The 109894-nt window shown below is 46.4% G+C and overlaps 5 protein-coding genes across 7 annotated transcripts in view; 4 read left to right on the forward strand and 1 right to left on the reverse strand.

Annotated features, from left to right (window-relative positions):
• Nucleotides 1-1008, forward strand: part of MESP1 (mesoderm posterior bHLH transcription factor 1) — a 1514-nt gene extending 506 nt beyond the window's left edge. The window contains exons 1-2 of the mRNA XM_060003627.1: nt 1-317; nt 643-1008. The exon at nt 1-317 is cut by the window's left edge and continues 506 nt beyond it. Of these exons, the coding sequence (XP_059859610.1) occupies nt 1-317; nt 643-717 (392 nt within the window). The 3' untranslated portion in view covers nt 718-1008. The remainder of the gene's footprint in view (nt 318-642) is intronic.
• Nucleotides 1009-6515: 5507 nt separating this feature from the next.
• Nucleotides 6516-55907, reverse strand: WDR93 (WD repeat domain 93). Its single transcript, XM_060005428.1, has 19 exons — nt 55778-55907; nt 53655-53698; nt 48788-48849; nt 47542-47913; nt 46725-46917; nt 44811-44875; nt 35616-35694; nt 33501-33616; nt 30662-30700; nt 27642-27726; nt 23971-24142; nt 22272-22342; nt 21612-21698; nt 20210-20329; nt 19666-19879; nt 17820-17883; nt 15756-15912; nt 15191-15392; nt 6516-6684 (listed from the first exon to the last, which is right to left on the reverse strand). Exons 4-19 carry the CDS (start codon nt 47866-47868, stop codon nt 6585-6587), a joined length of 2091 nt encoding a protein of 696 aa, XP_059861411.1. The 5' UTR covers nt 47869-47913; nt 48788-48849; nt 53655-53698; nt 55778-55907; the 3' UTR covers nt 6516-6584.
• PEX11A (peroxisomal biogenesis factor 11 alpha) lies at nt 55867-64989 on the forward strand. 2 transcript variants are annotated; one of them, XM_060005431.1, is made up of 3 exons: nt 55867-56051; nt 58515-58630; nt 61214-64989. In XM_060005431.1, exons 1-3 carry the CDS (start codon nt 55996-55998, stop codon nt 61783-61785), a joined length of 744 nt encoding a protein of 247 aa, XP_059861414.1. In that variant the 5' UTR covers nt 55867-55995; the 3' UTR covers nt 61786-64989. The 2 variants fall into 2 exon arrangements, with proteins under 2 accessions (XP_059861414.1, XP_059861416.1); XM_060005433.1 differs by lacking the exon at nt 55867-56051 and having other exon boundaries at nt 58559-58630; nt 61477-64989.
• Nucleotides 64990-66840: 1851 nt separating this feature from the next.
• On the forward strand, nt 66841-79483 carry PLIN1 (perilipin 1). 2 transcript variants are annotated; one of them, XM_060005430.1, is made up of 9 exons: nt 66841-66963; nt 67406-67686; nt 70651-70855; nt 72033-72115; nt 73318-73582; nt 73889-74061; nt 76089-76283; nt 76684-76929; nt 77963-79482. In XM_060005430.1, the coding sequence occupies exons 2-9, from the start codon at nt 67642-67644 to the stop codon at nt 78302-78304; spliced, it is 1554 nt and encodes a 517-aa protein (XP_059861413.1). In that variant the 5' UTR covers nt 66841-66963; nt 67406-67641; the 3' UTR covers nt 78305-79482. The 2 variants fall into 2 exon arrangements, with proteins under 2 accessions (XP_059861413.1, XP_059861412.1); XM_060005429.1 differs by lacking the exons at nt 66841-66963; nt 67406-67686 and having other exon boundaries at nt 70564-70855; nt 77963-79483.
• Nucleotides 79484-89604: 10121 nt separating this feature from the next.
• On the forward strand, nt 89605-104010 carry KIF7 (kinesin family member 7). The gene is made up of 18 exons (XM_060005434.1): nt 89605-89945; nt 91217-91417; nt 91796-92189; nt 92420-92939; nt 93443-93559; nt 94142-94369; nt 95271-95410; nt 95803-95918; nt 96216-96368; nt 97627-97829; nt 98914-99111; nt 99514-99639; nt 99833-100009; nt 101126-101341; nt 102061-102267; nt 102431-102629; nt 102715-102861; nt 103065-104010. Exons 1-18 carry the CDS (start codon nt 89618-89620, stop codon nt 103436-103438), a joined length of 4044 nt encoding a protein of 1347 aa, XP_059861417.1. The 5' UTR covers nt 89605-89617; the 3' UTR covers nt 103439-104010.
• The last annotated feature ends 5884 nt before the right edge of the window (nt 104011-109894 follow it).

Genomic DNA, 109894 nt, shown 5'->3' on the forward strand with positions numbered 1-109894 from the left:
GCCACCTGTCGGCCGTGCTGGGCCTCAGCGAGGAGAGCCTGCAGCGCCGGCGCCGGCGGCACAGCGACGCGGCGCTCCCTCGAGGCTGCCCGCTGTGCCCCGACGGCGGCCCCGCGCAGACGCAGACGCAGATGCAGAGTCAGGCACAGGCGTGCGGCCCAGACCTGGGCTCAGCCGCCAGCGCCGTGGTGTCCTGGGGGTCCCCGCCCGCCTACCCCGGAGCCCTAGCGGCGCCCGAGCCGCATGATCCGCCGGTGCTTTACAACGAGACGGCGTGCCCGGAAGGGCCGGCGATGGAGCCAGGCCCCTCATCTCCGGTTAGTACTTCCTTCCCGCGCGGAGCTCCCTCCGGGCGCGGCGCAGTAGTGGATGGCACTACCTACTGTCTCGCGCCCCCCGGCGCGCACTGCGGGGACCAGCCCCCGTGCGGCTTCCCCACTGACGGCCCGGCCTCGCCTGCTCGCCCTCCGGAGCAACAGAGTTGGTGTGCCCGGGGCGCTCGAGCGGCGAGGGGAGGGAGAGTACACGCAGGGGGCGGGGTCCCGCTCCCCGCCAGAGGCGCCCTGAAAGTGGAGCTCGCGAGGCGGACGCCCACGCTCGGTGTCCAACGCTGAGGGTCTCGCTGTTCCCTCTCTCCTCAAGCTCTTTCCCGGCGACGTACTGGCCCTGCTGGAGACCTGGATGCCCCTCTCGCCCCTGGAGTGGCCGCCGGCCTGAGTAGTTGAAGTGACGGCGGACATCTGGCGCCCCGTTCTGTGAGCACCGACGCCTTTTTGGCCTCTGCGCCTTCGAAGAGGTCCCACTCTAGACTCCCTTTCCTGGAAGAGGGCACTGGCGATACTGGCATGGGCACTGCTGAAAGGGAGAGCCTGTCCCCACCCAGGACGGACTTCCCCAACCCCTCCCGTGATGGAGGGACCCAGAGGGTAGACACTTTGAGGCAGGCAGGAGGCTCTGCCTAGTACGTGTTTATTTATTTGTGAATAAATTTTGTGCTGGTGTCACTTGGCAAGTTCTTCTTTCTCTACAGGGGCACAAAGCTCCCTTCTTCTCCTCCAAAGGACGTAGGAGAGTTGGGAGGGTTTCTTGCAGTCTTCAGCCCCCAAAGCCCACAGGCTCAGACCCCTTCCTCCTTTTCCCCAGCCCTGGCTTAGCACCTCCTGTTCCAGATGGGTTAGCCTGAGGGGGGAGGAGATTCTACGGAGAAAGTGGCAGCAAGCGGAGTCTGTCCATCTTTTCTTTGAATCTGGTGGGGAGCTGAATAAAACCAAGTATCTCTGTAGAAAATGCATTTCCATTAGTGCGTACTTACTGTGCACCAGGTCCTTTACACATTTCATACCTAAGTAATCATTTTGCAGAAGGATAAGCCAAGGGTCAGCACTCAAGCCTAGGTATGACTTCAGAATCTGGGCTCTCAGCTCTGGTAGGGTTTTGCCAGCTCCATTCATTCTGGGGTCTGAGGGGACACCAGCTCCAAGTGCTCATTGCATGTGTCCCAAGTCCTTATTCCCCTTGTGCTGGAGCGTTAGGCCTGGACCCTGGGATTTTCCCATTCTCCCAAACCAGAGAAACTCTGGTTTCTCTCCTGTGTGGTTTAGAGACATGAAATAATATCAGTGGTCAGCCCCCAGTTTAAGTAACTGTGACCTCCCAGAGGCCTGGCTAGGGTGAGATGAGAGGTCCATTGGTTGCATCCAAATCCACAGAGCTGACCTGGAACCAGGCTTGGATTCGGGTTAGGGAAGTGCTGTGTGGGGAAGGGGGAGCCTTGAGCCCTGAAGGAGCCTGGCCTCAGTCAGGGGGTCTGGTGAGCAGTCAAGCCTGGGGGGTGGTGAGGGGGGTTAAGGGGGTGTAGCCTCTCTGTCCGAGGGTTCCTCAGCCATCTATGGATACTCAGTTCTTCCCCTCTGCCCTGCTCAAGCATCTTTGAAATACTGGCCTTGGCATTTTTTATAAGAGCTTTATTGAGATATAATTTATGTACCATGAAATTCACTCTTAAAGTACATAATTCAATGGCTTTGGTATATTCATACAGTTCTGTAACCATCACCACTGTCTAATTTTGGGTCATTTTCATCACCCCCCAAAAGAGACCCTGTAACCATTAACAGTGACTCCCCATGATTCCGTTCCCCCACTCCCCACCCCAGCCAGCTCATCTGCTTTCTATCCCTATAGGTTTGCCTGTTCTGGACATTTAGTATGAATGGAGTCATATAACGAGGCCTTTTGCATCTTGCTTCTTTCACTTAGCATATTTTCTCATGTACCGGTACTTTGTTTCTTTTTATTGCTCAATGCTATTCCATTGTATGGATATACCACAGTTTATTTATCCATTGATATTGATAGGTTTGTTTTGAAACCACTTTGGAGATCATTTCCAGTGCTCTGGCCCAGGCCAGGAGGGGCAGTGATTCAGAGTGGGGTGGGGGGCTTACTGTGTATAATTCAGAAGCCCAGGCACACCCTGGCCAGCGTTTGGCTGCAGAGAGTGCGATCCACAAGCAGAGGCCCTGCAGGGGGGCGGGACCTCACACCTTCGCTGATCCGCCCCCTTTCCCGCACCTCCACCCCCAACGCGCTCTCCCCTCCCAGAGCCCTAAGGAGCAGAACGGGAAGTCTTTTCCAGGACCCAGCCCAGTTTAGAAAATCTATTTACATGGCAAAGGCCCCGTGGTTTAGGACGGGGAATTAAAGTTATTAGCAAGTCTTTTCACAGATAAGTGGGGCTCATCGGCCAGCCCCCTCCCCTGCGGAGAGCCTCCCCTCGCTCTCCGAGCCCAGGAGCGGCCCACTGTTTATTAGCACCTGGGTGTGAATTTTCATTAGCACGTCCCTGTTAATAAGAGAGGTCTGGAGATGGGAAGGGGGCGCCTCCCACCACTCCCACGCCCCCACCCCCTTCCTGGGCTGGCCGCACTCACACCCAGCGGGAGGAGGACCAAGCAGCGTCCAGGTAGGTGAGCCCTAGGCGAGTGCTCGCTCTCAGTTCTCTGCTAACCTGTGAGCTAACCCCAGTTAGCAGGGCCATCTTGAGGATGGGCAGTTAGGGAAGGAAGAGGCTGACTAACGCGCCCGTGCGGGTATTCAGGGGCAGCGCTGGGACTGGGACGCGGGTGTGACTCTAGGGCCTGCCTGTGTGCTTCCCCGATGGTGCACTGCCTTTGCGACAGCTGAGCAAGGACAGAGGGTGCTGGGTGGCACCTCACCTCACCTGGGGCTGGTCCAGAGCGGTCTGGGCACCGTCCTGCTAGAAGTGGGAGGAGGGGGAGGATGGCATCAGAGGCCTGGCCTGCAGATCCGCCGGCACGCTGGTTGCCGCCAGCCAACAGTGCTGCCCTGCTTTTCGCCTTCGAAGCCCAAGGGGTCAGACATATATGGAGCAGCAATTTCAAGTCATTTTAGCCTCAGAGCCACAGGTGAGGCGGGCAGGTGGTGCTTATACCTATTTTACAGATCAGGACGCTGGAGCACAGAAAAAGGTCAAGGAATTTTTCACAAAGCTAGTGCGCGGCTATTGGGGTGGGGACAACGGTGGGTGGTAGTCGACAAATCCGGTCTTTGCCTTAGCCTGGCAGACGAGTGTGTGAGCATGTTGGGGGTGTGAAATAAAGCTCCTAAAGCACATGGGCCTCCAGTGCCATTGCCAGCAGGGACCTGCCACTCCCTGCTGACCACACGTGTTGCTCCCGCCGAGACAGCTGTACTGTGTAGATGCTGATGCTGGACGGGCCAGTGTTTTAAGGAGGGGCAGCTAAGCTGATTGGTCGACATGCAAAACATTTATTCAAGGACACGCCACTTGGGTCACCATATGAACCCAGGGGCGGAGGGAAGGGCTGGTGGTCATGAGTTGTCTGTATCGGCAGATGGCGGACTGTCCTGGTAGCAGGGCTGGAGAGCTAGGCTCAGCCGTGAGTGGGCAGGTGGTGCACCTGGAGGAGGGCCGTACGTTGACCATGCGTTGCTAAATAAACGGGTCCGTCTGAGGGGCACATGGATGCCCCAGGATTCTGAAACACCCCCTACCTGGAGAACCGGGCTGGCACAGGGCTGGGGAGGGAAGCGAGCCCTAACTGCAAAGCCCCTGTTTATCCCAGGGCGAGGCCAGGGCCACTTTGTCCATTCCCCAGCTCTCCCCCAGGGGCAGACCCTGCATTTGCACAACGCTGAGGGTAAGTGCCTCCTCAACTTTGTACCCCAGGCACTCATTTGCCTCACCCTGGTCCCAACACTCCCCTGAGAAGACCCAAGCTTCTTGGTGCTGCTCCTAAGGGGCCCTTTCTCCCAGTGGGCAAGGACCTCTTTGGGGGCCACTGGCACAGCCCCAGTGGTGCACCAGCGCTAGTGCCCTGGATCCCCAGCCTAGTGCCACCTGGGCCTCTTCTGCCCATCTTCTGGCACTTTGCCAGCCCTGGTCCTTCCTCCCTCTGTGGGCCCCAGCACCTAAGGCTCCCTGTGAATGCCCCAGCCCTCCTCGCTTCCCCCACGCACACTAGGAAATGAGGAGGTGGCCTGGCGTTGGCTGCATGTGACTTTGGAAAGGGTGGGCAGGGCACCTCCGTTGTCTCGGCCTGTTCAGCATCCCTCCTGCCTTCGTCCCTTGCGGCCTGTCATTTTCTTTTCTCCAGACAGCTCCCCCTTCCTTAGTTTGGGTGGCCATGACCTCCATGCCCCTCCAGGGATGGGCATGTGCGCAGGCTGGTGAGGTCGTCATGGTGAGTGGTTCAGGGATGTGACCACATGCAGGCAGGTGAGGAACAGGCTCAGGACTTTGCTGGAACCATCGAGAAAGGGACACTCACTGTGGATGCTGTTGGTGGCCGTGGTGCCGCTCAAGCAGAGGGCCTACCTGGAAAGGGAGTCAGAACTGAGAGGCAGGGCTTCCCTGGTGGGTGGCGCAGTGGTTGAGAGTCCGCCTGCCGATGCAGAGGACACAGGTTCGTGCCCCGGTCCCGGAAGATCCCACATGCCGCGGAGCGGCTGGGCCCGTGAGCCATGGCCGCTGAGCCTGCGCATCCGGAGCCTGTGCTCCGCAACGGGAGAGGCCACAACAGTGAGAGGCCCGCGTACCGCAAAAAAACCCCACAAAAAACCAAAAAAAACTGAGAGGCGGAGAAGGATTCCTGCTCTTATCCAACACCGGGGTCCAGCCACATGGAAAGCATTACGCCTGGACTTTTACACTACATGAGCCAACAAATTCCCCTTGTTGCTAAAGTTAGTTTGAGGTGGGTTTCTGACACTTGCTGTTGAAAAAGTCCATCAGGATTTGATACAGGCTGTTCCAAGCTGTGTAACCTGAGTGTCAATTTCCCTCTCATGTAAAATGGGGGTAATGATATCTATATTTCACAAGGCTTATATGAAAAATACACAGACCACGGTAGATGCCCCGTAAATGTTAGTTCCCCGTCACATTTAGGTGGCCTGTAAGGCCAAGACTATCATCCTAAGTTTTCCTTCCTCATCTCAGAGAGAGCTGCCACCATGGCTACTGTGGAAAAGGATTGTTGTAGAAAGTTGTTTTTGCTGCTGTGTTTTCATTCCCATCCTGGGGAGGGCAAGGGGCAGTGTCTCAGGCGGGGAAGTCTTCATCCAGGGGACATTCAGCTATAGTCGGTATCAGCACCATGAGGGTGGTGTCGTACCAACAAAGAGTGTGTGTGACCCAGGGGAGAAGGTGGATGGGGACACAAAAGCAGCTGCGGTCACAAAACAATGTAAGCGTTTGGCCTTGGTGGGCCGTCTTGGGAGAGGGCCGGCGGCACTAACCACTTGCAGTTCTCAAAGATACCACACGGTGTCCTCGGAGAGGCAGATGTAGGCCTTGAGTTGCAGGGGACTCCTCCACCCAGTTTTCCTGGGAAGGACAGTTTCTAGAAAAGAAAAAGGCACTTCTCCGCCCTCTTCCTGTGCCCCCAGGTCCCCCAGCCTCCTCTAGGGTTCCCAGACCTGAAGGCAAGAGGCAGTAGTGGCACAGTTCCTGCCTACCTCCTCACCTGCCCCTACTTTGCCTCTCATACCTGTGTGACCTCAGGCAGTCACTCAACCTCTCTGAGCCTCAGCCTCTCCAAACTGATTCCATAAGGTTATGAGACAGCAAAGAGAGGGAAAAGAAGTAGGTGGAGAGAAAAGGAGGCCACACAGTAGCTGGGGTGGACTGGGCGTCTTGCTCATTTGAACAAAGTGTCTCCTGGTCCTATGAGGCAAGTGGTCCTCACAAGGCCTGGGACTCTGGCTGACATCATCGCCTGGGCCCTGCTGGGGGTCTGGACTGGGTGGGAATGAAGGTTACACACCACAGCAGCTTTGGAGTCTGGAGACAATATCGCTGTTTATTTAGGTGACACATCTGCCCGCCTGAGGATTCCGACAAGTGGCTTAGTGGTTGAAGGCCCCCCAGACTGGGCCTCTCCCCTTGCTGGCTCTGCAGAGGTCCCAGACTGCAAGGCTAGGCCCCTTAGGCCTACTGAGCTGCAGCCCTTTGTCACTGTGTCTCTTGACCTCACAGCATTCCAGGGCAAAGCCTGCCTGCTGCCAACCTTTTCAGAGAGCCCAGGGCAGCAGCCCTGTCACTTGTTGAGGTTCTCTCTTTGGAGAAGCGAGGAATACCTCCGAAGCCGGGTCCAGTACTCCTCTTCTTTCACCTTGTTCTTCACCAGCTTCTGAAACCTGTGGGCCACACAGTTGATGAGAGGAACCTGCTTTGTGCTACGTTCCCCCCAACCCCGCCCCGGGGGCTCCTAGGTCCCCAGGGCAGACCCTGACCACCCTGGGCTGATATAAGAAACTCTCCAAATGACACATCTGCTTCCTGTCTGTGTTCTCAGGACTCAGCCTGCTGCACAGAAGGCACTCGAAACAGCTTTACTGAAGGAACAATATAGGTCTAGCATCCTAAACTAGGAAATGTACAGTGATACGAGGCATGGTGAATTTACAAACTAAAAGTCTGTTTGCAGGACCAACGTTAAATACATCCGAATGCCAATAGTTACATTTAACAAACATTCCTTGAGCATCTACTAGCCACCGGCACTGGTGGACGTGTTGGAAAGATCAAAGTGACTAAAACAGCCGCCCCTCCCCCCAGTTTAGTAAGAGGGACGAGAGGAAAAGAACATTTGTAATAGGAGGCATTTAAGAGCTATAGAGGTAAAGTGCAGAGAGCAGCACTCCCTGCTTGGGGAGTGCTCTCAGAAGTTAAGATTTTTGGGTTGAGTTTTTTAAAAAAAAATAATAGGTTTTTAAAAAATAACAAATAAATGCATAGTCAGTGTGGAAGAATCAGAGAAGCCCAGGGTCCCCCTCATTCTGCACGTCGAGCTGGCCACAGCAAGCAGGCAGGAGGAGGCCTTCATTCTGGGGAGAGGATGCAGGCTGCTGCCAGCTTTCTGCCTCTGGTTCCTGAGTGAGCGACGTTTTAAAAAATGTTTAAAAGCTTAGGGCAAACGGGAGAAGGGACCCTTTTGTGGGGAAAGACAGGGACTGCAGTTTTTTGCGGCTCTGCCTATGGGACAGTCACATGGAGATGTCTGGTACACAGTGCATTAAAGCATTTTTTTTCTTTAACTTAAAGAAGTAACCTATGCTTTGCTTTTAAAAAAAAAATCAAGGATACAAGTGAGTATACAATTAAATCTCCTTCTCACCTCAGATCCTTATTTTCTGTTCCCAAAGCAACTATAATTAACAACTCCTTATAAATCCTTGAATACTGTTCATACACACAAGTACAGACATGCACATAATCTTTTTTAAAATTTAAATGGATGTGTGCAACACACTGTTGTGCTGTCTGCCTTTTTCACTGAAAATGTATCCTAGCAGTTGCTTCCAGGAGGCACTCAGATCTGCCTCATTCTCTTTCCCTATTGATGACGCTCGGAGATTCCAGTATGCAGTGTGTGTGTGTATATATGGGTGTTGCGGGGGGAGCGGATGGGCAGGGGGCAGGCAGAGGCTATGCAGGTTAGAAACTCAGGCCTTGGCCCCTCACTGCTTGTGTGCAAACCCAGCTACTTCACTTATAAGGTGCTGACCCTGGACGGGCAATTTGACCTCTGTCTTCCTCGCTGTACTGTGGGGATGATAATAATCATAGTAAGAAACAAGATATGCCACAAAGTACTTAGCATAGTACCTGGCATACAGTAGGTGCTCAGTAAAGGTTAATTGTTTTTCATTTTTTAAAATTGAAGGATAGTTGATTTACAATGTTGTGTTAATGACTGCTGTACAGCAAAGTAAATCAGTTATACATATACATTCTTTTTTTAAATATTCTTTCCATTATGGTTTATCACAGGATATTTTTAAAAAATATTTATTTATTTAGGCTGCCTCGGGTCTTAATTGCATAACGCTGACTTCTTAGTTGCAACATGCATGTGGGATCTAGTTCCTGCAGGAATCGAACCTGGGCCCCGTGCATTGGAAGTGCGGAGTCTTACCCACTGGACTGCCAGGGAAGTCCCTATCATAGGATACTGAATATAGGTCTCTGTGCTATATAGTAGGACCTTGCTGTTTATCCATTCTATATATAAAAGCTTACATCTGCTCACCCCAACCTCCCACTCCATCCCTCCCTCAACCCACTCCCCCTTGGAAACCACCAATCTGTTCTCTATGTCCGTGATTCTGTTTCTGTTTCATAGGTAGGTTCATTTGTGTCATATTTTAGATTCCACATATAAGTGATATCATATGGTATTTGTCTTTCTCTTTCTGACTTACTTCACTTAGTATGATAATCTCTAGTTGCATCCATGTTGCTGCAAATGGCATTATTTTGTTCTTTTTTATGACTGAGTAGTATTTCATTGTATATATGTACCACATCTTCTTTATCCATTCATCTATCGATGGACATTTAGGTGGTTTCCATGTCTTGGCTATTGTGAACAGTGCTGCTATGAACATGGGGGTGCATGTATCATTTTGAATTATAGTTTTGTCCAGATATATGCCCAGGAGTGGGACTGCTGGATCATATGGTAATTCTATTTTTAGTTTTCTGAGGAACCTCCAAACTGTTGGCTGCACCAATTTACATTCTCACCAACAGTGTAGGAGAGTTCCAGTAAAAGTTAATTATAATAATACTATTGCTGCTGCTAAGTAAGTGGAAGTAAAATTGCTGGGCGGAGGGGTCAGGACAACATGGAATCAGTGAGCGACCAGCCAGGAGGCAGAGCATAGATGGAACTAGGGCAAGTTTTAAAAGGAGGACTGGAAATAAAGTCATTAATCTGTTCAAAGAAGATGTGGGTGACTTTTAAAATATAATGTTGGAGTGTAGAAGGGCTTCCTCTATGATCTAGTAATAAATAATGGCTAACCTTTACTGAATGTGCCAGGCAATGTCCTATGAGGAGATAGGACTGTCACTGTTTTACATATGAGGACACTGAGGTCTGACCTGTCACACAGCTAGAGGCTCTCGTCTACCCCTCATCGCATTGCACCCTGCATTTGAGGCTCTTTACAACCGCCCCTCAGCAAAGCCTAAGGGAGAAGATGGAAAAATACCAAACTTCTGTTTGGCTAAACAAGCAACCAAAATTACTCCTATCCAAAGACAATGCAGGAAAAATTATTCACAACATATTAACAAAGAACTCTTAAAATCAAAAGAAAATGAACTCACTCCTAAGAAAAAGACCCAGGTGGGGTCACAGAAGGAGAGAGACATACAATAGATGTAGCACATAGATGCTCAACCTTGTTAATTTCCAAATTAAAATAGTAATGAGCTATCAATTTTTATCCCTCATTTCTTGGCCAGTATGGGGAAGGGGTGAGTGTGCAGAGTGAATCCACCGTCTCTGGAGGGCTGGTGGGTACAACTATCCCAGTTCAAACATGCCTACCCCGTAACTCTGAAAGTCCACCTCTAATTTACCCTACAGAAATACTAGGAAAAACTCACAAAAATGACTGGTTGAGGATATTGTCTGGGGAAGTGGGGCCAGAGTAACTCCCATGGTGAGTCTGCAGTGGGCTGGGGTACAGATGGGAAAAGAGGACACAGGAGTGGGGTGAGGACTGATTGCTGGGAGCCGTGCTCTGGGGGGAGGAGAAGTAAGGCGGCTGCAGAACTGGGAAGGCGCTCGCTTGTTTTCTAACATGGGAATGTGGTCGGGACACATGCCTGTGATTAGGACAGTGGAGGGGAAGAGGTCACCAACCAGATGGACAATAAGGTCTGGGTGTCCTGGGGGAGGAGATGGCCTTGGGTATGAGCAGGATGCCTCTTTCTCTGCATCAGGAGGGAGACAGGGGGTGGGGGTGACCCAGGAGACCCGGGTGAGAGGGCAGCCAAGGAACTGGCATGCTGTGGGAAGTGGGAGGTGAGGTTATCCACCAACAGCCAGGGCAGGGGTGGTGGTAGCCGCCTGCCACGTGGTACCAGCACATCTGCAGTGTGCTTCCCCTTGGTAGTCAGTGCTCAGCGGTGAGGAGGGACAGGGGAGGCTGCCTGTTCATGTGAGGCTGGGCGCTGACTGTCAGGTGCCCCCTGGGGAAAGCCCTCTCTGGAGACTGAGACAACCTCCCTCCACCATCAGCAAGGAAAGGGTTTTCCTTCCCATGATGGCACAACAAATGTGACTGCTGTCTATTGTTTTGAAGCAATGTGTGTGCATACATTTCCAAAAAGATGGACTGTCCATCTGCAAAGTGGGAGAGGAGACGGAACATCTGTAAGGCCTCCCACAAAACCTCTGAATTCCAGTAGCCTGATGGCATGTGCACATTTGGGATCTATGAGTCTATAAGTAATTTTCCAGGGATTCGTCCCCTTGTTTCTCAAGAAAGGCAAAGGAAGGTTAGGATAGGCCCACAGTTTCCCTCCCAGGGATAGTAAAAACGGGGGTGGGGTGGGGTGGGAGGGGATTCCTCCTCCACCCTCAAGGGAAATGTCACCTGGTGTCCATACAGGGCCTGCCGACCCCCTCGCCAAGGGGGCGTGTGCCCTGTGGAGCTGGGACTGTTGGGTCAGCCCAGAAGCCCACTTTCTGCTTGGCCACAGGGAACAAAGTGGGCAGGGGGGAGAGAGAGACAGAGAGAGGCATTTTGTTTCTGTCAGCTTCCTGTGTCCTGAAATTTCTGTCTTGTGATCAGAAGTCTGACCCAGCTGAGATGGCAGATACTACAACAGGGAGCGGAGCCAGATGGAAATGGTGCCCTGGAGGCCCAGGCTGGATGGGAGCAGAAGCCAGGCCTGCGGAGGGGGTGGGGTGGGGGGCACATTGGGTGCTATCTGGGCTCCTTTCAAAGTCCTAAAGGCAGGCTTCTTCACACTGGCTATTTATAAAAGTCCCAAGTGCAGGTTTTGCAAAAACAATTTGTACAGACTATCGGGAGTTTGAAACTCTGAATCCATTGCCTTAAAGTTTCACCTAGTTTTAGGGCCAATGGAAACTGTTTCAGACAAAAGGAGTAAATAGAGAGAGAAAAAAAAGATAAGATTAAAATCCTCTGACATATATGGTTATGTGTGAGAAACGATAGTAAAATGTAAATGACAGAATCTAGGTTGTGGGTATGTGGATGTTTACTGACTTTTTTCAAAGCTGCTGTATATTTAACATAATAAAATGTTGGAGGCGGGGTATTCTTTGGAAGAGCCCCAGGTGTCAGACCTCAGAGCGAGCAGAACAGGAAGAGCCTTCTTTAAATCAGTGTTTCCTAATTATCTCTGGGACCCAATTCAGAAAATGGGTTGCCGTGAGGAATATGATTTGAATACTGTGATCAGGCCGAAGTAAATGTCCCCTCAAGCTAGGCCTGCCCCAACCGCACAGTGCAGCCCCTCCTGGCTCCTGCTGTGGGTCCCCGGAGCCAGGGAGCACTTTCTTGAGCTCTTCCCCTCCCCAAGCTCCCACTGCCCGTTTAGCCCCAGCCTTGTCCCTGGCCCCCAGCGCCCCACCTGGTCAGCCCTGCTGACTCCAGCCCTCCTCCCTGCAGAAGGTTCCCTGGGAGGCAGTCCCCTCCACCCGACCCGGCCTCTGGGGTCCCTCCCGGGGAGGGGTTGGGGTGTGGGACCTAGGAGCTAAGCTGTGTTGACAGGGAAGAGAGACAGTTGGGAAGGGGGAACTGGAGGGGTCCCTCCCAATTCCCACTGGGGGCCAGGATAGGTCTCTGGGGTTCCAGAGACTGGAGGAGGTCAGGGCAGAAGGGACTGTCTTCTCATGAGAGCAGACCCAACCATAGTGGGGTGGGGAAGGGTATTATAGACACCTTTCCCACGGAAATTACATAGACATTAAAAACCACTGTGACAAGGAAGTTTTTCTTAAAATTAAAAAGTCATTAAGTTGTATTCTGGAGTGACATAAAGCCAGATTAAAAAAGTGAACACGATCTCAACTTAGTAAAAATGCTAAGGATAAAACCTTAAGGATATGTACTAACACGTGAATGGCAGTGCTGGGATTTGGGGTGATGGGTTGTGGGTTATTTAAATTTTCTTCTTTGTATTGTCCTGTTTCCCAAATTTTACAAGTGTATATATATATATATATATATATATATATATTTATATCTCAGAAATAATAACATTTTTTACAGTGGGGAATTGCTCTGTTATGGTAGTAGTTCTACATGTGAAGCAACCTTATTGGGCTAATAGCAGAGTTCAGCAGGTGTCTGAGTGGTAACGTCCACCTGGCACCCTGGTTGAGGGCGGGAAATGTCAGTTAGGGGCTGAAGTGTCCTGAGTTGCTTGGGCCCTCGGCTGCCAGCCAGGAGGTAAGCTGCCCAGAGCTGGAGCTGCTGGCCTGTGATCCATTCCCACAAGGAGGGCAGCCAGTTGGCTTTTGGGTGAAGTGGAGAGGCTCACCCTTCCTAGGCCAGTAAAAGGAGGGGGTTCCACAGAAAGGACAGAAATGGTAACACGCTCATTAAATAAGTTCTCTGGTATAAGCCTCATCAAACAAGAGTACCAGAATAAGCCTCAAATAAGCCTCATCAAAGCCTCATTAAACAAGAGTACCAGAAAACTCCACACCATGACCTCCAACCCAGGAGAATGGCCCCACTACAGCCATGACCAAGCCTCACACTCTTGACTTTTTTTTAAAATCAGTATTTGAAATTTTCCAAAATCATGCACATGTTTGATAGAAAAGCCGCAAAGAGGAAAAATACAAAGAAAAGAATCACACATGCTTCATTACCCAAATATAGCTACTGTTACTAGTGGTGTGTACATTTCTAGTGTTCTTTTACTCAAAATCAGGATTCTACTGTAAATAATATAATCTCTCTCCAGCTTTTATTTAGAAAAATTTCAAACCTATAGAAAAGTTGCAAGTAGCACAACGAGCCTTCACCTAGACTCACCAGTTAGCATTTCCTCTCCCTCTCTTTCTCCCTCTCTATATTTTCCTGAGTTTCAGCAGTTGTTAACATTTTCTCTTTCTTTCTGTCTCTCTCTACAAATGTTTTCTTAGACCACTTGAAAGTAAGTTGTAGACATCATAATACTTGACCCTTAAATTCTTCAGCTGCATCTCTTAAGGACAAGTCAAATCATCAAGGGTCAAAATAAGAAACTTCCAGGTGAGGGATAGCTGAGCATTCTTGGTAAATCTTTAATCAGGGGAAATGTCAACTGACCCCTTCTTCACTGTCCTCCTCCCCCAAGTCCCATGGACCATATTCCCCTCCTGGTGGGTGGGCATGCTTCCCCCCATGAGGTACTGGAAGCCGCCTGAGCAACACGCCACAACCCAGGGAGGAACTGAATGCGGCGGTAAATGTAGTCACGGAGGAGAGCTGTGGTGCCCCCTCGTGGTGATATGTACAATCCTCCCAGGCATGAACTTGAACTCAGAGGGGACCCATCACCATTTTTGTACCTACCATTTACTGAGCGACCACCCTGTGCCTAGCACTTCACGTGCATTTTCTCACTGAATACCTACAAAGCCTGGAGAACAGGTATCATCAAAATGTCCAGAACACAGTCTGGCACGTAGTAGGTGCTCAATAAATATTTTTGAATGACTAAGGAAACTGAGGCCTTGAGAGGCTAAGTAACTCACCCAACGTCTCCCCCAGTTAGTAAGTGATAGAGTCATAACTCAAATCTGGGACTTCCCTGGTGGTGCAGTGGATAAGACTCCGCGCTCCTGATGCAGGGGGCCCAGGTTCAATCCCTGGTCAGGGAACTAGATCCCATGTGCATGCTGCAACTAAGAGTTCACATGCCAGAACTAAGGAGCCAGTGAGCCACAACTAAGGAGCCAGCGAGCTGCAACTAAGGAGCCCACCTGCTGCAACTAAGACCCAGCGCAACCAAAAGAACCCTCAAATCTGAGTATCTTAGCCATTTCACTTCGTTCTTCGATGGACACTGAGACCCTGTCAGGGAAAGCCCACCAAAGCGCCCCAGCTCTGTAGTGGCAGGTGGTGTGAGAGTCCAGGGCTCCACTGACAACCCTCTTCCACCTGACAGGTATGGTCAGATCATGGCAGAAATTGTCAATAAGAATTTGAAAACCCCTAGAAGTTTGTTGTGGATGGATTACAAGAGACCCCTGCTTCCCCAGAATGTACTGAGTACCATTAATGATGCTTTTATAGGAGGAAGGAACACAAGCAGAGTCCCTGTGAGGCTGGGGTTTACAGAAAGGGGAAGAGAAAAGATGTATCACATAATCGTTTACCTGGATGACGGAGAGAGGAAAGGGGTCTTAGACTAGGGGCTGGCAAACATCTTCTATAAAGGGCCAAACAGTAAATGATTTAGGCTTTATGGGTCATAGGGTCTCTGTTGCAGCTGTTCAACTCTGCTGTTGAAGCACTTACATAAGTAGATGAGACATAAAGCAGTGGGCATGATGTGTTCCAGTGAAACTTTATTTACAAAAACAGGCAGTGGGCCAAATTTGGCTGTAGTTTTCCAGCCCCTGTCTTAGACGACTGTGTCTGATAATCCAAATATACTTAAAAAAAAATTGAGAAAGCAAAAAGAAAAGACAGTCTTGACAGAAGAAAACACCAACTTGCAGCCCTTCTTTTCTTACCAGCCTGAATTCATTACTCCTTTTCTACCAGTCTGAATGGGATTTGAATGCCGAAAGGATCTTACCATCAAGCAAACCACTATTCCTTAGTCCAGAGACAACCCCAGGTGCAGGGAGGAGATAGAGACCCAGAACTCTACCTCTTTTGGAAGAAATTCTCGCATCTTTCCTCCAAGGGCAACACCTGGGGGAAAGTTGTGTCATCCAACACATTAGCTTGAGGAATGGTGCAATTTCTTGAGATTTGTTCCAGGAGTGGGTAGGCCTCGAAATTAAAATAGAAAATAGAATTTGGGATGTCTTTGGCTTGGCTGGCAGATCCAATTTCATCTGGATGGTCTCCTGGGACGAAACAGGAACATCGTGTTCTGTTATAGTGATCCCTTTCTCTGTGGCCTTGTAGTCTGGGCGGGCATGAGGGGCCACTCTCTGCTTACAAAGCCGGGGTCACTGGGGTTGAGCTGTGAGGGGCTCACTTGATCTGGAGGAACAGGGGCCCAGAGAGGAGACCTTGTCCGGCATTTTATCTAAGTGCCAAGTGAGGACTCAGCGGTGGTGTCCTGCTGGCCTGTGGTGGATGGGATGAGGCGTGGGGAGGAGACTGGGTGGGGTCACCCTATGCTTTCTAAGAGGACTGAGAAATTCAGGGAAACGGTCAGCAGGCCACAGGTCTGGGCAGCAGCCCTCACGATCCCCCTTCCGTACCTCGGAGCAGGAAACACGGGTGGTATAAAGACACGACAAATACTGGCTTCCAGGGGACCGCCAGGTGGTAGGACCTTGGGGGAGCAAAAGCGCAGACAATCTGCGGCTTGGCCACATCCATGAGGTGCACAGAGCCATTGCTGGAAAAGGTCAGCACCTGGGAAGCAAAGAGATGGTGAATGGGGACTTCTCCACTCTGTCACTCACCTCCGTGTGAAATAAGAACAGCTAGAAATAAAAAACAAACAGGGAATTTTTTCACTCTTGGCACCCAGCCTCTGGCTCCAGCCATACCATTCAGGGGACAGCAGCAATGTGCGTGTTTGCTCCTATGGAGCCTCCAGCAACAGCCGGCTGGCCCCAGGGCTGTGTCTGTTCCTGGCCCGTCCTTCCCCCTCGGCCCTGCTTCTCTTGCTACTTCCCCCTCCATGCGGCCAGGATTCAGTTCTGCATCTGTGCCATACCCTTTCCTCCCACCTCCTCGGGGACCGTTCAAGCCAACAGCCGCTCCTGCCCTGGGTTGGACCTGAGACCTCTCTCCTGCTTGGGCTCTTTCCTCTCTGTAGGTGAACATACTAAACTCACCGCCATCTTTTTAACATCTTTTTTTTTTTGCGGTACGCGGGCCTCTCACTGTTGCGGCCTCTCCCGTTGCGGAGCACAGGCTCCGGATGCGCAGGCTCAGCGGCCATGGCTCACAGGACCAGCCCCTCCGCGGCATGTGGGATCCTCCCGGAACGGGGCACGAACCCGCGTCCCCTGCATCGGCAGGCGGACTCTCAACCACTGCGCCACCAGGGAAGCCCCTCACCACCATCTTTAAAACCCCCCTTGACCCTACATCCTCTCCCCGCTGCCACACACTCAGATGTCTGAGAGAGCCTCTCCTCGCCCTCCCTGCACCCCGACCTCCCCTGCTGTCCCCCTTGCCATGGACACTGGTCTCCACAAAGTACTCGGTTTCTCTTCAGCACAGGACACTGTGCTCTTGCTTTCTTCCAGTCCTTCTCCCTGAGCCGCCAGGAGCCCCCTCCTGGTTTTCCTGGGGCGCCCCTGTCCATCACTTCGTGAGCTCATTTTCCCCGTCCCGGAAGACTTACAGTGTAAGTGATGGTAGTGCCCCTGGGAGCCTCTTCTATACGCACCCACTCGCAATGGCCAGCCGTGCTGCTCCCCACGGCTTTAACTACCGCTAACCGGTTGCTGAGCACAGAATCTACTCTTTCAGCCCTGGACTCTCTCAGAGCCTCCTCTGGGGGTCCTGTAGGCCCCTCACTCCCGGCAGGGCCACACAGGGAATCACAGACTTTCCCTCCAGGCCTGTGTTTCCTTCAGTGGCCCTGTAGGGATTAGAGAATCAGCTCCACAAGCCGGGAGCAGCCTCAGTGCCTCCCTGTCCTCTGGCTGCAGCCCAGGCAGCCCTGAGCTGTGGGCCCGTCTCCTCACTAACACCGCTCCACTCGCCGCCCTTCCCTGGACACAGTTGGAGCTCCCTGGCTCCAACTCCCCTCTAAGCTTCAAGCTGCATCCCAGACAAGGGCCCCTGTGCCCCCAGCCCCCAGCCTCTTCCCTCTCCACACCCCACAGGAGTCTGATCCTGCAGCTCCTTGAACTTCCTGCCGGCCTGGGACACAGTGTTCTCTCGCCTCCATGGTGCTGCCCTCTTGGTGCCCGTGGCTCAGCTCACTGTCCATCACTTCCTCCCCACCGGCCTCTGCAGGTTGAGTTAGGAGGCCCCTCTCTCCGTTGCACAGTATCCTTTGCATGATATATCACAGCCTTTTACAGGTTCTAGGGCAGCTGCTTGGGGGCTTGCCTGTCTTCCCAACTCAACTGTGAGCTCCACGAGGGCAGGTGCTTTCTCCTTCATGTCTGTGCCCAAAGCTAGTCTAGTGCCCAGCACACGATAGGCCTTCAACAAATATTGGATTGGCCAGAAAGTTCGTTCAGGTTTTCCCTAAGGATGGGGCAAAAACCCGAACGAACTTTTTGGCCAGCCCAGTATTTTTGGAAGGAATAAAGAATACATTCACTAAAGAGGAATGAGGGGCCTGAGGAACCTACCATGCCGGGTAAGGCTTGGACTGGGGCCACTGCACAGATGGCTTCATCCAGGTGCTTCACAGGCCTATAGGAAACAAGACACACAGACATCCAGACTTGAAGACTTTTCAAGTTTTGCTATCCTCTCCTAGGCATATATCCTGGAGAAATTCTTGTCTATAAGCATCAGGAGGTATGTCAGAGATGTTCACAGTAGTGAAAACTGGGAACAATCTAAATAAATCACTGGTAGGAGAATGCTTAAGTAATTGTGTTACATTATACAATGGGATACAATATAGCAACGAAAATAAAAGAGCTGGAGCTACATACAACATGTATGGCTCTCATGAACCATATCACAAAGCAAGTTACAGAATAAATAGCATTGAAAAACAAGTTGGAGAATATACATAATATGATTCCACTTACAGGCCCCCTAAAATATGCACAGCTAAACAATATATTGCTTGGAGATACAGTCATATGGATGTGGTTAGTTCTTAAAGGAAAACAAAGAAATGATGAATTTAGGAAAACATAAATAAATAAGTAAATTTAAAAAAAAAGAAAAAAGGGACTTCCCTGGTGGCCCAGTGGTTAAGAATCCGCCTGCCAGTGCAGGGGACACGGGTTCAATCCCTGGTCCAGGAAGATCCCACATGCTGCGGAGCAACTAAGTCCGTGCACCACAACTACTGAGCCTGCGCTCTAGAGCCCGTGAGCCACAACTACTGAGCCCACGTGCCACAACTCCTGAGCCCACACGCCTAGAGCCTGTGTTCTGCAACAAGGGAAGCCACCGCAATGAGGAATGCGCGCACAGCAACAAAGAGTAGCCCCCGCTCACCGCGACTAGAGAAAGCCTGTGCACAGCAATGAAGACCCAGTATAGCCAAAATAAATAAAGTAAAAAAAAAAAACCAAAAAACAAGCAATGTGGTAGATTGAAAAAAAAAAGTAGACATAATATTTGGCAGTAACTCCCACTAAAATGGTGGAGTCTATTTTTCTGCTGCTTAAATGTGGGTGTGGCCAGGTGACATGCTTTGTCCAGTGTCAGAGGCTTGGAAAGCATCAGTGAACCTCGCTGGCAGGTGGGAGCCCTCAGGCTACCAGGTGACGGAGCCTGAGATGGCCTGCAGGAGAGGCCGAAAGGAAGAGTGCCCCGGCCAACAGCTGCCAACTGCCTGGTACGTGAGTGAGGCCGGCTTAGACTTCCAGCCCCTAACCGAGCTGCCAGCTGCCCGAAGGCACCTGTGAGAGCCAAGGCGAGACCAGCCCATAGTGCTGACCTACTGCATCAGAGACTAAACGCTGACTGTTTTCTTAAGCCATTAAGTTGTGGAGTGGTTTGTTATACGTAGCAATAGATAATTAAAAGGTGGTTAACTTGGAGGAGGAGAGAGAAGGATGTGACCAGGGAGAAGCACACAGAGAGCCTTAACTGAATTGGTGATGATCTATTTCTTAAGCTCGGTGATGGGTACAGTGGAGTTCTCACCCTCCCCCATACGTATGCTAAATACACCCCCTCACACATATTGTACAGATCATTTGCCTGCATAAAACAGTTCACAATTTAAAAGAGAGAGAGAGACCCTTGGAGAAACTGATAAAAAACTTTTGGCAGAAATGACCCTCTTCCTGGTCATGTGGGATATGAAAGATGTCATTTGTGCCATCATACAATTTATATATATATACACCCACATGTAAAAGACATTGGTGAGCTTGAGAAGCTCACTGGGAAAGTGATGACTAGAGAGAAAGTGGACTCTAGGCTGAGAGATTGTCAGTTTTTTACCATTAAATGGCATCATCTGTCTGGCAGATCATGTACCCACCCTGCTCTCAAGCCACTGACCTCTCCACCAGCACACTGAGGGTGGGTCCTTGGGTCCCCGTGGCTGCCACCAGTTGGAGAGAAGCATCTGTACACAATACCACACATTTCATTTGGGATTTCACTGGCCCCTCGGGATACATGTTCTGTCCTTCGTGGACTAAGAAGTATTTCAGGAAGTGAATGCTTTGGCAGAAACATCTTTCAGGAAGAGCGATGACCCCAAGAGAGAGTCCTGGAGAAAGTAACGGCACAAGCAGGTCAGAAAAGGGGGAAGAGGGAGGCAGCCATGGGCGCAGGGTCTGTGACCAGCAAGAGTGTGAGGGACGTGAGGGCAAAACCAAGCAATGAGCATCCCCCGAGGGTGAAGGCAAGAAACCCCAATGTCCAAGGGGAGCCCCCTTCAGGGGGACCCCTTCTAAGTATTTGGGGGAACCAGACCCATGGAGGGGGGCAGGGTCAGCACTGGAGCGGAGGGAAGGAAGCTACAACGCAGCCAGGTACTGACTCTAGCCATCAAATGTGTATCAGAGGGACGGCGGTATTAGGCAGCGGTGGGGCTCACCTTTGGCTAGGTCCCACAGTGTGAGCACACCATCCTCGCAGGCCAGCACCAGGTAGGAGCAGCAGCAGCTGAGCTGAGACACCGCAATGGGTGCAGCACAGGGCCACACGCCCTCGGGATCTAGTGGGGAGGACACCACTCACCAGGCTGCCCCCGGACCCCGCCCCACCCATCACCTCCACCTGGACAACATGAGACCCAGACTAGTCTGCCTGTCTGGACTCACCATCTCTCTCCTCTCTGTGCAATGCTGTCTCCTTCCTCAGGATAATATATATAACAACGAGTTACACCATTATTATACTACAGCTGACATTGAGTACTTACTAGGTGCTAAACAGCGTGGTAGGCACTTTAATGCATCATTTCATTTAATTCTCACAAGGATCCTATGAGGTGGGTCCTGTTAGTACCCCTGTCTTACAGATGAGGAGACTGAAGCAGAGAAGTAAGTGACTTGCCCAAGGTCATATAAGCCTGGTCAGTACAGAAGTTGAGATGAGAAGCCAGGTTGCCTGGGAGAGGGATGGAAGGAAAGAAATTCTTCCCTTGTGAGTTTTTTTTTGTTTTTTGTTTTTTGTTTTTTTGTGTGGTACGCGGGCCTCTCACTGTTGTGGCCTCTCCCGTTGTGGAGCACAGGCTCTGGACGTGCAGGCTCAGCGGCCATGGCTCACGGGCCCAGCCGCTCCGCGGCATGTGGGATCTTCCCGGACCGGGGCACGAACCTGTGTCCCCTGCATCGGCAGGCGGACTCTCAACCACTGCACCACCAGGGAAGCCCCCTTGTGAGTTTTTAAACTTTACTTCTGAGATATAACTCTGAAGTACAACATAGTGTTGTAGTTCAAGGAATTCTCACAAAAGTGAACTTGCTCATGTAACTGCTTCCATGAGTTTGTAAAAAACAAACCACCACCACCCATATTTCCTAAGTGCCTTTCGATTTCAAAGAGCTTTCACATACAGAAACTCTGAACTTTGCTATTCACAACAAATGCATGCAGTGGATAACAATGGTGTAATTGAGTAGTTTTCTGTTTTGGATGAGAAAATGGGATTGGGGTGTGAAGTGACTGGCCTGAGACTACACAGTTCGCAGATAGTTGTGCTGGGACGGGCCCTCTGGTGCCAAGCCCACCTTCTTTTTACCTTCGTTGTCTAAGGAGCCCTGTGGACCTGATGGGGCTCTGTCCCTATGGACCTGTCATCTTTAAGAAACATGACAGTTCAGAGACAGAGCCTTGGGGTCACATGACAGCTGCCAAGCCACCCACTCTGCCTGCACAGCTCTGGTCCCCTAAAGCCACGCTGCTGTGTCAGTCACGTGCTCTCAGCTAAGCTGAAGAAGGACATGTTCTCAGAGCCCTGAGCTTAGGCCACTCCCATCTCGGCAGTAAAGTACCAACTTTATCCTTCAGCGTTCGGTTAAGTGAATAGAGGAAGAAGTTGTGACTTCCAGTCCAGTGTACGCCAATGACACAGGCTACCCCTGGGAAAGAAGAGAGGAAATGAGCATTACATAAGGAGTGTGGGTGGCCTTTGGTTTGTGTGAAGGGATTTGCCCAAGAGGAAGTCAGTTTGAAATGGTTCATTCTAATGGGCAGCACCCAACTGAAGGGTGAGCTTCCAGATGAGGGTCTGGGCACCCCCCAGGAGGGCTGTTCCTAGGGCCAAGTCGCCTTCCTGTGCAGGGAGTGCAGGGAGGATGGTCACAACTGTCCCTCAGCTGCTTTCACATCTCCTAGATAATTCATGTCCACTTGGCTGTCAGTGTTTTAAATAACATTTTCTACAAAAGGAATCCATATCCAGAAGCAGCCTGGCAGGACGTGTGTGCACACTGTCCTCTGTGGCAGCTCACTCCCTGAAGACAGTGCCAGCCTCCATATCAGGGAATCTGGGCTCAGGGGTCACAGGTCCAACCAGAAACCATTAAGCTGCAGCTGGCAGCCGACTTTCCACCTCATTCCCTCCCAGCAGGCAGGGTGTGCTGTGCAGAACTTCTCTAGGAGGGCTTGCCAAGCATTCCCCCAAGCTGACAACCTGCTTCACGTTCATTTACCTGGGGGGCTCTTAACTTCCACTGGCATTGCAATTATGCAGCTAGGAAGGAGGAAGTGGAACGTGGCCATACTGGGAAAGAAAGAGACACTGGTCAGAGCCATGGCAGACTCCTTGGCAAGGAGAAATGCTGGCAGAGTCTTGGTAGTAAGACCAGAAATGGGTAGTTCAGATGGACCTTCCCAGGAGTTCAGGGCCATGAGGCAAATCACATTCTATGTGCTGGTCCTGGTGAGGGCAGGGTAGGTAGAGCGGCGGAAGTTATTCCCAGGCCGGGAACAGCACCCAGCGTGGGCAGATCCCTTCCCCAAGGGATCTTGGGGAAGATCCCTTAATGCCAGACTTGGGTGAAGTGCATAAATGCTCCTATCCTGGGAGCAGTACAACCAGTGGTGTGCTGATAAGTTGGCACTCTTAAAAAAAACCAAAAAAACCCTGATTTCCTGATTTATAGGGTTCGTAGCTTTTTGTGGTATAAATATTCCCACTATGGACAGTTACCAGTGGTTTAATGACTGGCTTGCAAAATTCCTAAATACCTTGCTGGGCAGCACAGCACTGAACCTTACTGGGTTCCAGTTCAGGCCTCAGGTAGTTTCTGTTAGGGCCTAGTCCTGGGACTTTGTGTGAAGTGAGAAAATTCAAGGCCCACTTGACGGCAAGATGAGAGGTTTCACTTCCCACGTGAAGCAAGGACATCCCTGAGACCCACAGTAGCTGTGAGGAGAGCTGGTTCCTGAACCTGCTCCACCAGATACTTCAAGGACTTGGGCTCAGTTTTTACAATCACTGAGGCCTACCTGCTGACCGAGATTAGAAAGTAACATTTTAATAACTACACATTAATGTATTACATTTAGAAAGACTGGATGCAAATATTAAAATATTAATAGTGGTGACTTTTATTTCCCTCTTGAGGATCATCTGTGCTGTCTAGATAATCAGGAAAACAATTTTTTTTAAGGAGACGCTATCATACAAAAAATTATAAAATAGGGAGTTCCCTGGTGGTCCAGTGGTTAGGATTCGGTGCCTTCACTGCCGTGGCCCGGGTTCAATACCTGGTCAAGGAACTGACATCCTGCCAGCCACGTGGTGTGGCCAAAAAAAAAAAAAAATTCTAAAATAAACTCTACTTCTCATCTCCATAGATGTCTATGCCTTCTTTAAAATCTGTTATCAGCCTTTGTTTGAGCTATATTTAAACAATCTCCATACAACTTTTTTCTAAGGAATTTTTTCTTTTTTAAAAAAATTTAATTAACGTATTTATGGCTGCGTTGGGTCTTCGTTGCTGTGCGCGGGCTTTCTCTAGTTGCGGTGAGCGGGGGTTGTTCTTCATTGTGGTGTGCAGGCTTCTCATTGCGGTGGCTTCTCTTGTTGCGGAGCATGGGCTCCACGTGTGTGAGCTCTCTAGTTGTGGCGCACGGGCTTAGTTGCTCCGCAGCATGTGGGGTCCTCCCGGCCGGCCCAGGGCTCGAACCCGTGTCCCCTGCATTGGCAGGCAGATTCTCAACTGCTGCACCACCAGGGAAGTCCCTCCATACAACTTTTCAAAAGACACTCAGAAAAGTCCCCCAAACCATTGAGAGCTTTGGGACCTTGAATTAATTCAGGTCCTTGGGCTGATTCCTGCGTGCGCCCAGGGAGGAGAAGCTCCCAGGGCGGAGGCATTCTAGCCGGGCCCCTCCATGGCTCACCTGAGCAGCTCCTCCTCCCACTCCCCATCCAGGTACTTCCTGAAGGTGTCGTTGAAGATTGCCGCCTGCCGCTCCCACTGACTGTCCTTGATGAAGTGATTCTGCCCAGAGCCCAGCCCACAGCAATCCTCTATCTTTGCAAAGACTTCCAGGGGGCTTTTAAATGTGGTACCTAGGTTGAAAATATTCCAGAATTGGTCAAACCATCTGACTTCCTCCTTCCTGATTTCCCCCTTCTCCTCCATGCTTCCCAATTTCCTGCAGAATCCCTCGTCCTCAGAAATCTGTTCTTGCTTTGCCCAGGTGTTCAGTCCTCTTCCCAGCCTCTCCTACTCCACCAGCTCACGGAGCACAGGCAAAGGGCAGCTGCTCTCCTCCTCCCACTTCTCCATCTCCATCCCGCCGCCATTTCCTGTTTCCAGACTACAGAATCTCCAGAGGCCAAGGACATGTTCACGAGTCACTAGAGGCCTTAGATCACTGTTGCCGTCTCCCAGCTCAGCAAGGCCCCAAATCTGCCGTTACTTGTGCTATTCAGCGGCTGCTGAGGACCTACATTCGACAGTCCCAGCGTCTTCCTGTGCTTACATTTATCCAACTACCTTCCTTTAAAAAAATATCCTTTCTCTGCCAATCACTTTTCTTATCACTCTCCTTCCCAGTGACCTTGCATTTCCTTCTTTTTCATCTGCTCCTAAATTCACAGTAAAAATAAGTGATTTATTTTCTGGGTTCACAGCCCAACTTTCAGAACTTCTGAAAGTGCCCAGGTCCCTCAAGTTGCCCAGGAGGTCTCACTGTGCCCCAGGTCTCCTTCCCCAGAGGCAACCATTGTTATCAGTTTCTTGCATCAATTTCTAGAAAGAGGCCCCTTCGAGATGGCAATGTATTATTATATTATATAATATATACAGTATTATATTATATTTTTAATTTGTATTTCATGTACATTTGTATATATTTTATAAACAAATGATAGCATATATCAACTAGCAGTTCTCAGAATGTGGTCCCAGATCAGCAGGAATCTGGCAGGGTTAGAAATGAAGGTTCTCAAGCCCCACCCCAGACCTACTGAAACAGAAACTCGGTGGGTGGGGCCCAGCAATTTGGGTTTTAACAAGTCCTCCAAGTGAGTCTGATCCAGCTAAAGTTTGAGAATTGCTGTCATACACTAGAACCCTTGCATTTTGACTTAACAAAATGTCTTGGGAGATCTCTTCATTTCAGTACTATAGATCTTCTTCGTTGTTCGTTGCTTATTTTCATTTAGTAAACCTTTTTCTCGTTGTGAAATATAACACATTCAGAAAAGAGCATAAAAATATGTCTTAATAAATTATTATAAAGCAAACATCTGTCTCTACTGAGGTCAAGAAACAGATTATCCCCCCTCCCTAAAAGCTTTCCAAGGGCCCTTCTCCAGTCATAACCCCCTGGGAAGAGCGGCAACCATTGTCTTGGCTTTTATGTAATCAGTTCATGACATTTATTTTACTTTTGCTACCTAAATATGCATCTAAACACTACAGCTTTGTTTTGCCTGCTTTTGAGCTGTACACAATGGAATTACACAGTGTTAACTCTATATGTGCCCTCTTTTGCTTAATATTGTTTGTGAGATTTATCCATTTTGCTGTGTATAGCTGTAGTTTGTTCATTTTCATTGCTGTATAATATTCCATTGAGTGAACTAAAGTTTATTTATCTGTTCTTTTATTGATGGCTATTTCGGTTGTTTCATGGTTTGGGGCTATTGGAAATCATGTCATTATTATCATTCTTGTACATGCCTCCTTGTGCACATTTACTTGCAGGCCTATCAGGTATACACCTAGAAGTAGGGTGACCAACTTATTCTGGTTTGTGCAGGAGTTTCCCAGTTTTAGCACCAAAGGCCTCACATCCCGGGAAACCCCTTAGTCCCAGGCAAAGTGATATTCTTGGTCGCCCTACCTAGGAGCGTAAATGCTGGGTCATAGGATATAACTTATCTTCAACATTACCAGATAATGCTAAACTGTTTTCCAAGGTGGTTGTACTGACTTTCATTGCTAACTGTAATCTATGGGAGGTCTGATTATTCCACATCCTTACCAACTTGGTATGATCAATCTCTTTTAATTTTAGCCATCCTGGTGGGTGTGGAGTGGTATCTCATTATGGTTTTAATTTGCATTTCCCTGATAACTAATTATGTTGAGCACCTTCGTATATGTTTGTTGGCCATTTGAATAATCTCCTGCCTGTTTTATGCTGAATGATCTGTCTTTTTCCTAACAATTTGTAGGAATTCTTTATATAGTCTGGATGTGGACCATTCATAAGTTTTAAGTGTTTTGCAAATATCTTCTCTCCCAATACATGATTTGTTCTTTCATGCTCTTAATGATGTCTTTGGATGATTATAAGTCCTCAGTTTTAATGTAATCAAACTTATCAACTTTTATTATATATAAGTATTTGAGTTTTGTTTAAAAAGTCTTTCCTTACCCAGAGGTCATAAAGATATTGACTTATTTTCTAAAAGTTTTATTGCTTTGTCTTTCATATTTACTTCTGTGATTCATCTGGAATTTCATTTTGTATATCATGTGAGGCAGGGGTCAATATTCACTTTTGTTTCCATATGGACAACCAGCGTCATTTACTGAAATGACCATTCACTACTCTGTAGCACCACCTCCGTCAGGTATCAAGTGTCCATTTATGCTTAAGTTTGTCCTGGCCTCTCTATCCTGTTTTATTAATCTATTTTTCTATCTACTATTTCTATCTATTTATATTTCTGTATTTTATATATATTTCTATTATTCACTCATCTCTTTTTCTACCTTGTCTTAATTACTGTGGCTTTATAATAAATCTTGATGGAGCAAATCATATCACCATGTTCTTTTATAAGAGTGAATTGGCTACCCTTGGTGTTTTGCATTTCTCTCTTTGTTTTTAATGGTTGTAAAGTGTTCTGAGTGTACCAGATTTATCTAACCAGTCTTTTGCCTCTATAAATAGCACTGCAGTGAACATTCTTGTAGGTATATCTTTGAATATATGTGTGTAGGTATATAGGTATATCTTTGAATATGTGAATATTGAGAGGATAGACTCTATGTCCCGTGTCTACAGTGGACTTCCCCCCTGCTCCTCTTAACCAGCTCCCACTTATTCTTCAAAACCTTCCCAAATGTCCCTTCTTCTGATAAAGCCTCTGCCTATTCCCTGGGCGGAGTTAGTTACTCCTTCCTCTATGTTTTCATGGCCCTGGATGTTCCCCATTGTTGCACTTATCATATCCTACTATGGTGGTTTCCTCCTATTCTCCCTTGGTACACTAGCAGCTTTTAGAGCACCGGAGATGTGTCTTACTCATCTTTGTGCTTGGTGCAGTATCGGCACTGATGAATGAACTAACACAGGAATGTAGGAATGAATGAACTCCACTAGCACTTGGGAAAGATGTCTCTTTCCTGATATCCCAATTCTGTTAGTTAACTGTATCCTTGTAACATTTATATTTTTAATCTTTAGGTCTCAGAGCTTATGAATTAAAAAATTAGATATTGCTGCCAATAAATGGAAAAGATGGGAAATGTGGAGAAAGGCAGAGAATGAAAAAACTAATAAAGCAATGGCAAAAGGAAAGAAAGTATTCATTGAGTTATACCTACCTGCAACTGGTTTGGGTGGTTTGATTTTCATTATGTAAACTGGAACACTCAATTTAGCATCTCCTCTAAAATAAATGTTTATATCCTACAGTAAAGAAAAGGCACAGCTAGTAAGCCAACAAAGGAGATAAAACTGTATCATTAAAAACACTCATTTCAAAAGAAGGCAGAAAAAGAGGAATAAGGAAGAAAAACAGGTGGGACAAATAGAAAGTAAATAGCAAAGTGGTAGATTTAAACCTAAACATATCAATAATCACATTAATATAAATGGCCTAAACACCCCAATTAAAAGGTAGAGATTGACAGATTGTATAAAAAGGCAAGACCCAACGATATGCTGTCAAAAAGAAACTCATTTTAAATATAAAGACACGAATAAAAAAAAAGACACCAATATATTAAAAGTATAGAAAAAAGATACATCTTGTAAACTGATCAAAAGAAAGCTGGGGTGGCTGTATTAATATCTGACATAATAGATTTCAGAGCAAAGAATATTACCAGTGATCAAAGAGTCATTGAATAATGAAAAAACGGTCAATTCTCAAGGGGACATAAAATTCTAAATGTTTAGGCACCTAATAGCAGAGCTTCAAAATACAGGAAGCAAAAATTCTTAGGTGTGAAAGCAGAAATAAATAAATCTACAATCTCACAGATTTCAACACTCTTCTCTCAATAATTGATAGAATAAGTAGACAGAAAATCAGTAAGAATGCAGAAAGGAAAGCAGTGAGGATATAGAAGACTTGAATAACTTGGACCAACAACAACAAGAATACACATGCTTTTCAAGTGCACATAGAACACTTACCAGGATAAACCATATTCTGGGCATAAAACAAGTCTTAATAAATTTGAAAGGTTTCAAATTATATGAAGTATGTTCTCTGATCACAATGGAATTAAGTTAGAAACCAATAAAAGGAAAAGAAAGATGTCTGGAACATCTCAAGTATTTGGACACTAAATAACATGCTTCTAAATAATCCACTGGTCAAAAAAGATATAAAAAAGCAAATTAGGAAGTATTTTGAAGTATTTTCAAAAATGAGAATATAACATATCAAAATTTAAAGGAAGCAGCTAAAGCAGTACTTAGATATAAGTTTGTAGCACTAAATGCCTGTGTCATTCTTCAAAGTTCATAAGGTCTTGGTGTAGGCAAGGACATAGGAATGATAAAGGTCGTACATATGAATGATAAGGTCAGGAAACAAATGGGAAAAGAAGGATTACTCAAAAATATTTGTGTGGCAATTGCTATTTTAAAAGAATAGATAAAAGTTGATCTCTTCCTTGCTCCATTCACAAAAGAAACTCCCATGTGTATAAAAGAGTGAAATGTCCAAAAAAAAAAAAAAAACTATGAAGAGTATTAGAAGAAAACACAGGAGAATTTATTTATAACCTTGAGATAGAGAAAGCCTTCTTAAGTGCAATGGCTATAAAGAAAAGATTAAAAATTCTGATTATATCAAAATCTAAAACTTCTTTATAACAAAAAGGCACATAAGCAAAGTAAAAAGGGAATCAACAGAGTGCAAGAAAACATATAATAGGCAAAGAATTCACAGGCAATTCACAGAAGATAAAACCTCAATAGCCAATAAAAATATGAGATTAATGAAAATTAACACGAGATGCCATTTTGTTCCATCAGTTTGCACACACAAAAAATTAATATCAAATTTATCGAGGCTGTGGAGAATTACTGATTAAATGTAAATTGTCATGCCATTTTTGGACGACAATTTAACAGTATCTACATTAAATTAAAAACGCATATATCCTTCAGAAGCACTCGGGTATACAAAGAAGAATTTACAAAGATTTTCATTGCATTATATAAAAGCCACCCTCAATGGACAAACAGCCAAATAAACTATGGTACATCCTTAATAGGAATAGTACACAGGATGTCAAAAGAACAAGGTAGGTTTATCGGACATTGCAAAACTTTGCCAATAAGTTGATTAGTATAAAAATGCAAATTTGTAAGAAAATATATATAGTATAATGCCACTTATATAGAAGAAAATTCCCATAAAATGAAACTATATTTTTCTAAATAAACTGATACCAGAATAAAAATATACACTAAAGTCCTAGAAAACACACACCAAGATAATAATGGTGATAACCTCTGGAGAGGGCTGCTCTATCTGAATTACTTGGCTTTTTCCAGAGTGATGTGTTCACATATTATTTGTATAATTTGAAACATAATGTAATTTTAGAAGGGAAAAAGGAAAGGACTCTAGAAAGAGACTTCCATTTGGAAGTTCACCACTGCCCTTCTGATAGGCCAGAATCCCAAGAGCTAAGCCTCTGGAAAGTATGGTATGCTCTCTGCCTCAGAGGGAGAGCCAGGAAGCTCCAAGGAAGCCACTCTGTTCTCTACGGTATCCCAATACAAAGACAACCTCCAACACCAAAAAAAAAATCCCTCAGTTTGGTGGATTGGGCTGTTACTTTGGCAGGGGCAAATTGGATTTCATGAGGCCTGAAGTGTATATGATTTCGGGGTCTTTGTAAGAAAGAGAACACAAAAGTTTGAACACAAAGTGCCCATGACCACCCTAATACCACTCAATCTGGGGGAAATTGTGACAGAGGGGAAGTTTGAGTGAGAAGAGATGGTGGTCTTAAGTGATTACGGTTAAAACATGTTACTTTTTCCAATTTTACAAAAGTATGTGGTCATGTGAACATACTGCTAGGGCCCCTCCTATGGCCTTGGAAGGGGCCATACAAGTGAGGGGCCCTGAAATTTAACCTCCTTTACCTTCAGGGAAACCCATCTCTGAACAAATGACTTGGGTCAATTATCCTCAAGGATAGGGGGCCATCTTCAAGGGAATGAGGCACAAGATTAAGTCACAGAGATTCTGAAAATAGTGCCCTGGTAGAACATTTTATTAGTATATTTGATATTTAAGGTAAATTTCAAATCAAAATAAAAATTCTAACACGTAACTTAAATCTCTTTGGAGATTTTCTTTAAAGTTTCTTACCATTTCTAAATTATCTGCAGTCATGGGATCAAGAGTGTTCTGAAGAGAAAAATGAGAAATTAATTCACAATAGGTTTGCTATATGTTTTCCTTCTTCCTTCAATCCTTTGAGATGCTCTTTCTTCCCCCCAATTATTTTCGTGAGATGTGAACTCATCCTGTAGACATGGAGGACCAATATTTGTGTGGTCTTCTGGCCTGCGGATTTTAACACATGATACTTGTCCTCTAGGATCTTAAAATGTATTTGGGGAAACAAGAAATCATTAGTGACGTTAAGAGGAAATATGAGTAGAGGGGAGGAGATCAATTAGGAGACTTACAAAAATCTAAGTTGAAGCGAATATGTCTGATTGGCAAAATATATCAGTGATGTTGACAATTATATTTAAGTAACTCTAAATACAATTCATAGGACACGAATTACCACTGTAACTGGCATTCGTTGATTGCTTCTCAGTGTATAGAAACAGTGAATTATGGCGAGAAACCACCCCCATTCCAAGGTGCTTCTCCCACTTGGATAATAAATTAATCCCTCAAAAAATGTATCTGTTGGGCACCAATAGGATACCATGGGGTTGGATGATAAAAAGAAGCAGAAGCTATGGTCTTAACAACCTAGAAATTTATCATCTAGTTAGGAGAAAAGGACTTCCATGTACAACCAGATAGTATGTGAGAAGTGTCAAAGAGAGGTATAGAGAATAAATTCTGTAAGAGTTTAGAGGAGGAAGGTCTCTGGGCCAGTAACTCTCCCAGGGATACAAAATCACACCCTGCTATGAAGACATTCACTGGAGAGAAAAGGCATTTATTCACAGCCACTCAATGAGCTCGGCATCACTGAGTCTCAATCTTGGTCTTCTATATTAATAATTTCACTAATTCTTTAGCACCTAATACAGTATGTTTTAAAGGCATGCTCAATGAATATTTGTTGTTGTTGATTAAAAAAATAAGTGCACATCAGATAGATGAGAAAATTTTGTATTAGGGACTTCCCTTGTGGCACAGTGGTTAAGAATCCGCCTGCCAATGCAGGGGACACGGGTTCGAGCCCTGGTCTGGGAAGATCCCACATGCTGCGGAGCAACTAAGCCCGTGCACCACAACTACTGAGCCTGCACTCTAGAGCCCGCAAACCACAACTACTGAGCCCGCGTGCTGCAACTACTGAAGCCCATGCGCCTAGAGCCCATGCTCCACAACAAGAAAAGCCACCGCAATGAGAAACCCGTGCACTGCAACTAAGAGTAGAGCCCACTTGCCACAACTAGAGAAAGCCCATGCGCAGCAATGAAGACCCAATGCAGCCAAAATGGAAAAAAAGAAAATTACATCTTAAAATAATATTTACTGAAAAACTATATTTTAAAGAGATGGCATGAAGCCCAGGGATCACATATAATTAAACTGAAATGGTAGAGTTCCTACCTTCTAAGAATAAATGAAGAATGCATGTATTCCTATATAGTGAGTCTCCTACACACAAACGAGTTACATTCTGAAAGCATGTTCGTAAGTCCAATTTGTTCGTTAAGTCCAACAAAGTTAGCCTAGGTACCCAACTAACACAATTGGCTATATAGTAATGCACTGTATAGGTTTATAACACTTTTCACACAACTAATACATAAAAAAGAAACACAAAAAATAAAGAAAACATTTTTAATCTTACAGTACAGTACCTTGAAAAGTACAGTAGTACTGGCTACATCTCCTCTGCTTTTACTCTTGCTTCTGGACATTCTGGGCTTGAAATAAAGATACTGTACTACTGTATACAGTACTGTACAGTAAAGTACACAAAAGCACAAACACTTGTAGAGGATGCACGCATGTGACAATGTACACCAGACATGTGAAGGCACGTTTGCATCTTTGAAAGTTCAAAACTTGAAGGTTTGTATGTAGGGGACTTACTGTATATTTAGAATAACGCTTTTATACCATAATCTGGGGAATTTAGTGGAATGGGAGACATGAAAGGATTATTTCAACCCAGGAGGGAAAAAAATATATCTATTAGAGTCAAAAAAAAAAGACACACTTCCAGAGAAATGCCTGGGAGTGCTCTTGGTGGAGAGGCAACACCTAGATGAGAGAGATACCGGATTCCAACACCTCTGCTTTTTTTCCCAAATATATATATATATATATATATATATATATATATATATATATATATATATATATGTATATAGAAGTAAAATTGCGTTACAATGTTGTGTTAGTTTCTGCTGTACAATGAAGTGAATCAGCTATATGCATATCTATATCCCCTCCCTCTTGGACCTCCCTCTCTCCCCCCTCCCCACCATCCCACCCATTTAAATCTACAAACAATAAATGCTGGAAAGGGTATGGAGAAAAGGGAACCCTCTTGCACTGTTGGTGGGAATGTAAATTGATGCAGCCACTGTGGAGAACAGTAAGGAGGTTCCTTAAAAAACTAAAAATAGAACTACCATACGACCCAGCATTCCCACTATTGGGCATATACCCTGAGAAAACCATAATTCAAAAGGACACATGCACCCCAATGTTCATTGCAGCACTATTTACAATAGCCAGGACATGGAACCAACCTAAATGTCCAACGATAGATGAATGGATAAAGAAGATGTGGTACATATATACAATGACACCTCTGCTTTTTAACATCTTATTTTAACCACAGCAAATTGATTTGAGAGACATGGGCCAGTGTGCATCTTGTCCTCTCTTATGGCCTCTAGAAGGCCTCCTTCATCTTGAAATTGCAAGGAGGAGTTAGGCTAGATGTGGGTCAAGGGTAGGGAGAAACATATCAGTTGAAAACAGGGATGTTGCCTACCAGTTGCAGCTGTCTGACTTTTTTCTTTGGATTTATGGTGAGTTGGGGGTGCTCCACTTCCTTGAGCCAAGACTCCTTAGGCAATTTATACACATCCAGCCAAATATCCCCAGCTCCTGCATTAGGAAACCAAGGAACCATTGAGCAACTGCAAGCAGGCAACAAGTTTCCCCTGAGAAACGGCCCGTCTTCACAGAACCTCTGTGAAGGTTGGCACAGAGACCAGCAGGCACCCTCAGAACAGCAACTTTGACAAACGGAAGGAGATGTAGTTCTGCAATGGTTATTGCCAGTCCTCACTCACAGAGAGCTGCAGAGCTCCTCTCCTCAGGCCACTGCCTCTAAAGGAAACGGGCCTCTCACTCACAGCACTGAGGTAACAGTTTTTAACCAAACTGTCTGTGCTGCCTGGTCTCTGTGTTTTCTAGCTTCCAATGGTAAATTCCACTGATGTTTTGTCTCACAGCTATTCCCGTCTGGGGAGGAAAATGGCATATATAGAATCAATAACTGAGAGGGGTATGGCTGAGAAAGGGTTAGAATTGTGAGAGATGCCCCAGAGAATTCTTCTGACCAATATTTGAGGAGATGACAACCCATGGGGTGGTTGTGAGACTATCTCATCAAAGAAACATGCTCAGCTTCTATACTGAACTCCTGCCAACCTGGGAAAAGTTACTTTCCTATGATGGGATTCTGGCTAAATGTTTCCTTAAAAAAGTAATCTATATAGACACGTTGATTTCAGACTTCCGGCCTCCAGAGCTGTGAGAGACAAAATACCTGTTATTTTAGGCCACCCAGTTTGTGGTACTTTGTTACGGCAGCCCTAGGAAAATACTACAGATAGTATATAAGTTTCTTGTGATGCATAAAGCATTATAAAATATGTGTCTTTCTCTAGCACCTAACATATGAGAGGCCTGGGGCAAGAATATACATGGAGGCCCATACTGCATGTCTAAATATTTAAAAATTAAAAATCAAGCTAACAATCATTTGAATAAAATATGTTCTATCACCACAGGAATAAATGCAAGAGGCAAGATCCAACATTGAATGCTAAAAATGGTGGGCAAAACTTTAAGGAGACAATAGTCTCCTTAGAGACTAAAGTTTAGAGACTAAACTTTAATGCTGGGCATAGTCTCAAAGTATCTCCCCCCAGTTTTTTATCAATCACTGTGGAGATTTCAACATGTCTCAAAATTCTTTGATCCTCCTACAACCAGGAAATGGTGTTTACATCCTCTCCCCTTGAGTGTGGTCTGGACTTAGAGTATGGAAAGGGAAAAACAGTAGCTCAACTGTGGAGGAAACTGGCAGATCACTTTAACTAAATGATCAAGGTTAACATCAGCAGTAGTGCTATCACATACACCCCTGATATAATACAACAAAAAGTTCCTTTGTGGGACTTTACCCCAAATCCTTAACCCTGGTTGAATCATGAGAAAAAATTCAGACAAACTGAAATTCAGGGACATTGCACAAAATATCTGACTGGTACTCTTCAAAAGTGTCAAGGTCATGAAAAACAAGGCAAGGTCAAGACATCACAAATAGATATAGATAATATGACGATGACTAAATGCAATATGATATCCTGGATTGCACCTTGGAGCAAAAAAATTAGAAGAAAAACTGGCAAAACGTGAAAAAAAACTGTAGTTAATAGTATTATACCAATGTTATTTGCTTAATTTTGACAACTGTACCATGGTTTTGTTAAATGTTGGCATTAGAGAAACTGGGTGAAGGGTATAAGGGAACTCTGTCCTATCTTTGCAACTCTTCTGTAAATTATTTCTAAATAAAATGTTTGGGACTTCACTGGTGGTGCAGTGGGTAAGACTCCGTGCTCCCAATGCAGGAGGCCCAGGTTCGATGACTGGTCAGGGAATTAGATCCCGCATGCTGCAACTAAGAGTCCACATGCCACAACTAAGAAACCCACATTCCGCAACAAAGATCCCGCATGCTGCAAGTAAGACCCCCACCCCCCGCATAGCCTAAATAAATAAATAAATGAAGTTTAAAAGGTTTTGGAGAAAAGTGATTATCTGGAAGAGATTGCAAATCTGAATCTTCTTAAGAGCCTTTGGTTAATCTTACCTTGTAGGAGGAAGGCTGCAAAGTCCCCTCCTTCAGAAATCTCCATCTTTATACAGGTGGTTTGCTTGCTGGTATCATCCTGAAAGGAAGAGAGATACTGAGAGAGGAAGTTCAGCCTGATGACAGAAGAGAATGTATTTCAGGGCTTTTTGTAGTTCACACCAGGGAAATAAATCCTTTTAAAACTTGAGGCATAAAAAGATGCCTCAAACTGCTTCAAACTTTCCATTTTTGCACAGGAATTAGACAAGATTGTAAGTAAAGAAGTGGAACTCAGCTTTCTGTCTAAAGGGTTTGGGACTTATTTCCTGGTTTCTTAAGTACTCCTGATGATTTGTAGTGATTTCATACTATCTGATCTCCTTGTCAGGTTTGCAAACCCTACAGACCTATGCCACCACTCAGGTATTCAAAATGAGCTGAAACATGTTCTACATGACACTGAAAACTCTGGTAAGTTGCTTGAAAAAAGGCTCTGTCTAGGCTACTGTAGTGTCATAGTCTGATTGGGCTGCTAAAACAAAATACCATAGACTGGGTGGCTCATAAACAATTAACATTTATTTCTCATAGTCCTGGAGGTTGGGAATCCAAGATTTCCAAGGATTTCTGGCAGTTTCAGTGTCTGGTAAGACCTAGCTTCCTGGCTCATAGACCACCTGCCACCTGTGGCTATGTCCTCATGTGGTGGAAGGGTTGAGGGAGCTCTCTTGGTCTTATAAGGGCCCTAATCCCATTTATGAGGACTCTGCCCTCATGACCTAATCACCTCCCACATTGGGGATTAGGATTTCAACATGAATTTTAGGGAGACACAAACATTCAGTCCATATTAAGTAGAGACTGAATGTAACCCTACAATGAAACCTGCTCAAACTTTGGGCCAGGTGAAAAAGACTCAATGTGTACGGTTGTGCTATACCTTTAAGGAGCTCTAAGACTAGCAACATAAGGTGGCTAGACAAATTAGGCTGGTGAGTCCCCTAAATTATTTAAGGAGAATGAGTTTTAAACATTTTTAATTTTTGTTTTTCTTTCATTTTATTTTTATTTCATTTATTTATTTGGCTGCACCAGGTCTTAGTTGTGACATGCAGGATCTTTAGTTGTGGCATATGGAATCTTTAGTTGCTGCATGTGAACTCTTAGTTGTGGCATGTGGGATCTAGTTCCCTGACCAGGGATTGAACCCGGGTCCCCTGCATTGGGAGCACGGAGTCTCAGCCACTGGACCACCAGGGAAGTCCCTCACTTTCTTTCTTAAAAAATTGGAGTATATTTGACGTACAATATAGTTATTAACAATTTTAAAAGTTTATGCTCCATCTATAGTTATTATAAAATACTGGCTATATTTCCCATATTTTACAATATATCCTTGTAGCTTATTTTATATGTAATAGCTTGTACCTCTTAATCCCATACCCCTATATTGCTCCTCCCCACTTCCCTCTCCCCACTGGTAAGCGTTAGTTTGTTCTCTATAATTGTGAGTCTGCTTCTTTTTTGTTATATTTACTGGTTTGTTATATTTTTTAGATTCCACATATTAGTGATATCAAACAGTATTTGTATTTCTCTGTCTGACTTTTTTCACTTAGCATAATACCCTCCAAGTCCATCCATGTTGCTGCAAATGGCAAAATATCATTCTTTTTATGGCTTAGTAGTATTCCTGCGTGTATGTGTGTGTGTGTGTGTGTGTGTGTGTGTGTGTGTGTCTTCTTTATCCATTCACCTGTTGATGGACTCGTAGGTTGCTTCTATATCTTGGCAATTGTGAATAATGCTGCTAAGAACATTGGGATGCATGTATCTTTCCGAATTAGGGTTTTTGGGTTTTTTTCCATTATATACCCAGGAGTGGAATTGCTGGGTCATACAGTAGTTCTATTTTTAGTTTTATGAGAAACCTCCACACTGTTTTCCACATTCACTCCACTAATTTACATTCCAACCAACAGTGTATGAGGGTTCTCTTTTCTTTACACTCTCGCCAACATTTGTTGTTTGTGTTCTTTTTTTGTTTTTAAGGGCTTTTGTTTTTCGGGGGTTTTTTAATATTTATTTATTTTGGATGTGCTGGGTCTTAGTTGCGGCACACAGGATTTTCGTTGTGGCATGTTTAGTTGCAGCATGTGGACTTCTTAGTTGCGGCATGCATGCAGGATCTAGTTCCCCAACAAGGGACTGAACTCAGGCCCCCTGCATTGGGAGCGCAGAGTCTTACTCACTGGACCACCAGGGAAGTCCCTGTGTTCTTTTTGATAATAGTCATTCTGAAAGGTGTGAGGTGATATCTTTGTGTGGTTTTGATTTGCATTTCTCCGATGATTAGTGACGTTAAGCATCTTTTCATGTGCTTGTTGGCCATCTGCATTTCCTCTTTGGAAAAATGTCTATTCAATTGTTCTGCCCATTTTAAAATCAGGTTGTTTGTCTTTTTGATGTTGAGTTGTATGAGCTATTTATATATTTTGGAAATTAATCCCTTGGTTGCATCATTTGCAAATATTTTCTCCCATTCTTTTCATTTTGTTTATGGTTTCCTTTACTGTGCAAAAGCCTTTAAGTTTAATTAGGTCCCATTTGTTTATTTTTGCTTTTATTTCCATTACCTCAGCAGACAGATCCAAAATAAATATTGCTGCGATTTATGTCAAAGAGTGTTCTGCCTATGTTTTCCTCTAGGAGTTTTATAATATCCGGTCTTACATTTAGGTCTTTAATCCATTTTGAGTTTATTTTTTTATATTGAAGAATGTTCTAATTTCATTAGAACATTAAAGAATTTTTTATATTAAAGAATGTTCTAATTTCATTCCTTTATATGTAGCTGTCCAGTTTTCCCAGCACCACTTACTGAAGATACTGTCTTTCCTCCATTATACAATCTTGCCTCCTTTATCATAGATTAATTGAGCATACGTGCATGGGTTATTTCTGGGTTTTCTATCCTGTTCCACTAATCTATGTGTCTGTTTTTGTGCCAATACCTACTATTTTGATTACTGTAGCTTTGTAGTATGGTCTAAAGTCAGGAATTGTGATTCCTCCAGCTCTGTTCTTTCTCTAAATTGCTTTGACTATCCAGGGTCTTTTGTATTTCCATACAAATTTTAAAATTATTTGTTCTAGTTCTGTGAAAAATGCCATTGGTATTTTGATAGGGATTGCATTGAATCTGTAGACTGCCTTGGGTAATATGGTCATTTTAAAATATTTTTATTTATGTATTTTAATATCAATTTGTAGGTTACAGAAATTTCAAATGTACATGAAGACAAAAAATAGTATAATGAACCCTATGTATCCATTACTCAACTTCACCAGTTATCAATAAATGACAAATCTTGTTTTATTGTCTCCCAACTTCATTAAATATTTCTATTTAATTAATCCTAGTTCCTTAATACCACCTACTATCCAGTCTGTTTTCAAATTTCCTCAATCTAATAAATACCTCTCCACAACTGGTTTGTTCAAATCAGAATTCATGTGTAGCTGATTCACTTTGCTGTACACCTGAAACTAACACAACATTGTAAATCAACTATACTCCAATAAAAATCTTTTTCAAAAAGTCACTATCAAAACTGAGAAATCAGGATTCAAATGAAGTCCATGTATTGTATTGAGTTGGCCAAAAAGTTCATTCGGGTTTATTGTAACGTCTTACGAAAAACCTAAATGAACTTTTTGGCCAACCCAATATTTCGTTAATTTATCTCTTAAGTCACTTGTTTTTTTTCTTAAGTCACTTTTAATTTATAACTGTTACCCTATTTGTTTTTCTTTTCACCATTTTTTAATTGAATAAACCAGTTCATTTGTCCTGTGGAATTTTTCACTTTCTGGATTGGACTGATTGCATCCCATGGCATTGTTTACATGTATTTCCTGTAAACCAGCAACCAGTTCTAGAGGTTTGATTAGATTTAGGCTCAATTAAAACAAAAGGCCAGAATACTCCACAGGTGTTTGGTGTCTCCCTCTGCCATCATATGAGGAGGCTCATAATAGCTAGCTGTTCTTTCTTTTGCTTTTTTTTTTTTTTTTTTTTTGCGGTACGCGGGCCTCTCACTGTTGTGGCCTCTCCCGTTGCAGAGCAACAGGCTCCGGATGCGCAGGCTCAGCGGCCATGGCTCACGGGCCCAGCCGCTCCGCGGCATGTGGGATCTTCCCGGACCGGGGCACGAACCCGGGGCACGAACTCCTGCATCGGCAGGCGGACTCTCAACCACTGCGCCACCAGGGAAGCCCTGTTCTTTCTTTTAATAATGTTCATGGTGATCATTGACAAGAGATGTCATCCTGGCTCATCAATTATAAAGTCCCCCATCAGCACTGATGGTCGTTACCTAGACCATTACTCTGCAAAATGGCTACAAAACTGATATCCCCCAATTCTATCATTCCTTCTGCATTTGTTAGAATTCTTCTATAAAGAAAATCTTTCCATTTTTCCATCATCAACTATTTGATTACCCTGAAATACAGCCTATATGGGAAAGTCAAGATAAATGCTGATGCTCTCCCTAATCAGTTTTCAGAATACTGAGTTTGTACCCTAGCAACTTCCAGAGGTAATAATGAAGTCCTTAAAAAAATATGTAATGACTTAACTTTTTTTTAACACTTTTGGTGTGTTCTAATCCACCAACACTACTTTTTTTTTAATGTCCCTGTCAAGTTTGGATATCACAGTTTTGCTGGTCTCCTAAAATCAGTTGATGAGTATTCCCTGTATTTTTTTTAGAGAGATTTCTTTTTACATAAAATTTAAAAACAGTTGGGGCTTCCCTGGTGGCGCAGTGGTTGAGAGTCCGCCTGCCGATGCAGGGGACACGGGTTCGTGCCCCGGTCTGGGCATGCCGCGGAGCTGCTGGGCCCATGAGGCATGGCCGCTGAGCCTGCGCGTCCGGAGCCTGTGCTCCGCAACAGGAGAGGCCACAACGGTGACAGGCCCGCGTACCGCAAAAAAAAAATAATAATAAATAAAAATAAAATAAAATAAAATAAAAACAGTTAAAGGGACTTCCCTGGTGGCACAGTGGTTAAGAACCCATCTGCCAATGCAGGGGACACAGGTTCGACCCCTGGTCCGGGAAGATCCCACATGTCGCGGAGCAACTAAGCCCATGCGCCACAATTACAGAGCCTGCCCTTTAGAGCCCACGAGCCACAACTACTGAAGCCTGCATGCCACAACTACTGAAACCCACGCGCCTAGAGCCCGTGCTCTGCAACAAGAGAAGCCACCGCAATGAGAAGCCCGCGCATTGCAACAAAGAGTAGCTCCCACTTGCCGCAACTAGAGAAAGCCTGCATGCAGCAACAAAGACCCAACACAGCCAAAAATTAATAAATAAAATAAATAAATTTTAAGAAAAGAATAAAGTACTTTGTTAAATAAAATAAATAAAAACAGTTAAAGGCACAGATATTAAATGTACAACTTGATGGGTTTGGACATATGTATACATCCATGTAACTAACACACAGTCAAGGTATAAGTTCCTTAGTGCCCTGTTTCAGTCAATTACACCTCTATAGGCAACCAACGTTCTGCTCTTCCTCACCAACATAGCTTGGTTTCAACTGTTCCTAAATTTCATGTAACTGGAATCATACAGGGCCTATAACATCGGCAGCCTCTGCACCCTTTCTCCTTCAACAACATCACACTCCACGGTCTATCTCCTACACGGCAAAGGCACTTCCTGGGTTTTTCTTTATGGCAGTCTGTTGTCCAAGTACCTCTTCGTGTCCTTACTGGTGGTGAAACCTTATCTGTTGTTCACAGGAACAATCTGACTGTTCCCCAAACCTTTGTTGCCATAATCTCCTTGTCCCCACCAGCAGGCGCAACTCCTTGCACGGGCGGTGCAGGTGTGGGCAGTGTGGAGGGCTGTGGGCTGCTGGGTCTCCACCTCCTTGCTCAGGCTTGTGGTCATGGTGACTGGGGCCGGCTGTGACAGCTGTGGTTCCTCCTGGGGTGTGAGGGCCACTAGGCAGGGCGGCGGTGGGGTTTCTCAGAGCTCTCTGGGGTCCGCTCTCTGCCGCTGATACTGATAGAACTCTAATAGCATCTTTTTAAAAATTAATTAATTAAATTTTGGCTGTGTTGGGTCTTCCTTGCTGCACGTGGGCTTTCTCTAGTTGCAGTGAGCGGGGGCTACTCTTTGTTAGTGTGCGTGGGCTTCTTATTGCAGTGGCTTCTCTTGTTGAGGAGCATGGGCTCTAGGCGCGTGGGCTTCAGTAGTTGTGGCATGCAGGCTCAGTAGTGTGGCACACAGGCTTAGTTGCTCCACGGCATGTGGGATCTTCCTGGACCAGGGCTCAAACCCGTGTACCCTGCATTGGCAGACGGATTCTTAACCACTGTGCCACCAGGGAAGTCCCTAATAGCATCTTTTGATGAGCATAAGTTTTAAATTTTTTAGCAGCTTTATTAGGGATGTGATAACATAATAAACTGCATGTTTGAAGTATACAGTTTGATTAGTTTAGACATGTATATCCCTTGAAACCAGCACCACAATCAAGAAAGTGGACATATCCACCACTGCCAAAAGTTTCCTCCTGCCCCTTTGTAAGCTTTCCCTCCACCCCTCTCCCAACTCACCCCAGGCAAAAACTGGTGTTTCCTGTCACTAGATTAGTTTGTATTTTCTAGAATTTTACATAAATGCAATTGTACAGTATGTATGTATTGTTTTTTGTTTCTCTTCTTTCACTCAGCCTATTTATTCTGAGATGTAGCCATGTTGTTACGTGCACCCTTTTTACTGCTGAGCAGTATGTACCATGATTTGCTTATCCATTCACCTGTTGATGGGTGTTGAGTGATTTCTGGTTTCTGCCTATTACAAAGAAAGCTGCTGTGAACATTCACGTCTTTGTATGGAGATATGCTTTCATCTCTCCTAGGTAAATGTCTAGGAGTGGAACGGCCACATCATATGCTAGGTGTATGTTTAACTTTTTTAAAAAACTGCCAAAGTGGTTGTGACACTATGCTTTACCACCAGCAGTGAATGAGAGTTCCAGTTCTTCCATAGCTCTGCCAACACTTGGTATGGTCAGTCTTTTCAGTTTTAGGCATTCTAATACACATGCAGTGGTATCTCATGACTTTAATTTGCATTTCCCTAATGACTAATGATGGTGAACATCTTATTTACCCTCTCTCTATATTCTTTAGTAAACTGTCCTTTTTTCCCCAAGACATTTGCTCATTTTAAAAAACTGGGTTGTTTTCTTACTTTTGAGTTTTGAGAGTTCTTCATATGTTCTGGATACAAGTCCTTTATCAGATATGTGACTTGCAATTATTTGCTCCCAGTCTATGACTTGCCTTTTTATTCTTTTAACAATGTCTTTTGCAAAACAGAGGTTTTAGGGGTTTTTTAAAAAAATAAATTTATTATTTATTTTTGGCTGCGTGGGGTCTTTGTTGCTGTGTGGGGGCTTTCTCTAGTTGCGGTGAGTGTGGGCTACTCTTCGTTGAGGTGCGCAGGCTTCTCATTGAGGTGGATTCTCGTTGTGGAGCACAGGCTCTAGGCGTGGGACTTCAGTAGTTGCAGCACACAGGCTCAGTAGATGTGGTGCACCGGCTTAGTTGCTCCACGGCATGTGGGATCTTCCCGGACCAGGGATTGAACCTGTGTCCCCTGCATTGGCAGGTGGGTTCTTAACCACTGTGCCACCAGGGAAGCCCAGAAGGTTTTAGTTTTGATGAAGTCTAATCTATCAATTTTTTTCTTGTATGGAATGTGGTTTTCGTGTTGTAGTTAAAAAATCTTTGCCTAACTCAAGGTCACAAAGACTTCCTCCTATGTTTTCTTCTAGAGGTTTTATAGTTTTAGATTTTTCATATAGATATATGACCATTTTGAGTTAATTTTTGTATATGTCATGAGGAATTAAAAGTATCTAATTTCGATGAAGTCCAATTTCAGTTTTTTCTTTTATGGATAGTGCCTTTTATGTCCTAAGAAATCTTTGCCTGCCCCAAGGTTGCAAAACACATTTCCTGTGTTTTCTTCAAAAAGGATAATGTTTTTAGCCTTTACATTTAGGTCTATAATCCATCTCAAATTAATTTTTATATATGATGTGAGGTAGGGTTGAGGTTCATTTTCCCCCATTTGTTTATCTAGCATTCCAGCATCATTTGTTGAAAATACTTTTTTTTTTTTTGCAGTACGTGGGCCTCTCACTGTTGTGGCCTCTCCCATTGTGGAGCACAGGCTCCCGACGCACAGGCTCAGCGGCCATGGCTCACGGGCCCAGCCGCTCTGCGGCATGTGGGATCCTCCCAGACCGGGGCACGAACCCGCGTCCCCTGCATCGGCCCGCAGACTCTCAACCACTGCGCCACCAGGAAATCCCTGAAAATACTTTCTTTTTCCCACTGAATTGCTTTGGTGCCCATCAATAGTATTTTTTATAAAACAAACTACAACTAAAAATATACTCTGAGCAATACCGCCTCTTCTTTGGATTCATTAATTAAAAAAAAAAAAGACACTTTCTAAGAACCTATAGTATGCAGGCAATGTACTAGGAACAAGAAATATATGGTGAATAAGCCATGTCCTCTGCCCTCAAGGAACTTACATCCAGGAGAAGAAGCAGTCATATAAACAAATAAGTGTGGAGGGTAGAGAAAACACTGTGATAGAAATTCTTTCCTATATGGTGGTGGCACAGAGGAGGGAGGGATCAACTTCTCTTGGGTATATCAGGGAAAGCATCTCAGAGGAGGGGATATTTGAGCTGGTCTTGAAGAATGAGAGAAATTTAAGAGGTACACACAGTAGGTAGGGAGACAAGGAGAGCCTTCTATGCAAAGGGAACAGCATGGACAAGGGAACAGGATGTGAAGCAGCCTGGAAATTTTAGGGAGTTGTAAGCAGTTATTAGACATGTTGGTCTGGTGCTCAATCTGGACCGGAGTTCCTTAGTCATTTTCTTCTCTTGACAACCAGGAAAATGAATCCAAGGCATTCAGTATGTACCCTCTGATGGTGAGGGATCTTTTAATTGGATATTTTGGAGGAGGCTCTCTGGCCAGGGAGGTCTCTATTTCTTTCTACTCTAGGATGGCTGTCATTGCCTCCATGTTAAAAGTAAACTTGATTTGCTACGGCTTTTGGCCCAGCTACAGATGAAAGAACATGAGCTTACCGCTTCATTGATGGCTTTGATGAGGTAAAGACCATCCTTATAAAAATAAAATAGTCTAATGATACCTGAAACAGAAAAATAAGTAAGAGTGAAAGACAGGCAGGTGAACCGAAGAAAAGTTGAAATTTTATATTTGACTTTCTGAGATATCATGATAAACTCATGCATTATTAGGCTTCCTGCCCGGCCCCTCCACTGCCCGTGATCATCTTGGACTCCTTGCCTTCTTCCACCCCTCACTTGAAATGTTCAAGTTATTCTCCCTCTTGGGTCGTCTCGGTCTACACTGGCCCTACCCTCTTCTTCTAGAATCCTCTTGTAAGCACTTCGGCCACACCAATCCACTCGTGATTTCTATTCACCTGTTTTAGCACATCATCCCATAGTATTTCACATTGTTATCCAACTGCTTCCTGTGAGTGTTTTTTATTCCTCGAGTGAGTTCACAGATTCTCTGAGGGAAAGGACCACATCTTACTCTTCTATGTGCCTCATTTCTCACAGCCCAACAAGCTCCTCATGCAGTTAATTTTGTTGATACAATAAGTAATTTTGTCATTCTCATTCTCATTTAACCTAAGGGCTCTAGTTGTGGTCATCATCCACCATGACTTCTTGCCTCTTTCTTTAGGTGCCTCCCAGACACTCATAACCTGCCCCTACAGCCATAATAATGACCTTGCAGAGGTATCTGGATCACTGTGGGTGACAGTCTAACTCAACCCAATAAACATTCATGGGATATCTGCTCCATGACCACAAATGTGCTAGGGACAACCAAGGCAGTCTCTGCCCTCAAATTCATCACATTGAGAATCACACAGACAGGAAACTAACTAAATATAATGCAGTGTGATAAATGCAGTCCTATTTTTACACCAAACTCCTCCTGAGTATCAACATTCCCACTCCAGGTGCCTCAAAGATGTGCATGCTCAAATGGAATTTCTCAACTCACAGACCCCTGAAATCTTATTCTCCTAAAACTGCTTATCAAGTAATGACATCATCATCCACCTCATTACCTAAGGAGGAAAGGAGTAATTTTTCTTCACTTACCCTCACATACCACCCTACTCCCTGACCCCATACATATATTCCATCACTCACCAAGTTTTTCTACTATATTTTCCTTTTTTTAAGCTTTTTATTTTGAACTAATTTTAGACTTAGAGAAAAACTGCAAAAATAGTACAGAGTTCCCTTATAATCCCTCACCTCATTTCCCCTAATGTTAACATCTTACAGAACTACAGTACAATTTTCTTTTCATTTTAACAGCCCCTGCCTTGGTTCAGGCCTTCATAATTTCTCTCCTAAATGAATGCACTAGCTCTTCCTGGTCTCTCTACCTCTCCATTTGACTTTTGCAAACTCCTATCAGGGTGCTCTTCCTAAAATGCCAGTTGGGTCAGGTCACTCTCCTGCAGACACGTATCTTCCAGGACACTGTCCATAGTTCTCTATACTATGGTCCCCATGTCTGGGTCATCCTCAGGCTGAGGAAGAAAAGCAAGCCTGGCTTAAATGAGCAGCAGGATTGCTGAGTGCTGGAAAGGATGTGGACTCTGGGCCCACACTGCCTGGTTCAAATCCTGCCTGTGCCACTTACTTTCTGCATTACCTCAAGTAGGTTATTTAACCTCCATGCCTCAATTGCCTCTTCTGAAAAACAAGAATAATAAACTATATTTACCTACTAAGGCTGTTGTGACGGTGAAATGGGCCAACATGTGTGAAATGTTAGAATAGTGCCTGGCACGCCATACTGTCCTGCAGATGTTAGTTAATACTACATGACCAGGGAGAACTCTCCAGGTCTGGCCCCTCCCATGCCTGGAAAGGAGATTAAGTTGAACAACAGTCTACAGGTACCTATAAATTAGGCTAAAAAGGAAGATGAAGAACGTGTACCCATTTCATCCACAGAAGCAATAAGTATTTCACTCCCCAAATCTGTGGCCCAGATGTAAGTGACATCAACCTTAAGTTTCTCCCAAACATATATTCGTTTAGCATTGTACAGATTATAGATGGAGAATCCTTTGGTTCCTCCAATAAACACATAGTCTTGGGAAATAGCCATACAATTCGGCATTTTGTTGAGCTGGGAAAAGAAAAACATAGAAAAAAGGAATGATTTTTCAGTTATCACCGTCTGCAAGTAATATAAGCTAACTTTTCAAAGAGGGAAGCAGGTCCCTCCTAGTTATAGTATCATGTCCAAACACAGTGCCCATCTAAATATCTTGCCCAAACATCAAGAAAGTCATAGCATTCTACTCTTAGGGGAAAGGGGCCAGAGAAAACAAAGAAGTTGAGAATAAATGCTCATTCACAACACTAAGCGTGACCACAGGCCCTGTGGTGAGTGGACCAGTGGCCCCATTCCCTGTACTTTATTCAACTAGAACACTGGTAAGAACTATAACTGACACACTGGCAGATTTTCAACTGTCAAGCAAGGGAGTGATTAATACACTCTGAAAGATTTTTACATAACAATAGGATGTAAAAGATACATCTGTATAATCTTCAATTAACCAGAACACCCATTTCCCCAGGCAATTACTAGATCTATTTTAATCAACACCAGCATGCCTATAATCTTTCAAAAATGCACTGTCCTATTGAATGAAGGTTCCTGGTAGTAATTCCTTCCCTGGATCAGGTGTTATCATTTATTAACACTCAGTTCAGAAACAAGGCCGCCTTGTCAGCTGCTCCATACCTTGCTTTCTAGAAGTGGAGGGTAGATGGTGGGCTGGATGCGGCTGAGCTCAGCTTTCCTCGATGCATCCCTCTCCTCAATAATTTCCCACGAGTGGTCAAACAGAAAGTTCACTAGCTTGTTGATCATTCGATAAGGCTGAGGTAGGGAATCCTGCTCTTGATCTGGACCCTTGAAGACCCAATCCTCTTCATCATCCTTAGACCAGTCCTTCTCTGTAGGGGACGGTACCTCCAGTGTCCCCTTTCGTGTTAAAGTGGGCAGCTTCAGCTTCTGGGCTCGACTTCCTTTGGGAGATGTCATCACAGAAGGTGGTGCTGGAAACATCTATGAAATTCTGAAAAACTGATCTAGGAAGTAAGCCAAGGTACTCTGCAAAAAAGGGGAAGTTATCATAAGACAGCTCATCATCCTTAGCGTATTAGCCTATGGGAACTATTTATTCTAGAGATTGGCATCTGCGTTATTGCCACATTTCTAAGATATGGTCTTCATATTAATAAGGGTGTTAGCAGAGACAGGTATTGACTATTCACATCTTCCAGACCAGCTCAAGATGATGTGCCCTATGACGAAAGGAAAGGAATTTGGCACCCTGTTGCCTTTCTTCACCTCCTGATAAGAGAGTGGCTGTCTTTCTGTCCCAAATAGAATACACCCTTTCTCCTACAACTTGTGCCTTCTCATGGCTCTTCCATCTCTGCAAATGGTTGTGCTGAAGCTAGCTGGGTAGGGAGCAACAACTTCTCCAGTTCCTTTTCCCTCCCCTCCAATCATATGCAGCTCAAGCACTATCCAATCCTTGCTGTCCAATTTGTTCCTTCCTCTCTACTCCCCCTGCTCCCATCCAGGAGCTCTGTAGGCACAGTGCCCAGAGCCTATGAGATTTTTCAAGGGCCTGCAGAAATGTTTGAGACTTGAAAAAATACTGACTAAAAAAAACCCCCCACAAAATCAAAATAATTAAATATTTACAAAAATATTTACAACTTATCAACTCCACTCTGTGTGTGCATAATGTTTAAGTCTATAAGAAAAGAACAAGCAACCTATACTTTATAAAACTCAAAACTGTACAAATTATAAAAAGATTTTCAAATGTTACAGTTTAAAAAAGGCATTTAATGTGGAATATGGGGTACATTTTAAGATGCTTAGTAGGTAGTGGCATAGGGTCTTACACTGTCGGAGTACCCTGGGGCCATGGAAGTCTTATAAAGGCCCTGCTGCCATCATCTTTTCTCACCTGCTAGAGTACATTTGTGATGTTTCCAGTGCAAAGTGAGGAGAGACTATCTGGGTCTGAGTCTGAAAAGAAAGAATCACCTGAAATCATCAGTGGGAACAGTAAGCTGAGCTCACACAGGGCCAGGAATAATGCCTGTTTCCATCAGTGAGAACGGAAAACCTCATAATTCACAAATATTGGGTTAGAGTACTCCGAAGAGCATAGCCAAGTAGTGGGAAAAATTCACCCTAGAATAAACGCTGCTCTAGTATTGCCCACCAAATCTTAGAAGTCAGAAGATCAAACTTACTACGTAACTTAACTACATACCAGAACAAACTCAAGAATATTTATAGGAATACAAATATGAAACTAAGCCCCCCTAAAACCAAGTTCCCTTACTGAGTTTGTGATTAATCTATCCAAAACTTTATTCCCTTGCTTGTCTCCTCTGACCTCAATCCCTTTCTTGTCCTCTCTGACCTCAATCTTGTGCTAATTGGACACTAATAAACCAGAACAGATGACTAAGATTGCAGTTGTTGACAACATCATAAATGTACTAAAATTGCTGTTATAGGTATCATCGTTAACATATAAACTCAGCTTGTTTCTCTACGGCAAGATGAACTCACAGACCCCCGAGCCATGGACCACCTGGCCAGAGAATCATAAACCAGAGTCATCCTGACTCCCGAAACCCTGATTAAGAAATGTCACAAGATGATGATTAAACCCAGTTTCCTTGTTCTTCCCCTTTAAAATATCCCTATCTCAAAGACCACTCCCTTGCTTGGTGCCCTGCAATAAACCCTTACTTTGCTGCAAACACCCGCTGTCAGAGTTTGACTTTCTGCGCTGCAGGCACATAAGCCCTTGCTCAGTTACAAAAATATGCAGCATCCAATGAAGTAAAATTCACAATGTCTAACATCCAATTAAAAAAATTACCTCAAATGCAGAAAGGCAAGAAGACACAAGCCATAATAAAAACTCAATCAATTGAAGCTGACTCATAATCAACACAGAACATTAGAAATAGCAGATATATAATTCTAGTATATATCTAGATTAGTATATTCCACATGTTCAAAAATCAAGAGGAAATGCTGAACATGTTACGTAGAGATGTGGAAGATGTTTAAAAAAAAAACCCAAACTGAACTTTTAAGGATGAAGACTATTGATATAATGTCTGCAATGAAAATATACACTGGATTAGATTAATAACAAGATTTCAGAGCAAAACAGATTAGATGGGCAAAAATAAAGAACAGTGAATTTGAAAACATAGCAATAGAAACAAAATGAAAGAAAGAGAAAAATTTTTTGAAAAAAAATGAAGACAGTGAGGTGTAGGATAACTTGAAGTAGCCTAGTATAAGTGTGATTGAAATCCCAAAGGAGGGAAGAGACCAAAAAAAGCTGTAGAAATAATGAACAAAAATTTTCAAATTTTGATGAAAACTAAGAAGAAAAACCCTAGCAAATTAAAAATGAAGAAATTTATACCAAGGCACATCATGATCAAACTGCTCAAAACTAGTGATAAAGACAAAATCTGAAATGCAGCCAGAGATAGAAAGGCATGCATAGAGGAACAAAGTAAAGGACAAGAGATTTCCTGAAGGAAACAGCAGAAGTGAGAAGACAGTGAAGCAACATCTTAAATGTACTGACAACAAAAAATTTGTCAATTAAGAATTCCAGACCAAAAAGCATATCTTTCAATAAATGAAGGTGAAGGAATTCCCTGGTGGTTCAGTGGTTAGGACTCTGTTCTTTCACTGCCAAGGGCCTGGGTTCAATCCCTGGTTGGGGAACTAAGATCCTGCAAGCTGCGAGGGCAAACAAACAAACAAACACAAATAAATAAATAAATGAAGGTGAAATAAAGAATATTTAGACATACAAAAACTGAAAGAATTCATCAGCAGCAGACCAGCATTATAAGAAATAATGTTAAAGGAAGGCCTTCAGGCAGAAGAAAAATGGCATCAGAGAGAAATGCGAATCTACACAAAGGAATGAAAAGCACTGGATGATAGCTATGTAGGTAAATATAAAAGACTTTCTCTTACTATTTAAATTCCTTTAAAAGATATCTAAAATGTTTAAACAAAAATAATAATGTGGGCTTCCCTGGTACCCAACAACAGCAGGATACAAATTATTTTTTAAGTACACTTGAAACATTTATCAAGAAAAATCATATTCTGGGCCATAAACAAGTCTTAATAAATTTATAAGTCATACAAATTATGTTCTCTGATCATACAGAAATTATTTTAGAAATCAATAACAGATATTTAGAGGTATACAAAACCTCAAAATATTAGGAAATATTTCTTAATAACTTATCAATCACTACTACATACCTATTACAATGGCTCAAATTTTTAAAAAAATATTGACAGTATGAAATACTTGTGAAGATGCAGAGCAATTGGACTCTCATACATGGATGGCTGTTAGGAATGCCAAGTGATACCATCACTCTGGAAAAGGGTTTGGCAGTGTCTTATAAAGTTGAACATATATTAATCATATGACCCAGGAATACCACCCCTGAGTGTCTACTCTAAGAGTATGAAAACTTGTGGGCACAAAAAAGCCTGTACACAAAGTGTTTATAGCAGTTCTATTTATAATTACCCCAAATGGGAAACAATCCAAATGTCCTTCACCAGGTGAATAGACAAACCAACTGTGTTATATCCACATAATGGAATACTACTCAGTAATAAAAAGGGGAGAACTACTGATACATACAAAAACATGGATGAATCTCAAAGGCATTTTGCTGAATAAAAGAAACCAGTCTAAAAATTTATGTGCAGTGATTCCATTTATAAGGCATTCTTGAAAATCAAAATGAGTAATGGAGAACAGATCGGTGGTTGGCAGGAGTTATAAGTGGAGGGATGATGTTATTTAATGTTATTTAGAAAGGACAGCATGAGGGAATTTTTTTGGGTAGTGTGGGACGGTTTTATCCATACTGGAAAGAACTATGTAAAGCTGTCTTTATTTATAATCAGACAATATGATTATCTATAGAGAAAACCTGATGTAATCTTTTAAAAAAAATCTACTAGAACTAATAAATGAAGTTAGCAAGGTTGCAGGATAAAAGTTCAATATACAAAAACCTCCTATATTTCTACACACTGACAACAAGCAATAAAAAATTGAAATTAAAAATGCTATTATACTATTTATAATAGTATAAAAATATGAAATACTTAAGGTTAAATTTGACAAAAGATGTACAAGGCCTGTACCCTGAAAGCTGTAAAATACCACTAAGAGAAGACCTAAATAAATGGAGAGAGAGAGACCTTACTCATGGGTTGGAAGATTCAACTTTTTTAGGATGTCAGTTCTCCCCAAATTGATTTATAAAATCAAAGCAATCCCTATGATAATCCCAGTTGGCATTTTTTTTTAGAAATTAAGAAGCTGATGTTATACTTCATATGAAAATGCAAAGTACCTAGAATAGCCAAGATAACTTAGAAAAAGAAAGAATTAGAGGACCATCACTACCTACTTCAAGACTTATAAAGCCAGAGTAATCAAGACAGTGTGGTATTGGCATCAAAAAAGACAACAAATAACAAGTGTTGGTGAGGATGTGGAGAAAAGGGAACCCTCATGCACTGTTGGTGGGAATGTAAATTGGTGAAGTCACTACAGAAAATAGTATGGAAGTTCCTCAAAAAATTAAAAATAGAACTACCATACGATCCAGTAATTCCACTTCTGGATATTTTCCCAAAGAAAACAAAACAAAACAAAAACTATTTTGAAAAGATATATGCACCCTATGTTCATTGCAGCATTATTCACAATAGCCAAGATACAGAAGCAACCTAAGTCCCCACCGATAGATGAATGGATAAAGAAGTTGTGATATACACAATGAATATTAGTCAGCCATAAAAAAGAATAAAACCTTGCCATTTGCAACAACAGGTATGGACCTAGAGGGTACTATGCTAAGTGAAGTAAGTCAGACAGAGAAAGACAAATACTGTGTGATTTCACTTATATGTGGAATCTAAAAAACGAGACAAGTGAACAAACAAAACAAAACAAAAAAAAAAAGTCATAGATACAGAGAACAAACAGGTGGTTGCCAGAAGGGATGGGGGTGGGAGGATAAGTGAAATAGGTGAGGTAAATGAAGAGGTACAAAAAAAAAAAGACAAATAGATCAATGAAACTGAATAGAGAATACAGAATTAGACCCACACAGATATGGACAGTTTATTTTTGACAAAGGTGCAAAGATAATTCAGTGGAAAAGGGATAATCCTTTCAATAAATAATGCTGCCTCAGTTAGATATCCATATGGGAAAAAAAGAACTCCAATCCATACCTTGCACTATATACAAAAATTAATTCAAAGTAGATCACAGGCCTAAATATAAAACTTAAAACTATAAAACTTCTAGAAGAGAACTCAGGAGAAAACCTTTGCAATCTTCAGTTAGACAAAGATTCCTTAGATATGACATTAAAGCACAATCTATAAGAACAAATTGATAATTTGAACCTTTCAAAAATAAACTTATGCTCTTCAAAAGACACTTAAGAGAATAAAAGGTAGCCCAAAGACTGGGAGAAAATATTTGTAGGTCATATATATGATAAAGTGCTTGAGTTCAGAATATTTTGAAAACTCTTAAAACTCAGTAATAAGAAAATGATGCAATTTTTAAAAATGGAAAAAAGATTTGCATTGACACTTAACCAAAGAAGATACACATAAGGCAAACAGGCATATTAAAAGATGTTCAACATGGTTAATCGTCATAGAAATGCAAATTGTAATTACACATGTATTAGAAAGCCTGAAGTTAGAAAGATAGACCATACCAAGTGTTGTCGAGGATGAGGAGAAGCTGGAACTCTTCCACCTGCTGCTGGGAAAGTAAAATAGTACAGTGTAGAAAACAGTTAGCAATTTCTTAGAAAGTTAAGTTTACACCTACCACAATAGCCAGTCATTCTACTCCTAGGTGTGATATAAGGGAACTGAAATCATATGTCCATACATAGACTTGTAAATGAACATTCATTACAGCTCTACTTGTAGGAGCTCCAAACTGGAAACAACCCAAATGTTTATCATAGGTGAATAGATAAACTCCTATATATTCACATCCCATATTCAGCGGGAACATGAAATAGTAGAGTCACTTTGGAAGACAGCTTGGCAGTTTCTTACAAAGCTGAATATACACTTAACATGATTCAGCAATCCCATTCCTACATATTTATGCAAGAAAAATTAAAACATGTTTCATATGAAAATCTGTGCTTAAATATTTATAGCAGCTTTATAATTGTCTCAAACTGGAAACAACACAAATGTATTTCAGTGGATAAAGAGATAACAAAGTATGGTACATCCATCCAATGGAATACCACTCGGCAATAAAAATGTACAAACTACTGACATACACAACATAGATGAAACTCAAATGCATTAATGCTAAGTGAAAGAAATCAGAAAATGCTACATACTAAATGATTCAATTTATGATACAGTGGAAAAGGCAGAATTGTAGGTATAGAAAACAAACTATATAAATCTGTGTTTAGGAGCACCCTGTGCTCATCTCTATCATCTAACGCATCACTGTGTTGTACTTTCCCATTTTTCTGTGTCCCTCATTAATCTATTGCCCTAGGCCTAGAGCTTAGCACTGTAGTTGGTACAGTGCTAGCACTGAAATTCTTATTGCTTGCAGTATTGCCCTGCTCTGGGACATGAATTAAGAGAATACTTCTGGTTCTCTTCCAGGCACTCCCTTCTGCAAAGGATGAGTAATTCGTGGGGTAAAGAGGCTATCCCCACCCAAAGCCTAAACTGCCCCTCTTCTGGAGTCTAGACCATGTTCAGGGTACCTGTACTCCTGGAATTTACTGCCCAAACGATGCCAGGTTCTGCATGAGCCTCTTTCCCAGCTTTCTCTGGAGGGCAGAGAAATGGGTGCTAATATGGGCACCCCTAGACCTGAAAGGTGGACAAGGCATGGCGCTTTGCAGGATAATGGGCAGAACTTGCATGTGGCTTGGAGTATCCACACTATGTATGCAAGGCCCCTCTCAGTGATGTAAGTGGGAGCCAGAAGTGGGGTGGAAAGGGCTGGGAAAGGACTGGAGATCAGCTCTCCCCGCAGTACCATATTCTAGCCATGTTTCCAGGTATTCCAAGGAGTCCAAGAATCCTGAATGTTAAACTGGACTTCTTGATCATTATGACGGTACATTTGTCCAGGAAGGAGAAAAGAACGTAGCTTATTCAACAATTTGTTACCTTGATTTAAACATTTAAACATGGTTTGTGGGTCTCTATTTGTACTGTTACCCAGGGCCTGCAAATGTTAGGTGCAGGCCTGACCACGGGAATAAAGATTACAAAAATAGATGACCTTACTTTGTGACTATAGGTTGTACATTTTATAAAATTACTGCTATGGAATGAGTGGGGCTTCATGTCTTCAGCCCTCACAGAAGGAACGTTCAGTGGTGCAATTGCATTTTAATCTCTTTTTGCCCCAACTTTGTTCGCGTTAACCCTTTTAGAATTTCATCAAGTAGCAATCTTCTTTCAGTGTTAATAATCCTAACAGAAAATTCTCTCACTTTACCCAGCTCTCCTGCTAAAATACACTCCATGAATTGGCTTATTTCTGCTCTAACCATTTCCTTCCCCAGATCTGGAGCTGGTGCTGCTAATGGAAACGGAGGCACAGAGCTGGGAAACGATTAGGCTTCTCAGTTCCCAAGCAAAAGTTCAGAGGAATCTCCATTCGGGATTCCGCTGGGGGTCCCTGGGTACCCGAGATCCGAGGGGAGGCGCGGGGCGTCCCGGGGAAGGGAGGAGACGGGCTCCCTCAGATCGCCCTCTAGGAGATCCTAGAGATAGAGGAGAGTCCTGGGACAAGTGAGGAGCCGCTGCACCCGAGGGCAAAAGCCGAAGTTTCGCTCACCTGGGCCGGCAGCTTGACGTTGCCTTAGTAACCACAACTTCCGGCCCCAAACCGGAAGCCTGAGAAGTTGCTCTTCGGAAAGCGCACCCGCCCCCACGGGGGTGGGGAGACTTGGGTCCTCTGGGTGGCAGAGACTGACAGTTCCGTGGGGACTCGTCAGCAGCCCTTGAGGACTCGCAAAAGAACCCGGTGCCACTCTTGTCCTTGGGCTGGGTGCCATGGACGCCTTCATCCGCTTCACCAACCAGACCCAGGGCCGGGACCGACTCTTCAGGTGAGTCCGGTGCCCGCGGCCTCTAGCCCTTCCCCGTCCCTCAACCCGGTACAAGGTTCCCTGTTCTCCGGCATCCGGAGAAGGAAGTAGCAGCCCAGTGGACGAAAGCAGGAAGGACGCTGCCGGCTCCCGGAGGGAGTGTGGTCCGGAGCCCCTCCTCACCCTAAATTCAGTGGGGCTGGGCCGAACGCACCGCGTCCGGTCCCGAGCCTCGTGCCCCAAAGTCCCGCAGCCGCTTCGGGGGCGCTGGCAGTTAAACCAGCAGTTAAACCAGCCGACGAACCCTCCTCTCCTAACCTGAGAAAGACTGGGTTTTCTCCGCCCAACATTCTTCCGAGGAATTATTTAAGAGAAACTCTGGGTTGACATTTATGACCAGTGAAGCCAACACTTGTATTTATCTTCCGTTCTTGTCCCGTATATCTCATTGAGATAGCGCATGTGAAATAGTTTTGTGAACTGTAAAATAGTGTGGAGAGCCTCAGAAAGAACTACTGCACCTCTAAGGTACACGAAAATATTAAAGAGATTGCGGCTTTAATACTAATTCATGATGTTTCTTTTAGGAATTTGGTTGAGTCTTGCTCAATAATAAGAAATTAGTCACAGTTACAGTTCTATTTAACAGCTTTTCCTTCTTCTGGGTGTACAAGTGCTAATACACACAGATCAGTAGTAGCCCCAATAATTATGAGACTTTTGGAAGCGGACTTAATGCCAGACGTTGTTCTCAGTGTGTTACAACTATTAACCCATTTAACCCTCAACACAACCCTATTAGGTTAAATTCTCTGAATCATCCCCATTTATGTGAAACGGGGAAACTGAAGTAGAAGGTTAATAGGGACTAAGTGACTGAACTGAGCGATTTAGAACTACACAGTTGAGCCTCCCTGGTGGCACAGTGGTTGAGAGTCCGACTGGCGATGCAGGGGACACGGGTTCGTGCCCCAGTCCGGGAAGATCCCACATGCTGTGGAGCGGCTGGGCCCGTGAGCCATGGCCGCTGAGCCTGTGCGTCTGGAGTCTGTGCTCCGCAGCGGGAGAGGCCACAACAGTGAGAGGCCCGCGTACTGCAAAAGCAAACAAACAAAAAACGGTTGACTCTCGGGGCCCACTTCTTTAACTACCAAGCCATACTATCTTTCTAATTAATTTGATAGATTTTCAAAATGGTTGCATTATGTACAAACGTCATTAAAATAGAAGCCTACAAATCCAATGTACTTAGAATGTACCCTGCAAATTTTATCAGTGAGGTTGGTTAATAAATAATTGTTTAGGGGAATTCCCTGGCGTTCCAGTAGTTAGGACTCTGCACTTCCACTGCAGAGGGCACGGGTTCGATCCCTGGTCAGGGAACTAGGATCCCACATGCTGTGGCAAAAAAATAATAAAAAATAAATAATTGTTTAAGATATACTTATTTAGCAAGATGTGAGATCTCTAGTATTCATTTCCTAATCCCCTTGGTGATCTATAGCTTCTTTGAACACACTGGCATTCAGAAAATAATGCCTTGTGTTTGGACGCATTCCTATTATTAGACCAGATCTGAAAAAGGGGGATTCATTGACCTGACCAGCTTGAGCCCTCTATCCAGGAAGCATGCTTAAAAGAGAAGGAGAGATTGTTTCTTTTTACTTCATTCACAATAACAAGTTCACCATTTTGGAAAATGTGCTATATTTTTATTGAGAATAATATTTATAGCATAAAGGGATTCAAATGCGGTTACAGGACAGCAGGAGACAGGCATCTACCTACTTTATTTACTAGACTGCCAAATGCATTTAGATGTTTATGTGATATAAAAATTTTTGTTATGTTTCTGTTGGTAAGGCATTGCTATTTGTACTCATGACAATAATCACTTTATTGAATATTTAGTATTATTAAACAGGAGTCTGTATTTTATATAAAATACTAATTAGTTTCGAAAGACAAATCTGTACTTATTTATGTATTGGTGTGTATTTGGTCCTTTTATAAAAAGTTAAGCAATATGCAAATGGTGGACTTTTCATTTGGCTGTGGTTTGAGTGTGTGACCTGTCACATAAGTAGTTGGTAAAAAATATCCTTTTAGAAATCTGAAAATCTTTTAGAAATTTACACTGGAAGAAATAAAGAATATGGATCTTTGCAGACTTAACATTTTTGTGCAGTTTTACTACTTTGACTATATCCATTTCTCTGTGCCAGCAAGAGGCCTTCTGAGGAGCTGTTCACTGTATTATTGCAGAGTTTTCTTTCATTACCCTTGTGTTGCATTTCCATGACATGTTCTACCCTTTAGCCCTGTGGAGTGACTCTTGCAGAATTTTGCTCTTGTAAGAGCTGCTACATGAGAAATTGTCTTGGAAACTTTGCTTTTAGCAGGACATGTTTCTCCTTCCCCTACTTCATGAGTCAAATTTTATTTGGTTTGTAAATCGTTCTCCTCATTTTGTTTCCATTTCAGAGCCACTCAGTACACATGCATGTTGCTTAGATATTTGTTAGAGCCTAAAGCTGACAAAGAGGAGGTTGTTATGAAGCTCAAGAAACTGGAGTCCAGTGTGAGCACTGGCCGTAAATGTAAGTACCCTGTCCCTTGAGGGACAGTGGCTCCTGGTTTAGAATCCTCAGACCTTGTAATTCACAAAATATTTCCTAGGTCATGATTTTCTAGTCAATCAACTTTATTGATGAAGTTCACCAGTAAGGCTGCCCTCATGGAATGACAGGCCAAAAGGATTGAATGTTTTGCTGCACACCATTCACAAACACCCTCCTATGTTCACATTTGGTGCTACATTATATCTTTCTGCTTAATCATAACCAGTGGGACATGCAATGTGTTAGTTCACCTTTAGTTCTTAGAATCACAAAACGTTCTGGCAATCTTTGACATGAGCTTCTGGCTCCTGGGAACCCTCGAAGAATAGAATAGCTATATCCTTGACCCCCTGCCTTTTTCCCTTCTCTTGAGGGATTGCTAGAGGAAATGGATGGATACATTTTCTTAAGTCATTTGTGGGATTGTTTCATGTTAATGCCAAAAAGTGGTCAGTGCTTTGTACTCATTTAATTCACTTGAGTACCTGCTTCATATAGATATAGTCCAGAGCTTTATGGGAGAACTAAGATCACATGGTATAATGATCTAAGATTTAGTACCAAATATGTTGGTTGGGGTAGAGAAAAAGAAAGATGTTTGGTGGAGATGGAACTTGAGGTGTGGCAAGAGAGAGAAGGATTAGGAGAACATTCTTGAAGGGTGGTTTCCTCTAGTGGAGGCTCAGGACTGTTCTGGGCAAACCATTGTATTGAGGATCAATGAGAAAACTAGTTTGATGGAAACAAGACTTAGATTGTCAAGCAGAGGGATGGGAAGGAGCTTTTCTGGATGGCTTGGAAAGCCAAGATTAGAAGTTCTCAGGCTCTTTGGAATGTTGGAGCTCAAAGGTCCTTTAAAGATCACTAGTCTCTGAAGTCTAGAAAAGACTTACCCAAGGTCACTAAGTTAGTGCAACAGCCAGAACTGGAACCCAGGATTATTCATTACATATTTTGTGTTATTTTTGATAAAATAATACAAAACATTTTTCTGAGATCATAAGTTTCCTGAGGGTAGCTACTTCTGAGCTTTTGCTGAGTCTAAGATATAGTCACTTAGGGAAAATAGTTCTTTTGTATCCTCCATGATGTTTAGGACTATAACTTACTCTGAGAAGGTGCTCAGTAAATATTTATTGATTGATGCATCCCTGATTAATTGAGTTACATGCTCAGATAAAGGACATGCCCTTGCAATGGTTGATTTAATTGAATTAGGAGTCACATATGACAGTATTATTAGTTGTGTTATCCACTAAATCCTACCATCTCTACTTTGTCTTTTTGACAGTAGGGAGCCAAAGGGGCTTTGGACCAGAGAAATGGCAGTATGATAATGGTTTTTTTTTTTTAAAGCAATCTTTTAATTGGAAAGTAAGTACAGTGTAAGGTATCAGACTCTCCAAAAGAATGTTGCATCTGGAGTTCATGTAATTTGCAGTACCTTCCTTCTAAAGAAGTGTAGCTGGTGATATTCATATGTAACAATCCACACTTACGATTGACCTTTGCCTAAAGTGTGTAGTAAGTCATTGTTAATGTAGTCATTGAAATGGAGGCAATAAGTTTAAAGAGTCACTGTCTTTTTTACATTCCAGGATCATTTTAGGTGTCCTTAACATACTGTACAGTCCTCCTTTCCTGAGCAAAGACTGAGCCTCAGAGGGCGGTCAGTTGTTAAAAAAAAACAGTGCTGCTGCTGGTGGGAATGTGAATTGGTACAGCCACTATGGAGAACAGTATGGAGGTTCCTTAAAAAACTACAAATAGAACTACGATATGACCCAGCAATCCCACTACTGGGCATATACCTGAGAAAACCATAATTCAAAAAGAGTCATGTACCAAAATGTTCATTGCAGCTCTATTTACAATAGCCCGGAGATGGAAACAACCTAAGTGTCCATCATCGGATGAATGGATAGAGAAGATGTGGCACATATATACAATGGAATATTACTCAGCCATAAAAAGAAACGAAATTGAGCTATTTGTAATGAGGTGGATAGACCTAGAGTCTGTCATACAGAGTGAAGTAAGTCAGAAAGAGAAAGACAAACACCGTATGCTAACACATATATATGGAATTTAAGAAAAAAAAATGTCGTGAAGAACCTAGGAGTAAGACAGGAATAAAGACACAGACCTACTAGAGAATGGACTTGAGGATATGGGAAGGGGGAAGGGTAAGCTGGGACAAAGCGAGAGAGAGGCATGGACATATATACACTACCAGACGTAAGGTAGATAGCTAGTGGGAAGCAGCCGCATAGCACAGGGAGATCAGCTCGGTGCTTTGTGACCGCCTAGAGGGGTGGGATAAGGAGGGTGGGAGGGAGGGAGACGCAAGAGGGAAGAGATATGGGAACATATGTATATGTATAACTGATTCACTTTGTTATAAAGCAGAAACTAACACACCATTGTAAAGCAAGTATACTCCAATAAAGATGTAAAAAAAAAGAAAAAAAAAGAAAGTGCTGACCCCTCACCCTGATGCAGGGATTCTGCCTGTAAAATACTGATTAAATAACTGTTAACTCTTGTGGGTTCTTCTTGCAGGGTTCAGACTAGGCAATGTGGTACATGCTGTACAGATGATTCAGCAGAGCAGTCATGCCACTGACCTAGTGCCCCGCATCTGCCTAATATTAGCCAGCCTGAACCGTGTGATTTATTTCATCTGTGACACCATCCTTTTTGTGAGGAGTGTAGGGCTCGCCTCTGGCATTAACAAAGAGAAATGGCGAATGTGGGCTGCACGCCATTACTACTATTCTCTTCTGCTGAGCCTGGTCAGGGATCTGTATGAAATCTCCCTGCAGATGGAACAGGTTGCACACGACAGAGCAAAGAAGGAGAAATCACCATCCCAGGATCCTCTTGTGTATAGCGTGGCTGATGAGGAAACAGAATGGCTCCAGTCCTTTCTTCTTCTCTTATTCCAATCTCTGAAGAAGCATCCTCCCTTGCTCCTGGACACAGTGAAGAACTTCTGTGATATCCTGAACCCTTTGGACCAGCTGGGGATCTATAAGTCCAATCCTGGCATCATAGGCCTTGGAGGTCTCGTGTCCTCTATAGCAGGCATCATCACTGTGGCATATCCTCAGATGAAACTGAAGACCCGCTGAGGTGGTTTCAGACTGAAGACTAGTACCTGCTTTGAAGACAACCTGTTAGTGAAATGGACATTTGCATTAGGTACAGCCATGTCACACTGTGCTTACAGACTCAGTCACATGAGCACTGAGTGACCTGTGATGTGAACAGAGGTGGGGCCAAGAATGGTGGAGGGAAGAACATGAAGGTTTATGTGTTTTCTAGAGCGCTGGAGTGACTTCTGAATTTCTGAGTATTTTTCCTTCATCTAATGTTTATCGAGCATCTTTTATGTGCATGTTAGGAACTTAGTGGTTGCTGAATGGATAAAAATTAAGAGAAAAATTGAAAAGGATCCAAACTAACAAGTGGACACTAATATAACTAACTTTTGGGCCATGTGCCTCACTACTTTTGCCCAACTACAGTATGTCTGATACACACCCTCTCTCAGATTTAGTGGAGGCCCCTTATTCTCTGATCAGTTATCCCACTTCCTCCATAGCTGCCAGTGCCAGGATGGAGGAGAGCTGGGTTTATAGCCTCTTAACTTGGCTTTTACATCACTGCGCTCCTGTCTTTCCTCTGTCTAGTAGTAAAATCAGAAGTGCATCAGGCACCTTCATGGTATAAATTGTGTCTTTAAGTAGCGCAGTAAGGAAACAAAAAATCAGAAGCAGATAGAAAGGACTTGAGGTAGAAATAATGTGGAAAGTTACAGTTGGTGCCTGCAGGTTTCCCTGTGACAGATGAGGAGACTTGAGGTTAAAACTGAGGACATAACCTCATCTCTCTGACTCCCAATCCAGTGCTCTTTCCATATTTCACTGCCTTCCTGATTGAGTGGAAGTGCAAGACTCTCCAGAATCCTGTGCGAAAAGCCTTTTTTAGAACCTTTGTTGGTCAGTGGTTTATATTCTGTTCTACAAAAATTAAAACTATATCTAGAAACACCAGCAGGATGGTTTTATTTAAAACCATATAACATTTTGGGCACTTACGCGTTAATTTTCATCAAAATTTGTGCAGTTAAGAAATTTCACGAATACGATGAAATTCTACTATATTCAACAATAAATCAGAGTTCGTATTTGTAGGGTGGTTGGGGGAGGTGGAGAAGAGCAGTAAGGGGCAAGAGAAGAGGACAGTAGAACGATGAGTTGATGCCACTTGCTCGTGTTCCTACTTCTCATCTTGGATGTTGGGTTCTTATTTGTGATTACAGATCCTCTTAATTTGAGGCAAGTGAGGTAGAGAAATAGGGTACCATCAGGTAAGAGGTCAGTGTCAGTCCTGCCAGTAAAGCCATCTGACAGGACTGGATGGAAAGGAGAAAAGAAATGTGCACTAAGTAAATTTCCCATAAATGTGATTGAGATTCTTAAAAAGTAGACTCAGGTCCTTGGCTCTGTATTTTTAAAGTGACCAATCAAGATATGGGATTTGAGAAAGAACATTTTGGGAATTTAAAGAGAAAAGCTGCTAGATCAGGGCAAATAAAAAATTTAACTATTTTTACTTTGTCCAGATCTTCTACTGTAACAAATTATGTCTAATAAACTTATAGACAAAATTTATTCATGTATCTGTGAATGTGTTCTGGGAATGGAGAAGAGTTAAAAATAAGGTGATCCAAAGATAATCAGAGTCTACACAGTTGGTAGAGTGAGTTCTGGTAAAATAAGCTCTTGGCTGGAAGATCCAAGCTCAGGAAGAGGATGAAGGAAGATTTAAATGTAGAACGTCCAGGTTGAAAGAGACCTCTAAGACAATCTCATCCAGACTGCTAGCCAGGAGAGGGTCCTCTATATCATCCCTGTCAGTGGTGCTTTTGATTCTGCCTGGAGAATTTGGCCTTGAATCTGTGATGGCATTTTACAGTGGTGTCCATCTTGGTAGTTTTGTCCTCTGCAAGTTAGGGTGGGTGGTGGAGAGCTTGGGAAATGCCACCTCTTCTAGAATTTGTGAAAACCTTAATGGTGCCCTGCTACCTCCTTCCCTGTGCATCTTTGTCCTTTATAACTAACCATCCCCACCTCCAGGCCTCCACATTCATTCATGAGGGATTCTAAAAACCAAGGACATTTCTTTATTTTTCTTCCAGTTTTACTGAGATACAATTGACACAGTACTGTGTAAGTTCAAGTTGTACAGCATAATGATTTGACTTAACATACATCATGAAATGATTACCACAGTAAGTTTAGTGAACATCGATTATCTCATATAGATACAAAATTAAAGAAAGAGAAAAAAAATTTTTTTTCCTTGTGATGAGAACGCTTAGGGTTTACTCTCTTAACAACTTTCATAAATAACATAAAGCAGTGTTAATTATATTTATCATGTTGTACATTACATCCCTAGTACTTATTTGTCTTATAACTGGAAGTTTGTACTTTTTGACTGCCTTCATCTAATTTTCCCTCTCCCCACCCCCTGCCTCGTAACCACAAATTTGATCTCTTTTTCTATGAGTTTGTTTTTGAAGTAAAGGTGACCTACAGCACAATGTTAGTTCCTGGTGCACGACATAGTAATTCAATATTTCTGTACATTTCAAAATGATCACCATGATAAATCTAGGTACCAGCTGTCAACAGACAAAGATATATTTATTATATTCCCCATGCTGTACATTTCATACCTGTGACACAATTATTTTGTAACTGTAAGAAGTTTGTACCTCTTAATCTCCCTCACCTATTTCTCTCCTCCCTGCACATCCCCACCCCAAATGGTAGGTATTCTTACTAAGTGTATTTTTTGTTTTGTTTTTTTTAAATTGAAGTATAGTTGATTTACAATACTGTGTTAGTTTCAGGTGTACAGCAAAGTGATTCAGTGATATATATGTATTTTTTAGATTATTTTCCATTTTAGGTTATTACAAACCTAATATTTTTGTGGTTATTACAAAAGATATTGAATATAGTTCCCTGTGCTATACAGTAAATCTTTGTTTATCTATTTTATGTATAGTAATTTGTATCTGTTAATCCCATGCCCCTTCCCCTTTGGTAATCATAAGTTTGTTTTCTGTGTTTGTGAGTCTGTTTCTGTTTTGTATATAGATTTGTTAGTATTAGTTTTTAGACTCCACATGTAAGTGATATCATATTTGTCCAGAGACATTTCTAATAGATGTATGGGCCAGCACATTGACAACTGAACATTGTTGCCTGAGAATTTGTTTATTCAGCAACGAATGTTTGAGTGCCATTCTTAGATTTGTTTGGGATCCATTTGTGCACAAGATGACCAAGGTCCCTGTGCTCATGTGGTAGTTGGACAGGGTTGGGAGGGCCATGTAGGGATGGGGAAGAAAACAAGGTAACCATGTCCTTCAAGCTGCTGCTGGAAAGTGGACTCTTCCTGAGGGACTCCCTTAGACCCTTTCACTACTTCTCACCTCTCACCCACATTCTGGACGCCCAGCTGAAGCGGCCAAAGAACGACCTTTGTCAACAGAGCTTTCAGGCACAGAGCCCTGTATGTCCTCTGGCCCAAAGCCACGGCTTCAAAATCTTAACATTACCCTTTGGCCCAGGGTACTCTCTCGACACAGCCTCATAGATAATTTGTCCTGAACCTTGAAGTGAGGTGAGGGCTGAGGCCACTTTTTTTAGATACTTCTCTTCCTCTCCATTATTGTCTTATATTTTAAAAGCCCAGGTTGGATCAATAAGTATTAAATGTATCACATATTTATTACTCCTTTTGGAGACTGCTTGACTCTTTCCTCCCTCTCCTGCTTTATCAGTATCCTAGATACAGGATTGATACAAAGGATCTACCACAAATAGATCCTTTGGGGACTTCCCTGGTGGTGCAGTGGTTAAGAATCTGCCTGCCTATGCAGGGGACACAGATTTGAGCCCTGGTCCAGGAAGATCCCACATGCCGTGGAGCAACTAAGCCCGTGCGCCACAACTCTGAGCCTGCACTCTAGAGCCCCCGAGCCACAACTACTGAGCCTGCGCGCCACAACTACTGAAGCCCGCCCACCTAGAGCCTGAGCTCCGCAACAAGAGAAGCCATCGCAATGAGAAGAACACGGACTGCAACAAAGAGGAGCCCCCGCTCAACACAACTAGAGAAAGCCCATGCGCAGCAGCAAAGACCCAATGCAGCCAAAAATAAAGACAAAAACAAAAAAAACCCAAATAGATCCTTTGTATCAGTCTCTCCATTCCCTGCCTCTTTCTCCTATTGCCCACAGTATACAACTTAGCAGAGAGTCAACACTAAATATGATTCTACAAAAAATAAGGAAAAAAAGTTTTGTCCTATTACCCATTTTAATTAAAAAGCCCTTATTAGACAATCTGAAAACGATGGCTGAAAACCACAGCCTCCATCATCTTTGAAGCCAAGAATTAGCACCTGGGCTCCTGCCTGATTCATCGCTAAGGAAGGGATGAGAGGTGATCGGTGGTTGTCTGGATGCTGTTGATCAGTAACAGAGCCTTGGTCAACATTGTCACTTTTCCAAACTTGACAAAATCCAGTTGGCTTTCCCACTGCATATTCTGGTGGCATCTTAGACCAGGTAGAGTTCAATAAACTTTCTTGAAATCCAGGATTTTGCAGAGATTGAAATTGTTCCCTCAAAGCCTAGATTGTCAAGGAGTAAACCACAGCTCTGGTTCTCTTCTTCACTGGGAGCAATTCATCTTCATAATCAAAGACTAATACATTCAGGTAAACTGTGTTCCTGTGTGGATTTAAATCTTACTGTTCAAAATTCACTCTTGATAGTAAAAAAATAAGGATGAGGCAAATGGGTTGAAAAGGGTTCCGTAGGACCCTCTAATGGAAAAGGAGCCAAAGATTATAAAACTTTAGAGCTTATGAGTTTAATGACACATATCCCAAAATCTTCTTTCTGGAAAAGTTTCTTGAGAACTGGGGGCCAGAAATATGTTACAGAACAGCTATCTCATGGAATAATAACTCCTTTGAGTATGGTTTCCTACAGCTGTGCAATCTAACTCCTAGTTGGCTAAACCTCCTTACAGAAGTTAAGATATGCCCAGGGGACGCTGGGTCAAATAACCATGAACCAGCTTTCTCTTCCTCTCTGCCCTCCTCTATCTGGGAGGTGTTAGTAGCTTTGCTCAAGATTCCCCAGAGCAACTGGAATTGTTTCTGCTGGAGGAGACGCTCTGCAGCCCGGGCTCCGTGGGACTGAGGTGGCATCAGCTGGAGTGAGTGTGGGGATCCTGGGACAACCTTACCTGGTTTGTTTCTGAGAATTAAAGAAGTTGAGGGCAAGGGTCTTCTGGGAATTTTACTGAGGATGAAGAGGCCTGCAGGGAAACCACTAAGGGAGAGATTATTCAGGGTGAATGACCAAGAGTGTAGAGTAGATATTCTGGGGCCACTAGTTTTCCAGAACAGAGCTGAAATTGCTGGTTTTAAGAATGACTACTTTCTCCTCTGGTTGAGCACAGAGGGAGTAACTGGCAGATTTGCTTATTTAAAAAGAGAGGAATTAATGCAGAACTTTTTCATTTAAAAAAAAAAAGACTAAATCTGAAACTTTGTTTGTCTCTTTTGGACCCTCATCTAAGAGCTGCTAAACATCTACAACCTCTTATCTCTTAAAGTTACTTTCATTTTTTATTTCTTACCCTGAATCCTTATAAGAAACTACGGTCTTGACAAGTAGGCTGCGGGACAACTCATCCCTATGGGACTCTAAGGACTGGCCACTTGTCTGTGACATTCATCCTCCAAATACCTTCTCTTCAGGGAACTTGAGTTCCCAGACAGCCTGGGCCCCCCTGATGGCCATGAGAGGTAGGGGACTGATCCTGTGGATCTCAGGCTGAGGACTTTCTCATGGACCTGGAACCCTCTGCTTTGCAGCTTGAAGAGCTCCAATGGCAGTTAACAAGGGTCCAACTTTGCTGGATGAAGACCGCCCTGTAAGTAACCTGGGCTTATATGAGACAGTGGACAACTCTGTGGGGAGGAAGGAGACGGGAGGAGAAGTTCAGGGGGCTTAGAGCAAGATATGTCTAGATTATATTCATAACTCATTGACCATTATGTCTTAGTTATTCTTGCCCTCACTACCTTTTGCAGAAGGCTGTTAGAGAATGTGAGGGGGAAGAAAAGATGTCTATTAAAAACTAAGTACCTTGGAGAAAAAGCACAGAAAAGTTGGCTGGGAGGGAAAGGAGAGGAAGGGAACTACTATATTCTAAAGCCTGAAACAGAAGCCCATGCTTTGTCCACCCAGGCGAAATGTATATTTGGGATGGAGCCTCTGCATTTTGTAACTCCAGAGGCTTCTTGTATGGTGCAGTCTATGTAAATGGCACCTCTTAGAGTTACACGATGCACATTATGTATGTGGGAAGGGGTTAGAGGGGCAGTGTGTCCAGTTTGTGTGTCTGACCTGGTTTTCAGTGTGACTCAGAGTGGTTTGACACATTTAGGTGTATTGATGCCTCCTGGCAAGGCCTCTCTAATTTAGGTACAGTTCAAATAGTGAAACTTAAAAATTGTGAACCCTTATAATACCCATCTTGTCCCAAGTTAGGCTTTAACTAACCTCTGTACTAGTAATCACCATGTTAAGTTTTTTATTGGATCATAGAACACAGAGAGGCATAAAATGATCAAGTGCATAGTTAAGAGGTATTGATAGTTTATTGCCGTCCCAGGACCTCTCTCCTTTGGCTTTGCCTATAACAACTCCTGAAGGTTCTGTCCAAAATGTTAAAGAAATTTTTTCTTGTTTACAGTCATAATCTTTTTCTAGTTCAAATTTCAAACTCACCTGCAAGACCAAAAGCTGAAATATTGCAGCTTGCTGTCTAGTATACATCAGGTCTCCTTGATGGGTCTTCTAATTCAGCCGCCTACAAACAGAAGAAGCTAGGTCCTCACCTTTAGAGTAGAACTATGCAACAGTGCATATTCAAAGCTACAGAAAGAGCTCGAACATCTGAGTCAGACCTGGGATGTTTATGTGGAGAATTCTTAATATTCCTAAGAACAGACAGAAAAATATAATACCCTTCACTAGCCCCAGCAACCATAATCCATGGACAATTGTGCCTCATCCTCACCCCATTCATTCCCCAGCCTTGTGTTTTTTGTTTTGTTTTGTTTTTGTTTTTTTGCGGTACATGGGCACTGCTGTGGCCTCTCCCGTGGCGGAGCACAGGCTCAGGACGCGCAGGCTCAGCGGCCATGGCTCACGGGCCCAGCCGCTCCGCGGCATGTGGGATCTTCCTGGACTGGGGCACGAACCCGTGTCCCTTGCATCGGCAGGCGGACTCTCAACCACTTCGCCACCAGGGAAGCCCCCTTGTGTTATTTTGAAGCAAATCTCAGACATGCTGTTTCAGGCCTGAGTTGGCCTGGCAGTGCCACTCACTAGCTGTGTGATCTTGGGTAAGTCACTTCACATCTCTGAGTCTTTGTCTCATTGGCAAAGTGCTGATGATAATGCTGTCCTCAGAGTGTCGCTCTTAGAATTAAATGAGGTCATATCATGAAAGCACCCCAATCAGTGCCTGGAGCATAATGGCACTGAGTAAATGTTTCCCTCTGCAGGATTAGAATCCACTTTTTCTTTTTTTTTTTTAACCTCAAAGATCAGTGTTTCTCCACTAAGATTCTTAGGTGATCTAAAGTTTAATTAAGTGCCTGCTGTTGAGATTAGAATGCATTAATAAGAGCACAGCACCCCAATAACGAGAGGTGATGGTTTCACTATACCTCACACACTCAGACCACACCTGGAATGCTGTCTTCAAGTGTGAGTGCTATATTTTTTAGAAAGGCGATGTCAAACTGTAGTGTGTGCAGAGGAGGGAATCAGCAGATCAGGGCGCTGAGCCGTTTGTAAGCTAAGTAAGGAACTAGAGCTATTTAGAATGGAGAAGGGACTGCTAAAGGGAGAAATATTTGTCTTCAAGTGTGTGAAAGGCCAGCCCATGAATGATGAAACAGATTTCCTCAGTATTGTTACACAGGGCAGAGAGTGGAGCGGATTTCAGCTCAGCCACGCTGTCCAACAAGGGGCATAGGCCACTCTATGAGGGGTGAGCTCCATGCAAGGAGACGTCCAAATACAAGCCTCCCAGAGGGACCATGGGAAGCAGTCTTGCTACAGAGGCCCCTGGAGGCCTAAGATTCTGTGATTCTGTATGGTTGGGCAGATCTAAACTTAACACCTTAGGTGCAGCCCTGACTGTGATTCACCTATTCAACTAACATTACTGTGCAGGCTTTAGGTTAGGCCCTGGAGATACAGAGATGACAGTCTCCTGGGAGAGAGCCAAGTACACACATGATCAATACGAGCACCATGTATGATACGGAAACAACCCAGCGAGGGAAGTGGTGGCTTCTGATGTGAAGGAGGAGAGTCAGGAAGCTTCACACAAGAAGCAATGCTCAAGCCGTGTCTTGAAGGAGTGACATTTTGCCAGACGGAAGGGACTGTGGGAGGGAAGGGGAGCATCCTAGGCAGTGGGACAAGCACTGGAGGCAGGGAGGCAGTCTCCCGAAAAGACCAGAATGATGTTCAGATGAAGCTACCAATCCAAGATGGACTAAAACTCCAGGCAGGTGCGCCGACACACTTGCTCCTACCATTAAGTTTAAGTGGGGTGGCTGCGGGTTGGGGGGTAGCCCCTGGAGGCCAGAGTTTGCCCAGTAGCTCTCCAGAGCCAGGATTGTGACCAGGAGAGCATGGCAGCTTGGCTCTTGTTTTCCCTGTGGGGCCTCCAGAGACCTCTCTAGTCTGGGTTTCTCCTAGGTCTCTTGGACCCAGGCCAGCCCTAATGGGCTCCATGGCCCTGGGGCTGCCTCCCCAGAAGGTGGGAGGAGGAGGTGGGATGACTTCAGTACCTGCTTTCCTTCCACTCCAGGAGCAGGAGAACGTGCTGCAGCGGGTTCTGCAGCTGCCGGTGGTGAGCAGCACCTGTGAGTGCTTCCAGAAGACCTACACCAGCACCAAGGAAGCCCACCCCCTGGTGACCTCTGTATGCAGTGCATACGAGAAGGGCGTGCAGAGCGCCACCAGCTTGGCAGCCTGGAGCATGGAGCCGGTGGTCCGAAGGCTGTCCACCCAGTGTGAGTCCTTGCACTCGGAGGCTGTCTGCCTGTTCAGTGATGCTCACTGCCTGCCTGCCAATCTTTTGTCCGTCTATCAGTCTGTTTGATAGCTTGCTTGTCTGTCTGCCTTTTTGTTTGTCTGACTGCCTTCCTGAGTATCTACATCCCATTACATAGTCTTTTCATCTACAGATATAGATGATATAAATATAGATGTAGATATAGATATAGGTCTCTTCTCATGTATAGATGCCTCATCTGTAGCCCAGCTGGCATTTTCCTAGGACGACAATGATGGGCCACATAATTGGCAGGAGAAGGGGTGGGCAGAGCTATGAGGGCAGTGGTGGGAGTGGGGGCCCATGGCAGACCAGACACCCACTTTGGCTCCAAATCCAGCAGCAGCAGCAGGAACTAGCAGAGTCTGGCACAGAGGCAGAGGCAGTGGGCACTAGGGCTAGCCTGGCAGGGATGGGGGGAGAGGAGGGAGAGGGGAAGCCCTCTGGGTCCAGCAGCTGATGGTACTGGCCCCATGACAGGCCGGGGCAGCAGAGAGCTACCAGTCGGGGCTCTGAAGGTGAGGACAACTTACCAGACCTGCCCCTGTTCAAATTGTTCTGCCCCGTTGGAAAATATGGTCTCCACGGCACGGCTCTGGGCTGAGGGAAATTCCAGAAGTCTAGGACCTGCCACAGTCCTGATTACAGAGTTATGGGTATCTGAGGATTTGGCACAGCCAACGGGAGAGGGCAGATATAAAGAAGCGCTCACCCAAAGAGGGGTTGTAGGAGGAGGAGAGACCAGGATCTGTTGGTGATTCACAAAGGTTCTGTCACTTCCTCCTCACGACAACCCTGCAAGGTTTGTCCGCATTAATCCACATTTTACAAGTGAGGAACTTGAGGCTCAGCCAGGTTGCGACCTGCCTGAAACTACACTGCAGATGCAGGTGCTGGGCTTTGAGTGCAGATCTGCATGACTCCAGAGCTCCAGCTCAGAGGGAAAACATCCTGCTCTCAAGGAGTCACAGTGAATGGTGGCTAAAGGTAGCAGAGGGCCTCAGATTCCCAGATGCTTTGGGGGTAGCAGGGCTGGGGGTTTTGAGGGCTCCAAGGTGCCTTCCTTGGCACAGAGGCCCCTGCTGGGCTCTCACAGTGGGGGCAGAGCTCACCTGACCATGGCCTTTTGCTTCCAGTCATAGCTGCCAACGAGCTGGCCTGCCGAGGCCTGGACCACCTGGAGGAAAAGATCCCGGCCCTCCAGTATCCTCCCGAAAAGGTGAGCCCCTCCCCTCTTCTCTAAGGCTCCCCACATTCTGTTGTCACTGCCTCCCAGTTGAGGAGAGGGCACGAGCCCATGATGCATAAATGTGAGTCTTTTGTTTCTGTGGCAAATGCCTTCCAAGGCTGGTGGCAGCTGCCTGTCCCTAAGACCATACGATGGGCTTCTTCCTCTCCCTGTGGGGCCAGATGAAGGCAGGCTTTCTGAAACCAGCAGGCACAGCCCAGAGGCAAACTCAAACAGGAGCTTGGGGTAGGGCCCACTGCTTCTGATTCCCTGCTCTTTGGACCGTTTGGTGACTACAGCCACCTGAGATCATGGGTCACACTCGTCAGATCCCAGGATTGCAGTCCCATGTCCTCAAGATCCAACACTTTATGGACCATGAGACTGAAAATGTCACTTCACCTGGATGGCTATTCATTGGGCATTTGCCATGGTAAGGGCCATGTCTGGTGCTTTGGGGGAATAAGTTGCACTCTCAGACGCTATCCATCTCACTGACAAACTACCACCCATCTCACAAACATTTACTGAGCCCTACCCTATGACAGGGGTCATGACATATGATTTATAGAGCCCTCTCATTTAATCCTCTTGTCAATCCTCTGGTATAGGGGTGGGTATCCCCATTTTACAGATGAGAAAACTAGTGACTTCCCCCTGACCACACAGCCTTAAGTGGAGGCCACATGAGAGCAGGTCTATTTGGCTCTGAGGCGTGTGCTCTTCACTTATTTTTCCAGATAAACGGCAACGTCTTTGTCACAGAAGAGCTCCTAAGGCAAAGGAGAGAAAGACATTATTTCAATGCAGAACCTGTAGGAAGATCAACCACATCTATAAGTCCACATAAGTGCAGATAGGAATGTGAGCAATGTTATGAGGGCAAGACAGAGCAGACAGCAGAGGAATTTGGAAGAGGAGATGTCTTGTGTGCATGAGGTGTTATCAAGGAGGTGGACTTTGGGGGGCATTCTTGAAGGATGGTTAGGATCTTGACAGGTAGAAATGGGGTGCAAAGAAGCCAGGAGATCTAAGTGGTTGGCACAAGAAGGACTGGAGCCCTTTTCCTTTTAAGTTCAGCTTAATCAAGCTGCCCAAATATTGGTGCCAGTCCCCTTTAAATGAGGCTTTCCTGAAGCTGGGCTCAGGGTCTGTCAGATCCAATGCCTGACTCCCCTCCCCACTTCCTCCAGATTGCTTCTGAGCTGAAGGACACCATCTCTACCCGCCTTCGCAGTGCCAGGAACAGCATCAGTGTGCCCATCGCCAGCACTTCAGACAAAGTCCTAGAGGCCGCTCTGGCTGGCTGTGAGCTCGCCTGGGGGATGGTCAAAGACACTGCCGAATTTGCTGCCAACACCCGAGCTGGCCAGCTCGCCTCTGGAGGGGCCGACTTGGCCTTGGGTGGTGTTGAGAAGGTGGTAGAGTTCCTCCTCCCTCCAGCCAAGGAAGAGTCAGGTATCTGCCATTAGGGGGCCTGGGGAGTGAGTTGGCCCCCATGCTGCTTGGGAATTAGGAAGAGGCAGCCAGGGCCCATCTAGCCCCTGCTCTGGAACAGGGATGGCCCAGCAAGATTTTCAGATGGATCCATCCTCACCTAGCCCTCTCTCCCCATTTTTAAGTGGAGAAAGTGAGTTGCCCAAATCACCAGCAAGCTTGTGGTGGAGCTAGGATGACCACTTTCTAACCCTAGACACAACCCAGCTTTGCCCAGTGCCTTTCTGATCAGCTTTCCTTTCCTTCCCCTCACAAACTCCTACCTAGCCCCTGCTCCAGGACACCAGCATGCCCAGAAACCTCCCCAGGCCAAGCCGGGCCTCGTGAGCAGGGTTGGGGCCCTGGCCAACACTCTCTCTCAACACACCTTCCAGACCACAGCCCGGGTGCTGAAACAGGGCCAGGCCCTGGCCATGTGGATCCCAGGTGTGGCGCCCCTGGTGAGTGTCTGCCCTGAGCTCTGACTGACCCACGGCCTGGGAACCCTGTCTGTGGGCCTCCTGGTCCCTCCCATCCCCTACCCAATTCTGCCTCCTGTCCTAGGAACTTCCTCTCTTCCAGCCTGGGCGGGGACTTTAGGTCTAAGGACAAGAGGACTTAGGTGGGGTGGTGGGCTAGTCCTCTAGGATGCAAGGGGAGAGGGCAGGCCTGCTTGTTAGGGTGGTCCTGCCCCCCACCCTCTTCTGTCTCTCCCATTCTCCCTCTGAGTCACCCCCACCCTCCCAAGCCTTCCTCCTCCCAAGTGGGCCCTCCCACTTGTGAGGAAGCAGAGACCCCCCCCCCCCCCCCCCGCCCCATCTGCCCTCTAGGCACTAGGGAGTGTCATCTGTAAATAAGCAAGGCACAAAACCCATTCTGTTGGGCAGAGAGCCCCAGCTGGGCTGTGTCTCTGACTGTGCCCAGGGTTCTGGTTTCCCTTTTAGAGGCTTCTAATTTGCATCCCACTGCACCCAAGGTAAAGCTGCCTTTTCTAGGCCCAGATAGGGCTTACTCCCCACCACACCCCACCTCCACCTCTCTGTGTATTTTAGCAGAGATAGCCTGGATTATTTTCATAGGAACTTTAGTAAGAAACTAAGCAGCCCCCCACCTCAAAAAAAAGGAAATAAAAGCATTAACGCATAAATGTCAGCAAACAAGATAACCACTTCTCAGCCATCAAGAGGGTGGTACTTTTAAAAGCATCCTCAGGCCTGGCTCATTCATTCAAGCAAATGTTTGCTGAGAACCTACTATGTGCCAGTTCCTGTAGCTCCAGTAGGGATACAGGAGTAGTAGTTCTCCTCTGTCACCTGCACTGGGGGGCCACTTCCCCATGGGGGCTAGACTAACTCCTGCGCCCTGGCCTAGCCCCTAGTGGGCGGGGGCCACTGAACGGCACAGCCTCAGCCACCACCGTTCATATAGAAAATAATGGTGTCCCAGGGACTTCCCTGGCGGTCCAGTGGTTAGGACCTTGCCTTCCAATGCAGTGGGTGTGGGTTCGATCCCTGGTCAGGCAGCTAAGATCCCACATGCCTCGCAGCCAAAAGACCAAACATAAAACAAGCAATACTGCAACAAATTCAATAAAGACTTTAAAAATGGTCCACATCAAAAAAGAAAAAAATCTTAAAAAGAAAATAATGGTGTCCCCTAAGGATGTATAACAAGGAGACCCTGTTTGTGGGGTTCCCTAGGGGTTTGAAATGAGCCAAGCTGTGCCCCAGGGGACACCAGCCCACCTACCCATGTCAGTTTCCTCCCATGGGATCCTCTGGCCCACTTGATTTTTTTCACTCTTTAAAAGATCTGCAGGGAGTATGTACTAAAGCTAAACATACATATCCCCTATGACTCAGCAATTCCACCCGACAGAAATAAGAGCTTATGTCCCCCAAAGACACACCGGAAATGTTCCTATCAGCTTTATCCTTAGCCAAGAACTGGAAATAACACAAATGTCCATCAACAGTAGAATGGGTATATTGTGGTATATTTATTCAGTGGAATATGACACAAATGAAAAAGGAGGAACTACTCTGACACTCAGTAATGTGGATGAATCTCACAACACAACGTTGAACAAAAGCTATTCATGAAAGAAAACACGTTGTGTGAGTCCATTTACAAATGAGAAAAATCAATGCATGGTGATAGAGGCCAGAATGTGGCCACCCTTATGTGGTACTGACTGGGTGAGGGGCACAGGGAGTCTTCTGGGGTGTCGAAAATGTCTATATCTTGATCTGTAATGGTCACACAGGTGTGTGTTTCTAAAAATTCCCAGAGGTGTATACTAAAGCTTGTGCACCTTGGTGGGTGTAAGTTACCACTCCATAAAAAGTTTGAAGAACAGTCTGCTGGGGCCAGGCCCTGCTTGCCTCCCCCAACCCTGACCCTGGGGGTGAGGGGCTTTGCCTGCTGGGGCTGCCCAGCCTCTGGCAGGGGCTGTGAAACCAGCAGCCCGCCACCTTCCCGCCCTCAGAGCAGCCTGGCCCAGTGGGGCGCATCGGCGGCCATACAGGTGGTGTCCCGGCGGTCGAGTGAGGTGCGGGTGCCCTGGCTGCACAACCTCACTGCCACCCGGGAGGAGGACCACAATGACCAGATGGACACAGAGGGGGAGGAGACAGAGGTGGAGGAGGAGGAATCAGAGACGGAGGAGAACAAGCTCAGTGAGGTAAGGGAGAGAGCAGAAGCCGAGCGGGATGCGGGAACCTGGAGGTCCCACAGCCCACCGAGGGGGTGAGAAGCAGAGGCCCCGGGTGAAACAGGGGCCCCAGGAATGTAGTACATGGGTGCAGTGCTCTTCACCTCACCCCCAAACGCCCAGATAACAAAGTTCTCTCAGAGGATCCTCACAACAACCCCATAAAATAGGCAGGACAGAGATTGTCATCCCCATTTTGCAGATGAAGAAACTGAGGTTCAGAGAGCAGAAGTGACCTGCCCAAGAGCCAGGCTAATAGCTTTTTCAGTTTGGTATCCACGTTCTTTCCCCTCTAGCTCTGGGGATGGTGAGGAGAGGGGAAGGGTCAGGGGAGTTGCTGAGGAGGCACTGACCTTGCTCTGGCCCACAGGGAGCAGCCCTGCCTGGCCCACAAGACCTCCTCGGTGGTGTGGTGCACACCCTGCAGAAGGCCCTCCAGAGCACCATCTCGGTCGTGACGTGGGTGCCTGCGGCTGTGCTGGGCACGGCAGGGAGGTTGCTGCATCTCATGCCAGCCCGTGCTGTCTCCTCCGCCAAGGGCAGGGCCATGTCCCTGTCTGATGCCCTGAAGGGCGTTACTGACAACGTCGTGGACACCGTGGTGCACTATGTGCCGGTGAGTCCCCCTACCCTTCTGGCTAACCCTCCCCCTCCCCCCCCACCCCTGAAAGGACAGATAAAGCAGATTTGACTGAAGGGGCTGCAGCTGCCCTCCCTTCCCCAGTCTCTGATCCTCAGTGCCCCAGAAACATTTTGACATACTATGGCCTTGACTGGGGGCCTTGGCAGCCCCCAAAGTACAGAGACCTGTGGCCTTGGCCTGAGACCTTTCCCCACATCTGTCCTTCCCACCTGCTGCTGGGGAGGTCACCCACCATTAATCTGGGGGTCCCAGTGGCCAAGTCCTCACCCCTCAGCTCCGAACTGAAGGACCTGGCAGGTTTGCATGCTGCTCCCTGGGAAAGCGTTGCAGGGAGGCTTCCAGGGCACCCTGCGGGGTCGGCTAGGTTCCAGGGGACAGCAGCTGCCGCCATGCCAATTCCAACACCTGTCACCAACAGGAAAACCCCAAGGAGTGCCAGTACTATCACTTTGGGGGTCCCTGGGTCCCTTTCCAGAGCAAGTTACAGGTCGAGCAGTCAGTAGGAGGGCTGGTCAGGGCAGGAGGCCCCTTAGAGCTGAGGGTTGAGGGAGGCTGTGAGGGTAGTGGGGGAATGGGTTACTCAGCCACTCACTCTCACCAAGAGGCATGGCAGGGGGTCTTGGCAGCCAGCTTGTTCACCTTGGGCCCAAAACAGAGCCAGGCGTGGGTACCCTGACCCAGGCAGGGGCAAGGAAGGGTCCAAGGAAGGGTCAGGAACGCCACTGACCTCCCACTGAGGAACCTCCGAGGGAGACCCGAGGGGTCCAGAAACTTTAGAGGGTGGCTGTCTGCCTTGCCTTGGGGGTCTGGACTGTGCACACTGTCAGGGAGGGCAGGACCTAAGCGGTCTCCCCCACACCCTCCATCCCTGTCCCACACCCTGGCCTCTGCCCTCCGGACGGTCGCTCCCTGGAGGCGTGACCGCGAGGGCCGCAGAGGAGGCGGTGGTGGGAGGCGCAGGGACTAGGGCCAAGGCGGGGGCCTAACGTGGTTTGCCGGCCCCCAGCTCCCCAGGCTGTCGCTGATGGAGCCCGAGAGCGAATTCCGGGAGATCGAAAACCCGCCTGCCGAGGCCGAGAGCCCGGAGGCGGAGCGCAGGGGGTCCGGGGCGCTGCCCGCCGGCTCGGATACCGCGTCGCGCCCCGCGCAGTCCCGCGGCAGCCTGCGCAGCGCTCGGGGCCCGGGCGCGGAGGACCGGGTGGACACGGCCGCCGCGCCGCGCACCGCCTTGCCGGCCATGCCCCGCGAGAAGCCCGCGCGCAGGGTCAGCGACAGCTTCTTCCGGCCCAGCGTCATGGAGCCCATCCTGGGCCGCACGCAGTACAGCCAGCTGCGCAAGAAGAGCTGAGCCCGCTGCCCCCATCGCCCTCCCGGCCCGGCCCGCCGCCCCGCCCCGGCCGAGCGCTGGGGCTGTTGTCTCCTGAAAACAAACAGAACCTACATGTCCAAATGAGCATTGACTTCTTCCAAGTAGTCCCCTTGGGTCCCGAGCCTCATTCCAAGGATGCTGCCAAGGCACACATCATCTTCTGAGCATCCTTTTTGGGCTTAGCTGTCAGAGCCCATTTTTGAGAAGCATCAGACTAGCAGTCTGCTTTAATTCTATGCCTTGTTATTTTTACCAAAAGATTAATTGCCTAACTTGATCTCTCACTTCTTTCACTAAATTTGTGGCCAAGTGACATTTAACTGTTTCCAGTATTTACATCCATCCTCTGTAGACAAATATTTGTCACCAGTGAACGTGTCACTACCCTAAAGGTTCAAGCAGTAGATCCTGCCACATTTTTAAGCCCTGAATGCAGAGATTCCTCTGAGTATACAGGCTCTCAGAAGACTACTTTGAGGGGAACAGCAATCAGGTGCAAAAGCTCTTGAGTGTTTATATACCTACGAGCATCACTTTCTGAGTGCCCCACACTCTTCACAGGCTGAGTCCTGGCCTGTGCTCTGTAGCGCCACCGTCCTGTTCACAGCTACATTTCCATTTGCACCCTTACTGCTTTCCACCTGCATGTTCACCCTTCCGTCCACTTCTCGAATGCTGGCGCCCCTAGTGCTGGGAGACAGTGGTGATCGTTTGTTATACAGTATAGACCATATATTTGGACTCTATAGCCACTGTTCATTCCAAGCCCTATTTTTGAAAATGTTAATATTTCTTACATTTGGAAATGCATACATATAAGTTAAAAATTCAAACACTGCCAAAGGATGTGTGCCTTCCTCCCTGAGTTCCCTGGTTTCTCTTCCCCAAAGCAACCATGGTGCCAGTCTCTTCTGTATCTTTCTGATTACGGACTGTGCATGCACAGGCACATGTGTATATACTCCCCACTGTTTACACAAGCTGTGGGAGGTTATACTCAGTGCTGTTTTCACTCAGCAATACATCTTAGAAATCTTTTTTGTATCAGTATCATAAATCCTCCTTGCTCTTTTTAACAGCCACACAGTAAGTGCTTCATAATATAGATGTGCTATGTTTGATTAAACTAGTGCCCTAATCATGGACTTTTAGGTTGTTTCCAATTGTTTGCTCCTTCGAACAGTGCTACAGTAAATGTCTTTATACAAACGTTTCATGTAGACGTGTGCATATAGCTATAGGGTAAATTTATAACTTGGAATGATGACATGTCGAGTGAAAGGGAACGTTCATTTTAAACCTTGATAGATAATGCCAAGTAGCCTTCCAAACCAAACTCAGTTTTTCTTGTCATCTGCAGCTGCACAGATAATTCTGACACTTCTGTCAGTCCTTTTAGACATCTCTATATATATACACTCAGCCCCTATAGGTCCCCCTCAGATCCATGAGCACCCTCTTGGCCGCCACTCTGTGGCACACCTAAGAGTCCAGCTCCGTGTAACTGACTCTGGGCCCTGGCAGATCTTTGGTGTAATGAGTCCTTGGCCTTTATCTGTGGTTTTGAAATCTGAGGATGCCCAGAATGAGGAGAGGGGAGTGTTGATGGACATACACATATGGACATGGTCATGACCTTGAACTAGCTTTGGGCCCTCCACCCAACCTCACAATCCACACCACACTCAGCAGTTTCCTGGGGAGGGGGTATGGATCTGGCAAGAGGGGCCCTCAGAAGGTGATATGACATGGCTAAGAAGGCAGTACCAGCCTACCCCTGGCAGGGTTCCTGTGGGCAGCTGCTGGAGAACTGGCCTCAGGTCTGGTTGTGTAGAGAGAAACACACAGCTATCCTGGGCCTCACCTGCCCATGCTGCTTTCTTCCTGGAGCTCCAGAAACCACACTCCTGACTGTCTACTCCTCCACGGTCCTGTGGCTCCTCCTGCCAGGAGCAACCCAGGAGAACTGTAGAAGTCGGAACACCCATTGGCCAGACACAGACCCCTCACCCTGTCCTGGACCTCAGCCAGGGTGCCGGGAACCAGTACAGGACAGCCCAGGAAGCAAACAGCTTGCCATATAAGTCTCTTTTTATTATTAAATAGATGGTAAAGTGCTCTGAGCCTGGCCCTCAGTATTTCTGAATACTTTTTGGTGAGAAATGAGAGCAAAGCCTCTTCTCTAAATGGCAGAAATTTGCCTCATTGGCTCCAGGTTGGATGTGGGACTTTGTTCTGACAACAGAACATGTTCTTGCTCATGTGGATGTGAGCGCTCATCCACACTCATCTTTGGTAGCTCTGGACCTCAGGAAGACTCCCCCTTCACACTGGGATGCCAACGTTCCTCTCCAGAGAAATACTCTATCCCTTCTCTTCTATTCCAGCTCATAAAATGCACCTCCAACTCAATCACAGCTTTTAGAGATGGAAAAACAACCATTACAGACATACATTTATCCATGCAATTAGTTACCACTTTTTTCTTCCATACTTATCTGGGATCTTAATATCCAAAGGACTTCTGAGCCTGGAGAGAGATATCTCTGCAACTTGGGTTTTAATGCTCATTGTATTAGCCATAGTTTTCCTAAACATTTAAGCACTTTTTACTTAATCAAACTTATTAAATGCATTAATCAAATTATTTTAAATATTTAAATGTTGATACAAACTAAAAAGTCATCAGCTCCATTTTCCAGCCACAGAAAAGAGCAAGGGGGTAGAAGAAATTAAACTTCTGCTTATAACTCACTAGAAAAAACTTAGAGTCACATGGCCACATCTGGCTGAAAGGGAGGATGGGAAATATAGTCTTTATTTGGGGTGGCTAGGCATCTAGTTAAAAATCTGAGGTCTTAAAAGGAGGGGAAGTGGATTCTGGGGGTGGGGGGCAACTTGCAATCTCTGCCACACCACTCTCCTGTCAACAGACATTTGGGTTGCTCCTCTATTTCTACTATTACATACTTTTGGCAGTAAACATTGTTATGAGTTGCTTAGGGAATATGATGAAGAGTGGGATTGCTAAGTCATAAAGTATGTGTATTGTTAACTAGATATTGCCAAATTGTCCTCCAACTTGGTTGTTCTGATTTACATTCTCACCAGAAGTATATGAGTCCTCTTATTCAACGTTCTTACCAACACTCGGTATTGTCTGGTTTTATCATTTTTGCAAATCTGAAGTGTGTATAATGGCATTTCTTTGTGGACTTAATTCCGTGAATCACAGTGATATTGAACATTGTTTATTATGTTTATCGGATGTTTTTATTTCCCCTCTGTGAAGTGTCTGTCAAAACTTTTGCGCAGTTTTCTATTGGTTGTTTTTCTTTTTCTCATTGATTTTTAGAAGACTTTAATATTTTTTGGATACCAATCCTTTATCAACTCTACGCATCACAAATATCCTCTTCCAGTGTGTGGTTTTTCATTCTCTTTATGGTTTCTTTCAATGAACAAAAGTTCTTAATTTTTACTTAGTCAAAATTATAATTCTTTTCCTTTATGTTTTGCAATTTTGAGTAGTTTTTAAAGCTCTCCCTACCATGAAGTCATGAAGATATTCCCCTGTATTTTCTTCAAATATTTTCATAGTTTTGCCTTTTACATTTAATTAATTTTTATATATGGTTTAAGTAGGAATCTGATTTTTCTTCCATATGGATAACTGATTATCCTATACTTTTCCTAATTTCTTGAATTTTTAGTTTCTCCTTAATTGAATTGTACACTGTGGGAAGGCTAAGAGTTTCTTATAGAAGTCAGCTGGAAGCTTCTGACCTGTTGATGTCTGATGCCTGAATGATGCTTTCTTGCATCTAGGTGGAACAGAGGGACCAGGTTCTGCCTCATGTATGGAATAGTCTGGCTTCCCCCGACTCTCAGTTCCGTCGTAGATCAAGTTTCCAAATGTGTTCTATTTATCTATTCCTGTGGCATTAGCACATTGTCTGACTTACAACGGTTTAAAATCTGTTTTCATATCTGGTTGGGCAAGCCCCCCACATTGCCCTTCTGTAGGAGGGCTTTACAACTTCTGGCTCTTTGCTTTTCCATACAAATAATAAAGTCAGCTTGTCAAATTCTACAAAAGGAAAATTTACAGACTCAGCTTGTTTCAATTAACTATAATTATTATTTGCTCTTTTGATGCTCAAACTGTCACAATTTGGCCCCTTTAAGTAGGGGCCTTTGTCCTTTAGGCTGACAACGAACATTCTAAAAGCATGTTTTTTCTGACCACAAAAAAATGATTCCTGTTCTTGACCTAATCCATGGGATCAGCTACTTTTAAAGAGGAATAGTGGTAGCACAATTTGGACCCTGGATATGCATATCTGATTGTTCCATGTGCATACTGGTGATAGACAGAAAAACACTGCACACCCACTAGTGACAGCTAGAAAAAAGGCATTTCTTTCCAAGGTCATCAATTCACATTGATAGTTCCCGTGAACTCTAACATCACAAAAATCTTTAAAATTACTGTAACAAAAGTTTCAGTTTTCTTTTCTCTAAACTTAAGTACCTTAAAATTGTAATTATAATTATACCAAGGTTTCACTGATCATGATCACCTTTTGTTACATTTACATACATAAAGATCTAAGTTTAGTTTTAGGCTTCTTCACATTGAGTCTAAATGAATCTTGTTTGACTGTGTGGTAACAGGCTGCTCCGAATCATTCCAGCTGAGGACCCCAACTTCTTTAGAATATTTCAGACCAACAGAGTAGTTCTATAGCATATCAGAGAACAATGGGGTTTCATCTACTTTTCCCACATGCTTGAATTTTTGGTTTCTCCTAAACTGAATTATATATTGTAGGAAGGGTCATAGCTTCTGGCAGCTTCTAACAGATGAATGTTTGGTACAAGAATGATGGTCCTTCATGATACATGAATCAGTTGACCAGCCTCTCTTAGCTTTGAAAATTCTAGGAGGTGGTTGTGGATATCATGGATGACTTCCTGTATTAGGGTTCTACAGACAAACAGAACCAAGAGGAAGTATATAAATTTATACCAGTAGGAAATATATATACAATTGACCCTTGGACACTGCATAGGTTAGGGGTGCCGACCCTCTGCATAGCTGAAAATCCGAGGGAGATTCCCTGGTGGTCTAGTTGTTAGTGTTGTGGTCTGCGATTCGGCGCTTTAACTGCCATGGCCTGGGTTCAATCCCTGGTTGGCCACGGGGCCAAAAAAAAAAAAAAAGAAAAGAAAATCCGAGCATAACTTTACAGTCAGCCCTCTGTACCTGCAGTTCTGCATCTGCGGATTCAACCAACAGGGATTGTGTAGTAATATAGTATGTATTTATTGAAAAATATATGAGTATAAGCCGACCTGCACAATTCAAACCTGTGTTGTTCAAAGGTCAACTGTATATATAACTATGTATACATATATATTTTTTATATTTATATATATATAAAGAGATTCATTATAAGGAATTAGCTCACAAGATTATGGAGGCTGGCAAGTCCCGAGAACTACAGGCTGAATCAGCAAGCATGGAGACACAGGAGAGCCAGTGGTTTAGTTCCAGTCCAAAGACTGGCAGGCTCAAGACCCAGGAAGAGCCGATATTTCAGTTTGAGTCTGAAGGCAGGAAAAAAGCCAAAGTCTCAGTTAAAAGACAGGCAGGAAAACTCTCCCTTATTTGGAGCAGGGTCAGCCTTTTTGTTCTATTCAGGCCTTCAACTGATTGGATGAGGGCCACCCACGTTGGAGAGCACAATCGGCTCTCCTCAAACATATGTTAATCTCATCCAAAAACACCCTCACAGAAACATTCAGAATAATGTTTGACCAAATATTTGGGCACCCCACAGCCCAGTCAAGTTGACACATAAAATTAACCATCACACTTCCCAACATCCATGCATATTCATCTCATGTGCATATTCCAAGCCAACCATAGTTATTCTGTCTCCTTGTCAGTGATGATTTCAGGGGTGGACAGGCCTCAGCCATGATGTGAGGGAAAGCTGATGGTAGGGCTCCTAGGAAAAGTTCCTTTGATCCAAAGACAGTGCTGCGTGACACAATGCTCTCTTCCCCCTCTGGATGTTTTATGGTTGATGGTGATGGCAGAGGGGAGAAATGGAAAAGCCAGGTCCCTTGTCACTGACTCAACCTGCCCCAGAGCCCTCCTCCCTCTGGTCTCTCTGTTCACCAAGATAACAAATGGCCTATTGTTCAAGCCACTTCAAAGTGTGGTTTCTGTTCCTTGAGGCTGAGGATTTCCTAATATAGATCCATCCTAAGAGACTTGGCAGTTTCTACAGCCTTTAATTATAATGCCTGTTTGTGACAGGCAATCTTCTGTATATATAATAAATTGTTTCGTTACTACCTCAAAGTTTGATTTTTCTAATGACATTTTAAGTCGCAAAGATGTTTCTAGATTTTCATTAAAATTCAACCATGCGTGATGCTCCCAGTGCAACCAGTCCATCAGAGGTCACAGAGGTGAAGAGACCATCTCTTTCAGGCAGCACGTGGACATTCCTATATCATCTCTCCTGGTGCCCAGTTTCCCTTGGCAATGACTACAAGATGCAACTCAATTTCAGAAATGTTAAAATGAGCGTCTTAAAACTGAGGAAGCATTTTTGTATGTAGGGAGATGCAAGTTTCTGCTGGTTTTGGGCGGAGGGGTGGTTTAGGGCTGAGAGTGAAAACAGGGATGAGTGGAGAAAGGACTCTGAACCGAGGACAGGATCATCTGGTATCCAGTTTGGAGGCTTGACGTAAGGAGATGTCATCATGAGGATACTTCCTCATTCTCCAAAGATGTTCTACATACCACTCTGTCGTTTGTGCCTGCAAAATGAAAATATGAGCCATATTGATCCACACCCATATTTCTGTTAATGCAAAGACAGTTTTTCCTTTCTTTCTAAAATAACTTGACCAAAAACCTTCATGGAGTGACTATGCCAGGTCTTGGGCCAAGGGAGAGAGACTTGGAGATAAAGCACACTCCATTCAAGGACCTCACAGTTTAGTAAGACAAGTTATAATATGTATAACATATTTGTATATATTATATATGTATGAACATGCTTGTATATCGTAGTGCTATAGTCTGAATGTTTGTGTCTCCCAAATTCATATGTTGAAATCCTAACCCCCAGTGTGATAGTATTTGAAGGCTCGCCTTTGGGAGGTGATTAGGTCATGAGGGCGGAGCTCTCATGATTGAGATCAGTGCCCTTATAAAAGAGACACCAGGGAGCTAGCTTGTCCCATCTGCCATGTGGGACACTGTAAAAAGATGGCCATCTAGGAAGTGGGGCCTCACCTGACACTGAATCTGCCATCACCAGGATCTTGGACTTCCCAGCCCTCAGAACTGTGAGAAATAAATATTTGTTTTTTATGAGCCACCCAGTCTGTGGCATTTTGTTATAGCAGCCTGAGTGGACTAAGCAACATGGAGGGTAATAGTTGGAAGGGTACCCTCCAAAACATGACTATGCTTACCTGTCTCCTTCTGTACTTTTGTGCTTTTTAAAAACTGGCATGCATTACTAGGGCAGAAGGGGGACCAGTGATAAGGCTTTGCAGTGGCCCAGGCAAGAGACAGTGGTGGCTTGGGCAGCAAGGTTGTGGAGGATGAAGAGACTTGCCTGGACTGGAAGCTACTGAGGAGGGGGAATCAGGGCTTGGTGGTAGATAGAACAGAGGAGTCAAAGATGGCTTGAGCGATAGGGTGGATGGTGGGGGGCATGCTGGAAGAGATGTTTGGGGGCAGTTTCCTGGTCAGCACCTGCCCAGGTAGATGCAGGATGAATACCTCTGCAGGATTTCCACTGGCTGTTCACCCACAAAATTGCCTCCCCAACCGGAGAGGTTGGCTAAGAACTCTACAGCAGCTCCCAACTCCCAGTGGCCTCTTCTAGGGGCAGTTGTCCATCCAGGAACCCAAGGCTGGGTGGCAGTGTAATCCACCAGTGGGCCAGTGGATCCCATGCCCATTCCCACCTGGGGGCTTACAAGCCAGAACTGTGAGGCCAGACTTTGTCAGGGCCTGCCCTGGGGTGAGGCTGCCCCCAGCAGGGGGCAGCAGCCATCCTGCTCTCTGCCTAGAATGCTAGAAGGCCTGAATAGGAGCTCCCTCGTGGTTTCATCCATCCACCCACCGCTTGGTGTTAGTGCCCAGGGTGCAGCCAGGGCCTCGGCCACACCGCCGGGAGTGGGCCCCCATCCCAACCCCGAATATCTCAGGGGGGATGAATCCTTCTCAGCTGTAGAAGGGGTAATGAAATCAGATAAAAAAAGGGGTGGAGGCTTTGCTGACCTTTGACGGGGCGTGGGGAGTTCTGCGATAGAAGGGTAGCAATGGCGGAAAGGAGGGAAGGTCTGCACTTGAATGAACAAACGAACTAACGAACCAAGAGTAGTTGATTTTTAGGCCACTTTAACCGGAGTCTCAGGGTTAGAAAATCCACCCTCCCCTCCCGGAACGAAAATGTCTCCTAGTTAGTTTTCATTCTCTCACTTGTTACAACTTGCATTATAAAACTTAGGCTCCCCGCTCCAGGAGCTGGTGGGCTTCTCCAGCTCGGAGAATCCGGGCGGCCTTGTTGGTCGCTGTGTCCCCAGAATTCGGCGAATAGTGCTCGCGACTCCGGCCGCTGCTGGGTGCCCCCACACGGTGCTGGGGGCCCAGGGATAAGGGGCCCCCGCACTTCAGCCCAGGCCACGCCCAATCCCCCGCCCCTCCTGTCCCCGCCCCGCCCCGTCTGCCGACAGACTCCGCGGCGCCGCGCAGCCCGCGCCGCCGCCCCCGAGCGCCCAGGTGGGCGGAGTTGCGGATGAGGGGCGGGATGTTTTGGTGGGCGGGGGTCCCGGTGACGGCATCCGCGCGCGCCGCGCTGGGGCTCGAGCCTGACCGTCCCGCGGCGGGACTACGCTCACACCGGAGCGGGTGGGTGTGGGCCGGGGAGGGGTGGCGGTCGAGGACCGGGGTAGGAGGGAGGAGGCGCGCGCCTGGACCGGGTGGCACGGTGTCGGCACGCCTGGGGAGCCCTGACCGAGCACGGGGACCTCCCCCATCCTTGCTTACCAGTCTCCTGGAAGTCCGTGTCTGGGCGGGTGGGAGTCTCCCCTTTCCTAAGTCGGGGGCCTGAGGACGGCCTTATGGGCCTGGCCAGGAGGAGCTAGCGCCCACGCTGCGAGAGTTGGTTTCGCATTTGAAATCACTTCTCCGAACTTTCCGCGAGCTCCTATCCCTTGCCTGGCGCTTCTGACTCCGGTTCCCCTACCCCGGGCGCCCGACCGCCCCGGTGTTGTCCGGGCGCCTTCGGTGCGCGGAGCACTGTGCCCCGAGCCGGGGTGCGGAGAAGCCGGGACTGCACGGGTCTGGAAAAGCTTTGGGTGAGGGGTGCGCGAAGGCGCCCACAGTATCGCGTGGCAGTTACCGCTGTGGCCCCAGGGCCGCACCCAGCAGGCGCTGATGATTGAATTAACGAAAGAACCGTTACAGCTGCTGAGAGACGTTAAGTAGTGAAAAATAAAGTGCTGTGACCTGGGGGTGGGGGTAGGGAGTGGTGAGGACTGCGATAAGAGAAAGGAGGAAGGAGATGGGGAAGTTTCCTTGGATGAAGATTATTCATCACTATTGGGCAGCTACTAAGCGTCGGACCTTGTGCTGGGTGCTGAAGATGCAGCACGAAGGGGACAGGAGGGTCCCTGCCTCCCAGCTCCCAGATTGGGACGTGGGGGGGGGGGACGACGGGTAATCTGTCTTTTGCAAGGGAAGGGAGTGGTCAGTGGCTGATGGGAGAACCACAGGGCATTGTGTGTGTGTGTGTGCGCGTGTGCGTGTGTGTGTATGTGTATGTGTATGTGTATGTGTAGTGGTGGGGGCACAGAGCAGGGGCCCCTCCCTGGCTCCCTGAAGGTGGGACCAGCCTAAGCCTGGAGGGATGAAGAGTCTTGGGCAACACTGAGTGTGCTGCAGGAGGAGAAAGGTGAGGAAAGGTGGGGTATAGGGGGTAGGCAGGGCCCATTAAAAGTTTTTTTTTTCCTGTTAAGGTTTTGAATCTCAAGAGCATTAGGGAGTCTCTTCTGGGGGGAGTTTAAATAGGAGAGTGATGTGAGCGCATTTGCATTTCTGAAAAATGCCCGTGTTGCTGCATAGGAAGGTGCAGGGAGGCTGAGGCCAGTGAGGAGGCTGGTAAATGTCATTCCGTCGAGATGTCGGTGGGCAGGATCAGAGCTTTGGTAATAGGATGGAAAGAAGCAGGTGTACTTGATATTTAGAAGATGGGATTGGCAGTATTTGATGGTGGGGGCTTGGTCTCAAGCGGTACGTGGGCCTCTCACTGTTGTGGCCTCTCCCGTTGAGGAGCACAGGCTCCGGACGCGCAGGCCCAGCGGCCATGGCTCATGGGCCCAGCCACTCCGTGGCATGCGGGATCTTCCCGGACCAGGGCATGAACGCATGTCCCCTGCATCGGCAGGCGGACTCTCAACCACTGCGCCACCAGGGAAGCCCTGCTTTTTTTTTTTTTTTAGCATCTTTATTGGAGTATAATTGCTTTACAATGGTGTGTTAGTTTCTGCTGTATAACAAAGTGAATCATTGTATGTGTACATATATCCCCATATCTCCTCCCACCCTCCCTATCCCACCCCTCTAGGTGGCCACAAAGCACTGAGCTGATCTCCCTGTGTTATGCGGCTGCTTCCCACTAGCTATTTTAGATTTGGTAATGTATATATGTCCATGCCACTCTCTCACTTCATCCCAGCTTCTCCTTCCGCCTCCCTGTGTCCTCAAGTCCATTCTCTACATCTGTATCTTTATTCCTGTCCTGTGCTGACTCTTTTTAAGAAGGTGGAGCAGGGGATGTGAGATGACAAAAGCAGAGACTATGGAAAACCCAATAGGTGTTAGGGAAGAGATCCCTGATGTGGTGCTGCTTGTGTGTGTGTCTGTGTGTCTTCCTTCTAGGAGATAGGGTCCCAGGGGAAGGATGCAGCTGGAACACAGAAACCCTTGGATGTCAGGTGGAGGAGTTAGGGCCTTATTTTGCCAGTGATGGGAGCCATGAAATGTTACTGTGTAGGATTTTTATCGTGGCCCTTGCAGCATCTGGGCATTAGGTTGGGGCACAGAGGATGTTCTGAGTTTTGACCACCCTCCCTTTTAATCCTTGCAAGGTCAGGAGCTGCAGGATCTGGCTCCAGGTCACCTGCAAAGTGAGTCCAGGTGCTGATGGCAGGGGCCTCTTCCTCTCTTCGCAGGAACAGCCTTCCCTCAACATGGGGCTGGAGGCCCAGAGGCTGCCAGGGGCTGAGGAGGCCCCAGTGAGGGTGGCCCTTCGAGTCCGCCCATTGCTGCCCAAGGAGCTGCTGCACGGGCACCAGAGCTGCCTGAGGGTGGAGCCGGGGCACGGCCGGGTCACTTTGGGCCGGGACCGCCACTTTGGCTTCCACGTAGTGCTGGACGAGGACGCCGGGCAGGAGGCTGTGTACCAGGCCTGCGTGCAACCCCTCCTCGAGGCTTTTTTTGAGGGCTTCAATGCCACCGTCTTTGCCTACGGTCAGACAGGCTCCGGGAAGACGTACACCATGGGGGAGGCCAGTGTGGGTGAGTGACCCTGCTTGAGGCCCCCTGCCCTTGTTGAGGGTCCTCAATGTCTCCTGAATTTCTGCCCCTGCCCTCTTGCTGCCATTCTCTGTTGAAGATGAGGATGCTGGGGGAGGGGGGAGGGGCAGGTTTCCTAAACAGATCTGCAGCCCGGAGTGGGATCAGCTGTGTCAGTGGGCGGGTCGGGCAGGCAGGAAGAGTCCTCAGAGGTGAGTGACCTTCTCAACTCCATAGAGATGGGACCATGCTGTCTGGCTGTGGGGACCTCACGGGGAGGAAGGGCACGGGAAGTTGGCTTGTCTCTGGAGGTTGTTAGGATGGCTGCTGGGGGTCAGGAATCCATGTTCTGGTCAGAGTGGTTGGAAGGGGAACTGTCCTGGAAGAGATATGCTTTGGCTGCTGCATAGCAGGGAAGTAGGCTGGTTCCATGAGGCTCTGGAGCAGAGTTTTGGGAGAGATGCTTTAGGCCAACTGAAGGAACTGCCCCCTTTTAAAGAGCATGAACTGCTTTATCCTAGGTTTTAAAAGTGTACATGTTTGTTGTGGAAAATTAGGAAAATACAGAAAACACATACACAAAATAAAACTTACTTGATAATTGCCTTTCAGAAATCACTCACCCTGTTAGCATTTCAGTCTTTCTGGGTGAAAATTAGTATACGTTAAAAAATGGTATAATAGTGTACCCACTCTTTTGTATCCTGTTTTATTTTTTTAACAGTATATCATGAACATTTCTCTGTATCATTAAATATTCTTCAATCAAAAATTTTAATGGCTGCCTGGCATGCCATTGTGAGTATAAGGTAACTTATTTAACCAGGTCCCCTGTTTGAATGTTAGGATGGACACTTAGGATGTTTACATTTTTATTGAGTTATGAGGAAGAATATGTTCGGAATATCCTCTTATTACTTCCTTGGGATAAATTTAGGAGGTCCTTTAGGTAACTGAGCATAGACTATGGTAATGAGTCTCCAGGAGTAATCAAGCAAAGGGTATCTGACCGCCTGGCAGAGATGTAGTGGAGGGGATGCTTACATCATGAAAGGGATTGGTTGAACCTTGAGAGGTTACTTCCAACTCTGAAATTCTGCCTCACCACCCTGGGGCATGGCCTGGCTCAGGCTGCCCAGCCCATCCTGGCCTCTGCTGCTGCCTTCTCCACACTGGAGCCCCATCCTCCAGCTGCTGCTAGGGGCTTCTGGGCCTTGTGGGTGCCACATCCACCTGAAAGCATGGTGGCAGGAGGCCCTGCGGTGTCTCCTCAGCCTCTCTTCACGAGGACGAGCAGGGCATCATCCCACGGGCCATGGCTGAGGCCTTTAAGCTGATTGATGAGAATGACCTGCTTGACTGTCTGGTGCACGTGTCCTACCTGGAAGTGTACAAGGAGGAGTTCCGAGACCTGCTGGAGGTGGGCACCGCCAGCCGTGACATCCAGCTTCGGGAAGATGATCGTGGGAATGTTGGTGAGGAACTCCTGGGTCTACCACTGGCTGGGAGCGGGATACCTGGCTTGGGGAGGCTTTACCTGCTTAGGGTGGCTTACCTGTCTGGTGGGGGTACCTCCTAACTGGGAAACCAAGCTCTGGAAAGTTTTGCTTTCGCTTCCCGTCTCTACTGAGTTCAGTATACATTGGTGTGCCCAGAGTGATAGGCATTGAGGTAAGCGTGGGGAAGCTGGAGCCCCCTCAAGCCCCAGCCAGTATGGGCAGGACCCCCTGGGCATGGGGAAGGGAGCCCTGAGTCAGGAAGAGCTTTAGGGGACCAGCCGTGCTCTGCCTGCTCTCCTGGCTGTCAGTCTCAGGCTGCCCCTGCCCTGGGCTCATGGCCTTCTGTGCCCGCAGTGCTGTGTGGAGTGAAGGAGGTCGACGTGGAGGGCCTGGATGAGGTGCTGAGCCTCTTGGAGATGGGCAATGCAGCACGGCACACGGGGGCCACACACCTCAACCGCCTCTCCAGCCGCTCACACACTGTGTTCACCGTGACCCTGGAGCAGCGGGGGCGCGCCCCCAGCCGCCTCCCCCGACCTGCTGCGGGCCAGCTGCTCATCTCCAAGTTCCACTTCGTGGACTTGGCGGGCTCAGAGAGGGTGCTGAAGACGGGCAGCACAGGCGAGCGGCTCAAGGAGAGCATCCAGATCAACAGCAGCCTCTTGGCTCTGGGCAACGTCATCAGCGCCCTGGGTGACCCCCAGCGCCGTGGCAGCCACATCCCCTACCGGGACTCCAAGATCACCCGGTGAGCCGCCGATGGCCGCAGGCCCACAGAGAAGGGGCCCCAAGAGCCACGCTAGTCTGTTCTAGCTGCTGTCTGGCCTCTGGGGTTGGGGGGAGGTGACTAGGAGATGGGTCCCCATCAGGCGGTTCGAGGTATCCGGCCCATGGGGAAGCACGCCGAGGATCGGACCCTGTTTGGGGTCTGTACCTGGGACGTTGGGGCCCCTAACGCATCTTGCCTGGCGCCCTCAGGATCCTCAAAGACTCCCTGGGCGGGAATGCCAAGACAGTGATGATCGCTTGCGTCAGCCCTTCCTCCTCGGACTTCGACGAGACTCTCAACACCCTGAACTACGCCAGCCGCGCCCAGAACATCCGCAACCGCGCCACTGTCAACTGGCGGCCTGAGGCCGAGCGGGCGCCTGAGGAGGCAGCTGCTGGCCCGCGGGGGCCGCCTAGACACCGCTCGGAGACGCGCATCATCCACCGGGGCCGGCGCGCCCTGGGCCCCACCGCCGCCTCCGCCGCGGCCGCCGCCCGCCTTGGCGCCGAGTGCGCTCGCTACCGGGCCCGCACTGACGCCGCTTACAGCCTCCTGCGCGAGCTACAGGCCGAGCCCGGGCTGCCTGGCGCCGCCGCCCGCAAGGTGCGCGACTGGCTGTGCGCCGTCGAGGGTGAGCGCAGCGCCCTAAGCTCTGCCTCCGGTCCCGACAGCGGCATCGAGAGTGCCTCCGCCGAGGAGCAGGCCATGCAGGGACCCGGCGGACGAAAGGTGGCCAGGGGTCAGGTGTGGCCTAGGGGTGGGGAGGGGATGGGGAAGGAAGAAAGTCTTCACACAGCTAGCTGTGTCCCTGTGCCTTGCTCATTAGCAGAGCACATTCGTGATTCAGAGGCACTTCTGCTGGTGACCTTGATGACTTTCCAGTCCTCAGCGTCTCTATCTGTAAAATAGGGATAGCATTAGTATCTACCTCCTGGTGATGTAAGGACTGAAGGTGTCACAAGTGCAGGTGAAGGCTAGTTGTTCCTAATAATAGTGATGTTATTGTTAATGAAAATATGATTAATAATTACAAGAGCTGGCCCAATGGCTTGTGGAGGGGACTGCAGGCCAGGTGGGGTCTCGAGCCCCTGTTGCAGGTGGGGCTTGGAGCAGAGTAGCAAGCCCGGCTAGGGGAACCTCTGGCAGGGCAGGGAGAGGGCTGAGGTGTCTCAGGGACAGGCAGGCTTGTCTTGACAGCTCCTGGCCCTGAAACTTCTCTCCCGGCCCCATAGGAAGATGAGGGGGCACTGCAGCTGCTGGCCCTGCAGAGCCAGGTGGCCCGGCTGGAGGAGGAGAACCGAGACTTTCTGGCTGCGCTGGAGGACGCCATGGAGCAGTACAAGCTGCAGGTGGGGCACCCCCTTCCACAGTGGTGGGGGGGGCACTTCTGCTGGGAGGTGAAACTGAGCTGAGCCTGTCAGGATGAGAGGAAGTTAGCTGTGTGGGTGGGGGGGCGGGTTCTGGCAGGATGGGTAGAGATACGGGGTGTGCAGTATGAGCAAAAGTGTGGAGGTGAGGAACACATTGGTGCGGGTGGGTGTGCAGGATGGTCATGAGGATGGATAGGAAGTGGGACTGGAGGGGTAGCAGAATGAGACTCCAGAGCTGGGCTTTTCCTTTTGTCCCAGGGTAACTGGGTCAGCATTGCTCCTGGCGCCCTCTGGTGGCAGTGAATGGCATGGATATGGAGGGAGTGATAGGATGTGGCAGGGTGGGTGAGTTTGAACCGGAACTGATGCAGTGTGTGTGCGCGTGGGAGGGACACCAAGAGGTGGTCAGAGGTATTTGGCCCTCCTCCATTTTAGCACAGAGAGGGCAGGGTGGCCTCAGACGTGCTCTTCAGTTTCCTGCACTTCTGCCTCTCAGCATCCCTGCACCCTACCTTTCGCACTTCCGCGTTGCCCCATCCGCACTTGGACCGTGTCTTGCAGAGCGACCGTCTTCGTGAGCAGCAGGAGGAGATGGCAGAGCTGCGGCTGCGGCTGGAGCTGGTGCGGCCTGGCTGGGGGGCCCCAGGGCTCTTGCAGGGCTTGCCTCCTGAGTCCCTTATGCCCCGGCCTCACACGGCCCCCCTGGGGGGTGCCCACACCCATGTGCTGGGCATGGTGCCCCCTGCCTGCCTTCCTGGAGATGAAGTTGGCCCTGAGAATTGGGGAGAGGTGAGGAGGTGGCGTGTCTGCTGGGCCTGTTGACCTGGGCAGGCTCTGGCAGGGGAAGGTGATGCTGGGGAATGTGTCCCTCACCCCATGCTTTCATGGGACCAGCTATGAGATGCCCCTTTCTGGTGGTTCCTAGAGGAATGGCCAAAATTTGCGTAGGGCTTCTCAGAAGGATCTGGTGCCGTTGAGCATCCCTGGAGTACCTGGGATCGCTCAGAGTGAGGAGGTTATAGAGGGGCTTCTGGCTTCCAGTATGGAGTGGAAAGCTCACATACTTCCAGGGGTGGGGAGCTCATCACCTCCGAGGCCACACCCTCTCCATCTTTGGACGCGTTTCTTTGCAAGTTCACTCTTTCCTGAGCTCTAATCTGCTCCTCAAGCCTGGTCTCTTGTTTCTAGTTCGGTCACTTGGGGCCTTTTGGACAAAGGCTGCTCCTGCATCTGCCTGAGAGCTCTGGGTCATCTCAGCTCTAAAGGCCTGAGGGACTGAGGAGAGGGAGGACGTGGGTTTGGCAGAAGCCTGTTATGCAGCCCCCCTACTCTAGCAGGGCGTTGTTGGTGAGATAAAACTTGGTGCAGATGACCTGTATACGAGACAGAAAGGACCAGTTGTCCCCTGAGGAGTGCCAGGTTTGCTATGGGAGCCGGAGCAGGGGTGAAGAGGGGGAGAAGAGGGAGGAGCGAGGGAAGAGGGAGGAAGCTCCTGCTCCGACTTGAGAGTGGAAAGGCTTCCCAGAGGTGTCATTTGAGCTAGATCCTGAAGGTAAAGTAGGGCTGGAAGAGGTAGAGATGTGAGGAGCATGCAAGGTGGGTGTAGGTGGGAGCAAAGACTTGGTGGTGGGAGATGGCTGATGAAGAATGCCCTAGAAGCTTCCTATCCTGAAACCTGGCATTCCCCTAGCAAGTGACAAATGGCAGGGAGGCTGGAGCCAAGTTGCTGGCAGAGGGAGAGAGGCTGGGAAGTGGCTCTTCAGCTGCATCAGAGGAAGAGGAGGCGGGGGGGGAGGAGGAGCCACCCCGACGGATCCTGCACCCACGCAGGTGAGTGGGACCCACGGCCCACCTGACAAGGACTGGCTCAGGGCCCCGGCTGGGCAGGAGGAGGATCCCACTGGGGTCTCAGGGTTCCCTCGCCTGCGTCGCCCTGGCCGGCCCTTGGGGGAGAGCAGGCAGGGACTATGGGCTCTGAATCAAGAGTTCTCGCTGGGGTGAGTGTGCTGAGGGGATGGGCCCAGACTTCCTGGTTCTCAACCTCCAAGGTGGCCCTCGGTTCCCCCAGCTGCCCTGCACCCTCTAAGCTCAGCTGCTGGCCTCAGAATTCTGCCAGACTGACATCCTGGGGTAACAGTGACCCTGGTGGCCTCTCTTCCCCTCCTGGGCCCAGGAGGTAGCTGGGCTGGGGAGGGATACAGGCTCCCACTTCTGCCCTCCAGGAATAGGATCAGTAAGGGGAGCCAGAGGATGGGGGCCCGCCCAGGGAGTCCACTCAACAGGAAGGGCCCAGAGCTTCGCCTGGAGGAGCTGGGTGCAACCATCCCGGGGCCCAGAGGTGAGCTGGGTAGGGCACAGAGAGGGTCCTGACCCCTTTTCCCCTTCATGGTCCTGGACTGGCCATCCTGGACAGTCCACACACAACCCCTGGCTGTTGCTGGCCAGGGCATGCCCTCCCCCTCCCCTCCCCTCCCCTCCCCTCCCCCTCCCCTCCCCTCCCCTCCCCTCCCCTCCCCTCCCCTCCCCTCCCCCTCCCCTCCCCTCCCCTCCCCCTCCCCTCCCCTCCCCTCCCCTCCCCTCCCCCTCCCCCCCACTGTTAGCTGGGACAGCGGCCCTGACAGTCAGCCTATTACAGTGGTTGGTGGGAGCCAGGCCCTGGTTCGGCCCCACCAGGCCCCCACTGCCATGGCCTCTGAGTGGCGGCTGGCCCAAGCCCAGCAGAAGATCCGTGAGCTGGCCATCAACATCCGCATGAAGGAGGAGCTCATAGGCGAGCTGGTCCGCACAGGTGAGGGGGAGGGTTTTTGGGCTGGCCTCCCACCTGAGGGTGGTTAGGAGCGGGGTCCAGGTGGCATAGGTTTGGTAAACCAGCTCAGTTTCTTCCAGATATGTGACCTTGAGCAGGTAGGATAATGCCTCTGTGCTTCAGTTTTCTCCTCTCTGAAATGGAGATAGTAACTGAACCTGCTTTATAGGTTGTTGAAATGAGCTAATTCAAGTGAAGTGCTTAGGCTGGCTTTCAGGAAGCATTAGTTCTTATTATTGGGTTGGCTGAAAAGTTCGTTCGGGTTTTCAAACGAACTTTTTGGCCAACCCAATATTATTATCAATTGCTGTGTGTCAGGCACCACACTGGGCACAGAATCTCCTGGTCCTTGGGAGCAAACAGCGTCCCCAGATCATCTACGTCTACTACTGGTGATACTGGTGAACGAGCAGGGGATGATTTTTGGTGGTGACTAGTTGAGCTTTTTAATTTTAATAGTTATAATTTTATTTATTCCAAAATGCACTGGGAACAATTTCAAATAGACATATGAGAGTCCCTATCACCAGATTTAGCATTTCCAAGCTTTGCTCGCATTTGTTTTATCTCTCCCTTTTTTCTTTGCTGAAATATTTTGAAGCAAATCCAGGACAGCATGTCATTTTATCCCTACACCTTTCAGTATGCCTCTTTTTCAACATTTTAACCAAAATGCCATTAGCACATCTAACAGAACTCATGCCCTTTCAATGCCCAGAGCAGAAGCAGCTCTACAGCAGTGTCTGTGTGCAGCTCCGGGCTTGTCCACACATTATATTTGCACGTTAGTTCTCTGAAATCTCCCTTCTCTCACCTTTACACAGTCATCCTATAGAATGTTACAAACTCCAAATGTTCTGGGTTTTGTCTATTAGCTTCCTGTGGTGTCATTTAGCTTGTCCCTCTGTCCTCCATATTTCCTACAAATGGAAGTTAGTTCTAGAGGCTTAGTTGTATGCAGGCTCAAGTTACATATTTACTTTAGCATGTGTTAGTTAAAAGTAAAACAAGTAAACCCGTATTTTCCCTGGGTCACTGCTATGGATAAGGCTAATTTAAAAAATGTGTCAATTTAAAGAAAAATATTAAGTAAATCACAGTTCTAGGGGTACAGAGTTGTGGCAAAATCCATGTAGGTGTCCAGGGCTGACAGAGGTCTGGAAAAGCTCCCGGGGGAATGAACTACAATGCTCTTCAGGCAGAGGGGCTGTGCTGACACGACCCTCGCCTTTTCTTCCAGGGAAGGCGGCCCAGGCCCTGAACCGCCAGCACAGCCAGCGCATCCGGGAGCTGGAGCAGGAGGCAGAGCGGGTGCGGACTGAGCTGAGTGAAGGCCAGAGGCAGCTGCGGGAGCTTGAGGGCAAGGAGCCCCAGGACGCCAGCGAGTGTTCGCAGCTCCAGGAGTTCCGCAAGAGGGTTGCTGCTGCTCAGAGCCAAGTGCAGGTACTGACCTGTCCGGACCCTGGGGGTGGTGGTTGCTGCCTCCCAGGCTGGGGTTCTGGGATCAAGACATGTGAGCCCTGGAGCCCAAGCTCACTGTGGAACCTGTGGGTGCTCAGGCCCTCGTGCCCCAGCCCCGGCTGGTGGCACTAACGCCCTCCTGGTCTCTCAGGGTGAGGCTGGCATTAGGTAGAAGCTGGCGGTGCTGGGAGTCGGCTCAGGTTTAAACACAGCAGAGGCAGGGAGGTGGGGCCTGCCCGAAGACCATCTAGGAGACCAGTGAGGGTGAGGGGTGGGCATCGGGAGAAACCAGCCTTCTCTCCTGCAGCTCCTCCCGCCTCCCTCCATCTGTCTACCCTTCCAGTTCTCCATTTACCCGCCTCTCCAAACCATCATCCCTCTGTCCATCCACCCATCAGTCCATGTGTCTATCTAATCCATCCATCCGATTGTCCTTTTATCAGTTGGTATGACTAACTGTCCGTTTATGTGTCTATTCATTTGTCTTTCTATTCCCCTTGATGGACCCTTGCATTATCTGTCCATCCTGTTTTTTACCTTTATATGATCCCATCATCTGTCTGTCCACCCACCCTGCCATCCATTCTTTGCAGCTGTCCATCCATTATTCATTCCTTCTTTTCTCAGTTCAGGTGTCCAAGAGACCATACAGTAGAGTGATTAAGAGCACAGGTTCTGGAGCCTGTGCTCTTTGTTTGGGTTTGAATCCCAGCTCTGCCATTTACTAGCTATGTGTCTTTGGTCAAGTTTCCTAGCCTCTCTGTGCCTCAGTTTCCTAATCTGTTAAGTAGGAAACCTTTAAAACCTTTTCATCAGATTGTTAGGATCATTTAGTATACTGAGAGCACTTGATGTAGCGCTTAGTACGTAATAAGCATCGTAGTAGCTTGACATTCTTATAATTTTGATATTTTAATTAGTCCGTCATCCATCTGCCTGTTTTCCCTTCTGTCTGTCCCTCTATGTGCCGTTCTTCCGTCCTGCCTGCCCTTGTTGAGTGCCCGGCACCATGCCAGGCTCTCGGCAGCCCCCACACGTGGCCCAGCAGAGGCTGTGTTGGTCCCAGGTGCTGAAGGAGAAGAAACAGGCGACAGAGCGGCTGGTGTCGCTGTCGGCCCAGAGCGAGAAGCGGCTGCAGGAGCTGGAGAGGAATGTGCAGCTCATGCGGCAGCAGCAGGGGCAGCTGCAAAGGCGGCTTCGTGAGGAGACAGAGCAGAAGCGGCGCCTGGAGACAGAGATGAACAAGCGGCAGCACCGTGTCAAGGTCAGGCGCTTGGGCGGTGGGGTGCCTGTGTCCCAGCCAGGAGGCCAGGCGGGGCACACAGCCAGGGGAGCACTTACAGCCACGTGACCTTATAAAGCAGCTCACTTGGCTTCCCTGAGTTTGATTTTTTACTTGAAAATGAGGAGAGTTATGGGAAACTCAGGGCTAGGGTGAGAATTCAGTAGGATGAATTATATAAGGGGACTGGCATCTTGCAAATGTTTGCTTCTGTTTGCGGGTCCCCAGCGAGACTTGGGGGTGGCGAGGCTGGGGGTTGCTGCACAGGGCTGTCTTGGGAGCAGGGTAGGCACTCCTTTGGGCTTGGGGGATCACCGGCTCTGGGAGGATGCGGGTACCACTCACGGCCCTGCCCACTGAGCTTCTCACCCTGCACATCCCCAGGAGCTGGAGCTGAAGCACGAGCAGCAGCAAAAGATCCTGAAGATCAAGACAGAAGAGATTGCGGCATTTCAGAGGAAGCGGCGCAGCGGCAGCAACGGCTCTGTTGTCAGCCTGGAGCAGCAGCAGGTGGGGCCTGGGCTGAGCCTGCACCCCCAGGGGCACCCACAGCCTGGCTGGGCAGCCTGGCCAGTTGCTAGAGTCCCCGGGGGGTCAGATGGTGGGTACACCATTCTCCCCACCTGACCTGGGTGGCCGCCTGCACCACCCACGCAGCCAGAGGTGAAAGCTGAGTTCCCTCCCCGCCTCCACTGTCCCTCAGAAGATTGAAGAGCAGAAGAAGTGGCTGGACCAGGAGATGGAGAAGGTCCTACAGCAGCGGCGGGCGCTGGAGGAGCTAGGGGAGGAGCTCCACAAGCGGGAGGCCATCCTGGCCAAGAAGGAGGCCCTGATGCAGGAGAAGACGGGGCTGGAGAGCAAGCGCCTGCGGTCCAGCCAGGTGAGGTCCTGCCAGGTGAGGCCCTACCCGATGAGGCCCTGCCATGGGAGGCCCTGCCAGGTGAAGTCCAGCAAGGCGAGAGCCTGCCAGTTGAGTTTCTGCCGGGTGAGGTCCTGCCAGGTGAGATTCCATCAGGTGAGGTCCTTCCAAGTGAGATCTCTCCATTTGATAACACTGCCAGGTGAGTTCTAGACAGGTGCGGTTCTTCTAGGTGATGTCCCTGCCAGGTAAGTTCCAGCCAGGTCAGGCTATATCCTATGGATCTCTCAAGAATTCTAGGGCTTTAGGGTGTCTGTGATGCAGGTGCTGCTGTGTGGATAGAAGAACCTCTCCAAGTATCTATCCCACAATTCATTTTACCTCATTAACCACCTGCTCTGGACTGTGCAGGCGGAACAGGGAACCACAGGTATGGAGAGGTGGTATGGCCAGAGTGGAAGAGCCTTCACTGGCACTGGAGGCAGATGAACCTGGCCCCACCCAGCTCTGCTAGGCTTCATTGCCTCCTCTTGAGCAGGAAGCTTCTGAGCCATACCTTCCTCCTCTGTCAGATGGAATCACAGTGTGGTCATGAGGATCAGAGAAGGCGTATGTCACACACAAAGCCCAGAGCCTGTTCCAGGAGCGGGTGCTCAGGCTAGATGCCCACAGGGTTCCAGACTCACTTCTGCCCTCATGGAGTCCAAGAGGATTCAGCTGGATTATCTGGAACTTCCCTCGGCCACTAGAGCCCTTACTTCCTCCCACATCAGGTTCCCAGAAGGGCCTTTGGGATTTGGCCACTGATTTCCCATAATTCCCATCGCAAGCTGGAGTCACGTCATCGCCGTAACAGGCCACCACCATCCCGCTCTGTTTCTGCCCGGGTTGTTCCCTCCTTGTCAGGACTGCCCTTTCCTCAGCTTGTCTGTATCCTCCTTCCAGGCCGTCTCTGGGGGCCCCTCTTCAGAGGCTCGGGTCCCATAGGTGCCCACTCCCCGGCTTATGCAGAGCTGAGAGTCAGGCCTCCCGTGGAGCAGCACTCCTCAGCATCCTGTGGTGGGGCTGGGCCATCCCTGTCGCCCTGGGGAGGATGGGGCCTGCTTCTTCCCTAATCACTAGCTGTGCCGCCCACAGGCCCTCAACGAGGACATTGTGCGTGTGTCCAGCCGGCTGGAGCACCTGGAGAAGGAGCTCTCCGAGAAGAGCGGGCAGCTGCGGCAGGGCAGCGCCCAGAGCCAGCAGCAGATCCGTGGGGAGATCGACGCCCTGCGCCAGGAGAAGGACGCGCTGCTGAAGCAGCGGCTGGAGATTGATGGCAAGCTGAGGCAGGGCAGCCTGCTGTCGCCTGAGGTGCGCCCTGCGGGCTGGCCCTGGCTGCCTGCTCCACTCTGGGTTGCGGGCCTTGCTGCTTTTGGACACGCACGTGTTCCTCCCGGGTGTTAGCCCACCAAGAACGCACAGAACTGGCCCTCCCCCCCACCGCTCCAGCCCCCATGTCTGGGACACACGGCTGGGGCCTGGCTGCCCTCGGTCCCGCCCAGCTGGACTCTGGACTCGTTCCGCGTCCTGCGGCACGTTGACCTCGTGTATGTATCACGAGCTCACACCTCTCAACTCCCTAACGTGGGATGAGAGTTGGGACCATGTCAGCACACCTCAGCCACACAGGTTTGCCCTCCTGACAGCAGAGAAAGCCCATGTTAAGAGCAGCGGACTTCAGCAGATCCTGGGTGCCTCTGTGGTCCCAGCACGCCTTCCCTTCAGTGCAGGGTCTCCCGAGTGCAGGTCACGCCAGAGGCCATGTGCTCCAGAGGGCAGCCTCTTGGCGAGCCCCAGCCTCCTGTACCCCCCCGGGCTGAGGCTGAGATGGAAGTGTCCCTGTTCCTGCCGTAGTGGCCAGGGGCCCCTCTCTCCATGTGCTGACTCTGCGCTAGGACGAGGGGACATGTACGGGCTGAGTCATGGCTGCGTGTGACTGTTGCAAGCCTGCCCGGGACCTGTTCAGGGAGCGGGCGTTCCGTGGAGCAGGAAGCCAGCACTCCACCTCCACACGTCCCATGTCCCCGCAGGAGGAGCGGACGCTGTTCCAGCTGGACGAGGCCATCGAGGCCCTGGACGCTGCCATCGAGTACAAGAACGAGGCCATCACGTGCCGCCAGCGGGTGCTGCGGGCCTCGGCCTCCTTGCTGTCCCAGTGTGAGATGAACCTCATGGCCAAGCTCAGCTACCTCTCATCCTCGGAGACCAGAGCCCTACTCTGCAAGTACTTTGACAAGGTGGGTCACTGGCCCACGAGCCCGACTCCTCCTCCTGGAACTCAGTGGGAGAAGGTTGATGATGTTGGTGGCTAGTTGGCCAAATACCTGCTGCCCCTGGTTGAGGATCCCCTGGGTGAAGGGAGCCGGCACTGGGGCTGAGCCTGGCTGGGCCTTGGGACAGGTGGTGACGCTCCGAGAGGAGCAGCACCAGCAGCAGATTGCCTTCTCGGAGCTGGAGATGCAGCTGGAGGAGCAGCAGAGGCTGGTCTATTGGCTGGAGGTGGCTCTAGAGCGGCAGCGCCTGGAGATGGACCGCCAGCTGACCCTGCAGCAGAAGGAGCATGAGCAGAACATCCAGCTCCTCCTCCAGCAGAGTCGAGGTGAGGCCCAGGCCTGCCCCAAAGGCCGTGGTGACTGCCGCCTGCCCATAGCCCCTTGCCACCTGTTTCTGCCTTTTCCCTCCAGACCACCTTGGTGAAGGGTTAGCAGACAGCAAGAGGCAGTATGAGACCAGAATTCAGGCTCTGGAGAAGGAGCTGGGCCGCCACATGTGGATCAACCAGGAACTGAAACAGAAGCTCAGTAGTCTGAATGCTGCGGGCCAGAGCAGGGGTAATTGTTATGTGCTGTCACCAAGCTGGCCAATGCCTTGCCCTGACATCAGGTTTTCTTTGTTTTGGAGAAAGCTTAGAAACCACTCTAACTTCAGCTCTTGGGTCATTTCACATGTTGCTTATTGCACTGGGGCATTGGAAAGCTAGGACTTCAGGAAGGTGCTGCTACTCCATTTCTGACAAGGATGTTGTTATTCCCAGTGACAGGTGGGGAGAAGAGGACCCTGTGCCCAGAGAACAGACAAGCCCCTGGAAGTGAAGATGAGCCCCACCCGGCACCTGAGCCTCTGTGGCAGCCCCCCGTCACTGAGGGTGTGCCCCGCCCCCGTGAGGAGATGCGGGACTTGGTACATGCCCCGTTACCATTGACATGGAAACGCTCGAGCCTGTGCAGCGAGGAGCAGGGTTCCCCTGAGGAGCTACGGCAGCGGGAGGCCGCTGAACCCTTGGTGGGGCGGATGCTACCTGTGGGTGAGATGGGTTTGCCCCGGAACCTCGGGCCCTTGCCCAAGCCCCGGCGGGAACTGCGAAGGACCAGCCCAGGGATGATTGATGTCAGAAAAAACCCCCTGTAGGCTCTTGGGGCAGAGCTGGGCTTGGAGGGAGATTTGGAGGCTGCTGAAAGTTGTGATGTCAATGCTCCCTTCTGTGAAGGAGTCTTTACCTCAAACTCTAAATCAGGTCCTGATTTTTCTAATTGGAGTCAACAAATTTGGGCCACAGCCCAGAACTGTTTAAAAAAGATGCAGATTCCTACCATTCATTTCCTTTAAGCTGCAATACCCAATTGCTACCTTCTGGCTTTTTAAAAAATTTTTATTTCATATTAGAGTATAGGTGATTTACAGTGTTGTGTTAATTTCAGGTGTCCAGCAAAGTGATTCAGTTATACATATACATATATCCATTCTTCTTCAGATTCTTTTCCCATATAGGTTATTACCGATTATTGAGTAGAGTTTCCTGTGCTATATAGTAGGTCCTTGTTGATTATCTGTGTTATATATAGTAGTGTGTATATGTTAATCCCAAACTCCTAATTTATCCCTCCCCTTACCTTTTCCCTTTGGTAACTGTAAATTTGTTTTCAAAGTCTGTGAGTCTGTTTCTGTTTTGTAAATAAGTTCATTTGTATCATTTTTTTAGATTCCACATATAAGTGATATCATATGATATTTGTCTTTGTCTGACTTACTTCACTTAGTATGATAATCTCTACGCCCATCCATGTTGCTGCAAGTGGCATTATTTCATTTTTTTATGGCTGAGTAATATTCCATCATATATATGTACCATGTCTTTATCCATTCCTCTATCGATGGACATTTAGGTTGCTTCCATGTCTTGGCTATTGTAAACAGTGCTGCAGTGAACATTGTGGTGCATGTATCTTTTCAAATTATGGTTTTCTCCGGATATATGCCTAGGAGTGGGATTGCTGGATCATATGGTAGCTCTATTTTTAGTTGTTTAAGGAACCTCCATAATGGTTGTGTCAATTTATATTCCCACCAACACTGTAGGAGGGTTCCCTTTTCTCCACACCCTCTCCAGCATTTATTGTTTGTAGACTTTTTGATGATGGCCATTCTGACTGGTGTGAGGTGATACCTCATTGTAGTTTTGATTTTTATTTCTCTGAACATCTTTTCATGTGCGTTTTGGCCATCTGTATGTCTTCTTTGAAGAAATGTCTATTTAGCTGTTCTGCCCATTCTTTGATTGGATTTTTTTTTTTTTTTTATATAGAGCTGCATGAGCTGTTAGTATATTTTAGAGATTAATCCGTTGGTGGTCACTTTGTTTGCAAATATTTTCTCCCATTCTGTGGGCTGTCTTTTCATTTTGTTTATGGTTTCCTTTGCTGTGCAAAAGCTTTTAAGTTTAATTAGGTCCCATTTGTTTATTTTTATTTTCATTACTCTGGGAGGTGGATCCAAAAAGATATTGCTGTGACTTATGTCAAAGAGTGTTCTGCCTATGTTTTCCTCTAAGAGTTTTATAGTATCCAATCTTACATTTAGGTCTTTAATCCATTTTGAGTTTATTTTTGTGTATGCTGTTAGAGAATGTTCTAGTTTCATTCTTTTATTAATGTGTGTATCTGTCCAGTTTTCCCAGCACCACTTATTGAAGAGACTGTCTTTTCTACATTGTATGTCCTTTCCTCATTTGTTGTAGATTAATTGACCATAGGTGCATGGGTTTATTTTGGGGTTTTCTATCCTGTTCCATTGATGTATGTGTCTGTTTTTGTGCTAGGACCATACTGTTTTGATTACTGTAGCTTTGTAGTATAGTCTGAAGTCAAAGTGCCTGATTCCTCCATCTCTGTTTTTCAGGATTGCTATGGCTATTTGGGGTCTTTTGTGTTTCCATACAAATTAAAAAAAATTTTGTTCTAGTTCTTTGAAAAATGCCATAGGTAATTTGATAGGGATTGCACTGAATCTGTAGATTGCCTTGGGTAGTATAGTCATTTTGACAGTGTTGATTCTTCCAATCCAAGAACATGGTATATCTTTCCAACTGTTTGTGTCATCTTCAATTTCTTTCATTAGCATCTTATAGTTTTCAGAGTACAGGTCTTTTGCCTCCTTAGGTAGGTTTATTCCTGGGTATTTTATTCTTTTTGTTGCAGTGGTGAATGGAATTGTTTCCTTAATTTCTCTTTCTGATCTTTCATTGTTAATATATAGGAATGCAAGAGATTTCTGTGCATTAATTTTGTATCCTGCAACCTTACTGAATTCATTGATGAGCTCTAGTAGTTTTCTGGCAGTATCTTTAGGATTTTCTATGTATAGTATCATGTCATCTGCAAACAGTGACAGTTTTAGTTCTTTTCCAATTTGGGTTCCTTTTATTTCTTTTATTTCTCTGATTGCTGAGGCTAGGACTTCCAAAGCTATGTTGAATAAAAGTGGCAAGAGTGGACATCCTTGTCTTGTTCCTGATCTTAGTGGAAATGCTTTCAGCTTTTCACCATTGAGAATGATGTTAGCTGTGTGTCTGTCATATGTCATATTTTAATTCTTTATTATGTTGGGATAAGTTCCCTCTAGGCCCACTTTCTGGAGAGTTTTTTTTATCATAAATGGGTGTTGAATTTTGTCAAAAGCTTTTTCTACATCTACTGAGATGATCATATGGGTTTTATTCTTCAGTTTGTTCATGTGGTGTATCACACTGAGTGATTTGCAGATATGGAAAAGTCCTTGCATCCCTGGGATATATCTTACTTGATAATGGTGTATCATCCTTTTAATGTATTGTTGGATTCTGTTTGCTAGTATTTTGTTGAGGATTTTTTTTTTATCATCAGTGATATTGGCCTGTAATTTTCTTTTTTTGTGGTATCTTTGTCTGGTTTTGGTATCAGGGTGATGGTGGCCATATAGAATGAGTTTGGGAGTGTTCCTTCCTCTGCGGTTTTTTGGAATAGTTTCAGAAGGATAGGTGTTAACTCTTCTTTAAATGTTTGATAGAATTCACCTGTGAAACCATCTGGTCCTGGACTTTTGTTTGTTGGAAGTTTTTAAATCACAGTTTCAATTTCAGTACTTGTGACTGGTCTGTTTATATTTTCTATTTATTCCTGGTTCAGTCTTAGAAGGTTGTACCTTTCTAAGAAGTTGTCCATTTCTTCTAGAGTGTCCATTTAATTGGCATATAGTTGCTTGTAGTAGTCTCTTATGGTCCTTTGTATTTCAGTGGTGTCAGTTGTAACTTCTTTTTCGTTTCTAATTTTATTGATTTGAACCCTCTCCCTTTTTTTTCTGATGAGTCTGGCTAAAGTTTTATCAATTTTGCCTGTCTTTTCAAAGAATGAACTTTTAGTTTTATTGATCTTTTCTATTGTTTTCTTTGTTTCTATTTCATTTATTTCTGCTCTGATTGTTATGATTTCTTTCCTTTTACTAACTTTGGGTTTTACTTGTTCTTCTTTCTCTAGTTGCTTTAGGTATAAGGTTGGGTTGTTTGAGAATTTTTTGTTTCCTGAGGTAAGATAGCATTGCTATAAACTTCTCTCTTAGAACTGTTTTTGCTGTGTCCCATAGGTTTTTGATCATCGTGTTTTTGTTGTCATTTGTCTCTAAGTATTTTTTGATTTCCTCTTTGATTTCTTCAGTGATCCATTGGTCGTTTAGTAACATATTGTTTAGCTCCATATGTTTGCACTTTTTTACAGGTTTTTTTTTTCCTGTAATTGATTTCTAATCTCAGTGTTGTGGTTGGAGAAGATGCTTGATACGATTTCAATTTTCTTAAATTTATGGAGGCTTGCTTTGTGGCCCAGCATATGATCTATCCTGGAGAATGTTCCATGCATACTTGAGAAGAATGTGTATTCTGCTGCTTCCAGATGGAATGTTCTGTAAATATCAATTAAGCCCATCAGGTCTAACGTGTCCTTTAAGGCCTGTTTCCTTACTAATTTTCTGTTTGGGTGATAATGTCCATTGATGTAAATGGTGTGTTAAAGTCCCCCACTACTGTTGAGTTAATGTCAATTCCTCCTTTTATGGCTGTTAGCATTTGCCTTATATGTTGAGGTGCTTCTATTTTGTAGGCATATATATTTATAATTGTTATATCTTCTTGGATTGATCCCTTGATCATTATGTAGTGTCCTTCTTTGTCTCTTGTAACAGTATTTATTTTAAAGTCTATTTTGTCTGAGTATTGCTACTCCAGCTTTCTTTTGATTTCCATTTGTATGGAATACCTTTTTCCATCCCCTCACTTTCAGTCTTTATCTGTCCCTAGATCTGAAGTGGGTCTCTTGTAGACAGCATATATATGGGTCTTGTTTTTGTATCCATTCAGCCAGTCTATGCCTTTTGGTTGGCTCATTTAATCCATTTACATTTAAGGAAATTATCAATATGTATGTTCTTATTGCCATCATGTTTTGGATTTGTTTTTGTAGGTCTTTTTTCTTCCCTTCCTCTTTTGTTCTCTTGTGATTTGATGACTATCTTTAGTGTTGTGTTTGGATTGCTTTTTCTTTTTGTCTGTGTATCTATTGTAGATTTTTGGTTTGCGGTTACTGTGAGGTTTTGATATAGCGGTCTATATATATACAAGATTGTTTTTAGTTGCTGGTCTCTTAATTTCAAATGCTTTTCCAATATCCTGCATTTATATTCTCCTCACAATGATGGTTTTGATATCATATTTGTGTGTGGATGATTTTCTACCTTTTCAGTATATTTGTCTTTACTGGTGAGCTTTCCCATTTGTAATTTTCTTGTTTCTAGTTGTGGCCTTCTTTTCTGCCTCAGTAAGTTCCTTTAGCATTTGTTGTAAAGCTGGTTTGGTGGTGCTGAATTCTGTTAGCTTTTGCTTGTCTGTAAAGCTTTTCATTTCTCCGTCAAATCTGAACGAGAGCCTTGCTGGGTAGAGTTAGAGTATTCTTGGTTGTAGGTTTTTCCCTTTCATCACTTTAAATAAATTATGCCACTTCCTTGTGGCCTGCAGAGTTTCTGCTGAAAAATCAGCTGAAACTCCCTTGCATGTTATTTGTTGCTTTTCTCTTGTTGCTTTTAATATTTTCTGTTTTTCATTTATGTCAGTTTGATTAATATGTGTCTCAGCATGTTCCTGCTTGGGTTTATCCTGTATGGGACTGTCTGTGCTTCCTGGACTTGAGTGTTTCCTTTCCTAAGTTAGGGAAGTTTTCGGCTATTATCTCTGCAAATATTTTCTCAGACCCCTTTTCTCTTCTTCTGGGACCACTATAATGCAAATGTTGGTGCATTTAATGTTGTCCCAGGCTCTGAGACTGTCCTCATTTCTTTTCATTCTTCTTTCTTTATTCTCTTTCACAGCAGTAATTTCCACTAATCTGTCTTCCAGCTCACTTATTCGTTCTTCTGTCTCATTCTGTTATTGATTCCTTCTAGTGTATTTTTCGTTTCAGTTATTGTTCATCTCTGTTTTTTAAAGTTTCTAGCTCTTTATTAAACATTTCTTGTATCCTTTCACTATTGTGCCTCCATTCTTTTCCTGAGATCTTGTTACCTTTACTATCATTACTTGGAATTCTTTTTCAGGGTGATTGCCTATCTCCACTTCACTTAGTTGTTCTTCTGTGGTTTCATCTTGTTCCTTTGTCTGGAACATATTTCTGTGCCCTCTCATTTTGTCTAACTTTTGTCTGTGGTCTCCGTTTCTCAGGCTGCAGAATTTTAATACTTGGTACTGGTACCTACCTGCTGGTGGGTGAGGTTGGTCTAAGAGTCTTGTGCAGGCTTCCTGATGGGAGGGACTGGTGCCTGCCCACTGGTGAGTGGAGCTGGGTCTTGTCCCTCAGGTGGGCAGAGCCATGTCAAAGGGTGTTTATAGGCTATTGGCTCTGGATGACTTTAGGCAGCCTGTTTGCTGATGAGTGGGGCTGTGTTCCCACCCTATTGGTTGTTTGGCCTGAGGCATCCCAGCACTGGAGCCTGCAAGCTGTTGGGCAGGGCAGGGCCAGGTCTTGATGGCCAAATGGCAACCTCTGGGAGAGCTCACACCAATGAGTGTTGCCTGGGGCATCCACCACTAGTGTCGTTGTCCCCACAATGGGCCACAGCTGACCCCCACCTCCCCAGGAGATCCTCTAAGATCCACAGGTAGGTCTGGTCCAAGCTGTAATGGAGTTACTGCTTTGTCCTGGGCCCCAGTGCTTGTGAACATTTTGTGTGCTAAGAGTGGAGTCCCTGTTTCCCCCAGTCCTGTGGAGCTCCTGTACTCAAGTCTAGCTGGCCATCAAAGCCAAATGCTCTGGGGGCTCCTCCTCCCAATGCCAGAACCCCAGGCTGGGGAGCCTGACGTGGGGCTCAGAACTTTCACTCATGTGGGAGAAACTCCACAGATATGGGATTTGATTATATCACTAATGTGCCCCTCCTCCTGTCTTGTTGTGGCTTCTTCTTGGTCTTTGGGTTGTAGAATATCTTGTTTGGTAGGTTCAAGTCTTTTTTGTTGATGGTTGTTCAGCAGTCAGTTGTGATTTTGGTGTTTTCGTGAGAGGAGGTGAGCTC

Source organism: Delphinus delphis, chromosome 2 (assembly GCF_949987515.2).
Source record: "Delphinus delphis chromosome 2, mDelDel1.2, whole genome shotgun sequence".
In the NCBI taxonomy this organism is placed as follows: Eukaryota; Metazoa; Chordata; class Mammalia; order Artiodactyla; family Delphinidae; genus Delphinus; species Delphinus delphis.

Excerpts from the sequence above, each read along its gene's own strand:
- PEX11A (XM_060005431.1), top strand. The coding sequence starts at position 55,996 with ATGGACGCCTTCATCCGCTTCACCAACCAGACCCAGGGCCGGGACCGA. Across the intron at positions 56,052-58,514 it reads GGCCGGGACCGACTCTTCAG|AGCCACTCAGTACACATGCA; the intron begins GTGAGTCCGGTG and ends TTTCCATTTCAG. Across the intron at positions 58,631-61,213 it reads TGTGAGCACTGGCCGTAAAT|GGTTCAGACTAGGCAATGTG; the intron begins GTAAGTACCCTG and ends TTCTTCTTGCAG.
- KIF7 (XM_060005434.1), top strand. The coding sequence starts at position 89,618 with ATGGGGCTGGAGGCCCAGAGGCTGCCAGGGGCTGAGGAGGCCCCAGTG. Across the intron at positions 92,190-92,419 it reads CGGGACTCCAAGATCACCCG|GATCCTCAAAGACTCCCTGG; the intron begins GTGAGCCGCCGA and ends TGGCGCCCTCAG. Across the intron at positions 95,919-96,215 it reads AACCATCCCGGGGCCCAGAG|TGGTTGGTGGGAGCCAGGCC; the intron begins GTGAGCTGGGTA and ends AGCCTATTACAG.
- WDR93 (XM_060005428.1), bottom strand. The coding sequence starts at position 47,868 with ATGTTTCCAGCACCACCTTCTGTGATGACATCTCCCAAAGGAAGTCGA. Across the intron at positions 20,330-21,611 it reads AACGCTGAAGGATAAAGTTG|ATCCCGAGGGCGTGTGGCCC; the intron begins GTACTTTACTGC and ends CCTCCCCACTAG. Across the intron at positions 17,884-19,665 it reads CTCAGTGTGCTGGTGGAGAG|GCCTGTGAAGCACCTGGATG; the intron begins GTCAGTGGCTTG and ends TGTTTCCTATAG.
- PLIN1 (XM_060005429.1), top strand. The coding sequence starts at position 70,564 with ATGGGCTCCATGGCCCTGGGGCTGCCTCCCCAGAAGGTGGGAGGAGGA. Across the intron at positions 70,856-72,032 it reads CCGAAGGCTGTCCACCCAGT|TCATAGCTGCCAACGAGCTG; the intron begins GTGAGTCCTTGC and ends TTTTGCTTCCAG. Across the intron at positions 73,583-73,888 it reads TCCAGCCAAGGAAGAGTCAG|CCCCTGCTCCAGGACACCAG; the intron begins GTATCTGCCATT and ends ACTCCTACCTAG.